Source organism: Miscanthus floridulus, chromosome 12 (genome assembly GCF_019320115.1).
Source record: "Miscanthus floridulus cultivar M001 chromosome 12, ASM1932011v1, whole genome shotgun sequence".
Taxonomy (NCBI): Eukaryota; Viridiplantae; Streptophyta; class Magnoliopsida; order Poales; family Poaceae; genus Miscanthus; species Miscanthus floridulus.
In genome coordinates this window covers 3427391-3571569 of record NC_089591.1, presented here as the reverse complement: position 1 = coordinate 3571569, position 144179 = coordinate 3427391, and the positions used below count along the sequence as shown (strand labels likewise).

At 44.3% G+C, this 144179-nt stretch overlaps 1 protein-coding gene and 2 pseudogenes across 1 annotated transcript; all 3 read right to left on the bottom strand.

The window, feature by feature from the left end:
• Positions 1-8965: 8965 nt before the first annotated feature.
• LOC136498357 (uncharacterized) lies at positions 8966-10098 on the bottom strand. The gene is made up of 2 exons (XM_066494298.1): positions 9369-10098; positions 8966-9258 (listed from the first exon to the last, which is right to left on the bottom strand). Exons 1-2 carry the CDS (start codon positions 10096-10098, stop codon positions 8966-8968), a joined length of 1023 nt encoding a protein of 340 aa, XP_066350395.1.
• A 26307-nt stretch (positions 10099-36405) lies between these two features.
• LOC136498355 (uncharacterized) lies at positions 36406-67983 on the bottom strand (annotated as a pseudogene).
• Positions 67984-69646: 1663 nt separating this feature from the next.
• LOC136498354 (uncharacterized) lies at positions 69647-98660 on the bottom strand (annotated as a pseudogene).
• Positions 98661-144179: the final 45519 nt, after the last annotated feature.

Below are 144179 nucleotides of genomic sequence, written 5' to 3'. Positions count from 1 at the left end.
TGAAGCTGCATGTTTTCCTCCAATACACTCGAGAAATGTATGTTTGAGCTAAATTTTTATTTCTGCCGGACACCGTTTATATATATTACACTGAAGTGACTCGAGTACAGTGTGGAATGATCTGCACTCCACAACAGAACGATTATGGCATTTGTCGATTTGGTATTTTGGTATGACTCTACACCTAACAACAGTGTCGACAACGGTATCAACGTTATTGTATTATTCATTGAATACTCCTCCGTTGAATACATCAACGGTGATTTCTGAGGGGTATTGATCCCACCTCACCGAGAATTGCAAAGGGATTAGTGGAATATGCTCGTGGCTAGTTGGAGTGCACCTTGTGCTTGAATCTTGCAGCACCCAACAATTTGTGGGTCTAGCTTGTCCGCTAGTTAGTGCGTGAATCATCACTTGGAGAGTCGCCACAATGTAGACGTAGGTTGCCGGCAAGCAACCAAATCATGGGGATAAATCTTTGTGTTGATCACTTGCGCTCGTTGGTTTGCTACTTGTCGGTTTTTTGTAAACCGGCTAGTAAATTTATACGATTATCGCGCTGCTCCAGGAAGACGATGGTAGCATCCAAAAGACACGAGGGGTTATACTGGTTCAGGCCGGAGCCCTACGTCCAGTCTCAGAGATGATCGAGTGCGTGTTCCCCGCTTGAATGCTCTGAAATTCTTACAATGAGGGGTGCAAGAATGATGGAAGAGGTAGGAGAGCTAGAGCTAGGAGACAGGCTGCCCGAAGAAAAGCTTCGAGAGCCTCTAAGAGTGTATGGATGATTGGATGATGCTAGGAAGGGTGCTCTAGCTACCCTTATATAGAGTTCGGGGCCAGGCCACATACAAAGAAAAAGATTCTCCTGATCGAGTGATCATGAGCCTGAGGGAGGGGGGCTAGCTAACTTGGCTTGCAAGTAACGCCGTCTTGTGGTTCCAGGTGTGGCTGTCGTCATGGTCTTGTGCCCATGTCGCCGCATGGTGTGACGTGGTGCTATAGTGCCAGTCATGGCAGCACAGTGGGCACGGTGGTGTTGCGCCAGCCGTCCTGCGCGACATGGTCTTAGTCGTCGCCTCCTGATCATCCCGGGGTGTCATACCGGAGTTGGTAGCCGCCCCCAGGTCCTCGATCGTCTTGTCGTCTGCGGAGTTGGTGGCCATGATCCCGAGCGGAGGGGTCGTGGTCCTTGTTGGCTTGGGTAACATCTAAGTCAAGGCCATCGTCATGAATCCCATCCCGTGGTGGGTGGAATCGTACATATATCTCGTCGGGCCGTATTTGGACGATGGGTCTCCGTACTAGCCATCACCGCTTGGCAGTGTTGTCTTGTTTGCGCTGCATGGCGCAGGGATGGTGTTTGACCGGGCCGAGGTGACTACTGTCCCCTAGGTCCTTGTGGGGTCAGTGCGGCATGCCTGCTCCTGTCAGAGCATGCGCGCTTGATGAGCTTGATCTCTCCCCGTTCCTCATAGGTGTTGGGATGGTGAGAGGTTGTGAGTTGATGCGTATTGTGAGGCTAAGGTGGAGGGAAGGGATCGTGGCAGACCTCGGCCTTAGTATTTGGCCTGGCTCACTCAACTTAGCTAGGCCTCGATCGTTTGGGCTTATACAGGGTGGTGTATTACGGGCCGTCCTGGCGGCTAACTAATCGGTGCCTTGAGATAGCTGGGATATCATAACCCCGACAGTAGCCCCGAGCATTTTTGTGATCACAGAGTGATCGCGAAAGTGTTGATATGCGCACGTGTTGAGTGTGGGCTCGTAGTTGTGGCTAGCTTCGAGCTTCGGCGCTTGACCCTCTGGCGGGCTAGTTTGTTCAATGCGGTAGGTGACTGTTACATCGCACCCTGCTAGGATGCCCTGACGGTGCAGTATGCGACTACTGAGCCCTGCCATGTTAGTGTGCTGTGCATCGGGGTTCGTGATCCAAGCGAGGCCGAGTGGTCTCGTCGATGCTGTACCGGCTCCCTCTTTAGGAGATCTCGATTTCACCTTACGCGGGCATCTGACATTGGCTGCGGCCTCCTGTGGTGCGCCACTGAAAGGTCCTAATTGGCTAGAGGGGGGTGAATAGCCTAATTTAAAAACTACAAACTACTAGACAAACTTGTTAGACAACTAAAAGGCTATAAAGCCTTTTGCACTAGCCTCCAATCCCAACAATTCTAGTTGCTATAATCTCTAAGACAATCAATGGCTAAGTCACTAAGAGCTCTCAAAAACTAGCTACACTAAAGAGCTCAACTAGGTGAGAAGCTAAACTAGCAAAGGTAATACAAGCTCTCAAAACTAATTACACTAAAGAGCTTGTTACAACTAGTTTGCATGAAGTAAAGAGAGGATGGAGAAGTTTATACCACTGTGTAGAGGTGATGAACCAATCAACACAATATGAATACTGGGTGAAATCCAATGGCAAGAGATAATCAATTTTTCTCCCGAGGTTCTCGTGCTTGCTGGCACGCTAGTCTCTGTTATGTCGACCAACACTTGGTGGTTCGGCGGCTAAGAGGTGTTGCACGAACCTCGTCCACACAATTGGACACTGGAAGAACCTACCCACAAGTGAGGTAGCTCAACGACATGAGCAATGTACCAGAGTTGCCTTTGACGTTCCATCGGGGAAGGCATATGACCCCTCACAAGCAACCGATCGAGGCCGGAGACAATCACCAACTCTGCTCAACGATCCTCCAATCATCGGGCCATCTAGGTGTTGGCAAACACCAAGAGTAACAAGCTCACAACCATCCCAAATCACTCAACTAGTGCCGCAAGATGATGCAACTCAATGCAATGCACTAGAGGCTCTCCAATCTCACTCAAGATGATGAAATCAAGTAAACAAGTGAGTGGAGTGTGTTGCTTAGCTTCCAAATGGTGTGCACAAGTGTATGAGGTGCCAAGAGAGTGGCCAAGGCTGGCCACACCCTCTATTTATAGCCACACAAGCAAATAGAGTCGTTACCCCTTTGGAGCTATTTCTACGAGGGCACCAGATAGGGCGGTGTGGTCACCGGACAGGGGGTGACGGTGCCCCCAACGGTCAAATTCCAACGGTCGACCAATGGCTAGTTGGTCACCGGATAGGGTGACGGAGGCACCGGACAGGGTGTGGCGGTGCCACCCTAGCCGAGCCCCCAAAAACCCCGCTCTCTAGATAATTAGGGCGGTGCACCCCCACCCCCACAGTGGTGATCAGGGCGGTGCACTGCCACTCCACAGTGGTGACTAGTGCGGTGCCCTTTTGTCCCTAACTCCAGCAAGTCCTAGCCTTGGTTAAAAAGCAGCGGTGGCACCGGACAGCCACCGACGGTGCACCATCATGCACATGGCGGCGCACACTGCCGTGTTCGGTGACCACCTCAAAGCTGCTGCTCTTGGCCATGTCTAGGCGGGCACCAGACAGGCCTGGGCGGTGCACCGCCTCACCCTTGGTGATGACCACCCCGAGGCAAAAACCTCTGTTAGCTGCGTTTTCGATTCTCGATTCGATCCACAAGCAGTCTAACACTACTTTGCAAGCGATGCTAACTCTCGAAGTGTTTTCTCAAAACATGTTAGAGCCAAGTTAGCATTACTCAAAACATTTTCGATAAGTATTTTTCGCTTGCTCTCCGATGTGCACTAGGCCTAAATGCAATGCATGAAAGTCAAACACCTAGTGGCACTAGATGACTGAATTGTCTAGTTAAGAACCCCTCTTAATAGTACGACCATCTACTCTAAATGTGATCACACTCTCTATAGTGTCTTGATCACCGAAACAAAACCCCTATTTATACCTTTGCCTTGATCTCCATAGGGTTTTGTTTTTCTCTTTCTTCTTTTCCAAGTTGAGCACTTGATCAGTCATCACATGTGGCCATCTCATCATTTCATGTGATCTAACATCACCATTTGAGTGCCACCATGCTCCTCACTTGGATTGCACCAACCTAGCTCATATCACAACTCATGACAAAGGTTAGTGCTAGGTTTCATCAATTATCCAAAACCAAACTAGGGCTTTTAATCTCCCCTTTTTGGTAATTGATGACAACCTATTTACAAACATATTCAATTAAATCTTTTTGGATTCACGTTGCTTGCCCAAGCATATTACCATGTGTAAAGATTATGAACAAGTTCATCAACCCAAATTGGTAGTATTAGCTCCCCCTACATATGTGCTAAGAGTTTAGATTTAAATGCTTGCACATATGCATGGATTGGAAGTTTAGGAGAGTAATAGCTACCAAGTGACGCTAAGGTATAAAGAATGGACCTTTGAAGCGTGATACCAATCAGAGTTGCCATTTGAACACCATCCTTAGCACCATGGTTAGTTAGATAGCACTTGCAACACAAACACTAGATACCTCGTGAGATCAACATTATAAGGAAGGCTCTAGTACCACTTGTAAAACATGCAAGGCACATCTAACTATCATCATATGCATGCTAGTTTTCATTTTATCGATCATTTTCTGTAATCTAGCATACACCACACAAGCATGGATATGGAATTTTAAAAACTTGTGCCATGCAAGCAAACATATGTAATACATTCAAATGCAACATACAAGTTTATGAGCTTGCTCCCCCTACTTGTGTGCTTCAATTTTAATTTGATCTCCTTACATTGTCATTTCATTTGTTTGCTCCCCCTATCTTACTATCTTTGTGAATTTCTCTTCCCCTTTGTCAACAATTAGCACAAAAGGTGAGCTCAAATTTTAGATAGGTTGGGGTGAAACCATAGTGAAGTGAGGATCATTTTCCCAATTTGGTTCAATCTAGATCATTTGCAAAAGGTATTTAACTCAGGTTTGATCCAAGGGCAAGCTTCTTCACACCTCCAAATAAGGGTTATCATGCACCATGTTGAGTTAAACACTTATAGCTCATTTTCTAGATTAAACACTAGGTTCACAAGCCCACAAACATGTCATATGCTACCACTAGATCATTTCAAGCATACAAGCAATAGTGGTACCATACAAGCATCAAATTCATTTGATTTTCATGAATGATCCTAAGACATGTGAGGAATGACTAGATGCACTAAACAAGTCCTTAGCAATGGATGAATGACATATCAATCAACTTTACCTTGCTTTGCTCGAAGGAGAGGCATGTCATATATGGGGGTGCATCAACACATAATTGGAGAAGTCAAGTATGTTCAATTCATTCCTTAGCTTGCAAAATCTCTTCTCATCAAGTGGCTTGGTGAATATGTCGGCAAGTTGATCTTCAGTGCCCACTACTCTCAATGCAAATGTCCCCTTTTTGTTGATGATCTCTTATGAAATGATGGCAGACATCAATGTGCTTTGTTCTTGCATGTTGAACTGGGTTGTTGGCTGAGCTTGATTGCACTCTGATTGTCACATAGCAATAGCACTTGTTTGAACTTTATTCCTAAAGTCACTCAAAGTAGCCTTCATCCAAAGTAATTATGCACAACAACTACCGGCCAAATGTACTCCGCTTTGACGTTTGAAAGTGCTACACTATTTTGCTTCTTTAATAACCAAGACACAAGTGATCTTCCCAATAGTTGACATTGTGCCCATTGTGCTCTTTTCTCTCAACTTTACATCCCACATAATCGGAGTCCGAATATGTAATCAACTCAAATCTTGCTCCTTTGGGATACCACAATCCAACATTTTGTGTATGCTTCAAGTACCTCAATATTCTCTTGGTTGCCTTCAGATGACTCTATCTTGGTGAGGCTTGAAATCTAGCACATCTTTTGATCCACTAAACATCACATCTGGCCTTGATGCAGTCATATAATGTAGGCTTCCAATCATAGACCGATACATCTTTTGATCCACCATGTTGCCACTAGCATCACTATCCAAGTTTCTATTTGTCCCCATTGGTGTACTAATAGCTTTAGCATCATCCATTCCAAATTTCTTGAGCATGTCTTTGATGTACTTGCCTTGACTCACAAATGTGCTATTCTTCATTTATTTGATTTGAAGACCAAGGATGTAACTAAGCTCTTCAATCATGGACATCTCAAACTCATTAGCCATCATCTTTCTAAACTCTTCACAAAAATCTTGATTGATTGATCCAAATATGATGTCATCAACATAGATTTGCAACACAAACTAAGTCATTGCCTATCTTCTTGGTGAAGAGAGTGGTGTCAACCTTACCCATCTTGAACTCTTTAGAGAGCAAGAAATCTCTCAATCTCTCATACCATGCTCTAGGTGCTTGCTTCAAACCATACAAAGCTTTTCTTAGCTTGTAAACATGGTTGGGCTTCTTCTCATCTTCAAAACCAGGGAGGTTGCTCAACATAGACTAACTTGTTGATATATCCATTTAAGAAAGCACTTTTCACATCCATTTGATATAGCTTGATGTTGTGGGCACAAGCATAGGCTAACAAGATCCTAATTGCTTCCAATCTTGCAACCGGGGCATATGTTTCTCCAAAGTCAAGACCTTCAACTTGAGTGTAAGCCTTGAGCCACCAATCTTGCTTTGTTCCTTACTACCATCCCATCTTGATCTTGCTTGTTACAAAAGACCCATATTGTTCCAATTACTTTATGATCCTTAGTCCTCTCAACTAACTCCCATACTTGATTTCTTGTGAAGTTGTTTAGCTCTTCATGCATAACATTTACCCAATCAACATCCCTCAAAGCTTCTTCTATCTCTTTGGCTCGATGTGAGACATAAATGAGAAATGCTCATAAAATGAGGCCAATCTTGATCTAGTTTGTACACCTCTTTGAATATCACCAATTATATGATCCAATGGGTGATCTCTTGCAATATTAGTTGGTTGGAGTATTTGCACTTGATTGCTTGCACTTGGTTGATCATGAGATGATGTACTAGCTTGTTGATCTTGCACTTAGTCATCACTTGTACTAGCTTGATTTTGATCATGAGAACCACTAGCTTGCACATTCGAGTTAGAGATCACTTGATTCTTGTCATCTTCAACATCTATCACCTCTCTAGGCCTTATGTCACCAATGTCTATGTTCTTCATTGCATTGACCAATTGAGTGCCTCTCACATCATTTAGATTCTCATATTCCTCTTGGGAACCTTTTGTTTCATCAAATTCCACATCATAGACTTCCTCAAGAGCACCACAAGCCAAATTCCAAACTCTATAAGCCTTGCTAGTAGTGGAGTAACCAAGTAAGAAGCCTTAATCACATTTCTTTTCAAACTTGCCCAATATTATGCCTTTCTTCAATATGTAGCATTTGCAATCAAACACCCGAAAGTATGCAATATTTGGCTTTCTATCATTCAATAGCTCATCATATGGTGTCTTCTCCATCATTGGATGATAATAGAGGTGGTTGCTATAGTAGTAAGCTATGCCGTGTTGATTGCTTTGGCCTAAAATGAATGACTCACATTGTACTCACTAAGCATAGACCTTACCATATCAATGAGTGTTCTATTCTTCCTTTCAACAAGGCCATTTGATTAAGGAGTGTACTTGGCCGAGAATTGATGCCTAATTCCAAACTCGTCATATAAATCATCCACTCTTGTGTTCTTGAATTCACTTTCATTGTCACTTCTCACTTTCTTGATGGTTGTTTCAAACTCATTGTGAATTCTCTTGATGAATGATTTGAATGTTGTAAATACATCACTCTTGTCAACAAGAAAGAAGACCCATATGTATCTAGTGAAATCATCCACAATCGCAAATCTATATTTATTTCCACCAATGCTAGTGTATGTGATTGGTCCAAACAAGTCCATATGCAATTACTCAAATGCCTTGCATGTGCTCATGATGCTCTGCTTAGGATGTGTGTTGCCAACTTGCTTTCTGGCTTTACATGCACTACATAGCTTATCTTTCTTAAATGTGACATCTTTCAAGCCTCTAACTAGGTCATACTTGATCAATTTGTTCAATTGCTTCATTCCAACATGACCAAGCCTTCTATGCCATAACCAACCCATGCTAGACTTAGTGAACGAACATGTTGTCAATTGAGCTTCACTAGCATTGAAATCAAGTATAGATTCTCATATCTAAAGCCTTTGAAGATCAAGTTAGAGCCATCTACACTTATGATCTCTACATCATCAACTCCAAATATGCACTTGAAACCAAGATCACAAAGTTGAGCTACCAACAATAGGTTGAAGTTCAAGCTCTCTACTAGTAGCACATTGGAAATGCTCAAATCATTGGAATATTGCAATCTTACCAAGCCCTTTGACCTTGCCTTTGCCATTGTCACCAAATGTGATACTATCATAACCATTGCTATCATTTGTGTTGATTGAATTGAACATTCTTGAATCACCGGTCATGTGTTGTGTGCACCTACTATCAAGCACCCAATGCCTTCCTCTAGCTTTATAATTGACCTACAAAAGAAGATCAATTCCTTTTAGGTACCTAAACTTGCTTGGGTCCTTGAAGGTTAGTTACCAAGGTCTTTGGTACCCAAATGGCCTTCTTCTTTGGGCCCACAATTGGTGTACCAATGAACTTAGCCTTCACACCATTGGCACTCTTAACAAGCATGTAACAAAGAATACATGAGCATTGTTCTTGTTCTTGTTCTTTTGGCAATTTTGCTCTAGGTGCCCAACTTGCTTGCATCTATTGCAAAATCGACCATTGCTCTTCACAAAGCTAGCTTTGGGAGTAGCAAAGGCCGCCTTGCCTTTCTTGGGGGTATAGCCTAATCCCTCTTTGTTAAGAGAGAACCTTTGGCTACCCAAGCACTTTAGCAAGCGGGCCTCACCGCCATAGGCCTTGCCTAGGGCGTGAGTGAGCTCATCCACCTCTCTCTTGAGAGTCTCATTCTCAACCATTAGTGAGGCATCACAAGTGAAACCATCACTAGTAGTAGAGGTAGAAGTGGTGGTGGTGGTGGATGATGAGCTACAAGAAGGGTTAGTGGGAGCAATAACAATAGGTTCATAAAAAGATTCATCAATTATGTCACATGTTATGCCCACTATCACATGACACTACAACCCTTTCCTTATCTTGTTCAAGAAGCAAGGAGTGAGCTTTCTCAAGCTTGGAGTGAGCCTTGCCAAGCTTCTCATGGGCTTCCATTAGCCTCTCATGAGTAGCATTGAGCTCATCAAAGGATTGCTCAAGAGCACTAAGCTTATTATGCAATTCTTTGCACTTCATGTTCTTTTTGTTAATTATTGAATTGGCTTGTTGTAGCATGTCTACAAGTTGTTCATTAGAGAATTCATCATCATCACTATCACTTTCATTCTCTTTTTATTTTCACTATCATCATCACTTTCATCATATTTTACCTTGTGGTCCTTAGCCATGAAGCATGATGGAATGTCAAATAGTGAAGGCTTGTTGTTGATAGCAATGCTTGCAAGAGCCTTCTTCTTGGATGCCTTCTTGTCATCATCACTTGAGTCATCATTATCCAAAGAAGCATGACTATCCCATGTCACCACATAGGAGCCACCCTTCTTCTTCTTGAAGGTCATCTTCTTCTCCTTCTTTTCTTTATTTTCCTTCTTGTCCTTCTTCATCTTCTTCTCATTTTCTTCATTATCACTATTGTAGGGACATTCCGCTACAACATGATCGAGACACTTGCAATTGTAGCATAATCTCACATACTCCTTTTTCTTAGTGTGATCTCTTCTCTTTCTTGCACCATAGCCCTTCTTCTTTATCATCTTGCCAAACTTACACACAAAGAGAGCTTGTGCTTCATCATCACTATCATCATTGGAGCATTCTTCATCACTTGATTCTTCTTTCTTAGCCTTGCCCTTGCTCTTGTTCCTAGATGAGGTGCTAGCCTTGAATGCTACACTCTTTTTCTTCTTCTCTTCGTCTTCCTTCTTCACAACCTCATCATCATCATCATTATATTGATCTTCAGTCACAACATCTCCAAGTACCTTATTGGGAGATACATCCTTTAATCCACCTCTAAACATGATAGTTCTCAATGTCTTGAATCTGTTTAGCAAGCACATTAAGAACTTGTGAGAGAAGTCCTCATCCTTCACCTTCTCACCCAAACTCTTGAGATCATTGATTGATGAATTGTAGCCTATAGAACATCTCCAGAATGGACTCATCATCTTTTATCTTGAAGTTTGATAGCTTGTCTTTGAGCATGTAGAGCTTGACACTTTTACCATTGAAGTTCCCTCATATGTTTCCTCTAATCTCACCCAAACTTCACTTGCCTTATCAAGATCTTTGATTTGCTCAAACACCTTTGAATCAATGCCATTATATATTGTGTTGAGTGCCATGGTATTACATTGTTTGTTGATCTTGTCATTGTCAGTGGGTGAGATTGTAGGGTCAAGAATCACAAACTCATTCTCTACTACATCCCACACCTTATCATTAATTGAACCAAGGTACATCTTCATCTTTCTCTTCCAATAGTCAAAAGATGTGCCATCAAAGAACGGTGGTTTACCCCCAACATGGTTGAACACTATTTGAGACATATTTTGCACCAAAGGTTGTTAAGCCTTGAATCAAACAGTTACCATGGCTCTGATCCCACTAGAAAGGTCCTAATTGTCTAGAGGGGGTGGTGAATAGCCTAATTTAAAAACTACAAACAACTAGACAAACTTGTTAGACAACTAAAAGGCTATAAAGCTTTTTGCACTAGCTCTAACAAGTGTTGCTAGCCTCCTATCCCAACAATTCTAGTTGCTATAATCTCTAAGACAATCAATGGCTAAGTCACTAAGAGTTCTCAAATACAAGCTACACTAAATAGCTCAACTAGGTGAGAAGCTAAACTAGCAAAGGTAATACAAGCTCTCAAAACTAATTACACTAAAGAGCTTGTTACAACAAGTTTGCATGAAGTAAAGAGAGGATGGAGAAGTTTATACTGCCGTGTAGAGGTGATGAACCAATCAACCAATCAAGACAATATGAATACCTGGTGAAATCCAATGGCAAGAGACAATCAATTTTTCTCTCGAGGTTCATGTGCTTGCCAGCACGCTAGTCCCTTTTGTGTCGACCAACACTTGATGGTTCAGCGGCTAAGAGGTGTTGCATGAACCTAATCCACACAATTGGACACCACAAGAACCTACCCACAAGTGAGGTTGCTCAATAACATGAGCAATGTACTAGAGTTGCCTTTGGCGCTCCGCTAGAGAAGGCACAAGATCCTTCACAAGCAACCGATCAAGGCCGGAGACAATAACCAACTCTACACAATGATCCTCCAATCACCGGGCCATCTAGGTGTTGGCAAAGACCAAGAGTAACAAGCTCACAACCAGCCCAAATCACCCAACTAGTTCCACAAGATGATGTAACTCAATGCAATGCACTAGAGGCTCTCCAATCTCACTCAAGATGATGAAATCAAGTGAACAAGTGAGTGGAGTGTGTTGCTTAGCTTCCAAAGGGTGTGCACAAGTGCATGAGGTGCCAAGAGAGTGGCAAAGGCCAGCCACACCCTCTATTTATAGCCACACAAGCAAATTGAGCTGTTACCCCTTTGGAGTTGTTTCTATGAGGGCACCAGATAGGGCGGTGTAGTCACCAGACAGGGCGGTGCGGTCACCGGACAAGGGGTGATGGTGCCCCCAATGATTGAATTCCAATGGTCGACCAACGGCTCGTTGGTCACCGGATAGGATGACGGTGGCATAGGATAGGGTGTGGCGGTGCCACCCAGGCTGAGCCCCTAAAAACCCTGCTCTCTGGATAATTAGGGTGGTACACCACCACCCCATGGCGGTGACTAGGGCAGTGCACCATCACCCCACAATAGTGACCAGGGCGGTGCACTTTTGGCCCTAACTCCAGCAGGTCCCAGCCTCGGTTAAAAAGCAGTGGTGGCACCAGACAGCCACCGACGGTGCACCGTCATTCACATGGCAGCGCATGCCGCCATGTCCGGTGACCACCTCAAAGCTGCTGCTCTTGGCCATGTCCAGGGGCACCGAATGGGCCTAGGCGGTGCACTGCCTCACCCATGGTGGTGACCACCCCGAGACAAAAACCTCTATTAATTTCATTTTCAATTCTCGATTTGATCCACAAGCAGTCTAACACTACTTTGCAAGCGATGCTACCTCTCAAAGTGTTTTCTTAAAACATGTTAGAGCCAAGTTAGCATTACTCAAAACATTTTCGATAAATATTTTCTCTTGCTCTCCGATGTGCACTAGGCCTAAATGCAATGCATGAAGTCCAACACCTAGTGGCACTAGATGACCAAATTGTCTAGTTAAGAAACCCTCTTAATAGTATGACCATCTACTCTAAATGTGATCACACTCTCTATAGTGTCTTGATCATCAAAACAAAACCCCTATTTATACCTTTGCCTTGTTCTCCTTAGGGTTTTGTTTTTCTCTTTTTTCTTTTTCAAGTTGTGCACTTGATCATCATCACATGTGGCCATCTCATCATTTCATGTGATTAACATCACCATCTGAGTGCCACCATGCTCCTCACTTGGATTGCACCAACCTAGCTCATATCATAACTCATGACAAAGGTTAGTGCTAGGTTTAATAAATTATCCAAAACCAAACTAGGGCTTTTAGCCATGCAGCGGGGCCCTAGGCTGCTCAGTCCACCTTTAGGCTTATAAATAGAGGCGTTCCTTTCGTTTGAATCACTCATGGCTACTTCTACTGACTTGCTTTTAACTCTTTTGAAATGCTAAGCGGGAGAGAGAGTGAGAGAGAAAAATTCATAAAGAGCCACGAGGTTCTCACCAGGCAACCCACTAAGGGGATGGTTTCACCGGACAAAACCGGAGGTGCTCCCTCTAACAGCTGGTGCTAGAAGGAGTTTTACAGGCCAAGGAGGATGAGTTGGTGTGGCCCCCAAATCTAGAGCCTTGTGGCCTCCCTGTCTTTCATGGCCTTTTGGCTCGGACGTGCGAGGTGGTCCTAAGCTTTGGATGGTTTCCACTGCTCCATCCTCATTCTGGTAAGGATGGTGTTGTCCGCCTTTTGCCTTGCCCCTTTAGCTCTATAGGTCATGGTGCCTGAGGGGGTTTTGCGAGGCATCCTTTTCCATCGGGCTTTCCAGTGACGGTGGAGGGGGCACCCCGCAAGCCTCCTTCTAGAATCATGGCCATAGGAGCTTGCGACCTTTCCACCATGTCGGTGTCATTAGGATTTTGATGTAGTGGATGGCTTGGCTGTGCTTGTAATCACTGACCTTGAACAAGGAATAGTCCTTTTTCCCTAGGTCACGATACTTTTGAAGGATCACAATGAGCCCTCAAGCTGTTTGCTCAGGCTTAGGTACTTAAGTTTGAGGTTGTAACCTTCGAGCGGGTCATTGACTTGCCACGATGTGAGATGGGGGTGTTGTCAACTAGCTTCAGTTCGAATGTCCTAGACTTTAATGTACCTTAGCTTGCATGATTGTGTTTGTTCCGATTGCTATCGGGTTGCGACCTTATCCATGGATATCGGCATGATCGTGGGACAACGTCCTTGTTCTAGGTTGCAAAATGTCCCCGATCATGCATGCCTAGGTCATGGCCTCCTTTCTTGGGGTGAGCATCGCCTTTATGAGAGAAGGTGTTGCTAAAGGTTTTTAGCCATTTGCTTTGGTCAACCTCTTCTTGGAGGGTCGGTGACTCCTATCAGTCTGTGAGGTCTTAGAACGGGCCTTGGGTCGTGGACCCGAGATGTGGGGAGGAGTTCAGTGGTGGCTTGGCCTTATCCTCTGGTAGGATCGTAGGGACCCCACTCCTTTTCCTGGTGTCTTTTTGACTTTGAGGGGTCATGATGCCTTGCTACATGCAGTTCTATTTTTTGCCCCATGCGGGGAGCAGCTTGTCCACCGTAACCACGCGATCGGAGCAGTGCGCCTCATCGAGGTCAATGGGTAATTCGAGTGGGACCCGATATCCTCCCCAATCGACGTGGAGTTCGGTTGTGCCTTGTCGAGAGATATCCCATAGATCATTGGCCGTCAAGCCTGTCGGTCCCCAACCGCCTCCATAGTGGCCAAAAGGCAAGATGCCTCCCCCTAGAGGGGGTCAACCTAGGCCACTTCAAAGCAAATGACTTGAACACAGGAAGAGATGGTCGCGAGGTTTTGCACCACCAATAAGAGCTACTAGGGCCCATCTCATCTGCCCCTACCTCTTTGTGTCCTTAAGCCCTTCTAAGGATCGGCCAGAGAGAAGTTTTCCTAAACACGACATGGGGTCATGGGTGTGATGTTCGCTCTGCGCGTGGACCCAAGGGACCATTGCCTCCCTAGTCGTGGTGTGACTTAGTGGTGGCCACTTGTGTGTGTATGGGTATCACACCACACAATCATGATGACGGAGGGTCACTCAGCGCAAATCCTATGGGCGGTCGACCTCCCTGGCATTATTATGACTTAACGGTGCCCTCTTGTGTGATCATGCATTATGGTGTGACACCTTGTTTCCTAGGCACCACCACATAAATAGCTCCCTTTGCCTGGGCTTGTCACTTACCTTCGTTCTTGCCCTCTATTGCCACCTATTGCAAACCAAAGAGTGAAAGGGAACCGGGGGATTGGGCTTAAGAGTTTTAGCTAGGTCACGCACCACCACCCGTTGTTGTACTGTGTAGTCTCCACCCTCTACTAGTTTCACCATCGCCATCTTGCTTTCCCCTATACTATAGAATGGGTGAGTGGGTACCTTCAGAGGTGACTAAGGTAAGGCTACAATGGCTAGTGGAGAAGGGCTTCCTTCCGATGAAAGAGGTCACCGAGTGGAGGGCTGCTGTCGAAGACATCCTTTTGTTCCCATAACTTGGCGAAGTGGTTTCATTCACCGACTTCCACGAGTGCAGATTCAGGATCCTAGCATTAGATTTTTTCCATGGCTTCCTCTATGAGTATGGTGTCCAGCTGCAGCATCTTCCTCCTAACACGGTGTTGTAGCTAGCGGGCTTTGTGGTGGTCTATGAGGCCTTCCTGGGGATCGATCCCAATAAGGATCTATTTTGGTGGGTTTTTGAGGTCAAGACCCACAATGCGTATGGCTCCAACGGCAGCGTGCTCGCTCCCATGGGTGGGATGAACATCTAGATGCACTACGGTGCATCCTGTAGCTACCCATGCCTACCATTGAGGAGCTTGAACTTCGGCTGGCATGGGAATTGGTTCTACATCCATGATGATGTTGCCGCCTCCCATCCTTAATTCTCCATTGTTGCCCTAGTGAGGCCGGAGTCATAGAGTTGGTGGAGTGATAGGAACCAGTCAAAGAAGGTGTTGGAGATCTTGAAGATCCTCAATGGCTGAGTGTTGGCCGGTCTAAACGGTGTCACAGTCCTGTAGACCATGGTCGAGCGATTGGTTCACTCGGTCAAGCGACATGCACACTTGCTGTGCGACTACGCTGGGATCAATTATCCGAGCCGAGAGACCATGGAGATGCTCGAGGCTGGTGAGGTCATGAAGCGGGTCACTGGGTTGGTCACTTCTACAACCGTTGTCATGGCCAAGAACGCCATGGAGGCATTTTTGGCCACCTATCGACTAAATCTAGAGTCTTCATTTTCTCTCCATGTCTTCCTTTCATCTAGGGCTCGTTAATCTTAATGGTTTTGTTCTCACAGTCCATGCCCTCATTTGTCTCCTAGTTTCACCTTCCTCGCTTGGGGGCACCGAGCATGCCGCATGGGAGAAGGTGGTCGTTGAGGAGAAGAAACACCTCTGTCGTGAGAAGGCAAGAAAGCATGAGGCATGCTAGAAGCATGGGGTCTCACCATCCAATGATGATGATAATGTTGAGGACGTCAAGGAGGTGAACGAGGACCTAGGAGTTCTCCAAGGTGTCCCTGGTGCCCCATAGGGGTTCAGCTACATTATCGGACAGAGAGGTGCTGGATGTCAATGGGTGCCTTGGATGAAGGCCTCATCTAGAAGCGCCTAGCTCTATCGCCATCGCGGGGATCAAGTCCAAAGCACTCCCATGCCACCATGGATGGCGGTCGGAGCTCTTTGTCTTTAGCTCCCATCGACCTTTCCTTGGTGGGGGATGAGGCCCCCATTCGAGGGGAGGACATCAAGGATATCATGGCGATGAGCACCGTGCCTAGGCCGGACGGCGAGGGTGCCCCCCCTATGGAGGAGTCTAGAGGGAAGGATGGAGGCCTTCTCTAGCTCCCCATTGTTTGTGTGGAACGTCCTGGTTCCCCAGCGCCCTGTTTGGAGGTGTCAGAGACGGTGGAGGCAGAGACAACTAGGGAGCACGATGTGGAGGACACGGGTGCCACCACTATGATCGGAGGAGCCTCATTAGCTTTCGGTCCTACAGTGTTATCGGTGGCGCCCCCTGCTGTGACTCTGCCTATGGTACCATGTGTGGCAAGGCGCATTGCTATGCCTTTCATGGAACATTCCACTTGGTATGCCAAGCTCTGACAATTCTGACCTTGATGGCTCTTCGGTGCAGTGAACTCCTTATTAGGATCACCGTCCTAAAGTCATTAGCAAGCATTGCGTGCTCTTCCACATGGTTGGAGCCATCGTTGAGTAGTGGCATGGTTTCCATGGCGCTGGCCTGACTTATCCCCATTGCAGCCCTACGCTCACCCCTCAAAAGGGTCCCACTTTGGTGGGGGACCACCCTTGTGCTGGCGCGGAGGCAAGCAAGGCCTCAGGAAAGAGGCTGGCCGTTGGAGGGCAGGACACGGCCATCGGTTAGGAGAGGGCTGTGGGCTCATCGCCCACAGCTGGCCCCTCGCCTTTGGGAATGGCCTCCGATGGACTGGACATGGCAGCTCTTTCCTTCCGCGAGGATGATCTTGAGCTAGGCAAGGATTTCTTCATGTGTCCGCATCCCATGGACTCTAGCGAGGCTCTATTCGTGGTGGATGATGTGGCTGAATGAGTCATGAGGGAAGTCACCTCCTAGAGCCACGAGGGTGTCCGAGTGACCTTGTCCAAGATGGATGATGTGATTGTCATGGTTGCCTGGCTAGGCATGGAGGCCCAATGCCAGATGACCAACGAGGTGGTGGCATAGGCATAGGTAGTCTATTTGATCTTCTAATTTCATTGTGCTTACCACGGTTCTCTAATCTTCCTTCTTTCTTGTAGAGGTTGGCGAAGGTTTTGATGGAGAAGTCATGGTTCTTGCGCCTGGCTTATTAGGTGTAGGTGAGAGGAGCCACCAACCATGGCCGCCTAGATGCGGCAGAGGCCGAAACACAATGCTTGCATGGGGAGCTAGAGGCTTCCTAGAAAACGAAGGAGGAACTACTCTATCGGGAGGCATGGGCTCGGTCCTAGATCGAGGCTCTAATGTCCTAGGTGGCTGGTCTCAAGGATGCGTTGCTAGTCCAAGAGGCAGAGCTCACCTCAGTTGGCGCTGCTTAGGAGGGAGCCGAGCATGGGCGTCAACATCTTGAAGGTGAATGCTAGAAACTGCGCTCCACTTGTGGCGGTGAGTTCTCTTCTATTCAGCATTGCACTTTTGTTCTATTGCTATATCTGGTCATGAACCAGTTGTTTTCCCTAGGGCTGCACATGAAGGCACTCTCAGATCAGGAGGAGAAGGCGGCCACCAACTAGAAGGTGCTAGAGATGAGCGACCAACTGGTAGCGCTGACCATCTCTGGTTGGGCTCTTTGTGATGTCATGCTCAGCGCCAGTCGAGGGAATGCCCAACTGGCGATTCATCTTGATAAGTCCCACCTCCAAGTGGATCCCCTAATCACCAAGGGATTTCATTGTGGCATTCATGCTGCCTTGATGTCGGTAGGCTTGCGCTATGGCGGTGTCAATTTTGATGCCATTGGGCAAGGTTACATGTCGGGAAAATCCGACAATGATGTCCTCGCCATCAGTAGTGCCACCGCTCGTGGTGTATAGGCCCTTGTGAGCAAGTTGTCAGTTTCATGCATCCGCCAGCAGTTCTAGGCTTTTGGTATATAAGGGTTTCTATGGTGAATGTTTGGGGTTGGGTGGATGGTCTTTCTATAATGAACATGCATAGACATTGTGTATATATGGTGTGTGGTTGGCGCATTCATTTGTCATTTTGTTGTTTCTTCATTCTCTTCTAGTTTGGGCTAGGAATGTACGTTGTTCCCCTTAGCCTTGTGTGCGTAGGTGCGTGTTTTAGCCTAGGGGCTAGCCCACAGGGCTAAGAGGTAGATGAGCTGACTGCGTGGTAAGACGTCGGGGAAAGGTCGCTGATCCGGTGCGATGCGAGAAGAGAGTGAATAGAAGATGAGCGTTTTGCTCCCTTTCATTTCCTTTGCCTCGAGCGAGATAGTGCCCCATTCCTCCCCAAGCTCGTGTGCGGGTACTTGACCTTGCCTTGGAGCTGGTCCATGAGGCTTGGTCAGAGCGACCTCTCAAATGAGAAGTTGATGAACAAGTAACCGTTTCTCCATGGCACGGGATACGATTGGAAAACACTCGAAAATAGGTCACTAGGACGATGAGAAACTATGTTATGCCTCAGGACATACTTGTGCATTTCTATATATGTAGCCCCCTCGAGTGAGTCATGTTCGGCTATTTGCACAAGTTGGATTGGGTCATTTAGGAGCTAGGTGACACTTGGGTGGAATGTGAGGGTATCATGTTCTTTAGTCTGTTCTACAGCTGGCTCTAGGCTTTAGTTACTATTAGCAAGCTTACACATGTATGTGGATATGCTTAGGTAGAGAGGTTAAGGTCAAAGTTGATGTGACTGACCGATGTACCAAAAGCTGTCATGGACCGGTGCACCATTGCTCCTAGCGCTGCGAGACCTCGGGCGCATGTTCGTGGTGGAGTTATCATAGTCCTAGGGTCATGAGCTGGTGAGGGCGCTTCTTTGTCACTTGGATCAGTCATAGCCAATGTGGGTCGACCTCTTGGGTGGCCTTGGGTCGATCTTTGCTAGCTCGACGTCCTTGGTGGGCTTGCGAGCCCTAGGAGTTGGTTTCTTCATGTATGGCTTGTTGAAGTCTACGGCCAGGAGGGCTCATGCATTCTGGTGCGCGAGCCTTCATGGCATGACAATGCCATAGTCTCTATGCCTTTGCTTCTAGGTGTGGTTGTCACTCCTAATGAAGAGTTGGCCTTGCAAGGCCTTACAAGGCGTGGCCTTGCATGGCGTGGCCCTAGATAGCCACCGGATCACTAGCGCCATCGCCGCATGGCGTTAGGTGGTTTCGTCGCTCGTGTGCGCCCTGATTTGTCGCATTCCATTGGTGATGGTGTTGCTCAAGATGTGGTTCTACTATAGGATCTAGGCCTCCCATGTGGTGGGCCTAGATGGGCTAGAGCCCGGTGACTGGAGTTAACCCATGGGTGCGGACGATCTCATGGTTTGCCAAAAGGATGTGGCCGCCGGGGGTGATTTCCTGGGTGAGCTCACCATGAGCCTTAGGCTTCTGGTTTCCTGGGTGGAAAACCTGACCATGGCCGATGATAAGAGAGGGTACTAGCCCCCCTTATGTAGGTGAACTTTAGGATGGAGCCGCTGAGGGCAGTTCGGAGAGTGTGTCCACCGTAGGCCACGGTGTCCAGGTCTCCAAGGCAAAGGACCTGGCTTTGGCTAAGGGCAGATGTAGGCATTGGCCCTTCGACACCGATGAACCTAGGGATCCCATGATGGATGTGGCTACCATGAACCATTCCATAGGAAAATACACCAACGGTGTGAGGAGCCATCACTTCCTTCTCAACAAATCATGAGTGTGCGACTGTCCCCTACCTGGCACACCAACTATCAATGTTTTGTAAACTGGCTAGTAAATTTATATCAATGTCGCACTACTCTAGGAAGATGATGGTAGCATCCAAAAGGCACGAGGGGTTATATTGGTTTAGGATAGAGCCCTATGTCCAGTATTAGAGATGATCGAGTGTTTGTTCCTCGCTTGAATGCTCTGAAGTTTTTACAATGGGGGTGTAAGAATGGTGGAAGAGGTTGGAGAGCTAGAGCTAGGAGACAGGCTGCCCAAAGGAAAGCTTCGAGAGCCTCTAAGAGTGTATGGATGATTGGATGATGCTAGGAAGGGTGCCCTGGCTGCCTTTATATAGAGTCTGGAGCTAGGCCACATACAAAGAAGAAGGTTCTCCTGACCGAGGGGTCGTGAGCCTAAGGGAGGGGGCCAAGCATACTTGGCTTGCAAGTAACATCGTCTTGTGGTGCATGTCCAGGCATGGCTATCATCATAGTCTTGTGCCCACATTGTAGCATGGTGTAACATGGTGCTACAGTGCCAGTCATGATGGTACTGTGGGCACAGTGGTGTTGCGCTAGCTGTTCTACGCGACGTGGTCTCACCGTGGCCTTCGTCATCACCTCCTGATCATCCGGGGGCATCATATGAAAGTTGGCAGATGCGACACATGGAGGAGCAGGTCACCCATATGATGTGGAGGTTGTCCATGTGCTAATCCAAGGTCACAGCGAGGTGGGCGGCGATCTCAATTTGCACGTTGGTAGCGAGCGCCGTTTGTGACATGATTGCCGGTGTGGATGGAGCTACGACATGTGGATGGTGGTGAGACAGAGGGCTGGAGAGGTGGTGGAGTGGTGCAATTGACTTAGGATGATTGAGGAGGAGGTGGGGGAGGTGGCCGAGTAGGGGTTATAGTAGGAGTTCTTAAATACACTCTGCGAACTAGCGTGGGAACTCACAATGATGACACGGTTTAGATTACCGGGTGGATTGAATGCACACTATTTCCAAACCTAGGAGTCAAAACGTGCAATGGGGGATCCCAACCAACCATGAAGCCTTGAGCATTATGTCCTGTGGGAGAGCAACTGCTTGGCTCTCCTCTTGAAAATGACCAGTAGGCTATAGAGAGCACCACCGACTAGGGTCTTCTCTCATACGTACTCTACTTACCAGCCCATCACATCACCTCCTCCAATCCCTACTCATCAGTGGTGACTACAACATAGAGTGAGCATTGGGCACTGGTCATCTGGCAAGTATTCCACCAACTATGAAGATGAGGATGGCGAGGAGGTGAATCAACCAACACTGAGCCACAAGCATGAGGAGTATCTTTTGCCGACAGAGGACCTGCCAAAGACGACCAGGAGCCCACCGATGAGGAGGAGGAGGAGGCACCATTGGTGGCAGAGGAGGAGGTGGAGGTGGTGGTGGTGGAGAGGATGAGGAGGAGGAGGAGAAGGAGGAGGAGCAGGAGGCACCGACAGAGGAGGTGGACAACATCACCGAGACCATTCCAGCAGGGTTTGACCCCATGCCGTGCTAGAAGAAGCGTAGGCTCAACCCTCCATCCCCCAACTCGATCGTCGAGGATGAGCATGACTCCTCGTCAGAGTAGGATGACGAGGAGGGTAGCAACAATGCGGCATCGATCAGTAGGTGTTAATTAGTATAGTAGAAGTAGGTGTAGTAGTAACTAGTAGTAGTACAATGGCAGGTGTGTTGTAGTGCACTTTTGGTCTATTTCGAATTGCCTCATGTACCCAGATAAATATTAGGAATCAATATAATGGTAGTTTTAACTATTTTTGAGTGCTTTTCATGAATTTTGGAATGTGATTTTGATGAGGGCGCATAGGTAATGGCATTCTTGAATAGTGAACACCATTGCAATGAAATGAATAAACTAATATAAACACTAAATAAACAAGTGCACTACCAAAAATAGATTGATATACATCAGCATTATTGACATCTGGATACATATCACAATTAACTAAGTTCAAACCATCACCTAACTCATCTTGTTACCCTTCCGCTTCTGTGCCCTTTTTTGCATGTCTAGCCTATGGCAAAATGAGAAGGGCGGACTGTCCTTTGGTTGTTGATTTTACATATCCAAGATACAAGAATGGGCCTAACACCTAATATATGGTCTGGCCTCGTCTAATACAACAAGGATAGGCTATGCTTTGGTGGCATAAAAGATTAGGCACCTATTCATGTGTCTTTGTTGGTTTTGTAGAGCATGGCATGCCTACATGCATAATAAGAGGAGAGCAGTGCTACTAGAAAGATAAGATAACATCAAACCATACTTCATATATATATGTGGAGTACAACAACAATACGAGTTTAGACTACATAACCATGCCTTCATCGACCATAATAAGTGGAGAAACATGCCACACTAGTCAAAGTGACACAACTACTACATAAACATACTAATTCTATCTACAGATGAGTAGTAATGAGCACCAGGCAGCGTACTCGTCCTAACTACAAATGTTGATATGACTTGATACTACTAATTAATTTAATGAGCGGTGTCATCCCATAGCTCTAAGCAAGTCATGCAACAAGGCTACCAATAGCACGATAAAAATCCAATGCTTGTAAGCTAAACCTGCCTGGGTTGAAACCAGCAAACCTCTCCGCCGCGTCGAACCGGAGGATCACTTCACCCGCTCCCATTGTGGGGTGCTAGGAGTGGATCCGATGAAGGCAAGCTGGACCACAATGAGGCCACCACCATAGAGCCCTCGGACATGTCCTCGGTGAATGGCAAGCAGGACCACAATGATGCAGCTCCCATCGTGGGGCGCCAGGAGCAGATCCAGCGATGGTGAGCTCAACCACAACAGGGCCTGTGACGACAGTGAGGTGGACTACACTAGGTACAGCGGTGGTGAGCAAACTAGCATGGTGTAACATGGTGCTACAATGCCGGTCATGGTGGTACTATGGGCATGGTGGTGTTGCACTAGCTGTCCTACGCGATGTGGTCTCGCCATGGCCTTCGTCATCACCTCCTGATCATCCAAGGGCGTCATATAGAAGTTGGCAAATGTGGCACATGGAGGAGCAGGTTGCCCATAGGCTACGGAGGTTGTCCATGTGCTAATCCAAGGTCGCAACGAGGTGGGCGACGATCTCAATTTGCACGTTGGTAGGGAGCACCGCCAGCGACATGATTGCCAACGTGGAAGGAGCTACGGCATGTGGACGGCGACGAGATAGAGGGCTGGAGAGGCGCGATCAACTTAGGATGATTGAGGAGGAGGTGGGGGAGGCGGCCAAGCGGGGGTTACAGTAGGAGTTCTTAAATACACTCTGCGAACTAGCGTGGGAACTCGCAATGATGACACGGTTTAGATTACTGGGTGGATTGAATGTACACTGTTTCCAATCCTAGGAGTCAAAACGTGCAATGGGGGATGCCAACCAACCGTGAAGGCTTGATCATTGTGTCCTGTGGGAGAGCAACTGCTCGGCTCTCCTCTTGAAAATGACTAGTAGGCTATAGAGAGCACCACCAACTGGGGTCTTCTCTCATACGTACTCTACTTACCAGTCCATCACATCACCTCCTCCGATCCCTACTCATCAGTGGTGACTACAACATAGAGTGAGCAATGGGGCACTGGTCATCTAGCAAGTATTCCACCAACTATGAAGACGAGGATGGCGAGGAGGTGAATCAACCGACATTGAGCCCCGAGCATGATGAGTATCTTTTGCCAATGGAGGACCTACCAAAGACGACTAGGAGCCCACTGACGAGGAGGAGGAGGAGGCACCACTGGTGGTAGAGGAGGAGGTGGAGGTGGTGGTGGAGGAGGAGGAGAAGGAGGAGGAGGAGGAGGAGGAGGAGGTGCTGGCAGAGGAGGTGGACAATGTCACCGAGACCATTCCGTCGGGGTTTGCCCCCATGCCGCGCTAGAAGAAGCGTAGGCTCAACCCTCCATCCCCCAACTCGATCATCGAGGATGAGCATGACTCCTCGTCAGAGTAGGATGATGAGGAGGGCAACAACAATATGGCATCGATCAGTAGGTGTTAATTAGGATAGTAGCAGTTGGTGTAGTAGTAACTAGTAGTACAATGGCGGGTGCATTGTAGTGCACTTTTGGTCTATTTCGAATTGCCTCATGTACCCAGGTAAATATTAGGAATCAATATAATGGTAGTTTTAACTATTTTTGAGTGCTTTTCATGTATTTTGGAATGTGCTTTTGATGAGGGCACACAGGTAATGGCATTCTTGAACAGTGAACACCATTGCAATGAAATGAACAAACTAATATAAACACTGAATAAACAAGTGCACTACCAAAAATAGATCGATATACATCAGCATTGTTGACATCTAGATACATATCAGAATTAACTAAGTTCAAACCATCACCTAACTCATCTTGTTGCCCTTCCTCTTCTATGCCCTTTTTTGCATGTCTGGCCTATGGCAAAACGAGAGGGGCGGGCTGTCCTTTGGTTGTTGATTTTACATATCCAAGATACAAGAACTGGTCGAACACCTAATATATGGTCTGGCCTCATCTAATACAACAAGGATAGGCTATGCTTTGGTGGCATAAAAGATTAGGCACCTATTTTTGTGTCTTTGTTGGTTTTGTAGAGCATGGCATAGCTACATGCATAATAAGAGGAGAGCAGTGCTACTAGAAAGATAACGTAATATCAAACCATACTTCATATATATATATATATATATATATATATATATATATATATATATATATATATATATATATATATGTGTGTGTGTGTGTGTGTGTGTGTGTGTGTGTGTGTGTGTGGAGTATAGCAACAATATGAGTTCAGACTACATAACCATGCCTTCATAAACATACTAATTCTATCTACAGATGAGTAGTAATGAGCACCAGGCAGCGTACTCGTCCTAACAACAAATGTTGATATGACTTGATACTACTAATTAATTTAATGAGCGGTGTCATCCCATAGCTCTAAGCAAGTCATGCAACAAGGGTACCAACAACACGATCAAAATCCAATGTCTATAAGGTAAACTTGCCTGGGTTGAAACTAGCAAACCTCTCTGCCATGTCGAACCGGAGGATCACTTCACCCGCTCCTGTCATGGGGCACCGGGAGTGGATCCGGTGAAGGCGAGCCAGACCATGATGAGGACACCACCATAGAGCCCTCGGACATGTCCTCGTCGGACGACGAGCTAGACCACAATGATGCAGGCTCCCGCCATGGGGCACCGGATCCGGCGATGGTGAGCTTGACCACGATGGGGCCTATGACAATGGCGAGGTGGACTGCACCGGGTGTGGTGGTGGTGAGCAAACCACCAGTACCGGTGGCATCAACACCATCATCGTGGGTGATGGGGAGACCAATGCCTAGCCTAGGACACAGCGTATGGGACCACGATGTGGCCTGTGACGATGGTGAGGTGGACCGCACCAGGAGCGGCGGTGGCGAGCGAACCAATGGTGCCGGTGGCATCAACGTTGTCATCATTGGTGATGGGGAGACAAATGCCTACTTATCAGATGGCGTGCCAGACCACTGATGGGTACCAACAGTCAAGAAGGGTACGAACAGGCATCGAAGCAGGGGTGCGCTAGTGCATTGGAGGAAGCATGGATCAGAGCCTGGCCACGGTTCCTCGAGGAGGACCTAGAGCGCTTCATGGGGACGACCTTCATGGGAAGCAATGGAGAGGTGGAGGTTGGGACTTTGTGAGGCAGTGCGAGGCGAGGGCTTTTGCGCAACGCATTGGGGAGAGTGAAACAATGAGAGTGAGGCCAGGCTTTGTACACACAGGGATGCCAGGTCTAGAACAGGCTTCTAACATGACTGCATGCTGTTTAAAATTACTAATATCCAAGTAGTGAATATTTTAGGTTGGTTAGACCTTCTATCATGGCAGTAGCTAGCTAGAGATGGGTACATGGTTTCATAGGTTCTGATCAGTCTACACTCCCTCGGCTGTGTTTGAAGCTACCGCTTCAGAAATCCAACTACCTTCTACTTGATGCATGTAGCCATAGACGGTGCATCTCCTGTTTGTAGCACATCCAATTAGGCAAAAGTTCTACTCATAGCCGAGTACAATAGTTACACGTCCAACCCATTCAAATTTACACTGCTTGGACTATTAAGCGAGCATACGGTATACAAGAAACAAGTAAACGTCATTTCATCGAATATACTAGAGGGACGTGGTTGGGGGAAAAGTTGTGATCGTTTGTTGTAGATTACACATCTGTGGTATGGTAGCTAGTTGCCATCTGTAAGCATGATTTTGGTTAGAATAAATGTCAATTGAGATCCTCAAACTAGCATGGAACGCAATAATAAATTCATACAAATAGTAGGGTTTGATATGAAGCACATTACATTAATCTAGATCCTCAAACCAGCAACGAACACCGTTAGAAAAATGCAAACAGCTTGAGGGAAGAGGGGAGCCATACGGTAGGCGATTGATGCAAAGCTATCGGATGAGGGAAGGGGAGACACTCCTATCATATAGACCTTGCACGGCTGACGAGAGTGAAGTGAATGTGTAGGAAAGCTAGAGACAAGAAGTGAATCGAGAAAAAGAGCTTTTGACCACTATGACAAGCTTGACACTTGAATGCCTGGTGCGGTTGTGATAGGTTTTTTGTACTTATTTCACTCCAATCCAAGTAGTCACAACAGTCGAGGGTCAGACTAATTGCTATGACACTTTATACTGTCCTATGAGATCAAATACTCAGTGAGCGGACTTTCTTGCGTTCGTAGTAAAAGTCAACTAGTTATGGCTCCTCCATTCTGCATTACATCAAGGCTAGACTTGTTCAGATGAACTCCTCGCTACATGGTTCTTTCAAGTTCAACAAATTTTATCGAAGACAAGAGTTGGCTTCAATAGAGATCAGAGGCACTCATGAATGTTTACATATTATATATAGATCAGATCAAAGACAACCAGAAAGAAATCTATAGTGAAAAGCAACCAATAGGGGCTAGAAACTAGCTATAGAATGACCAAATGACCTAAGCTACACCACGCTCAACAGATTGAGTCTAACCCACCTAATACAAAGTTCAACAAAAGTTAACACCAACATGCAAATAAGATTTCACATATTGGCAAGGGCATCCCATAGATCAAACCTATTCATGACTACTAATACTACTGACATGTCCCACAGATAGGGTCAAGGCTAGCATGCAGGATCATCTCCACATCCACCTTCACTGAGATGGCATTGGCAGTAATGGAGACGGGGATCCCGATCTTCCGTCAGGTGATGGTAACTATCGTTGTGGCGGAGAATGACACACCGATCCGGCTTCAGATCACAAAGACCCAAACCCTGCAACCTTAGCACCACGTCTCCTCTGGTTATCAACCGAGTCTCGGACCAGGTTGACCTCGCCAAGAAGGCTAATCCCTGCCTGTGCAATGAAGAACACAAGCAAGAACAAGAAAGATCGCAACCAAATTGCGGATGTATGATTAATCTCACGAGTTGGGGTCTCACAAACCGAAGAACGGCAAAACTGTTTCTTGATAGAATAATCTAAGCAAAACCCAAAACCTAATGACGGCGGCGGCATATGATTATAAAGGTCTTAGGGTCGTCGCCTACCCTAGACACGCCCCCTAATGGGCCCAAACACGATACACAGTCCAACGGACCAAAAGAAGGTGTCGCAGCACCCTGGCAGATTCTGGATGCTGACTTGTTTCGATGATTCCTATTGATTCCGAAGAGCTTTTGATGTGAAACCACTTGGATTTGTTTCCTTATCAAATTATCTTTCCATCCATATATGGATCATCGAAAACGGAGTTTGGATGCGTCCTAGGCATCTATTTTATTGCAGACTGGTCTAGACAGCCGAGGCAGACTCGAACTCGGATTGGACTGGGCCTCTGGCTTGGCTTGGACGTCCTTGCTGGCCTCCTAAGGTGGTGGCCAAGGAGGAGGATGTCCAAGGCCATCTCTTAGGTGTTCTCCATCTTCTTGGGGCGTGCTCCAACTTGGGCCTAGGTCCCAAGGATGTCTAACAAGCCCATGACGACAGTGTAGCTCCCGCCAGAAATAATGACAGAATATATTGGTGATTTGGAGGCCTTGCCGACGTGATATTGAGATGGAACCAGATCTATTTGAAAGCTTATCAAACAAGCTTTCCATCAAGTGCTCATTGACCTCGATCGCACTCCGGATGGATGAGTTATGGCCTTCCCAATGAGGCACTGTCGGGCTGCCGATGAACCAAAAGTTCAACTTTGATGAACTTCCATTATGAAACACATTTGAACCTACAATCAAATAGTGACATGTACATGTGGAACCAAGTGAATTATAACCAAAGCCACTATGCAAATGTAGGAACGAGCACACCTTATAATCATTGTTCGTATCCGAAGGTGCCATGTCCTCATCATCCTCCCCTTCTTGACAACAAACCGTCCTCGGTTTGGGATTAGATGAAGAAAACATTGTTGGTAGTAGCCAACATTGCTCCCCTTCTTGAAATTTAACATGTTTCTTTATAACAAAACTAGGGGAACTCAACATGACAAGATTATAGCAATTGCAATCCTTTGGTTGATCATATTTTTGCTCAATATAAGGAGATTTCAGATTTGAACAAATATAGACACGATGCACCATATACTCTCCTTTACAATTATATTTTCCAATAAAATGATATGTATGTCTAGAGAACCATGGCAAATCAGCATATGCATAAAGTTTCTTCTCTAAAGAACTAAGATTACACGGAAAATCAAATTCAATGTAACCCAAAGTATTTAAAGAAGACAATAATTTCAGCTCATCAACTTCACTAGCATTATGAATAACAAGTCTATTTTCAGCACAAGTGCTCATTTTCAGCACACATATAGCATGATCATTCTTCAATGATTGCATGGGTATAACATAAATATCATCATGCAAGTCATCTTTGTCACAAGAAACATCAAGCAAATCATCTTGTGACAAAGGTAAATCAAGCGAATGCTCCACTAAAATTTGCTCTATCATAGCATGATTGGTGGAAAAATTCAGCACATCAAGAGAACTCTCACCTTCTGTGAGGTTAGCATCATGGGCATTACCTTTGCTCTCATGTTCAGCAGGGGTAATAGTTGATGGTTCTGAATTTTCACATGAGACTGTGAGCTTCTCATTTTCTGTCACGGCATCCTTGCTCTTTTCTACATTGTCCTACAAAAGGTTAGGCATAGCAGGAGGAATAACAACAGACTCTTCCTCTAAATGGTGCACCTCATCATATGAAGTCAAAACAGGAGGTGGATTAACAAAGGTTTCTCGCATAAGAAGTTTCATATCATTCCAAGTTTGAGGCTTATCAGAAGGATCTAAAGACTCCCACCAAGATAAAGCAGAATGTCGCAAAACACTAACTGCATTTTTTACCTTCCTCCTTGGACACATAAGGCGAGTAGCAAATATGTTATCGATAGCAATTTCCCACTCCATGTACTCATCAGCACCTATACCATCATAAGTCGGTGGATACGAACAACCTGTCATTGTAAACACAAAAACAAGGAACAAACAGTGAAGGTTATCCCTAATAATCCTACTACGCAGGTGGAGTGGTGCTGCCTCTCAAGATCACAGCAAAGGAAACACCTTATCAAGCTCTTACAAGGTTCTTACCAACGCAAAGCAGTGGACGGTACAACCGGTGGCTGGTACGTGATACCTGTGAGGGTGTGACACCAAGATTGCAAGGGTCTTTTTCTGTACCGATCTGAAGTATATGTGGAGCTTGAGAGGCATGCAAAAGAACAAATATGTATATGTGGCACACAAGTCAGTGACAGACAGCAATATTGAATAAATGTCCAGAGCACTTGTCCTAGTTGCTGGCCTATACGTGTTCCTATCACTAGTTGTGATAAACAAGAGAGGAAACAAGGATGAAAGGAAACAAGTATTAAAGGTAGCAACGGATATGAACGAGGCAAAAGGTACCACAAACAATAGAGCTATTGAGTGTTCCTTATGTGCTCCTTTTTGATATCTTCTATTCTCTTTTACTATTTTTTTTCTTTTATTTTTTTTGTCCAATCTTTTTTTCTTGCTTTTGCTCTTTTGATATTTTTTTCTCAGCAAGGAGCACACAAGAATAAACCACAAAAAATTTGAGCTCAATTGAATAAAAGATGTGGCCTATAGAAAATTAGGACTGTGCTCTAAAAAGCATACCAAAACTTGTGGGCCCAGAAACTCACTTTTCCTAATCGAATTTCGTAAATCTAATTTTTGCGAACCCAGCGATGCTGGGATGAAATAGATCTAAAATTTTCTGGCGTTCTCCGTAGATATAAAATTTTCCCCGTTTCGAGTTCGGATGCAAAAGTTACGACTGTTTTAAGGAAGCTGCTCGAATAGGATTTTAGTGGACACAAGATGCAAACCGATGGTGATACGGAATAGCGGCGGGTGAAGGGATCAACACAAACTAGAAAAGAACACAATCTAAACCAGCAACAAGACTTTGACCTAGGACACAAACTCAACAACAGAATCTGAAATTGAAATATGCAAAGGCTATGGCGCGGAAGGTTCTAGGATAGGAAATAAAAGTATGGCACTGGACTATAGGACGAATGCGAAACTCTCAAACTAGGGAATAAAAGTGAACCTGATGGTAAACCTTAGCTCTGTTACCACTTAATGGAGACTGGAGATCCCGATCTTCCGTCAGGTGATGGTAACTATCGTTGTGGCGGAGAATGACACACCGATCCGGCTTCAGATCACAAAGACCCAAACCCTGCAACCTTAGCACCACGTCTCCTCTGGTTATCAACCGAGTCTCGGACCAGGTTGACCTCGCCAAGAAGGCTAATCCCTGCCTGCGCAACGAAGAACACTAAGCAAGAACAAGAAAGATCGCAACCAAATTGCGGATGTATGATTAATCTCACGAGTTGGGGTCTCACAAACCGAAGAACGGCGAAACTGTTTCTTGATAGAATAATCTAAGCAAAACCCAAAACCTAATGACGGCGGCGGCATATGATTATAAAGGTCTTAGGGTCGTCGCCTACCCTGGACACGCCCCCTAATGGGCCCAAACACGATACACGGTCCAACAGACCAAAAGAAGGTGTCGCAGCACCCTGGCAGATTATGGATGCTGACTTGTTTCGATGATTCCCGTTGATTCCGAAGAGCTTTTGATGTGAAACCACTTGGATTCGTTTCCTTATCAAATTATCTTTCCATCCATATATGGATCATCGAAAACGGAGTTTGGATGCGTCCTGGGCTGTCCATTTTATTGCAGACTGGTCCTAGACAGGCCGAGGCAGACTCGAACTCGGATTGGACTGGGCCTCTAGGCTTGGCTTGGACATCCTTGTTGGCCTCCTAAGGTGGTGGCCAAGGAGGAGGACGTCCAAGGCCATCTCTTAGGTGTTCTCCATCTTCTTGGAGCGTGCTCCAACTTGGGCCTAGGTCCCAAGGATGTCTAACAAGCCCATGACGACAGTGTAGCTCCCGCCAGAAATAACGACAGAATATATTGGTGATTTGGAGGCCTTGCCGACGTGATATTGAGATGGGACCAGATCTATTTGAAAGCTTATCAAACAAGCTTTCCATCAAGTGCTCATTGACCTCGATCGCACTCCGGATGGATGAGTTATGGCCTTCCCAATGAGGCACTGTCGGGCTGCCGACGAACCAAAAGTTCAACTTTGATGAACTTCCATTATGAAACACATTTGAACCTAAAATCAAATAGTGACATGTACATGTGGAACCAAGTGAATTATAACCAAAGCCACTATGCAAATGTAGGAACGAGTACACCTTATAATCATTGTTCGTATCCGAAGGTGCCATGTCCTCATCCGTTTTATTGCAGACTGGTCCAGACGGCCGAGGCAGACTCGAACTCGGATTGGACTGGGCCTCTAGCTTGGCTTGGACGTCCTTGCTAGCCTCCTAAGGTGGTGGCCAAGGAGGAGGACGTCCAAGGCCATGTCTTAGGTGTTCTCCATCTTCTTGGGGCATGCTCCAACTTGGGCCTAGGTCCCAAGGATGTCTAACAAGCCCATGACGACAGTGTAGCTCCCGCCAGAAATAACGACATAATATATTGGTGATTTGGAGGCCTTGCCGATGTGATATTGAGATGGGACTAGATCTATTTGAAAGCTTATCAAACAAGCTTTCCATCAAGTACTCATTGACCTCGATCGCACTCCGGATGGATGAGTTATGGCCTTCCCAATGAGGCACTGTCGGGCTACCGACGAACCAAAAGTTCAACTTTGATGAACTTCCATTATGAAACACATTTGAACCTACAATCAAATAGTGCCATGTACATGTGGAACCAAGTGAATTATAACCAAAGCCACTATGCAAATGTAGGAACAAGCACACCTTATAATCATTGTTCGTATCCGAAGGTGCCATGTCCTCATCAGGCGGTCGGCTTGAACTCTCAACCACATCGGTGAGGTCATCGTCCTTCGATCTCGGTGGAAAACCCTGCTCTACCACCCGGACATTCACCGCTATACCAATCTAAAGCTGGGTAGCAGCCAGCGCTGTGGTAGCCCCATGATGAATGGCTTCGGTCACCATGACTCAAAGGTGGACTGGCAGAGCTAAGAGGCGCTCCTCAGCGGTGACCAGATTGTCCGATGTTTCTACGGGGAATGGTCACAGTCACAGGTGGCTAGCGCGCACTAGCTGCATGGCCTGTACCTACATCCTCAGTTCCACAAGAAGGTTCATCATGTTATGGGCCTGCTTCTTGATGATCGCTAGCCAGGATTGAGCCTAGGAGGTCTCATTCTTGAAAACTTGAAGTGCGTCGCTCGCGGCGTCCAGCTCACCATGCAGCATCTCGGCGTTCAGCCTAGACGATGACAACAACACTTGGACCTTGTGGTAATCCTTCAATAATTGATGGTAGTCTACGATGTCTAAGTATTCACACTCTTTTGATGATTCGCCCACTTCAGAACCAGAGGGCTGTGCGAGGACACACGGGCTCGGTGGCAGCAAGCGGTGACGAGACGACTCTTCGACAACACCGGGGGGAAGCCCCATGACCAGGGATGGCACCGTCATGGAGAAAGTGTTGCACAATGCAAGCCAAGTTGAGGCCCATATAGGATAAGGGGGAGAGCAATCGGATTGAAAATGCAAATGACTTATATCGAACCTGATCGGCACAACATGGCACGGAATCACGGGTGGCTCCCCCCATCAGTGGATGCCTCACGGGGATGCTTTCCAAGCGCAACCGTAGTCAAAGAACCAGGCTCTAGGGCCAATAAGGCTCGAGACACCATCACACACACGTTCACCTATTGAGAAAGTAGGCATATTCCAAATACTAGTTAAATTAAACAGCATGAACACATACTAGCTAGTGTGAGCATTGCTCGCATATTCTAGTTAAATGGAGATAAACAACATGAACAGCGGTACGGTGATGATCCAACTTCGAAGGAGGAACTGGTGGTGGGTCAGAGACCACTGCCGATGAGGAGGATTGCCGATGTGGAAGGCATCTAGGGCCTCCCCATTGCCATGATCCTAAGTGGACAATCCAATAGCTATCATCATCAGATCATCTACCACCTCCACGCAGATGGGGACACTTGACTCGATTGTAGGGTTCGTCGTGCCCTAGAACTCCCACTAGGGGTGGCCCTTCATCTTCAAGGGGAGGACCCGATGGCTAAAGAAGGTATGGATCACCCTCGGCAGTCGTTAGATCCTTGGGTCGCATCCAGCAATAAGTGCAAATGTTGTGGTTTCGGTAGGTTGGTGTCCTCAACCATGATTTTAGCATGTTCAGGACACTAGCTGGTCGTGAGAAAAAGTCAGCAGCAGCGGTTGCTCATTGTTGGTGATGTAGAGCCACTATGCTCCCAATCCAAGTCCGTGGCATAGTGGCGATCAAGGCTTAGGTAGTGCTCCTCCAATCTAGGACAAACTTCGATCGAGGCACTCCCCATCGGACAACGACTAGTGCCAAGAGGATGCTAATGGAACCATCTAGAAAACAAACTGCCACATATCATAATGGGCAAGTATTCCTAGGAACCCCTCGCATAGCATGATGAAGACCAAGAGGTGGAGGATCCTCTCTAGGGTTAAGTCATGGAGGTGGAGCCCGTAGTAGTAGAGCAACCACCTTAGTAAGGGGTGCACCAGCAACCCAAACCCAAGAAGGTGGAAAGGGACGAAAGAGATGACCTCATTTTCCTTCGGCCTTGGCTCCACTTCGCTTCTCACCAGGACTCTCCACTCGAGCTCCTCAGTGGCCTCTAGGATAACCCCCCTCTCTCGCAACTGGTCGAACTCAGGCCAGTCGATAGACGACCTCGTCCACTCCTGCCATGGTCCTAGCAGGGAGGCATCGGTGGCACAATAGGGTGGAAGGCAATAGCTTTGGGATGGAATTAGGAGCTCTAGAGACAAGAAGGCAGCAAGTATAACCTTCCCTCTCGCCCCTTGCCTCTACTGCTATAGTTTGTGGTGCATCGACCACCCCATGATCGAGACATTTGCGTGGGTGGGTGATGAGGCTTTGCCCTATCTCATCAATGCAATGGGCTAGGTGGTGACGTCCCTTGCTATAATAGGCTGCTGATGCCACCCACGCGCGCTCGCCTACCCGAGAATGCAGGAGCATGTCGTCCAGGGTAGTCAAGATTTCAGACGGCCTGACCTTGTGTGATCCTATGAAGTAGACAGTGCGGTCTAATACAAGTAGTCATGATAGTTGAGGGGTAGACTGAGGACTTGCTTCAATTTATCTTGGTTTGCTGAGGCACGCATCAGATTATAAAATCTAAATAAAATTATCTTTGATGCATGGTTCTTGCAAGTTCAACAAATCTTATCAAATACACGAAAATAAGAGGAGTTGTGTTCAACATACATTAAAGGCACTCATGACTACAACTACTACTGATACAAATGTTGTGACCGAGTACACTTCATAGGCAATAGTTTTACTGACAGCTCTGTACTGTGTAGTGTCCGACGAGATGAAATATGTCAGCATTCAAACTTTCTTGCGAGTGCAGTAAACTATGAACAGCTATCTGGCTGCTCTGTTTCAGTGGCTCGTTTCTCTGACACATATTTCTTGGAAGGCGTGCTCCATAGAGATCATGGAGATTTGGCCTCGCCTTACCTCGATCGGTCCGTGTGCGTCCCCTAGTATAAAAATAGAGGAAAAACAGGGGGACTTAGTACAGTTGCGAACACACCTTTCCTGCTCGCCGCCTCCTCCCTAGCACCTCATTCTTCAAGCTTGAACCATGGCTATGTAGAAGCATCCAAGGGAGGAGACGACGAGGGACCAGCCGAGGAGAGGGTGTTCGAGGGCCCTCCGCGCTCTGTGTTGGACAGGTGGAAGCTAGGTGAGTACGGATCTCTCCCTTGATCTTTTTAGGAAGATTGTGAAGTTCCTTCTTGGCATAGTGCCATCTCCATGGCTTGACCGGTGCCATGGCCTCTCATTGGCAGTGATGGACCCTCATCATCCTAGCTACCAAAGGCCCAATCCTCATAATCGGCAGGCTACACCTCTTCTAGCTCGTCGAAGCGATGATAAAGGGGGGGGGGACATTTGCATCGTGGTGCAGGGACCTGGATGTGACTAGGAAGGCTCTCTACATGAAGAGCCAAGAGGCGGAGTGGCTATGGTCATGCCTCTCCACTATGGAGACGACACTCGTCGTAGCCGATAGGGAGACGGTCATGGCTGAAGCCACAGCGGGTCAAGCGTAGGCAGCAGCTCACTGGTAAGGCATTGTCATTAGTCATTACCGTATCTTCTTATTTTGTGTGGCACCACATCTTATTAATTGGTATGATTTTTGTAACACCCCTAGGTGTTTGTCACCAGTTAAGCAATGGGTTTGAGCTCAAACATGGCATGTTAAGTGGTGATGAAGGTGTCAAGATCAAATCTACAAGAGTGAGCTCCAACTTAAACTTGTACAACACACCCTACTTCCATGTGGACCCTTGTTAAGATTATGTAAGAGTAATGTTAAACATGCTTATTTCATGTACATTACATCAACATGCATCCATCTTGACCTATGGAAATGTTTCATGAAGTTTGGAATCCAGAAGTCACATGAGATGACAAGTTATGTCCTTGTTTGAATTGCTTTAATAGGTGAATGAGAACATGTGATGACAAACAAACATTGTAACCTTGCTCAAACAACTCTACTTACACTCATGAACAAAAGTTATGAAGGGTTCATGTTGAGCAAGTGGCCAAAAAATGCTCCAATAGATCAAAAAGGGTAATTTAAGTTTTACCGTGATGCTATTTTGACCAGTGTTGACCAATCCCTTAAATTGCTTGCATGGAGTTGTACCTTGAATAAAAGTTGAAGTTTGAGTGGAGTAGAACAAACTTTGTTTTTGGACCAAGAGCTAGATCAGCTTGTAAGCAAGTCAAACCAAGCCCTCAAGTTGGAATCCACTGGCTATTTTGGGAGCTTGAAATTTTACTTAGTCTGGGAACTGAATTTTCAGTTTCAGGTTAGCTTATTTGGAGCTCTATATCTCCCAAACCAGGCTGAACCTGTTCATGAACCTTTAATAGAAGTTGTAGTACTCCTTTAGATCTACAACTTGTATTACTAAGGTTTTTGCTTAAACTGGCTGGATTGGGGAGTAGAGAGGGGAGAATTGTGCGGTTTCAGTCGGTCTGAAACTGAACTGCATAATTCAGTTTTGGGGTGCCGTCCTTTGGAGCTCTGTATCGTCCAATATAGTCCGAGTTAGCTCTTGATCCTTAAATTAATATTGATCACATCGCAAAGATCTACAACTTTGCCTCTTGCATCGTAATCACTGGACCACCTGATCGGGAGATAGAGGATGGGAAAATTGGAGTTTCAGTCGTATTTTCGTGGTGGTATTGGCTTGTCAGTGTTTGCTTGCATTCATGGCCAACCACGCATAGGTGAAACACGTCGCATGGCCTCACGCACGCACACATGCATGCCACGGCGCCGTGCTCGCTCGTTTTGGACGCCGAGTGCCCTCCTTTCTCTCTTGCTCTCTCATTCTCTCGCTCTAGCGCCTGCTTGCGCAATGCACAGCCATGCTTGCCATGGCCGCCACCACCATTCCCTGCCTCCGGGCTCCCTCGTGTCCTACCTCGTGCGCCACCACCTTCGTCGTGCCTGTGTTGAGCTCGCAATGCCCTTTCCCCAACCCTCTCCACCATCGTAGCTCCACTGCCACCGTGTGGCCGCCCGTTGCGGCCGCCTGTGCACATGGCTAGGCCACCTAGGGCCACCTTAGGCCAAGCTGAGTGATCCCCTAGATGCTCGTGGACCTGATGGTGCTCGCGCTGCCCTTCTCTGTCGCCGCCGGCCCTCCTCTGGCCAGGTTCCGGCCTCCCCGCCGGCCGTCCCCTCTCCAAAACCACGTCAAGGACCTCACGCTACAATTCGACGATGGAATCCTTGTGAAATTATCTATGTAGTAGATCTATAAGATGGCATGCTTTAGTTTAAATTTTTTGCTGTAAAAATCAATTTGTGCAGTTAGGTTTTTAATACTAGTTGTGTTTTGTCTTTTTCATAATTGCAGTGTTGTGCTCAAATAAATGTGAAATTTTTATGGAGTGCTACATAGGTGATGTTTGTTGTCTGGTAAAAATGTAAGGAGTTTAGGCTTGATAGTTTAAGATCAATAAAAAATAATAGATGCCCTGTGTTGCTTTGCTCCTATTCTGAGTAGGCCTGCATGTTTGAATTATTTGGCTTAGTTAAGTTATGAATCATGCCTTGATGACAATAGAGAAGTTGTAGTACTTTTCTTAATCTTTCCAAAAAGCTAAAGAGCATAATTTTGGTTAAGTAGATTTCTAGTTATAGTTGCTTAAAATTATGTGGCTGTTTCTGCCCAAACCCAGACAGGGTTGCCTTGTTGGTACTGTGGGGCCTTTTTAGTAGTAGAATTAGCTCTAGGTGTTTATAACAAAGTTGTTTAGAATTTGCTAAGATTTCTAAAAAGTCTAGAGCCACATTTATTGGACATGTAGCAATGTTTTCATATCGTATTATTGAGGCTAGTCGTATGACCACCGATCAGACGACTAATCACGATTAGTCATCGATAAGGGTCGATTAGTTGGTCCTAATCGGTCTAATCGGCTAGTTGGACATTTAGTCGTCCTTGTGCCTAGATGGCCTAGTAGATGTAAATATATGTAAACATGACCATAATAAATAGGTAAATGTTAGAGGCAAGCAACCAAGCATAGTTTCGCATGTAATCATGTTTGCAATGAATCATTATCATTGTGATTTGGCCACTTACCTGTAACTGCTGCTTGCTGATGCCTGATGGTGAGTGCCGACTGCGGACCAATGTTGCTGCTGACTTGTGTCTGAAACTCTGAATCTAAAATTACAAAGAAACAAGATAATTAGTTAAATAGGCAAAATAGCAAAAAAAACAAAACTATAAAGACTAAAGAAAATGTAAAGAGTAGCATATAGTAGAGCATAGGAAAACAACTTAACCAAGTACATAAATTTAATAAATAGGAACTAACAGTAGTTTAGCATAGTGCACACTGTGCACAGCAGTACACAACATAAGTAAACTAGCAATTCAGCCATAAGTAAACTAGTAGTACACAACATCCAGTCCACTGATCCATAGAACCAACAATTCAACCATCTAGAGAAGTAAATCTGCGTCCACATGGAAGTCTTCATTTCCATCATTTGTTGCAGGTCCGCCTAAGTCTTCCTCCCCTCCCTGGTCCTCCATTTCTTCATCTGTTGCACTTGCACCTTGTGGTTGTTCTGGTGCAACTCTGTTTTCCTCTTCTTCATGATCACTGCTTTTAGTTGCTGGTGCATCTGACCTTGGACTTGGACACTTCCTTTTGTTATTCCTCCCATATGTGAGGGTGGCAGTATTCCTCACACGAGCAGCAGCAGCCCTAGGCAAATTGTAGGCCTCTAAGCTGGTCGGTTGCACCAATAGCTTCATCAACATGTGTCCAAAGCATATCACTACCATTAGATGCATGAACTGGGTCACCGTTGATGTCTACCCACTTATTTTCCCATTGAAACTCTTCTAGCAGCAATGGGTTGGATTTCTTGCCTTTAGAACCGAGCTCATGAATTTTCTAAAACCTGAATGCCATCTTACGGTTGTAGCTAACAGATACCAACTTATTCAACATAATGTGCTCCAAATGGTTCCTCTTTTTAGTATGCACCTGCAACCACAGAAAATAGGAGCAAATTCATTAGATGGTTGTAGCATATAAGAATGCATTAGTATGCACCTGCAGCCATGGAAATTGCACTTACATGAGCAAAAGCGCTCCAGTTGCGCTCACAACCAGACACCGAACAGCAGAGGCTTACAATTCATTTTGCTAAACTCTGTAGCTCGAATGCAAGGCCACCAAAAGCATCCCACCATAGAACTGTAGTTGTAGATTACAAGCAAAACAATAATATAATCAGTAGCTCATCATCACATAGAGAATTATAGCTTAATTAAAAGAAAGTGCCTGCTGCTAAACTGCTCATTACTTACTAGGATTTTTGCTATTTCTCTCTACTATTGCTAATCTCTTTGAGAAACATTCACCCTCAGTCGTGTCATAATCATCAGCTTGCTTGCTTATTTTCCTCGCTTCACTCTCATCAGGCACCATCTTCCATATAATGTCATTAAACATGCACCTTAGCTTTGTAGCTTGTCTCCTATCCTTTTCCTTTATGGCAAAGTACTTTCTAGGATTCAAGAAGAGGGCTGCTCCATATAGTTTTTGCTCCATCTGGTTCTCCCATCTCTTGTCATAGCATTCCATTACATCATTCAGTAATGATGATTTGTCTCACAAAGTTTCCTTGATGGTCTTCTTTGCAACATCCATTGCTGCCATTATCTCAGGAGCTACTGGTGTTTCAACACCATCTGCTATCCTCATAACAATGAGAAGGGGTTGTGTTGCTTTTATATAGTACTCCACTTTTTGACAAGCTATTGGAATGCCATTCCTCACTCACAAACAAACTCCTCAGCCCCTATTTGTTCTTATGCGTGCTTGCTAATGTGAGATAGGAAGTAGCAAAGCGAGTAACAACAGGCCTCACAAGATCACCACCAATCTTATCTCGCATAAGATCTAGAATCCTCCCATGCTTGTAGAGAAACCTACACACCTTCTTAGCTGAATTAATGCAAGAGCTAAACTCAGGTATCTTCCCAATGTCCTCCATCATCAAATCCAAATAGTGGGCAGCACATGGTGTCCAAAACAAAGTTGGGATCCTCTCCATAAGAATTATTCCAGCAGCCTTGTAGTTTGATCCATTATCTATGACAATTTGCACCACATACTCCTTCCCAACCTTGTCAATTTGTTTCTCTAACAAGTCTGCTAACATAGAAGCATTAGCTATCTCACTTGAAGAGTCAACTGAACCTAAGAAGAATGTTCCAGCTGGGCTATTCATAAGAAAGTTGATGAGATGACGGTGGCTAGTGTCAGTCCATCCATCTAACATAATTGTGCAGCCATATTCCTTCCAAGTGTCCTCATGCTTCTTTCTCAACTCCTCTGTCTTGTTCATTGCCCTATCAAGTTGTGGATTCCTAATCTCATGGTATGAAGGTGAGCAATACCCAGGACCATATTGCCCAATGGACTCAAGCATAATCTCCTAGCTTCTTGAGTTAATAGCATTCAATGGTATAACATTCTCATAAAAAAATTAGCCACATGGTCATCTACAATTTGCTTTGCTTCCTTGCTCTTTGTGGAGTACTCAAGAGTGGCTATGACATCTTGGACTTGTGCCTTTCTACAACCACTTCTTCTAGACTCTTGCAAAGCAAAGAACTCATTGACTTGGAATGCTTTTGTGTTTGAGGTTTTGGTGGAGCAGAAACCACAAAGTTCATGATTGATGCTTGAGCTATCTTTTTCGCTTGCTTTGATTTTGTCCTAGAACTTGGAACTTGCTTTGACTTTGTCCCAGCATTTGGTTCATTTTCAGTAGTAGCAGAAGCACCACCTCCACCTTGATAAGTTTCTTCTTCTATTTCTGTCTCCACCCCAGTGTCCACATGTACCTAAACCTGAGTCCTTGACCTTGTGACCAAGTAACCATTCATCTCACGCCTAACTAGTTCAGGTGCTTCACCACATTTCACTGCATCAGAATAGCCTCCAACAAGGTGTTGCTTGAACCTTTTAATGCCTGAAGGGACAACCTTTTTGCAGAAAATACATTAGATGAACTTTTTCTTCCCTATGTCTGGCCAAAACCCATATTTCCATCCAGGATCTAATGATTTTGCCTTCCTCTTCTTATCTTCAGCCATGGCAGCAAGATTTGGCTGCAATTTAGCTAATGCTTGAGCTATCAGAGATGCTTCAGTTGGAGCAGCTGACGATGCTGAGGCAACCCCTCCTGAGACAGCTTCATTCTTAGGTAGAATTACCTCAACAACTGCACACCATCAAGCATCCTCTGCAGAGCAGCACAACCACACAAATGTGTCACAAATTGGTGGCAACAGGCAATACACAGCAGCAGAGTAGTAGACATAGACAATAACCTTCAGAGGAGGTAGAGTGGTGGGACTGGTGGCTCATCTTGATGCTTGAGGCCTCCCGTGTCCATCCTCCAAGCATTGAGGAAGGAGCCTCAGAGGCGGGTGGAGCTACTAGGTCCTAGCAGGGGAGGAGACAGGAGCGAGCGAAGGTGGAGCTATGGGTGGAGCTACGGACAGAGCTACGGGCGGAGCTGTAGGTGGAGCTACGGATGGAGCTATGGGCGGAGCTGCGGATGGAGCTGTGGGCGGAGCTACGGATGGAGCTACGGACACCGGCGAGAGGCGCGGGTGGAGCTACGGACACTGGCGAGAGGCACGGATGGAGCTGCGGATGCCTGACAGAGGCGCGGATGGAGCTACGGACGCCCGACAGAGGCGTAGACAGAGCTACGGACACGGGAGATCTAGAGGCAGGCCGCCGTCAGCTGCGAGAGAGAGTCATAGAGCAGCGGGAGCTGGAAATGTGCCGTGCGGCTGCAACTCCCACTAGGTCACTCACTCACTCCTCTTCTTTTTACCCTAATGGGCCAGCTAAAGGTGGGCCGAATTCTTTTGCTGGGCCAAATTCTCCCTCACCCGAACTAGTCGTTTAGCTAGTCTGATCGAATGACTAATCGTGATTAGTCACAACTTATTGGACGATAAGTTTTCTAATCGGTCTAAACTAATCGAGGGCCCTTATCGAGCACCTGGTTACGATAAGGATGACTAATCACGATTAGTCATCTGATCTGAAAACATTGACATGTAGCACTCAAGTTATAGCTATTTAAAGTGGCATGTCATATTCTGTCCATGTTTTGGACAGAGATGCATTTATTGGATTAATTGGCATTGTTAACTGTAGAATCATCTTATGATGAGAATAAGAAAGTTGTAGGTAACTTCATAATCTCTTCAAAAAGTTATGGTTCATGATTGTTGGGGGTCTAGAACTCCAGTTATGCTTCTCTGAAGTCCTATCAGTTTTTTGTACCACTGCTGTGTGGACTGCATATGTAGTTTTTCTTGTGCAATTATTTTTGTGGTGTAAATGATGTTTTCTATGGTTGTAGTAAATACCAAAGTTGTAGAGAATTTCATAATCTAGCTTCTGTTAAATTTTCATGACCATAGGCTTGATAATTTAGGAGCTATAGATTTTATAAGTTCATTGTCAGGTTTTGCATGCTCTCTGTATAGATCTGAATGATTGTGTTGTTTGACTTAGCTATGCTTTGAATCATGTCTTGGATATAAAATAATAAGTGTATTGATTTTCATTAACTTTCCAAATTGTTAAAGATCACCCCTTTTGGTGTTGTAGAACTCCAGTTATAAGCTTGAGAAGTTGCATGGCAGAATCTGTCCAAGTCTGGACAGAGGTGCTCAATTGTGATTGATTGGCCTTATTAATTGAGGAATCACCTTGTGATGATAGTAAACATGTTTTATATAATTTAATAATCTTTCTATAAAATTAAGGTTCATGCTTGTTTGATGTGGGTAACTCCAGTTATACATTTTTGAAAGTACTACTACTTTTCTGTCCTAGTTCTGTGTAGATCTGAAACATTGACATGTTTGACCCGGTTAGCTTTGGAATAAACTTTTGGTGATAATAACAATGTTGTAGGAAATTTTATTAGCTTTCCAGAAAGTCTAGGATCACCTTCTTTGGATTTCTGGATCTCTAGTTATGGTTAAAACAAATGACTGTTGTGCTGCTGTCCAGATTTCTATACATGTGTTAGGTGATTGCTTTAGTTGCTCTTGTTTTCGCTAAACACGTTGGTTAATTCTTGATCGATGCATGTGTGCAATATCTGAACTTAAGTTCACTTGTGTGCCATGCCTAATATGCTTGCTATCCCTCTATAATAGGTTGTGTGATGTTTAGTTAAATAACTCTAGGTACCTATGTCTTGCATGGTCTTATGTTTGCCTTGAATGCTATTATGTGATGCATCTCATATTACCATTCTTCATATTCATGCACTTGCATCTTGCATCTCATCTAGGTACGCTAGATGAACCACATGAAGAACATGATGTTGGAACCGAACCCGAAGACGGTGTATGGTGGACCTATCCCGAAGATGGAAGGACCCCTAGAGTAGATGCCTGAATGGGAGATGATCACCAAGCGAGTGTCATCTAACAAACACTGACCTAGTGTTGGATCACAGGCAAGCCCCGGAGCATTATAAGTCTCCCTACTTTATTAATGTCACATAAGTTATTCGTATTAATGCATTATGTGACAGGAGTTGTTTGGAAACACTTGCTGCATATTACCTTTCCTTGACCAGAAATAACTACCATGAATCCTATTTAAGTCCAGGAATGCTTAGCTATGCTTAGACCGATAGAAGTCGAGTGATTTTATGTCACCTGCGAGCTATAGGTGATAACTTGATCATGGTTGGCTATATTGTGCTATCGTGGAACACAACCGGGTATTGTTGAATAAATGGAGACTGGGTAGAGTCTTATGTTGTGGTATCATAGTGATTCCGTCTGTGTCGTTTAAGGACCGGCCGTTGGAGGTTTATCTTAACATGTTGAACGCACGCCTCTCACATAGTTGGCTGGATAAGTCATTCCAACCGTGAAGCCGGGGACACAAGTAGTTAAAGTGCGCACCCTAGAGGCAATAAGGATGTGTGGAGAGCCAATGGCGTAAGCCCAAGGGCGGGTTAGAGTCACGAGCCCCCTTGGCAGATTAGTTGTATCTTTGAGGGTGCAGTGCTGGTCCTACCCGCGATTGTACTTGAGTTGTACCAAAGGTGACCTAAGACTACCTTGGCACATGTATGTCTGGGTGTGTATTAGGAATAATTCCCTAGCTGGGTAGGAATCAATTCGAATCGCCGTCTCTCCCAGATAGTGAGAACTGACAGGAGTACACTTCATCATAGTAATTAATGGAAGTGTTGGTTATGAGGTTGTGAAAGAACTCAACTAGATATGGTTATTATTGTGATGACTTAATCGTACCAACATGTTTGGCATAGGATAGTTGCTAATCTAGTATGAGATAGGATTAATAACTGGTGATTCATAATTTAAGAGATATTGAACAACTTATGCTTTTTATGCAAATAATGTCTACCAGCTCTACTTATAAAGCCCTACATATTCCTTGGTGTCTTAGTATTTTAGTTGGACGGGTAAGTCTAGCTAAGTACATTCAAGTACTCAGGGTTTATCCCACCATGTTACAGGTGAAGTTCTCAGCCTGCTGAAGTGGGTGGTTAACCATCGGTGGGCTCGATGACTCTATATTTATTTCTCATCTATATGCCTTTGTCTGAGGCTGTCACTTATGCTAGCAATGTATTTGGAACTTATATTAATGTAATCGTTTGAAAGCTATGTTGTTTTCACTAATCGGTTTTGAAACCCAAACTTATACTATTATTTGTGAACACATTTGTAATATTATTTCCGCTGCAACTCTGTGTATGTGATGTGTATTTGCTTAATCACACGATCTTGGTTGTGATGTTGATTTACCGAGGTCCTTGGTGACACTCGGCGGACTACCGGGTTTATATAAGTGAAAGCATGCGCTTGTCAACGTGTTAGCGGGGACAACCATACTTGATCTTATATAAATTGGGTGGTTCTATCACAGCTGGCATCCGAGCAAGATTAAGCATAATACTGTCATATACATAGTTTTAAAAATAAAGTTTTGGTTTTAAAAAGCCTATTTTAGCTAAAACTTTAGCTACAGGCAAATTTGTCAAAACTAATTTGCAAGACTATGCTAGCGACATCCTCCTTTATGCCCAATTAAGGACTACTAGGTGGCAACAAGTAAACTAACACTAAATATAGCAGGGTTACTTCTTGCAATTTTTACTTTCATCATCCAAATGGCGTGCTATAGTATGGATGCCATTCGCTTGAATGGTAATGTATGGATCACTATACCTCTACGCCCAGGTAAGAAGGTAAGTTGATGAGTGGCATGACCGCAAGATGTGTGCGTGCAGTCAAAGGGGAGAGCTAGCTTTGATACGACTGTATATGCATGCTTCCATGTGTGTATGGTGCGTATTTAATTGTGGGTAGTAAATTTAATGATCGGGTAGCTTTGATGCAGAAGTATATATATATACGGGTATATATATGGAAGTATTTAGCTTGCAACCTAGAGCCCAGACTTTCATTTCCACATATATAATTGTGGGGTTGTGCTAAAATGAATCTTTCTGCAGGTACGCTAACCACGAATGTGTAGATTGAATGTAGTTGACGACTAGCTATATGTCGACAGAGTACGTGTTATGCCACTGATATAGAACGTGATTGCCACCTTAGGCTGGCAATTTTTTGAGGCCAAATAGGACAGTCATGCATCATGATTGTGCTTGTGCATAAATATGCTTCCCTCACTTTGTTCTAATACTAAGTAACTTGTGATCCATGTGAGGTTACTATCTTCGCTGTGTGAAGCTAGACAAAATGTCTTGTTCCATGCCGCTTGAATAGTTGTGCTTGAGGATAGTGTGTGATTAGCTTTGCCTTGTATGTTGCTTCCAAAGGAAGTAGATGACAAGTTAGTAGTTAGCAAAAACTTTACCCCTTTGAAAACTAAATTGCTAAATGTAAGCAAAACTTGTTTTGTAGAGATATCCACCTACTTAGTAAAAAGGAAGTAAAAGATAACAGTACCTTACCACCATGTTATGCATGATATGGGTAGTGGTGTTGTTGTAGGTGAGTGCTTGTTATGTACGAGCTTTGTGCTTAGTAATAGTCGCTTAAGCTAATTGGATTGAGCATTTCAAATTGCTTTCTTAAGACCATGATGTAAGGTGGATGCTTGTTATCTAGGTAGTGTCGTAGTTGTCACCCTTTTTGCCCTCGGTAAGCATATGAGTGTTGAAGAGCGCTATCCTGGAACAACGTCCAAGTTTTGATAATCGCATGGTAGTCGTCTCCAATTAAGTTCTCTCGTAGGAGCCTAAGCCTGTACACATGGTTGCTAGCCCTTGAACGTTGCGCTACAAAGACTTTTATCCATGCCTTTGCTTGACATTGGGCCCAACCTTAGTTCCCTTGAATGCGTGCATGTGTCGTGGTTGTCCCACTCCTGTGTGGGAGGACCCTACTCAAAAATCCTTGTTAGATCTCATTGATCCTTCTTCTACTGATGATCTAGTGCAACGCTAATCCCTATCTATCATGCTTTGGAACCTTATCCTCGCAGATCCTATCATTGCTTTATCAACTAAATCCCTAATCAGTGCCTTGGCTCTATCCCTTGAATCTCGTTTGTTTTGTCTCCAGCTCTTCCAAGTCTCTAGATGTTTATCAGTCTTGATCTCATGTTGCTGCTCGACAAGACCAAATCTCATGTTAATCTTTATCTGGTAATCACTTTGGAGAACACAAGGCGTATATGGAAATTAAATAAGAGTTCCCTGCTTAGTTGTCTTCGGCAATTAGGCTATGTTCTCTTGCGCTGTGTTTTGATCTTCAAATCACCTCCTTGTTGACTCCTAACCTTGTGACTACCTTTGACTGCTACCCCTCCTTCGTATGGTGCTTGCTCCTATGCAACCAAATTTGTGCCACATGAAGATTCTTATGGGTTGTATATTCAGTAATGGTGCCACGATTAGCGATCTACGGCGCCACGACGAAAGCGAGAGCCTCTTGTGGGCGTGCACACAAGGTTGTGCTGCTCGGCACGTGTTGGTATCGAGGTTCCTAGTCATGATCCATTGCAGAACTACACCAATGTGTTATTTTCATGTGAGCTCCTCCTTGGTTATCTCTCCTTATCATGTCTGAAGATCTGTATGTTGAACCTGATGCAATAGGACTCCCTTCTGAAGTCATCCAAAGGATAACCTTTGAAGAACAGGTCCCTAACAGGAACATTAACAGACTACAAGAGATGGTAGATGAGTGACCCTACTTGACTGTCCCTGTAATGACGTCGGTCATCTAGTGAGCAACTTATCTCATCCCCGTTGGATCAGAAGGCTACACAATATTTAAAAGTTGGACAAGTTATCAGTCGAATGATAAATGGACTAGGATATTATGTCCTATAATCGGTCACCTAGTGCTTATGAGCTTTCTGTCCAAGTCTTGATCTTTATGTGCAAGATGATCAACCGACCCTCTTTGGTGTGACCCCTTTCTACTGACTTCAATGGCGACCATCTATTTATGCTTCAACCACAATTCTTATTGTCAAGAGTGAAGATTTGGAACCTTTTTAGTGTTGAGAGCTAACCGATTAGTTACCAGTAGGAAGGTTAATCTCTAGCTAGGTAATGACTCTTTGGTAACTATGAAGGCCAGATCTCACAGAACAATGTTAAGCAAAGAAACAGCAAAGAGAGTCATCGATGCCAGTACTGCTTTCTTCTCCAAGCCCTATGTCATCAAGTCAATTCCATCATGGATAATCACACAATCAATGCAAGATGCTATATCAGCTAAGTAAAGAGCTAGAGAAAGCATGTCCCTAGTCTTGGTCAGCATCGTTATGTATATGGTGTTATCCAAGGATTTGTTTAGGACTCTATTAGAAAAAGCACAGAAGGGTAATTAGAGACATTTCCTTATCTAGTAGGACTGCCCCTCCATGTGAAGTATGCATTGTGCCCTGCAAGAACATTCCACTAGTTCAATGCTTGTGTATCGTCGAGCTAGTGCCTACATCAACGGTTGAAATTGTTCCCTGGGAAGCATATGAGGAAAACCCTAGCCTCCATCCTTAGCGAGAAAGCTACCCCTGTCATAAAGAGAATTAGAGAGTGCAAAACACACTTTCCAATGTGTAAATCCTAGGAAAAGAAGAATGGGAAATATGTTAAGATTTTATGGCACTAAACCGATTATCTTTAAGCCAGTGATTAGTGGCTCAAACATGGTTGAATTCACACCAAACTTGGTGAGCTCATTCCTCGCTTAGGATACTTTGATGTCTTAAGTTGGTTTGAGGATTGGTTGAGTAAAGTATCAGACTTGAGAGATGTTTTAATAGTTCGGTCCCAAAATTTCTAAACAAAGCAGTTTTGGTAGATGATTTGTTTGGATAGTCAAATGGTGTCAGTTTGAGTTGAATTTTGGTCAGTAGTTAAAGGACTCTTGGATCTAAATGCCTACCAAAATTTGTGCATAATGGAGCAGTTGTTTGCAGGATATGAACTGATTACCAAGAGGTACATAATCTGTGATTTCACTGTTGACTACTAGCATCCCTCATATTAGTAGGTTGTGTATGTAGCTCAGGTCATGTCAGCAATGTGATGATTGATAATACTCTAGATGCCCTAGAAAGACTCCTTGCACCCTCTGTGTCTTGCTTTTGCCCTCTCATATCAATAATGCCTGAGCAGTCCTGGTGTTCTACAAGACAATTTGTGCTTTTGCGAATTGAAAACAACTCAAAAAGTGTCAAACAATAGATTTCAGATTTTGCTTATGAGTTGTTGATTGATAGTAGAAAGGAAGCCTCAATGTCAAAAGTATTCTAACCAGGCTAATTTTGTGACAGTGCAAGTCAACCTAACTTACTGTGCCACTGACCATGAAGGCAAATTGTGCTCAACCTGCTTAGTACTATACTGTTTTTCCAGTCGGTGTATACTTGCAACTTTCGTTGTCCTCCAGGCCTCGCTAACATCCTTCTTCTGCAATGTTTTCCAAGACAGACTTGTCCTTGGTACGTTCTATGTGTTTTTTAACCCACGAGGTTGCTTCAAATTCAACACAGATAACTGTTGCCGCTTGGATATGAGAATTCCCTCAAATAATGATCTTCGAAAATGCTAAGTCAATAGAGTCAACCATGACCTTCACCACCCACTCAGTAGACTCAGATAATACAGTGTTATCATTAGAGAAAGAGAACTGCACCCATAGAACATTATGTAGTTTTCTATTGGTTGGCATCTGAGAGATTGAACGGTTACGACCGACACAGACATTGTTTGTTGGTTGCTTGGTTTCTCACAACAACAAAGAATGCTTACCCGATCTGCAATCTCATCCCTTATGAAAGGTTGTACTCAAGCTACTTTGGTAGAGAACTGCTTTTTGAACTTTGTGAATGAACATGGAACCATTGTAATGAGTAGCTTTTAGAAGCTTGCAGTCTAATGCAAAGTTCACAAGGTCCATGCTTTATTCACTAGGGAAATAGAGATTATGGGTAATTAGTTTATGCTCTGTAGTACTCTCCGGATCCCGTGAACAAAGTGTTGTGCTGTCTTGGATTCATCCCAAAGTAACAATACTTCATGAAAGCCAACGAAGGAAATGCTTCAGACAAAACTTACTACAAAGAACAAGTATCAGAAAGTGTCTTGACTAGATTAGCCTCTCTAATACTCCAAAGTTAAGTAGCCCAATGCTATCACTGATGTTGGAAAAGGGATGCCATGCTTCTCTTCCCTTAAAAGTCTTTCGCACCAAATCTCAATGTGAGATTCCTGTAAGGGGGAGGGCTGTAACACCCTAGGTGTTTGTCACCAATTAAGCAATGGGTTTGAGCTCAAACATGGCATGTTAAGTGGTGATGAAGGTGTCAAGATCAAATCTACAAGAGTGAGCTCCAACTTAAACTTGGACAACACACCCTACTTCCATGTGGACCCTTGTTAAGATATGCAAGAGTAATGTTAAACATGCTTATTTCATGTACATTACATCAACATGCATCCATCTTGACCTGTCAAAAGGTTTCATGAAATTTGGAATCCAGAAGTCACATGAGATGACAAATTATGTCCTTGTCTGAATTGCTTTATTAGGTGAATGAGAACATGGATGACAAACAAACATTGCAACCTTGCTCAAACAACTCTACTTACACTCATGAACAAAAGTTATGAAGGGTTCATGTGGAGCAAGTGGCCAAAAAATGCTCCAATAGATCAAAAAGGGTAATTTAAGTTTTACCGTGATGCTATTTTGACCAGTGTTGACCAATCCCTTAGATTGCTTGCATGGAGTTGCACCTTAAATAAAAGTTGAAGCTTGAGTGGAGTAGAACAAACTTTGTTTTTGGACCAAGAGCTAGATCAACTTGTAAGCAAGTCAAACCAAGCCCTCAAGTTGGAATCCATGGCTGTTTTGGGAGCTTGAAATTTTACTTAGTCTGGGAACTGAATTTTCAGTTTTAGGTTAGCTTATTTGGAGCTCTGTATCTCCCAAACCAGGCCGAACATGTTCATGAACCTTTAATAGAAGTTGTAGTACTCCTTTAGATCTACAACTTGTATTACTGAGGTTTTTGCTTAAACTGGCTGGATTAGGGAGTAGAGAGGGGAGAATTGTGCGGTTTCAGTCGGTCTGAAACTGAACTACAGAATTCAGTTTTGGGGTGCCTCCTTTGGAGCTCCATATCTTCCAATATAGTCCGAGTTAGCTCTTGATCCTTAAAGTAATATTGATCACATCGCAAAGATCTACATCTTAGCCTCTTGTGTCGTAATCACTGGACCACCTGATTGGGAGATAGAGGATGGGAAAATTGGAGTTTCAGTCATATTTTCACAGTGGTATTGACTTGTCAGTGTTTGCTCGCATTCATGGCCAACCTCGCGTAGGTGAAACACGCCGCGTGGCCTCACGCGTGCACGCATGCATGCCACGGCGCTGTGCTCGCTCGTTTTGGACGTTGAGTGCCCTCCTTTCTCTCGCTCTAGCGCCTGCTCACGCTATGCACAGCCACGCTTGCCATGGCCGCCACCGCCGTTCCCTACCTCTGGGCTCCCTCGCGTCCTACCGTGTGCGCCACCACCTTTGTTGTGCCGTGCCGAGCTCGCAATGCCCTTTCCCCAACCCTCTCCACCATCGTAGCTCCACCACCGCCGTGCAGCCACCCGCTGCGGCCATCTGTGCACATGGCTAGGCCACCTAGGGCCACCTTGTGCCAAGCCGAGCAGTCCCCTGGATGCTCGTGGACCTGCTGGTGCTCACGCTACTCTTCTCCATCGCCGCTGACCCTCCTCCGGCCGGGTTCCGGCCACCCCACCGGTCGTCCCCTCTCCAAAACCACATCAGGGACCTCGCGCGACAATTCGACGAAAGTGAAGGGTTCAACTGCAAATCCCGTGACTCAATTGAATAGTGCCAAGAAGGATCCATTTGTGGGAGTTTGTATTAGTGAGAAGTTCAGGGTCTCCAATGCAAGTCATTTTTCCTTTATGCTTTTATTTTGGCTGAAACTTGGAAAATGCATTGCTAACTGTAGAAAAATCTAAAAATAGAAAATAAGGACTTTATGGAATCCTTGTGAAATTATCTATGCAGTAGATCTATAAGATGGCATGCTTTAGTTTAAAAATTTTGCTGTAAAATCAATTTGTGCAGTTAGGTTTTTAATACGAGTTGTGTCTTGTCCTTTTCATAACTGCAGTGTTATGCTCAAATAAATGTGAAATTTTTATGGAGTGCTACATAGGTGATGTTTGTTGTCTGGTAAAAATGTTAGGAGTTTAGGCTTGATAGTTTAAGATCTATAAAAATAGCAGATGCCCTGTGTTGCTTTGCTCCTATTCTAAATAGGCCAGCATGTTTGAATTAATTGACTCAGTTAAGTTATGAATCATGCCTTGATGACAATAGAGAAGTTGTAGTACTTTTCTTAAGCTTTCCAAAAAGCTAAAGAGCATAATTTTGGTTAAGTAGATTTCTAGTTATAGTTGCTCAAAATTCTTGTTTCTGCCCAAACCCAGACAGGGTTGCCTTGTTGGTATTGTGGGGATTTTTTTGTAGTAGAATTAGCTTTAGGTGTTTATAACAAATTTGTTTAGAATTTGGTAAGATTTCTAAAAAGTCTAGAACCACATTTATTGGACATGTAGAACTCTAGTTATAGCTATTTAAAGTGGTATGTCATATTCTGTCCATGTTTTGGATAGAGATGTATTTATTGGATTAATTGACATTGTTAACTGTAGAATCATCTTATGATGAGAATAAGAAGGTTGTAGGTAACTTCATAAGCTCTTCAAAAAGTTATGGTTCATGATTGTTGGAGGTATAGAACTCTAGTTATGCTTCTCTAAAGTCCTATTAGTTTTCTGTACCACTGCTGTGTGGACTACATGTGCAGTTTTGCTTGTGCAATTATTTTTGTAGTGTAAATGATGTTTCCTGTGGTTGTAGTAAATACCAAAGTTGTAGCTAATTTCACAATATAGCTTGTGTTAAATGTTCATGACCATAGGCCTGATAATTTAGGAGCTATAGATTTTACAATTTCGTTGTCAGGTTTTGCATGCTCTCTGTACAGATCTGAATGATTGCATTTTTTGACTTAGCTAAGCTTTAAATCATGTCTTGGAGATAAAATAATAAGTGTAGTGATTTTCATGAGCTTTTGAAATTGTTAAATATCACCCCTGTTGGTGTTGTAGAGCTCCAGTTATAAGCTTGAGAATTTGCAGACAGAATCTATCCAAGTCTGGGCAGAGGTGCTCAATTGTGATTGATTGGCCTTGTTAATTGTGGAAATCACCTTGTGATGATAATAAACATGTTTTATATAATTTAATAAGATTTCTATAAAGTTAAGGTTCATGCTTATTTGATGTCTGTAACTCTAGTTATACATTTTTGAAAGTACAACTACTTTTCTATCCTAGTTCTATGCAGATCTAAAACATTGACATGGTTGACCTAGTTAGATTTGGAATAAGCTTTAGGTGATAATAACAATATTGTAGTAAATTTCTTTAGCTTTCCAGAAAGTCTAGGATCACCTTCTTTGAATGTCTAGATCTCTAGTTATGGTTAAAACAAATGACTACTGTGTTGCTGTCCAGATTTCTATATATGTGTTAGGTGATTGCTTTAGTTGCTCTTGTTTTGGCTAAACATGTTGGTTAATTCTTGATCGATGCATGTGTGCAATATCTGAACTTAAGTTCACTTGTGTGTCATGCCTAATATGCTTGCTATCCCTCTATAATAGGTGTGTGATGTTTAGTTAAATAACTCTAGGTGCCTATGTCTTGCATGGTTTATGTTTGCCTTGAATGCTATTATGTGATGCATCTCATATTACCATTCTTCATATTCATGCACTTGCATCTTACATCTCATCTAGGTATGCTAGATGAACCACGTGAAGGATGTGATGTTGGAACCAAACCCGAAGACGGTGTATGGTGGACCTATCCCGAAGTTGGAAGGACCCCTAGAGTACATGCCTGAATGGAAGATGATCACCAAGCGAGTGTCATCTAACAAACACTGACCTAGTGTTGGATCATAGGCAAGCCCCAGAGTATTATAAGTCTCCCTACTTTATTAATGTCACCTAAAGTTATTTGTATTGATGCATTACGTGACAGGAGTTGTTTGGAAACACTTGCTGCATATTACCTTTCCTTGACCAGAAATATCTACCATGAATCCTATTTAAGTCCAGGAACACTTATCATGCTTAGCTATGCTTAGACCAGTAGAAGTCGGGTGATTTCCTATCACTTGCGAGCTATAGGTGATAACTTGATCACGGTTGGCTATATTGTGCTATCGTGGAACATAACCAAGTATTGTTGAATAAATGGAGACTAGGAGGAGTCTTATGTTGTGGTATCATAGTGATTCCGTCTGTGTCGTTTAAGGACTGGCCATTGGAGGTTTATCTTGTCATGCTGAACGCACGCCTCTCACGTAGTTGGCCGAATAAGTTGTTCTGACCATGAAGCCGAGTAGCTCAACTTAGGCCAAGGACATGAGCAGTTAAAGTGCGCACCTTGGAGGCAACAAGGATGTGTGGAGAGCCAATGATGTAAGCCCAAGGGGGCTTTAGAGTCTTGAGCCCCCTTGGCAGATTGGTTGTATCTTTGAGGGTGCGGCGCTGGTCCTATCCGCTATTGTACTTGAGTTGTACCAAAGGTGACCTAAGATTACCTTAGCGCAGGTATGTCTGGGTGTGTGTTAGGAATAATTCCCTAACTAGGTAGGAATCAATTCGAATCACCGTCTCTCCTAGATAGTGAGAACTGATAGGAGTACACTTCATCATAGTAATTAATGGAAGTGTTGGTTATGAGATTATGAAAGAACTCAACTGGATATGGTTATTATTGTGATGACTTAATGGTACCAACATGTTTGGCATAGGATAGTTGCTAATCTAGTATGAGATAGGATTCATAACTAGTGATTCATAATTTAAGAGATATTGAACAACTTATGCTTTTTATGCAAATAATGTCTACTAGCTCTACTTATAAAGCCCTGCATACTCCTTGGTGTCTTGGTATTTTAGTTGGATGGGTAAGTCTAGCTAAGTACATTCGAGTACTCAGGGTTTATCCCACCATGTTGTAGGTGAAGTCCTCGGCCTGCTAAAGTGTGTGGCTAACCGCCGGTGGGCTCAGTGACTGAGGGTGTCACTTATGCTAGCAATGTATTTGGAACTTATATTAATGTAATTGTTTGAAAGCTATGTTGTTTTCACTAATCAGTTTTGAAACCCAAACTTGTACTATTATTTGTGAACGCATTTGTAATATTATTTCCGCTACAACTTTGTGTATGTGATGTGTATTTGCTTAATCACGCGATCTTGGTTGTGATGTTGATTTACCGAGATCCTTCGTGACACTCGGTGGACTACCAGATTTATATAAGTGAAACCACACCCTCTCTCACACCTTTCTAAACCCTAGCCGATGCTAGATCCCCTTTGATTCATCGATAGCAGGTCAGCCTAGTTGGAGCTAGATCTGGTACCCCTACCTCAGCACCTATCGATGACTATATAGGCTGGATTCGGATCCCCTACCTCGGCACCTATCATGACTAGCCAGATCTAAACCCTAGCCGGATTCAGATCTGGTACCCCTGAGTCAACGCTGGCCGCACCAGTTCCGCGACCATGATGACAGATCGCAGTGCCGACGACGAAGCATAGCCAGGGTACGTGGAGGAAGAGATACCCAAATTCCTTTTTATGATAGTGTGTTGTATTATAGTGGTTGAACCTAGGATATGTAGATAGCGATTGGGTTACATATTTCCTATAGTGAGTGTAGATGACATGTGCTTTATTGGATTATTAACTTCCATATAAACTACAGTTGCTAGTTAGACGCTTATTTGCAAACTCTTGCTCTATTATATTAACACTTGGTAGAAGCTTTAGTTAATAAATACCTTTGTAATCTAGATGAATAGCCACTAAATGCTTTAGAACGAGAGCGGGAGGCACAAATCGCAAAGAATCATAAGAAGATGGAAGAATCAGGAGAGGTAGTTGAGGGATTTTGTGATACAGATGAATCATATTCAGATTTACAAGATGAGCCAGTGGCCCTTGTAGTTGAGGTACTTGTTCTATCTTGCATTGAATTTGTGTGGTAGGGGCCGAGGGTGCAGATAGCAATGCAATGCTTTGTTGTCCGGATAGCAATGCAATTTGTATATGCTTGCTGCTTAAATTTGTTTCTCCAATTTCAGCGTCTGGTTTGAAGAAGCCACAGAGGAGGCTCCGCCAGCAGGACAAAAGGCAGCGCTAATATCAGTCCTAGAGGAAGGTAGTCTAAGAGAGTGAAGTCACTATGACCAGGAGAGTTGACTCATGGATCTGAGAAGAACAAGCAAAACTGTGCAAAAGTGAAGTATCACCAGGCTATAGGATCTCGCTCCTATGTTGTACAGCTGCAATCATTTGTAAGTGATGGTTGTATTTTATTGTTACTCTAGCCTTTGTATAAACAGAAACTCATGTGCACTGTTAATAGAAGCAATAGTGGCAGGAGCCAATTTGGCATCATCATTTAATTTTGAAGTTGCAATTTTGCACTAATCAATATAGTACCTGTGCATTGTGCTTATGTAATCCATATCTGTAACCTAATGTTTACTGCTTGAATTTCATAGTATGTAATCCATATTAGTACTTGTGCATTGTGTTTATGTAATCCATATCAATATAAAACATGTGTTACTTGTTTTGAACTAATCTCTTGGGTTTCTAATTAAAGCCCTCTTTCACTATCTGTAACCTAATGTTTACTGCTTGAATTTCACAAGAAGCTATGAAAACTATGCGAGCAGAACCTGTTGCTAATGGGCACGAATCAATGACTAGTGCTGATGTTGTTTCCAAGGTCCTTTGCCTCTCCTAGGGCCAGGGCCACTCCTAAGTCAGCGGCAACATCCTTTTTTAAGAATGCTGGTATCCCAACAAGCTCCGCCAGACTAGAGACATCGGCGGAGAGAATGCTTTACGAATAGCTTGTTGCTAAATAGGAAAGTTCCGCTAACCTCATCGAACAAGTGGATGAACTAAAGAGGAAGACAGAAAACACTAAAAGGGAGTTTGAGGAGTTCAAGATACAGCAACAGGAGGAGTACAATGAACTACGTGAGGATATCATATGCTTTAGCTCTTCTTCTGGTAACTCTCAATCATCAACTCAGTTGGTTTGATGCAGTGAACATTTGTGGTTTGATGTGTGTACTCGTGTGCTGGTTTGATGTGGTGAAACTGTTAGTGGGTTGCTGCTAATGTGTAAACAGTAATTTGTTGTGTTTGATTGTCATGCTAAATAATTATGTAGACATTCATCAAATAATTATGTAGTCAATCTATGCAGCAGTGATGATCTCAAATTACTTTTATGATGAATTGATTGTTTAGCATGTGGTAGAACCTGGGTAGCCCACATGATCAAATAAAAATACAACTCGTGGATGAACCAGTGCATTACACATGAAATAGTCATGGCACAACACGTGGGCTAATAAAAATCTGACACTTGGAAGGAAGTCATCAAGCCACGTGACCGAATCAAAAAACAAAACATGGATGGACAGCACCAAGACACATGGTTGAATAAGAAACAGCCACATGGACCAATAAAAATACGACACATGGTCCAATAAAGAAGTGACACATGACCCAACCACAACACGACACGTGTACCAATAGAAAACTAACATGTGAAACAACAGGGGCCCGACACATGGTCCAGTAAGAACCTTATATGTGGAAAAACCAGAGATGGCCATGTTGTGCAATAAGAAGGTGACACGTACCCGAACCATCTCCAATGCAACCGGCTATAGCATGTACATGTGGAAAGCATCTCCAATAGAAGCACCCACCAGCATGGATGCCCCCTGCCATGCATGCGAAAACACTTCTATGATGGTCAATTTTTCGTCATAGATAAGCCACTTCTATGATGATTTTCTAGATTCATCATAAAAGTTCAAGTATGGCGCGACTTCTATGATGAACCATTTTCCATCATATATTCGTCATAAAACTAAAATTATGACGAATTTGGCTCCTTCAATGATGAAAGTTGTTCGTCATAGAAGTGGATATTTCTAGTAGTGTAATGGCACATGTGAAAGGAGGTCCCCAATTTTGAGTTACAAAGGGGGATAATCAAGTATGTAATTGGGAGAAGCTTAAAAGACCTTTTTAGAGCTTGGTATCACAAAAGGGGGAGAAGTTTACTTCGGTCGATAGGTTTTGCTAGTTTATAGTTCTTGACCATACTATTGGGGGCTGTAAAACAGCTATGTTAGTAGTTTGATCTAGTGAGGTGTTAAGTTAGTGGATGCACATTTCACAGTCACTAGAAGGCTATAAGAGCAAGGGAGACAATGAAACCGAATTTGAAGTCATTTGGACAAAGGATGGTTGAATTAGACAGTCTAGAAAAAGGTGATTTCACTGAATGGCCCATGTGCCAGTATATTGTACTCATCAGACTATCTTTGTGAATGTCAAGTGGTTACTTGGTCTAGCCTTACTATATGTTCGACTGTATCACTGGATCAGATGGTTCAGTCTTACTACTTATTCTACTGGATCATTGGACCTGTTGATCTAGCGGTGATGAATTGATGATGATCAATGTGATGAACAAATGCTGCATTAGGGCGTTGAAGTTTTCTAGGCACTATTGACTTGTACTAACTGGTGGTCTGGTGGCTAGAGTGTTGTGTGCACCAAACTATCACATGATGAGGGACCGAATGTATGTTTTTTGGTGTCTTGGAGGCTAATGTACCGGACGATCCGATGCTAAGGAGAAGCAGTGTTGTACAATTACATAACAATCAGCTAAAATACAACCGAACAGTTCAGTGCTTGATCAAAAGATGGTATGACACATTATATTTTTCTCAGCCTTTTTCCTTCTTTCTCATTGTTCTTGACGGCTTCCACTAGAAGTATAGAATGACCACAAGGGGGTGTATTTGATTCCTCTTGACATGTGAGGAATACTAATTCATATTAAGAAGGTCAACAAAGTGTTTGGAGAGTAAAAAATGTGCATTCTTCTAGCTTTAGGCTTGATTAGGTTAAGTAAATATTTTGTGCTTGTTACCCTTGGTGATAGGTAGCAAGATGGTGCTAGAGGCTAGAGGCCACTTGGTTGAGATTTTTTGGAGGTTGTAGGATCCATCAAGCTCTATGGTCTTGCAGTGCCGGAGGGTGAGGTAAAATCAAGGGGTGACAATTCATCGTTATACTAACACAAGTGTAAAGTGATCGCTAGTTAAAACTTCACAAAGACTATCTATTAATACAAGCAACTAGAGGTAAATGGAGAGTAAGAATAGAACTGGAGGTTAATTTGAAGAGGCAAAATATAGTGTCCCTTGGTAAAAAAATAGTTTTTGCATGGTGTCATGGGCACATGTCCCTACAAACATAGACTGGGCAGTAGAACTTCACGGAGAAAGGGGGGCAGGTGATAAGACCACGTCATCAACCAACATGTTACAACCTCCAATTCAAGTAACACCAACTCAAGTATCACCTACATCGACACCAGCCCAAGCCTTTGATGGCCCAATTACACGTAGTCAAGCAAAGAAGCTACAACAAGAGGTGAACGCACTACTTTATGAAGTTCAATTTAATATTAATGAGAATTATATACTGCCTAAATCATGCACGTTGTTGTTGCTCAGGTTCACTAAAGAGAATGGCAAGAACACACAAGGTGATGACCACAGAGAAGAACCACACTCAAACCAGACCAGTCCTGCAGAACAGTCGAAAAGAAATATTCATAACTTTTGATTTCCAGAGGCTATGAAGGTGAATGAGCACATTTTAGAAAGCTTGTTGAGTCTACTTTCCAAGGATGTTAATGTCGACTAGTTTGGACTTCTAACTAATGAAATCCAACCAGCTTAGTACATGCTGGTCAGACCTCTTGAAACTCACAGAACTGTCAAGAAAATATCATAACTTTTTATTCAAGAAAGCTATGGAGGTCAATGAGGACTTTTTTGGAAAGCTTGTGAAATCTAGTTTCTAATGCTTCAAGGCTGACCAGATCTGACCAGTTTTAGTGCAGATCCGACCAGTTTTAGTGCAGACTGCTCAGAGGGTTAATAGTCTTCTTAGGACATGATATTGGTACAACTTCTCATATTAAACTGTACCATTCTATAATGTTTCGTGGTGCATGCTATATATGGTGTGAAATCTTATCAAGTTAGCTTTCCAACACAACCAACAACACGTCATTTGGATTTTTCAAGATGGAGTTATTGCCAAAACACTGAAGACTGCGCAGAAGACCAATAGCCATGCGGAAACTACTCAGAAACTCATTTCGTGGAAGCTTGTTCACAAAGCCTACCATTTCTTTTCCTTTTCATGTTTATACCTATCTAGGAGGGTTGTTCCTAGTATAAATATCCATGTACTCCTAAGCAAAAAAAAGACTTTTGATAATTGAAATATAGAACCCCCTTTGTTCAGCTATGTGCTAACAAATATTGAGAGTGATCTCTACCCCTTTGCTCTTGTGATTTCCTTCGCAGGATTTACAGAAGCGGCGGCTTCATCCGCTCCCAATTGGTGCTCCTACTCCCTTTGAGGTTTACCTTGATTGATTGTAGGTTGTGTTGGTTGGTTTCTTGAGAGTGTGGTTAGGCGAATCCTCGATTTAGGTTGCCAGTTAAAGACGGTGGTTGGCTTCGAGTTTTATTTGCCAGGTTGCACTAGTTATCGCTGCCTACAACAAGTTATTTAGTTGTTCTTCAGCTAGTTATCTGGTGATTGATCCTACATCATGAAGATTGGGACCTCACATCGTATCATCTGGTATCAGAGCTTTCGTTACCACGGTAGGATTCTTTACCGTTAGCTACATATATTTTTTGTTCGTCCTATCCACTAAAAAGCCACAAAATTTTTTGCCATAGCCCTTTGTTTCAATATGTTATTTTAGTGAGTTTTATTAAGTTTCAGTCCATTAGAGTCTTGTTTTAGTTGTTGATCATATTTTCCTTCACGTGTCCTTTGAGCCTCTTTCATATATCTGAAAATTCCCACACAAAAAATCTGAAACCCATATCATCTCCTTCGCGTAAACTTTGATCCTATCAAATTATAGCTACTGGTTACTTTCGTTTCTATCATAAAGTGTGCAAGTGTTATATCTGATCCCTGTGTTTAGTTCTATATAAAAAAAGGTGCAACAAAAAAAGTTGAGAAAAGTTGTGAAAGAAAAGTTGGTTTATGTGCACAAGTGCTGAAAGTTTTTCATATCAAGTGAGTAACCAGTTTGCTATCTTTGTTTGGTGCAAATTTTGGTTGGGTCTGATCACAACACTTGCATCCCAATCATACTCCTTGTTTGCTTCAAATCCAAAATCTCTTTGCGCGTGTGTTTGATCTATTTACATCATTCGTATCCTATGGTCAGCACTAGGCAGAGAACTTTTAGTTTGGATTGTTATTTAACTTTACAACAACTAGATTTCAGATTGCATTCCTTGTGTATCACTCCCTACCAAGCTCCACATACAAGCCATCATAATCGGTACTCTCTGGTCTTGTATTCGCCTAGCCATCATTTTTGTTACAACCACACGCTGTTTTTTCCTGTAACCCGCAGGGACCTCATAAGAGCTTCGGTTGGTACGAGAGGTGAGGTTGTGAGAGCTACCAAATTTTTTTATATATTCCATAAATACCTATTGTTCATATTTAGCTAACCTTAAATAGGAGATGGGTGATGTTGAGATAGAAGATTGTGTTACTATGGCACAATTTAATGAACTCTGGCAAAGCATGGAAGAGAAGCAAGATCGGTTGACCCGAGATCTTTAGGCTCTTTTGACTGAAATTAGAGGGCGTCGTCAATCTCATGATGGTGCAAGCAACCTTGGTGAAGATGGAGAATATAGTGATGGAAGAGCTGCTGCTAGAAGAGCAAGAGAACAAGAAAGGAGAAACCAAGGTGCTGCACATGGTAGAGGAAGAGGACGAGGTCGAAGAAATGATGACAATGATGAATCTAAAGATGTGGATGAAGATAATCATTCCCAATATCATAGTGGTTGTCGACATCATAGAAGAGGCAACCATGAGGAGAGGTTTGGCAAACTAAAATTTACCATGCCAAAATTTGATGGAGGATCTGATCCTGAAGCTTACTTCACTTGGGAGTTGAAGGTGGACAAGATATTTTGCTTGCATAATTATTCAGAGGAGAAGAAATTAGCCATGGCATCTCTTGAGTTTGATGGATATGCTCTGATATGGTGAGAACAACTTCTGTGTGATCGAGAAGAAGATGGAGAAAACCCTATTGCAACATGGGAGGAGATGAAGCGAGAAATGAGAATTTGTTTTGTGCCGAAGCACTATCGGCGTGATATTTTTGATAAATTGTAGAAACTGAAGCAAGGAAGCCTCTCTATTGAGGAGTATTATAAAGAGATGAGAAGGCTATGATTAGAGCCAATGTGTATGAAGATGAAGAGCAAACTATTGCACGTTTCATGGCTGGGTTACATCGTAATATCCAGCGCATTGTTGAGTTTCAGCCGTACCGTCATCTTATTGATTTGGTACATCAAGCAACTAAAGCTGAATGTCAATTGCAGCAAGATGCTAAGAACAACAAGCCCTTGTCATATGGCATGAGGACTATGCTAGGAGGAGGCAAGTCAATCTCAAGGTTTACTGCTGCACCCTCATCAGCGAAAAGCTCAAGTGGAGACTTATGTTCTAATGTGCAGGGTGTTTTAGAGGGAAGAATGCTGCTGCCCAATTCATGTGCTCAAAACCATCAGCATCCACCACTACTTTAGTGGGTTGTACAGCCAAGAGTTGTGGGATTCAATGCTTCAAGTGTGGAGGTCGTGGGCATGTAATCAAGGAGTGTCCGAATAATCGTGTGATCATTGTGAAAGACAATGGAGAATATGAATCAGCTAGTGAAGAGGAAGTTGAGGAAGAGTATGATGATGAGGCTCATGAAGATGAGGAACATACTAGATGTGAATTTGAGGAAGGTGCTGCTCTTGTGGTGGCTCAAATTTTGATAATCGAAATACAAAACCCCCTTTATTCAGTTGTGTGCTAACAAATATTGAGAGTGATCTCTACCCCTTTGCTCTTGTGATTTCCATCGTAGGATTTTTAGAAGTGGCGGCTTCATCCGCTCCTAATTGGTGCTCCTACTCCCTTCGAGGTTTACCTTGATTGATTGTAGGTTGTGTTGGTTGGTTTCTTGAGAGTGTGGTTGGGCAAATCCTCAATTCAGGTTGCCGGTTAAAGACGGTGGTTGGCTTCGAGTTTTATTTGCCAGGTTGCACTAGTTATCACTGTCTGCAGCAAGTTATCCGGTTGTTCTTTAGCTAGTTATCTGGTGATTGATCCTACATCGTGAAGATCGGGACCTCGCATCGTATCAGCAGGAGCCCAATTTAGCCTCCACGAGGTACATGGTTTAAGATCCAAAATTCCAAAGATTGACAAACACTACCACAAAACATTCTTGAGTGTCGATGACCTGATATGTATAGGAAAAAGAAATAATCACACGTTTGTTGTAGCTAGAAATCGAACTCGTGACATGAGATTTTGCATGAAATTCACTAACCACTAAACCACGAAGTCTTTTTGTGACTAAGTGAATGTTTCTTTCTTTTTGTTTTCACTTTAGTGGTGATCTTGTAATGAATATTAGAGACCCTAAACAATTTCAAATGAAAAAGTTTGAACTAAAAAAGTTTTATATCTTGTTGAGTACTTCAACTTTAGTTTAGATACTATATCTCCATCTGAGGCCATTTGAAAGATTCAAAAATTTTGAAGTTCAAAACTCTTAGAACTTAAAACATAGTTTGTAGACTTTAAATAATTTCAAATGAAGAAGTCATCAACTACTAAGTTGTATATCTCTACGGGCCTTACAAGTTTGATATAAACTTTGCCTCCATATGATATTAGTATGTTGCATGCTAGCTTTAAATTTGTATTTGCGCGTCTGGCTCGGATGGTGTGCTCGGAGGACACAAGGGTTTATACTAGTTTGGGCGGAACGTCCCTACGTCTAGTTTGCTACTGCTCATGTTACCGGCACTTGGTTTGTAGTAGGGGTTACAAATAGGTGAGAGAGGGAAAGGATCCCAAGTCTCTAATGGAAGGAGTGAACGGGTGTTGAGAGCTCGATCGCCCCTCAACCGTGTGTTCGTGTCGTGCTTTTGTGTTTTTATCTTGTGGTTCGGTCTCGTGCAGATCTGGATCCCCTTTCATGGGGCACCCTGCTTCCCCTTTTATAGGCGAAGGGAAAGCACGGGTTATAGCGGAGGAAAAGGAGAAGAATGAGAGAGAGAGGAAAAGGCTTCCAGGATCGTTGGGTCCTTTTTCTCCTTCATGCGGGTCCCGCCGATCCTATAGATGTCAACAGGGATGGTTCTATGTTGTGGCCTTGTTTGTCACTAGCGCCATGCGTAGGCGTCATCTGCCGGTCATGGCATTCCATTCTGTCACAACGAACATCATGGTGAACTAACGAGGGTTAGGCAGAACAGCACCAGCACACCTAACGATGTTCTTGATGTGAACCCTTAGGTATGGCCTGTCATGGCCATGGGTTACATCAAGGCATGCTAGTCTCTTCCCTAGTGTCAGAGTTTTGACCCAGGCCCATACGCTTGGACCTAGAGTGGTTGGCGGCGGTATGGGTCCCCATCAGGCAAGACGGAGCCCATGGCCCTGGGGTCGGGTGAGATGGAGCATGAACCTAAGGGGTCGGGCGAGATGGAGCCCATGGCCTTGGGGTCAGGTGAGATGGAGCTCTCACCCGAGGGGTTGGGCGAGATAGAGCATGAACCCAAGGGGTCAGGCAAGACGGAGCATGCGGCCTTGGGGTTGGGCGAGATAGATCTCTCACCCAAGGGGTCGGGTGAGACAGAGCGTGAACCCAAGGGGTCAGGCGAGATAGAGCCCGCGGCCTTGGGGTCAGGTGAGACAGAGCTTTCACTCGATGGGTCAGGCGAGATAGAGTACAAACCCAAGGGGTTGGGAGAGATAGACCCCATGGCCTTAGGGTCGGGCGTGATGGAGCCCATGGCCTTGGGCGAGACTCCTATGGCCTCAAGGTCGGGCGAGACAGAAACCGTGCCTATGGGCAAGAACCCCATGGCCTCGAGGTCAGGCGAGATGGAGCCCATACCCAAGGGGTCGGGCGAGACGGAGCCCATACCCAAGGGGCCGGGCAAGACGGAGCATGAACCCAAGGGGTTGGGCGAGACCTTTTAATACGTCTTGCACCATCCAAGGAAGTCAGCGTGTGCGCTAACTTCCTTGCTATGGGTATCCATAATATTGATACCCGTCACTAGCCCCTGAGCCTGTGGAGGAGTAGAATACTCCTTTGGAGGCTTTTCCAAACAGGAGGACTCTGAGGGCCTTGGCCTTCTTTTTGTCACCCATGGCGTGTCCTGGTAGGATGACAGTTCTATCTTGTCATGGTCGGTCTTCTTGGGGGCATGTAACTATAAGATTTAGAAGGTCAGAAAGATTTTTCTTGGTTTCAGTCCCCTAGGATCTGACCAGTCCGTTGTTGTATTGTGATCATGCGTTTGGTCTTCTTGTGAGTCCAACTTTCCTCTAGCCCCAACACACAGCAGGGACCCAGTCGAGGGTCAGCTCATCTTTGTGATCATCGTCCCTCAAGCATTTTTTCGATAAAACGGAGGGGCTGAGTCATGCCATGTTTTTCCTCGATGGACAAAATATGGTGCTTGGTGAGCTATTAATGGGCTAGTTTGAGTGGGGCCCTGGCTTCTCATTCATGGCGGTCCAACATGGGTCAGCTGGTGATCGACTCTAGATTCTTAGTGGCCAATCCATATAGTTCTCGAGTCCGTTTGACTAGTCCCGAGGGCTTGTTGCCTTTCTTCAAGGAAAAAACATGGACTGGGAACCGACCAAGACTCAAACGTGGGCCGGGACACCCGTGGCACTCGCAAGCCTAGGTACTAGTCATTAATGGGCCCATCCCTTTCCACCCCTCACTCTAAGGGTGCCTCGGAATGGCTGTGAACCTATCAGAGGGCCAGCCTTCAAGCTCCTAGGCCTAAAATGGGTTGTAGGAGCATTTCTAGCTTCATATCCCACCTTACCTGCGACGATTCTTAACCCATTGAATGAGCAAACCACCATCCAGCATATCCTTCGAGGGCACGGACAGAGATTGCGTGCACACGATCTTCGGAGGGAGGTGACATGATGTGGTGCAGTGGGCGCGTGAATCTAGGTGGATGGTTCTCCTTCTCACCCTGCTCCACCTTATAAATAGCGGCCTCCCCCTTCATGTTTCTACACACCAAAACCACAGCCTTACTGTTTACACCAAAATTTGGAAGGAGTCTTGTAGTGACTTAAAAGATCCAAAGATCATGTCATTAAGGAAGCAATTGCGTGCAGATCAGAATTAGTTGATTCGAATGCAGCACCGGAATCGGCTTTCTTTAGGCAGCACAGGCAGATAATGACAAAGGCTATGATCGGCGCTAGGACGAAACATGATGGACTCTACAAAAGGGGAAAGATTGGAGTCCAAGTTATCTTAAATTAGGAATGTTTTCCTTTATACCAAAGATTGTAACGAATCATGATCAAGTAGGATTCATGTTTAGACTCCGGGTATAAATACCGAACCCCGGCTATTGTAAAAAGAACAACAATCAATCCAATATACAAGTCATTTACTTTTTTGGCTCCGGCCACCCCTTAGGAGTAGGAGTAGAGTAGATCTCGGTGAGTTCTTCAGCAAGTATAGCTGCATCGATCCGGTCGACCTCCACTGCTTGTTGTAAGTACCATCATGGCTTATACCTCTGTTCGTACGGCTGCATCAATCTGGTCAACCTCCACTGCGACTCTAGTATAAGTTAGTTATCGATTCATGCCTAGTTCAAGTATGGCTGTATCGATCTGGTCAACCCCCACCGCATGAACTAGATCAAGGTCAAGTTATCGGCTCTACCTTAGAATGGTAGTCTTTGGTAAATTCATTAAGTTACTGATATTGCTTATTGCTTTCATTATTCATCTAAAATACAACAATATCACTTTGCCCGATTAGGATTGATCTAGATTGGCCTTATATCCTGTTTAGCCCATCATTTGTTAATCTAAAACTGATCTAATCTGTACATTAAACGATGAGTTACGTTTTATTGGCTGTTTTACATCAATCTTGATCGTGCATAGCGTGCGGTTAAAGCATGTTGCATCTTGAGTAGATTTATTGGCTAGCGAAAACCATTTCATGGTCTGTTATCATCGCCTGTGTGATTCTCCCTCACACCCCACTGTTAGCACCGTGAAGTGGGGATCATTATTCGGTAGATCTATTCCTGATAAGACATGACTTTAACTGTGCACTATGCCTGAATCAGCTGTTTTAGCTGATATCGAGTGCTTTCACGAACAGTTCACATCACGAGATCATTGAAGTAAAGATAGGTTGAAAGATGTGTTAGCCCCATGATCTTATTATTGTATTATGACCTGCATGATTCTGCCTCATGCCCCACTGATATTAGTAATGAGTTAGGGTCATTGAGTCTATTGTTATTTCTACAGCCTACATGATTCTACCTCATACCCCACTGGTCATAGCGATAGATGAGATCTAACATGTTTATTAGATTTATCTTTATTAAACGATTAAATGGTGTTGAATTGTTTCTTTATATAAAAGGGGTTTGGTTGCTTGTAATCATTGGCTCAGCATAAACCAAACATTATTGATATCTTATTGCCATTGATTAATATCTGCTCAAATAATGACATTTATCTTGAATGATAACTGATTCTTCTTATACAACTTAATGAGCTTTAACAGATTTAATCTCATGAATATGCTAGAATTGACTATTTAGTCGATCTCCTTTCATATCAGCTCTCAGAGCCGCACATTCGGCACTGTCTGGCAACACCGGCAAGTTCTACCCTTAATTACTGATAAGCTTTCTCTCCTTATCAATTACAAGGTCAAATTGACTGGCATGTCTCGGGAGGAGTGCGTAGGTTTGACCATCCCTGCGCTAAAGCTAGGCGGATCTACAACTCCATTGAGCAGACCCTTCTGGCTTGTTGCGTGTGTCCTCAGCACAGGATGAAAATTCTATGTCTGTCATGCTTGCTAGTCCACCGTCGAAGCCCTAGATCTATAGCCTTCACTCATCTGCCTCCACCTTCGCTTCTCTATAGCCACCTCCATCTTCCATGGATTCATGGCATAGCTCTGATGTTACATATGCGCACATGGAGGGCCTTGTCAAGCATGGTCTTCTCTATAGGAGGACCAATGCGGTGGAGTGGCTTATGCCCGGCCACAAGGAGGCACCGGCCTGGCTCGACAGCTACATCGTCTCCTTCATGCTCTTCCATGAGCGCGGACTTGTAGTTCCTCCTCACCCATTCTTCTGGGGTCTACTGCACCATTATTAGATCGAGCTATAGCACTTGAACCCCAATGGGATCCAGCACATCACGGCCTTCATCGTGATGTGCGAGGGGTACCTATGGATCGAGCCCCACTTCGAGCTCTAGAGATATTTCTTCTCCATCTACTTGATGAAGAAGAAGGAGAGAGGCCGGGAGACCCCAGTGCCAATGGGATGTGTGGACATCCACCTCCAAGGGCAGCAGGCGGATGAGTACATGCCCTACTAGCTCTCTAGATCCAACAAGGGGTGGCACTCGCACTAGTTCTACCTGAAGGATGACCCTGCCGCACCCTTACCTATCTTCTCTAGGCGTTTGATCAAGGAGGTTCCACCGTCATGGCCATGGGGGCCAAACATCAAGGAGAAGAAGAGGATGTGTGATCTCCTCGAGGCCATCGCATTCCTAAAGACCCACAGCCTCAGTGAGGCTAGCATCATCGGGGGGTATCACATGAGGAGGGTGGCGCCCCTGATGGTGTGTGTCCTCCTGCTATACGGGATGATGCTTGGTGCACAGCTCGTTGGGATGATGCTCGCCTAGGGGCCACTCCGCGACAGCGAGGTCGTGTAGCGCATCAAAGAGGCCATAGGAGAGGTCGACATAGTCCTGTGATATGGCCAGACATGGGCTTTGTCGAGCTATCGGTAGGGTTACTCTTCTGGGACTCCATCGCACCACTGCCAGAGCATGTGGCCGTGAGGGTAGTGAACTATGTCATAGATGAATAGCAGCAGAAGAAGAAGGATGATGAGGAGAAGAAATGGTGGTTGAAGCAACGAGCAAAGCTATAGTGAGGGAAGCAGCATCAAGGCTTGTCTGAAGAAGAAGAGGAAGATGACGGCTCCATGTTGCCCATCCCATAAGATGATCTAGCTACCAGGGATGAGGACCCGCCTTCACCATAGGTGGGGCCATTCCTGTGACATGTCACGAGGAAGGAGGGGGAGGGCATGCCCCCAGAGCCGGCAGAAATGAATCACCCTACTGTGTTTGAACCTTCAATAGCGGCCTTAGAACTGGCGGAGCCAGACTGCCTCGCCTTGTACGGGCCTTTGACGGTTGCCCCAAAGCTGGTAGAAACAGGTTGCCCTGCTCCATCTAAGCCCTCGGTGGTGCCTCCAGAGTTAGCGGGGTGTGGCCATCTTGATTCAACTGGGCCCTCCAAGCCGAGGGATGGCTTGAAGCGGCAACATGCTGATGAGGAGCAGCCGGGGTCAAGCAAGCCGGCTCTGAAAAGTCCTTGTATGATGGTGTCAAGGTGAGTCAAGAGTTCCTTCATCCTTTTGGTCGGTTGCACCAATAGCTTCATCAACATGTGTCCAAAGCATATCACTACCATTAGATGCATGAACTGGGTCACCAGTTGATGTCTACCCACTTATTTTCCCATTGAAACTCTTCTAGCAGCAATGGGTTGGATTTCTTGCCTTTAGAACCGAGCTCATGAATTTTCTAAAACCTGAATGCCATCTTACGGTTGTAGCTAACAGATACCAACTTATTCAACATAATGTGCTCCAAATGGTTCCTCTTTTTAGTATGCACCTGTAGCCACAGAAAATAGGAGCAAATTCATTAGATGGTTGTAGCATATAAGAATGCATTAGTATGCACCTGCAGCCATGGAAATTGCACTTACATGAGCAAAAGCGCTCCAGTTGCGCTCACAACCAGACACCGAACAGCAGAGGCTTACAATTCATTTTGCTAAACTCTATAGCTCGAATGCAAGGCCACCAAAAGCATCCCACCATAGAACTGTAGTTGTAGATTACAAGCAAAACAATAATATAATCAGTAGCTCATCATCACATAGAGAATTATAGCTTAATTAAAAGAAAGTGTCCTGCTGCTAAACTGCTCATTACGTACTAGGATTTTTGCTATTTCTCTCTACTATTGCTAATCTCTTTGAGAAACATTCACCCTCAGTCGTGTCATAATCATCAGCTTGCTTGCTTATTTTCCTCGCTTCACTCTCATCAGGCACCATCTTCCATATAATGTCATTAAACATGCACCTTAGCTTTGTAGCTTGTCTCCTATCCTTTTCCTTTATGGCAAAGTACTTTCTAGGATTCAAGAAGAGGGCTGCTCCATATAGTTTTTGCTCCATCTGGTTCTCCCATCTCTTGTCATAGCATTCCATTACATCATTCAGTAATGATGATTTGTCTCACAAAGTTTCCTTGATGGTCTTCTTTGCAACATCCATTGCTGCCATTATCTCAGGAGCTACTGGTGTTTCAACACCATCTGCTATCCTCATAACAATGAGAAGGGGTTGTGTTGCTTTTATATAGTACTCCACTTTTTGACAAGCTATTGGAATGCCATTCCTCACTCACAAACAAACTCCTCAGCCCCTATTTGTTCTTATGCGTGCTTGCTAATGTGAGATAGGAAGTAGCAAAGCGAGTAACAACAGGCCTCACAAGATCACCACCAATCTTATCTCGCATAAGATCTAGAATCCTCCCATGCTTGTAGAGAAACCTACACACCTTCTTAGCTGAATTAATGCAAGAGCTAAACTCAGGTATCTTCCCAATGTCCTCCATCATCAAATCCAAATAGTGGGCAGCACATGGTGTCCAAAACAAAGTTGGGATCCTCTCCATAAGAATTATTCCAGCAGCCTTGTAGTTTGATCCATTATCTATGACAATTTGCACCACATACTCCTTCCCAACCTTGTCAATTTGTTTCTCTAACAAGTCTGCTAACATAGAAGCATTAGCTATCTCACTTGAAGAGTCAACTGAACCTAAGAAGAATGTTCCAGCTGGGCTATTCATAAGAAAGTTGATGAGATGATGGTGGCTAGTGTCAGTCCATCCATCTAACATAATTGTGCAGCCATATTCCTTCCAAGTGTCCTCATGCTTCTTTCTCAACTCCTCTGTCTTGTTCATTGCCCTATCAAGTTGTGTATTCCTAATCTCATGGTATGAAGGTGAGCAATACCCAGGACCATATTGCCTAATGGACTCAAGCGTAATCTCCTAGCTTCTTGAGTTAATAGCATTCAATGGTATAACATTCTCATAAAAAAATTAGCCACATGGTCATCTACAATTTGCTTTGCTTCCTTGCTCTTTGTGGAGTACTCAAGAGTGGCTATGGACATCTTGGACTTGTGCCTTTCTACAACCACTTCTTCTAGACTCTTGCAAAGCAAAGAACTCATTGACTTGGAATGCTTTTGTGTTTGAGGTTTTGGTGGAGCAGAAACCACAAAGTTCATGATTGATGCTTGAGCTATCTTTTTCGCTTGCTTTGATTTTGTCCTAGAACTTGGAACTTGCTTTGACTTTGTCCCAGCATTTGGTTCATTTTCAGTAGTAGCAGAAGCACCACCTCCACCTTGATAAGTTTCTTCTTCTATTTCTGTCTCCACCCCTAGTGTCCACATGTACCTGAACCTGAGTCCTTGACCTTGTGACCAAGTAACCATTCATCTCACTGCCTAACTAGTTCAGGTGCTTCACCACATTTCACTGCATCAGAATAGCCTCCAACAAGGTGTTGCTTGAACCTTTTAATGCCTGAAGGGACAACCTTTTTGCAGAAAATACATTAGATGAACTTTTTCTTCCCTATGTCTGGCCAAAACCCATATTTCCATCCAGGATCTAATGATTTTGCCTTCCTCTTCCTATCTTCAGCCATGGCAGCAAGATTTGGCTGCAATTTAGCTAATGCTTGAGCTATCAGAGATGCTTCAGTTGGAGCAGCTGACGATGCTGAGGCAACCCCTCCTGAGACAGCTTCATTCTTAGGTAGAATTACCTCAACAACTGCACACCATCAAGCATCCTCTGCAGAGCAGCACAACCACACAAATGTGTCACAAATTGGTGGCAACTAGGCAATACACAGCAGCAGAGTAGTAGACATAGACAATAACCTTCAGAGGAGGTAGAGTGGTGGGACTGGTGGCTCATCTTGATGCTTGAGGCCTCCCGTGTCCATCCTCCAAGCATTGAGGAAGGAGCCTCAGAGGCGGGTGGAGCTACTGGGTCCTAGCAGGGGAGGAGACAGGAGCGAGCGAAGGTGGAGCTATGGGCGGAGCTACGGACAGAGCTGCGGGCGGAGCTGTAGGTGGAGCTACGGACGGAGCTATGGGCGGAGCTGTGGGCGGAGCTACGGATGGAGCTATGGACACCGGCGAGAGGCGTGGGTGGAGCTACAGACACTGGCGAGAGGCACGGATGGAGCTACGGACGCCCGACAGAGGCGCGGATGGAGCTACGAACGCCCGACAGAGGCGTAGACGGAGCTACGGACGTGGGAGATCTAGAGGCAGGCCGCCGCCGGCTGCGAGAGAGAGTCATAGAGCAGCGGGAGCTGGAAATGTGCCGTGCGGCTGCAACTCCCACTAGGTCACTCACTCACTCCTCTTCTTTTTACCCTAATGGGCCAGCTAAAGGTGGGCCGAATTCTTTTGCTGGGCCAAATTCTCCCTCACCCGAACTAGTCGTTCAGCTAGTCTGATCGAATGACTAATCGTGATTAGTCACAACTTATTGGACGATAAGTTTTCTAATCGGTCTAAACTAATCGAGGGCCCTTATCGAGCACCTGGTTACGATAAGGATGACTAATCACGATTAGTCATCTGATCTGAAAACATTGACATGTAGCACTCAAGTTATAGCTATTTAAAGTGGCATGTCATATTCTGTCCATGTTTTGGACAGAGATGCATTTATTGGATTAATTGGCATTGTTAACTGTAGAATCATCTTATGATGAGAATAAGAAAGTTGTAGGTAACTTCATAATCTCTTCAAAAAGTTATGGTTCATGATTGTTGGGGGTCTAGAACTCCAGTTATGCTTCTCTGAAGTCCTATCAGTTTTTTGTACCACTGCTGTGTGGACTGCATATGTAGTTTTTCTTGTGCAATTATTTTTGTGGTGTAAATGATGTTTTCTATGGTTGTAGTAAATACCAAAGTTGTAGAGAATTTCATAATCTAGCTTCTGTTAAATTTTCATGACCATAGGCTTGATAATTTAGGAGCTATAGATTTTATAAGTTCATTGTCAGGTTTTGCATGCTCTCTGTATAGATCTGAATGATTGTGTTGTTTGACTTAGCTATGCTTTGAATCATGTCTTGGATATAAAATAATAAGTGTATTGATTTTCATTAACTTTCCAAATTGTTAAAGATCACCCCTTTTGGTGTTGTAGAACTCCAGTTATAAGCTTGAGAAGTTGCATGGCAGAATCTGTCCAAGTCTGGACAGAGGTGCTCAATTGTGATTGATTGGCCTTATTAATTGAGGAATCACCTTGTGATGATAGTAAACATGTTTTATATAATTTAATAATCTTTCTATAAAATTAAGGTTCATGCTTGTTTGATGTGGGTAACTCCAGTTATACATTTTTGAAAGTACTACTACTTTTCTGTCCTAGTTCTGTGTAGATCTGAAACATTGACATGTTTGACCCGGTTAGCTTTGGAATAAACTTTTGGTGATAATAACAATGTTGTAGGAAATTTTATTAGCTTTCCAGAAAGTCTAGGATCACCTTCTTTGGATTTCTGGATCTCTAGTTATGGTTAAAACAAATGACTGTTGTGCTGCTGTCCAGATTTCTATACATGTGTTAGGTGATTGCTTTAGTTGCTCTTGTTTTCGCTAAACACGTTGGTTAATTCTTGATCGATGCATGTGTGCAATATCTGAACTTAAGTTCACTTGTGTGCCATGCCTAATATGCTTGCTATCCCTCTATAATAGGTTGTGTGATGTTTAGTTAAATAACTCTAGGTACCTATGTCTTGCATGGTCTTATGTTTGCCTTGAATGCTATTATGTGATGCATCTCATATTACCATTCTTCATATTCATGCACTTGCATCTTGCATCTCATCTAGGTACGCTAGATGAACCACATGAAGAACATGATGTTGGAACCGAACCCGAAGACGGTGTATGGTGGACCTATCCCGAAGATGGAAGGACCCCTAGAGTAGATGCCTGAATGGGAGATGATCACCAAGCGAGTGTCATCTAACAAACACTGACCTAGTGTTGGATCACAGGCAAGCCCCGGAGCATTATAAGTCTCCCTACTTTATTAATGTCACATAAGTTATTCGTATTAATGCATTATGTGACAGGAGTTGTTTGGAAACACTTGCTAGCATATTACCTTTCCTTGACCAGAAATAACTACCATGAATCCTATTTAAGTCCAGGAATGCTTAGCTATGCTTAGACCGATAGAAGTCGAGTGATTTTATGTCACCTGCGAGCTATAGGTGATAACTTGATCATGGTTGGCTATATTGTGCTATCGTGGAACACAATCGGGTATTGTTGAATAAATGGAGACTGGGCGGAGTCTTATGTTGTGGTATCATAGTGATTCCGTCTGTGTCGTTTAAGGACCGGCCGTTGGAGGTTTATCTTAACATGTTGAACGCACGCCTCTCACATAGTTGGCTGGATAAGTCATTCCGACCGTGAAGCCGGGGACACAAGTAGTTAAAGTGCGCACCTTGGAGGCAGTAAGGATGTGTGGAGAGCCAATGGCGTAAGCCCAAGGGCGGGTTAGAGTCACGAGCCCCCTTGGCAGATTAGTTGTATCTTTGAGGGTGCAGTGCTAGTCCTACCCACGATTGTACTTGAGTTGTACCAAAGGTGACCTAAGACTACCTTGGCACATGTATGTCTGGGTGTGTATTAGGAATAATTCCCTAGCTGGGTAGGAATCAATTCGAATCGCCGTCTCTCTCAGATAGTGAGAACTGACAGGAGTACACTTCATCATAGTAATTAATGGAAGTGTTGGTTATGAGGTTGTGAAAGAACTCAACTAGATATGGTTATTATTGTGATGACTTAATCAGTACCAACATGTTTGGCATAGGATAGTTGCTAATCTAGTATGAGATAGGATTAATAACTGGTGATTCATAATTTAAGAGATATTGAACAACTTATGCTTTTTATGCAAATAATGTCTACCAGCTCTACTTATAAAGCCCTACATATTCCTTGGTGTCTTAGTATTTTAGTTGGACGGGTAAGTCTAGCTAAGTACATTCAAGTACTCAGGGTTTATCCCACCATGTTACAGGTGAAGTTCTCAGCCTGCTGAAGTGGGTGGTTAACCATCGGTGGGCTCGATGACTCTATATTTATTTCTCATCTATATGCCTTTGTCTGAGGCTGTCACTTATGCTAGCAATGTATTTGGAACTTATATTAATGTAATCGTTTGAAAGCTATGTTGTTTTCACTAATCGGTTTTGAAACCCAAACTTATACTATTATTTGTGAACACATTTGTAATATTATTTCCGCTGCAACTCTGTGTATGTGATGTGTATTTGCTTAATCACACGATCTTGGTTGTGATGTTGATTTACCGAGGTCCTTGGTGACACTCGGCGGACTACCGGGTTTATATAAGTGAAAGCATGCGCTTGTCAACGTAGTTAGCGGGGACAACCATACTTGATCTTATATAAATTGGGTGGTTCTATCACAGCTGGCATCCGAGCAAGATTAAGCATAATACTGTCATATACATAGTTTTAAAAATAAAGTTTTGGTTTTAAAAAGCCTATTTTAGCTAAAACTTTAGCTACAGGCAAATTTGTCAAAACTAATTTGCAAGACTATGCTAGCGACATCCTCCTTTATGCCCAATTAAGGACTACTAGGTGGCAACAAGTAAACTAACACTAAATATAGCAGGGTTACTTCTTGCAATTTTTACTTTCATCATCCAAATGGCGTGCTATAGTATGGATGCCATTCGCTTGAATGGTAATGTATGGATCACTATACCTCTACGCCCAGGTAAGAAGGTAAGTTGATGAGTGGCATGACCGCAAGATGTGTGCGTGCAGTCAAAGGGGAGAGCTAGCTTTGATACGACTGTATATGCATGCTTCCATGTGTGTATGGTGCGTATTTAATTGTGGGTAGTAAATTTAATGATCGGGTAGCTTTGATGCAGAAGTATATATATATACGGGTATATATATGGAAGTATTTAGCTTGCAACCTAGAGCCCTAGACTTTCATTTCCACATATATAATTGTGGGGTTGTGCTAAAATGAATCTTTCTGCAGGTACGCTAACCACGAATGTGTAGATTGAATGTAGTTGACGACTAGCTATATGTCGACAGAGTACGTGTTATGCCACTGATATAGAACGTGATTGCCACCTTAGGCTGGCAATTTTTTGAGGCCAAATAGGACAGTCATGCATCATGATTGTGCTTGTGCATAAATATGCTTCCCTCACTTTGTTCTAATACTAAGTAACTTGTGATCCATGTGAGGTTACTATCTTCGCTGTGTGAAGCTAGACAAAATGTCTTGTTCCATGCCGCTTGAATAGTTGTGCTTGAGGATAGTGTGTGATTAGCTTTGCCTTGTATGTTGCTTCCAAAGGAAGTAGATGACAAGTTAGTAGTTAGCAAAAACTTTACCCCTTTGAAAACTAAATTGCTAAATGTAAGCAAAACTTGTTTTGTAGAGATATCCACCTACTTAGTAAAAAGGAAGTAAAAGATAACAGTACCTTACCACCATGTTATGCATGATATGGGTAGTGGTGTTGTTGTAGGTGAGTGCTTGTTATGTACGAGCTTTGTGCTTAGTAATAGTCGCTTAAGCTAATTGGATTGAGCATTTCAAATTGCTTTCTTAAGACCATGATGTAAGGTGGATGCTTGTTATCTAGGTAGTGTCGTAGTTGTCACCCTTTTTGCCCTCGGTAAGCATATGAGTGTTGAAGAGCGCTATCCTGGAACAACGTCCAAGTTTTGATAATCGCATAGGTAGTCGTCTCCAATTAAGTTCTCTCGTAGGAGCCTAAGCCTGTACACATGGTTGCTAGCCCTTGAACGTTGCGCTACAAAGACTTTTATCCATGCCTTTGCTTGACATTGGGCCCAAGCCTTAGTTCCCTTGAATGCGTGCATGTGTCGTGGTTGTCCCACTCCTGTGTGGGAGGACCCTACTCAAAAATCCTTGTTAGATCTCATTGATCCTTCTTCTACTGATGATCTAGTGCAACGCTAATCCCTATCTATCATGCTTTGGAACCTTATCCTCGCAGATCCTATCATTGCTTTATCAACTAAATCCCTAATCAGTGCCTTGGCTCTATCCCTTGAATCTCGTTTGTTTTGTCTCCAAGCTCTTCCAAGTCTCTAGATGTTTATCAGTCTTGATCTCATGTTGCTGCTCGACAAGACCAAATCTCATGTTAATCTTTATCTGGTAATCACTTTGGAGAACACAAGGCGTATATGGAAATTAAATAAGAGTTCCCTGCTTAGTTGTCTTCGGCAATTAGGCTATGTTCTCTTGCGCTGTGTTTTGATCTTCAAATCACCTCCTTGTTGACTCCTAACCTTGTGACTACCTTTGACTGCTACCCCTCCTTCGTATGGTGCTTGCTCCTATGCAACCAAATTTGTGCCACATGAAGATTCTTATGGGTTGTATATTCAGTAATGGTGCCACGATTAGCGATCTAAGCGCCACGACGAAAGCGAGAGCCTCTTGTGGGCGTGCACACAAGGTTGTGCTGCTCGGCACGTGTTGGTATCGAGGTTCCTAGTCATGATCCATTGCAGAACTACACCGATGTGTTATTTTCATGTGAGCTCCTCCTTGGTTATCTCTCCTTATCATGTCTGAAGATCTGTATGTTGAACCTGATGCAATAGGACTCCCTTCTGAAGTCATCCAAAGGATAACCTTTGAAGAACAGGTCCCTGACAAGGAACATTAACAGACTACAAGAGATGGTAGATGAGTGACCCTACTTGACTGTCCCTGTAATGACGTCGGTCATCTAGTGAGCAACTTATCTCATCCCCGTTGGATCAGAAGGCTACACAATATTTAAAAGTTGGACAAGTTATCAGTCGAATGATAAATGGACTAGGATATTATGTCCTATAATCGGTCACCTAGTGCTTATGAGCTTTCTGTCCAAGTCTTGATCTTTATGTGCAAGATGATCAACCTGACCCTCTTTGGTGTGACCCCTTTCTACTGACTTCAATGGCGACCATCTATTTATGCTTCAACCACAATTCTTATTGTCAAGAGTGAAGATTTGGAACCTTTTTAGTGTTGAGAGCTAACCGATTAGTTACCAGTAGGAAGGTTAATCTCTAGCTAGGTAATGACTCTTTGGTAACTATGAAGGCCAGATCTCACAGAACAATGTTAAGCAAAGAAACAGCAAAGAGAGTCATCGATGCCAGTACTGCTTTCTTCTCCAAGCCCTATGTCATCAAGTCAATTCCATCATGGATAATCACACAAGTCAATGCAAGATGCTATATCAGCTAAGTAAAGAGCTAGAGAAAGCATGTCCCTAGTCTTGGTCAGCATCGTTATGTATATGGTGTTATCCAAGGATTTGTTTAGGACTCTATTAGAAAAAGCACAGAAGGGTAATTAGAGACATTTCCTTATCTAGTAGGACTGCCCCTCCATGTGAAGTATGCATTGTGCCCTGCAAGAACATTCCACTAGTTCAATGCTTGTGTATCGTCGAGCTAGTGCCTACATCAACGGTTGAAATTGTTCCCTGGGAAGCATATGAGGAAAACCCTAGCCTCCATCCTTAGCGAGAAAGCTACCCCTGTCATAAAGAGAATTAGAGAGTGCAAAACACACTTTCCAATGTGTAAATCCTAGGAAAAGAAGAATGGGAAATATGTTAAGATTTTATGGCACTAAACCGATTATCTTTAAGCCAGTGATTAGTGGCTCAAACATGGTTGAATTCACACCAAACTTGGTGAGCTCATTCCTCGCTTAGGATACTTTGATGTCTTAAGTTGGTTTGAGGATTGGTTGAGTAAAGTATCAGACTTGAGAGATGTTTTAATAGTTCGGTCCCAAAATTTCTAAACAAAGCAGTTTTGGTAGATGATTTGTTTGGATAGTCAAATGGTGTCAGTTTGAGTTGAATTTTGGTCAGTAGTTAAAGGACTCTTGGATCTAAATGCCTACCAAAATTTGTGCATAATGGAGCAGTTGTTTGCAGGATATGAACTGATTACCAAGAGGTACATAATCTGTGATTTCACTGTTGACTACTAGCATCCCTCATATTAGTAGGTTGTGTATGTAGCTCAGGTCATGTCAGCAATGTGATGATTGATAATACTCTAGATGCCCTAGAAAGACTCCTTGCACCCTCTGTGTCTTGCTTTTGCCCTCTCATATCAATAATGCCTGAGCAGTCCTGGTGTTCTACAAGACAATTTGTGCTTTTGCGAATTGAAAACAACTCAAAAAGTGTCAAACAATAGATTTCAGATTTTGCTTATGAGTTGTTGATTGATAGTAGAAAGGAAGCCTCAATGTCAAAAGTATTCTAACCAGGCTAATTTTGTGACAGTGCAAGTCAACCTAACTTACTGTGCCACTGACCATGAAGGCAAATTGTGCTCAACCTGCTTAGTACTATACTGTTTTTCCAGTCGGTGTATACTTGCAACTTTCGTTGTCCTCCAGGCCTCGCTAACATCCTTCTTCTGCAATGTTTTCCAAGACAGACTTGTCCTTGGTACGTTCTATGTGTTTTTTAACCCACGAGGTTGCTTCAAATTCAACACAGATAACTGTTGCCGCTTGGATATGAGAATTCCCTCAAATAATGATCTTCGAAAATGCTAAGTCAATAGAGTCAACCATGACCTTCACCACCCACTCAGTAGACTCAGATAATACAGTGTTATCATTAGAGAAAGAGAACTGCACCCATAGAACATTATGTAGTTTTCTATTGGTTGGCATCTGAGAGATTGAACGGTTACGACCGACACAGACATTGTTTGTTGGTTGCTTGGTTTCTCACAACAACAAAGAATGCTTACCCGATCTGCAATCTCATCCCTTATGAAAGGTTGTACTCAAGCTACTTTGGTAGAGAACTGCTTTTTGAACTTTGTGAATGAACATGGAACCATTGTAATGAGTAGCTTTTAGAAGCTTGCAGTCTAATGCAAAGTTCACAAGGTCCATGCTTTATTCACTAGGGAAATAGAGATTATGGGTAATTAGTTTATGCTCTGTAGTACTCTCCGGATCCCGTGAACAAAGTGTTGTGCTGTCTTGGATTCATCCCAAAGTAACAATACTTCATGAAAGCCAACGAAGGAAATGCTTCAGACAAAACTTACTACAAAGAACAAGTATCAGAAAGTGTCTTGACTAGATTAGCCTCTCTAATACTCCAAAGTTAAGTAGCCCAATGCTATCACTGATGTTGGAAAAGGGATGCCATGCTTCTCTTCCCTTAAAAGTCTTTCGCACCAAATCTCAATGTGAGATTCCTGTAAGGGGGAGGGCTGTAACACCCTAGGTGTTTGTCACCAATTAAGCAATGGGTTTGAGCTCAAACATGGCATGTTAAGTGGTGATGAAGGTGTCAAGATCAAATCTACAAGAGTGAGCTCCAACTTAAACTTGGACAACACACCCTACTTCCATGTGGACCCTTGTTAAGATATGCAAGAGTAATGTTAAACATGCTTATTTCATGTACATTACATCAACATGCATCCATCTTGACCTGTCAAAAGGTTTCATGAAATTTGGAATCCAGAAGTCACATGAGATGACAAATTATGTCCTTGTCTGAATTGCTTTATTAGGTGAATGAGAACATGGATGACAAACAAACATTGCAACCTTGCTCAAACAACTCTACTTACACTCATGAACAAAAGTTATGAAGGGTTCATGTGGAGCAAGTGGCCAAAAAATGCTCCAATAGATCAAAAAGGGTAATTTAAGTTTTACCGTGATGCTATTTTGACCAGTGTTGACCAATCCCTTAGATTGCTTGCATGGAGTTGCACCTTAAATAAAAGTTGAAGCTTGAGTGGAGTAGAACAAACTTTGTTTTTGGACCAAGAGCTAGATCAACTTGTAAGCAAGTCAAACCAAGCCCTCAAGTTGGAATCCATGGCTGTTTTGGGAGCTTGAAATTTTACTTAGTCTGGGAACTGAATTTTCAGTTTTAGGTTAGCTTATTTGGAGCTCTGTATCTCCCAAACCAGGCCGAACATGTTCATGAACCTTTAATAGAAGTTGTAGTACTCCTTTAGATCTACAACTTGTATTACTGAGGTTTTTGCTTAAACTGGCTGGATTAGGGAGTAGAGAGGGGAGAATTGTGCGGTTTCAGTCGGTCTGAAACTGAACTACAGAATTCAGTTTTGGGGTGCCTCCTTTGGAGCTCCATATCTTCCAATATAGTCCGAGTTAGCTCTTGATCCTTAAAGTAATATTGATCACATCGCAAAGATCTACATCTTAGCCTCTTGTGTCGTAATCACTGGACCACCTGATTGGGAGATAGAGGATGGGAAAATTGGAGTTTCAGTCATATTTTCACAGTGGTATTGACTTGTCAGTGTTTGCTCGCATTCATGGCCAACCTCGCGTAGGTGAAACACGCCGCGTGGCCTCACGCGTGCACGCATGCATGCCACGGCGCTGTGCTCGCTCGTTTTGGACGTTGAGTGCCCTCCTTTCTCTCGCTCTAGCGCCTGCTCACGCTATGCACAGCCACGCTTGCCATGGCCGCCACCGCCGTTCCCTACCTCTGGGCTCCCTCGCGTCCTACCGTGTGCGCCACCACCTTTGTTGTGCCGTGCCGAGCTCGCAATGCCCTTTCCCCAACCCTCTCCACCATCGTAGCTCCACCACCGCCGTGCAGCCACCCGCTGCGGCCATCTGTGCACATGGCTAGGCCACCTAGGGCCACCTTGTGCCAAGCCGAGCAGTCCCCTGGATGCTCGTGGACCTGCTGGTGCTCACGCTACTCTTCTCCATCGCCGCTGACCCTCCTCCGGCCGGGTTCCGGCCACCCCACCGGTCGTCCCCTCTCCAAAACCACATCAGGGACCTCGCGCGACAATTCGACGAAAGTGAAGGGTTCAACTGCAAATCCCGTGACTCAATTGAATAGTGCCAAGAAGGATCCATTTGTGGGAGTTTGTATTAGTGAGAAGTTCAGGGTCTCCAATGCAAGTCATTTTTCCTTTATGCTTTTATTTTGGCTGAAACTTGGAAAATGCATTGCTAACTGTAGAAAAATCTAAAAATAGAAAATAAGGACTTTATGGAATCCTTGTGAAATTATCTATGCAGTAGATCTATAAGATGGCATGCTTTAGTTTAAAAATTTTGCTGTAAAATCAATTTGTGCAGTTAGGTTTTTAATACGAGTTGTGTCTTGTCCTTTTCATAACTGCAGTGTTATGCTCAAATAAATGTGAAATTTTTATGGAGTGCTACATAGGTGATGTTTGTTGTCTGGTAAAAATGTTAGGAGTTTAGGCTTGATAGTTTAAGATCTATAAAAATAGCAGATGCCCTGTGTTGCTTTGCTCCTATTCTAAATAGGCCAGCATGTTTGAATTAATTGACTCAGTTAAGTTATGAATCATGCCTTGATGACAATAGAGAAGTTGTAGTACTTTTCTTAAGCTTTCCAAAAAGCTAAAGAGCATAATTTTGGTTAAGTAGATTTCTAGTTATAGTTGCTCAAAATTCTTGTTTCTGCCCAAACCCAGACAGGGTTGCCTTGTTGGTATTGTGGGGATTTTTTTGTAGTAGAATTAGCTTTAGGTGTTTATAACAAATTTGTTTAGAATTTGGTAAGATTTCTAAAAAGTCTAGAACCACATTTATTGGACATGTAGAACTCTAGTTATAGCTATTTAAAGTGGTATGTCATATTCTGTCCATGTTTTGGATAGAGATGTATTTATTGGATTAATTGACATTGTTAACTGTAGAATCATCTTATGATGAGAATAAGAAGGTTGTAGGTAACTTCATAAGCTCTTCAAAAAGTTATGGTTCATGATTGTTGGAGGTATAGAACTCTAGTTATGCTTCTCTAAAGTCCTATTAGTTTTCTGTACCACTGCTGTGTGGACTACATGTGCAGTTTTGCTTGTGCAATTATTTTTGTAGTGTAAATGATGTTTCCTGTGGTTGTAGTAAATACCAAAGTTGTAGCTAATTTCACAATATAGCTTGTGTTAAATGTTCATGACCATAGGCCTGATAATTTAGGAGCTATAGATTTTACAATTTCGTTGTCAGGTTTTGCATGCTCTCTGTACAGATCTGAATGATTGCATTTTTTGACTTAGCTAAGCTTTAAATCATGTCTTGGAGATAAAATAATAAGTGTAGTGATTTTCATGAGCTTTTGAAATTGTTAAATATCACCCCTGTTGGTGTTGTAGAGCTCCAGTTATAAGCTTGAGAATTTGCAGACAGAATCTATCCAAGTCTGGGCAGAGGTGCTCAATTGTGATTGATTGGCCTTGTTAATTGTGGAAATCACCTTGTGATGATAATAAACATGTTTTATATAATTTAATAAGATTTCTATAAAGTTAAGGTTCATGCTTATTTGATGTCTGTAACTCTAGTTATACATTTTTGAAAGTACAACTACTTTTCTATCCTAGTTCTATGCAGATCTAAAACATTGACATGGTTGACCTAGTTAGATTTGGAATAAGCTTTAGGTGATAATAACAATATTGTAGTAAATTTCTTTAGCTTTCCAGAAAGTCTAGGATCACCTTCTTTGAATGTCTAGATCTCTAGTTATGGTTAAAACAAATGACTACTGTGTTGCTGTCCAGATTTCTATATATGTGTTAGGTGATTGCTTTAGTTGCTCTTGTTTTGGCTAAACATGTTGGTTAATTCTTGATCGATGCATGTGTGCAATATCTGAACTTAAGTTCACTTGTGTGTCATGCCTAATATGCTTGCTATCCCTCTATAATAGGTGTGTGATGTTTAGTTAAATAACTCTAGGTGCCTATGTCTTGCATGGTTTATGTTTGCCTTGAATGCTATTATGTGATGCATCTCATATTACCATTCTTCATATTCATGCACTTGCATCTTACATCTCATCTAGGTATGCTAGATGAACCACGTGAAGGATGTGATGTTGGAACCAAACCCGAAGACGGTGTATGGTGGACCTATCCCGAAGTTGGAAGGACCCCTAGAGTACATGCCTGAATGGAAGATGATCACCAAGCGAGTGTCATCTAACAAACACTGACCTAGTGTTGGATCATAGGCAAGCCCCAGAGTATTATAAGTCTCCCTACTTTATTAATGTCACCTAAAGTTATTTGTATTGATGCATTACGTGACAGGAGTTGTTTGGAAACACTTGCTGCATATTACCTTTCCTTGACCAGAAATATCTACCATGAATCCTATTTAAGTCCAGGAACACTTATCATGCTTAGCTATGCTTAGACCAGTAGAAGTCGGGTGATTTCCTATCACTTGCGAGCTATAGGTGATAACTTGATCACGGTTGGCTATATTGTGCTATCGTGGAACATAACCAAGTATTGTTGAATAAATGGAGACTAGGAGGAGTCTTATGTTGTGGTATCATAGTGATTCCGTCTGTGTCGTTTAAGGACTGGCCATTGGAGGTTTATCTTGTCATGCTGAACGCACGCCTCTCACGTAGTTGGCCGAATAAGTTGTTCTGACCATGAAGCCGAGTAGCTCAACTTAGGCCAAGGACATGAGCAGTTAAAGTGCGCACCTTGGAGGCAACAAGGATGTGTGGAGAGCCAATGATGTAAGCCCAAGGGGGCTTTAGAGTCTTGAGCCCCCTTGGCAGATTGGTTGTATCTTTGAGGGTGCGGCGCTGGTCCTATCCGCTATTGTACTTGAGTTGTACCAAAGGTGACCTAAGATTACCTTAGCGCAGGTATGTCTGGGTGTGTGTTAGGAATAATTCCCTAACTAGGTAGGAATCAATTCGAATCACCGTCTCTCCTAGATAGTGAGAACTGATAGGAGTACACTTCATCATAGTAATTAATGGAAGTGTTGGTTATGAGATTATGAAAGAACTCAACTGGATATGGTTATTATTGTGATGACTTAATGGTACCAACATGTTTGGCATAGGATAGTTGCTAATCTAGTATGAGATAGGATTCATAACTAGTGATTCATAATTTAAGAGATATTGAACAACTTATGCTTTTTATGCAAATAATGTCTACTAGCTCTACTTATAAAGCCCTGCATACTCCTTGGTGTCTTGGTATTTTAGTTGGATGGGTAAGTCTAGCTAAGTACATTCGAGTACTCAGGGTTTATCCCACCATGTTGTAGGTGAAGTCCTCGGCCTGCTAAAGTGTGTGGCTAACCGCCGGTGGGCTCAGTGACTGAGGGTGTCACTTATGCTAGCAATGTATTTGGAACTTATATTAATGTAATTGTTTGAAAGCTATGTTGTTTTCACTAATCAGTTTTGAAACCCAAACTTGTACTATTATTTGTGAACGCATTTGTAATATTATTTCCGCTACAACTTTGTGTATGTGATGTGTATTTGCTTAATCACGCGATCTTGGTTGTGATGTTGATTTACCGAGATCCTTCGTGACACTCGGTGGACTACCAGATTTATATAAGTGAAACCACACCCTCTCTCACACCTTTCTAAACCCTAGCCGATGCTAGATCCCCTTTGATTCATCGATAGCAGGTCAGCCTAGTTGGAGCTAGATCTGGTACCCCTACCTCAGCACCTATCGATGACTATATAGGCTGGATTCGGATCCCCTACCTCGGCACCTATCATGACTAGCCAGATCTAAACCCTAGCCGGATTCAGATCTGGTACCCCTGAGTCAACGCTGGCCGCACCAGTTCCGCGACCATGATGACAGATCGCAGTGCCGACGACGAAGCATAGCCAGGGTACGTGGAGGAAGAGATACCCAAATTCCTTTTTATGATAGTGTGTTGTATTATAGTGGTTGAACCTAGGATATGTAGATAGCGATTGGGTTACATATTTCCTATAGTGAGTGTAGATGACATGTGCTTTATTGGATTATTAACTTCCATATAAACTACAGTTGCTAGTTAGACGCTTATTTGCAAACTCTTGCTCTATTATATTAACACTTGGTAGAAGCTTTAGTTAATAAATACCTTTGTAATCTAGATGAATAGCCACTAAATGCTTTAGAACGAGAGCGGGAGGCACAAATCGCAAAGAATCATAAGAAGATGGAAGAATCAGGAGAGGTAGTTGAGGGATTTTGTGATACAGATGAATCATATTCAGATTTACAAGATGAGCCAGTGGCCCTTGTAGTTGAGGTACTTGTTCTATCTTGCATTGAATTTGTGTGGTAGGGGCCGAGGGTGCAGATAGCAATGCAATGCTTTGTTGTCCGGATAGCAATGCAATTTGTATATGCTTGCTGCTTAAATTTGTTTCTCCAATTTCAGCGTCTGGTTTGAAGAAGCCACAGAGGAGGCTCCGCCAGCAGGACAAAAGGCAGCGCTAATATCAGTCCTAGAGGAAGGTAGTCTAAGAGAGTGAAGTCACTATGACCAGGAGAGTTGACTCATGGATCTGAGAAGAACAAGCAAAACTGTGCAAAAGTGAAGTATCACCAGGCTATAGGATCTCGCTCCTATGTTGTACAGCTGCAATCATTTGTAAGTGATGGTTGTATTTTATTGTTACTCTAGCCTTTGTATAAACAGAAACTCATGTGCACTGTTAATAGAAGCAATAGTGGCAGGAGCCAATTTGGCATCATCATTTAATTTTGAAGTTGCAATTTTGCACTAATCAATATAGTACCTGTGCATTGTGCTTATGTAATCCATATCTGTAACCTAATGTTTACTGCTTGAATTTCATAGTATGTAATCCATATTAGTACTTGTGCATTGTGTTTATGTAATCCATATCAATATAAAACATGTGTTACTTGTTTTGAACTAATCTCTTGGGTTTCTAATTAAAGCCCTCTTTCACTATCTGTAACCTAATGTTTACTGCTTGAATTTCACAAGAAGCTATGAAAACTATGCGAGCAGAACCTGTTGCTAATGGGCACGAATCAATGACTAGTGCTGATGTTGTTTCCAAGGTCCTTTGCCTCTCCTAGGGCCAGGGCCACTCCTAAGTCAGCGGCAACATCCTTTTTTAAGAATGCTGGTATCCCAACAAGCTCCGCCAGACTAGAGACATCGGCGGAGAGAATGCTTTACGAATAGCTTGTTGCTAAATAGGAAAGTTCCGCTAACCTCATCGAACAAGTGGATGAACTAAAGAGGAAGACAGAAAACACTAAAAGGGAGTTTGAGGAGTTCAAGATACAGCAACAGGAGGAGTACAATGAACTACGTGAGGATATCATATGCTTTAGCTCTTCTTCTGGTAACTCTCAATCATCAACTCAGTTGGTTTGATGCAGTGAACATTTGTGGTTTGATGTGTGTACTCGTGTGCTGGTTTGATGTGGTGAAACTGTTAGTGGGTTGCTGCTAATGTGTAAACAGTAATTTGTTGTGTTTGATTGTCATGCTAAATAATTATGTAGACATTCATCAAATAATTATGTAGTCAATCTATGCAGCAGTGATGATCTCAAATTACTTTTATGATGAATTGATTGTTTAGCATGTGGTAGAACCTGGGTAGCCCACATGATCAAATAAAAATACAACTCGTGGATGAACCAGTGCATTACACATGAAATAGTCATGGCACAACACGTGGGCTAATAAAAATCTGACACTTGGAAGGAAGTCATCAAGCCACGTGACCGAATCAAAAAACAAAACATGGATGGACAGCACCAAGACACATGGTTGAATAAGAAACAGCCACATGGACCAATAAAAATACGACACATGGTCCAATAAAGAAGTGACACATGACCCAACCACAACACGACACGTGTACCAATAGAAAACTAACATGTGAAACAACAGGGGCCCGACACATGGTCCAGTAAGAACCTTATATGTGGAAAAACCAGAGATGGCCATGTTGTGCAATAAGAAGGTGACACGTACCCGAACCATCTCCAATGCAACCGGCTATAGCATGTACATGTGGAAAGCATCTCCAATAGAAGCACCCACCAGCATGGATGCCCCCTGCCATGCATGCGAAAACACTTCTATGATGGTCAATTTTTCGTCATAGATAAGCCACTTCTATGATGATTTTCTAGATTCATCATAAAAGTTCAAGTATGGCGCGACTTCTATGATGAACCATTTTCCATCATATATTCGTCATAAAACTAAAATTATGACGAATTTGGCTCCTTCAATGATGAAAGTTGTTCGTCATAGAAGTGGATATTTCTAGTAGTGTAATGGCACATGTGAAAGGAGGTCCCCAATTTTGAGTTACAAAGGGGGATAATCAAGTATGTAATTGGGAGAAGCTTAAAAGACCTTTTTAGAGCTTGGTATCACAAAAGGGGGAGAAGTTTACTTCGGTCGATAGGTTTTGCTAGTTTATAGTTCTTGACCATACTATTGGGGGCTGTAAAACAGCTATGTTAGTAGTTTGATCTAGTGAGGTGTTAAGTTAGTGGATGCACATTTCACAGTCACTAGAAGGCTATAAGAGCAAGGGAGACAATGAAACCGAATTTGAAGTCATTTGGACAAAGGATGGTTGAATTAGACAGTCTAGAAAAAGGTGATTTCACTGAATGGCCCATGTGCCAGTATATTGTACTCATCAGACTATCTTTGTGAATGTCAAGTGGTTACTTGGTCTAGCCTTACTATATGTTCGACTGTATCACTGGATCAGATGGTTCAGTCTTACTACTTATTCTACTGGATCATTGGACCTGTTGATCTAGCGGTGATGAATTGATGATGATCAATGTGATGAACAAATGCTGCATTAGGGCGTTGAAGTTTTCTAGGCACTATTGACTTGTACTAACTGGTGGTCTGGTGGCTAGAGTGTTGTGTGCACCAAACTATCACATGATGAGGGACCGAATGTATGTTTTTTGGTGTCTTGGAGGCTAATGTACCGGACGATCCGATGCTAAGGAGAAGCAGTGTTGTACAATTACATAACAATCAGCTAAAATACAACCGAACAGTTCAGTGCTTGATCAAAAGATGGTATGACACATTATATTTTTCTCAGCCTTTTTCCTTCTTTCTCATTGTTCTTGACGGCTTCCACTAGAAGTATAGAATGACCACAAGGGGGTGTATTTGATTCCTCTTGACATGTGAGGAATACTAATTCATATTAAGAAGGTCAACAAAGTGTTTGGAGAGTAAAAAATGTGCATTCTTCTAGCTTTAGGCTTGATTAGGTTAAGTAAATATTTTGTGCTTGTTACCCTTGGTGATAGGTAGCAAGATGGTGCTAGAGGCTAGAGGCCACTTGGTTGAGATTTTTTGGAGGTTGTAGGATCCATCAAGCTCTATGGTCTTGCAGTGCCGGAGGGTGAGGTAAAATCAAGGGGTGACAATTCATCGTTATACTAACACAAGTGTAAAGTGATCGCTAGTTAAAACTTCACAAAGACTATCTATTAATACAAGCAACTAGAGGTAAATGGAGAGTAAGAATAGAACTGGAGGTTAATTTGAAGAGGCAAAATATAGTGTCCCTTGGTAAAAAAATAGTTTTTGCATGGTGTCATGGGCACATGTCCCTACAAACATAGACTGGGCAGTAGAACTTCACGGAGAAAGGGGGGCAGGTGATAAGACCACGTCATCAACCAACATGTTACAACCTCCAATTCAAGTAACACCAACTCAAGTATCACCTACATCGACACCAGCCCAAGCCTTTGATGGCCCAATTACACGTAGTCAAGCAAAGAAGCTACAACAAGAGGTGAACGCACTACTTTATGAAGTTCAATTTAATATTAATGAGAATTATATACTGCCTAAATCATGCACGTTGTTGTTGCTCAGGTTCACTAAAGAGAATGGCAAGAACACACAAGGTGATGACCACAGAGAAGAACCACACTCAAACCAGACCAGTCCTGCAGAACAGTCGAAAAGAAATATTCATAACTTTTGATTTCCAGAGGCTATGAAGGTGAATGAGCACATTTTAGAAAGCTTGTTGAGTCTACTTTCCAAGGATGTTAATGTCGACTAGTTTGGACTTCTAACTAATGAAATCCAACCAGCTTAGTACATGCTGGTCAGACCTCTTGAAACTCACAGAACTGTCAAGAAAATATCATAACTTTTTATTCAAGAAAGCTATGGAGGTCAATGAGGACTTTTTGGAAAGCTTGTGAAATCTAGTTTCTAATGCTTCAAGGCTGACCAGATCTGACCAGTTTTAGTGCAGATCCGACCAGTTTTAGTGCAGACTGCTCAGAGGGTTAATAGTCTTCTTAGGACATGATATTGGTACAACTTCTCATATTAAACTGTACCATTCTATAATGTTTCGTGGTGCATGCTATATATGGTGTGAAATCTTATCAAGTTAGCTTTCCAACACAACCAACAACACGTCATTTGGATTTTTCAAGATGGAGTTATTGCCAAAACACTGAAGACTGCGCAGAAGACCAATAGCCATGCGGAAACTACTCAGAAACTCATTTCGTGGAAGCTTGTTCACAAAGCCTACCATTTCTTTTCCTTTTCATGTTTATACCTATCTAGGAGGGTTGTTCCTAGTATAAATATCCATGTACTCCTAAGCAAAAAAAAGACTTTTGATAATTGAAATATAGAACCCCCTTTGTTCAGCTATGTGCTAACAAATATTGAGAGTGATCTCTACCCCTTTGCTCTTGTGATTTCCTTCGCAGGATTTACAGAAGCGGCGGCTTCATCCGCTCCCAATTGGTGCTCCTACTCCCTTTGAGGTTTACCTTGATTGATTGTAGGTTGTGTTGGTTGGTTTCTTGAGAGTGTGGTTAGGCGAATCCTCGATTTAGGTTGCCAGTTAAAGACGGTGGTTGGCTTCGAGTTTTATTTGCCAGGTTGCACTAGTTATCGCTGCCTACAACAAGTTATTTAGGTTGTTCTTCAGCTAGTTATCTAGTGATTGATCCTACAGTCATGAAGATTGGGACCTCAGCATCAGTATCATCTGGTATCAGAGCTTTCGTTACCACGGTAGGATTCTTTACCGTTAGCTACATATATTTTTTGTTCGTCCTATCCACTAAAAAGCCACAAAATTTTTTGCCATAGCCCTTTGTTTCAATATGTTATTTTAGTGAGTTTTATTAAGTTTCAGTCCATTAGAGTCTTGTTTTAGTTGTTGATCATATTTTCCTTCACGTGTCCTTTGAGCCTCTTTCATATATCTGAAAATTCCCACACAAAAAATCTGAAACCCATATCATCTCCTTCACGTAAACTTTGATCCTAGTCAAATTATAGCTACTGGTTACTTTCGTTTCTATCATAAAGTGTGCAAGTGTTATATCTGATCCCTGTGTTTAGTTCTATATAAAAAAAGGTGCAACAAAAAAAGTTGAGAAAAGTTGTGAAAGAAAAGTTGGTTTATGTGCACAAGTGCTGAAAGTTTTTCATATCAAGTGAGTAACCAGTTTGCTATCTTTGTTTGGTGCAAATTTTGGTTGGGTCTGATCACAACACTTGCATCCCAATCATACTCCTTGTTTGCTTCAAATCCGAAATCTCTTTGCGCGTGTGTTTGATCTATTTACATCATTCATATCCTGTGGTCAGCACTAGGCAGAGAACTTTTAGTTTGGATTGTTATTTAACTTTACAACAACTAGATTTCAGATTGCATTCCTTGTGTATCACTCCCTACCAAGCTCCACATACAAGCCATCAGTAATCGGTACTCTCTGGTCTTGTATTCACCTAGCCATCATTTTTGTTACAACCACACGCTGTTTTTTCCTGTAACCCGCAGGGACCTCATAAGAGCTTCGGTTGGTACGAGAGGTGAGGTTGTGAGAGCTACCAAATTTTTTTATATATTCCATAAATACCTATTGTTCGTATTTAGCTAACCTTAAATAGGAGATGGGTGACGTTGAGATAGAAGATTGTGTTACTATGGCACAATTTAATGAACTCTGGCAAAGCATGGAAGAGAAGCAAGATCGGTTGACCCGAGATCTTTAGGCTCTTTTGACTGAAATTAGAGGGCGTCGTCAATCTCATGATGGTGTAAGCAACCATGGTGAAGATGGAGAATATAGTGATGGAAGAGCTGCTGCTAGAAGAGCAAGAGAACAAGAAAGGAGAAACCAAGGTGCTGCACATGGTAGAGGAAGAGGACGAGGTCGAAGAAATGATGACAATGATGAATCTAAAGATGTGGATGAAGATAATCATTCCCAATATCATAGTGGTTGTCGACATCATAGAAGAGGCAACCATGAGGAGAGGTTTGGCAAACTAAAATTTACCATGCCAAAATTTGATGGAGGATCTGATCCTGAAGCTTACTTCACTTGGGAGTTGAAGGTGGACAAGATATTTTGCTTGCATAATTATTCAGAGGAGAAGAAATTAGCCATGGCATCTCTTGAGTTTGATGGATATGCTCTGATATGGTGAGAACAACTTCTACGTGATCGAGAAGAAGATGGAGAAAACCCTATTGCAACATGGGAGGAGATGAAGCGAGAAATGAGAATTTGTTTTGTGCCGAAGCACTATTGGCGTGATATTTTTGATAAATTGCAGAAACTAAAGCAAGGAAGCCTCTCTATTGAGGAGTATTATAAAGAGATGAGAAGGCTATGATTAGAGCCAATGTGTATGAAGATGAAGAGCAAACTATTACACATTTCATGGCTGGGTTACATCGTAATATCCAACGCATTGTTGAGTTTTAGCCGTACCGTCATCTTATTGATTTGGTACATCAAGCAACTAAAGCTGAATGTCAATTGCAGCAAGATGCTAAGAACAACAAGCCCTTGTCATACGGCATGAGGACTATGCTAGGAGGAGGCAAGTCAATCTCAAGGTTTACTGCTGCACCCTCATCAGCGAAAAGCTCAAGTGGAGACTTACGTTCTAATGTGTAGGGTGTTTTAGAGGGAAGAATGCTACTGCCCAATTCATGTGCTCTAAACCATCAGCATCCACCACTACTTTAGTGGGTTGTACAGCCAAGAGTTGTGGGATTCAATGCTTCAAGTGTGGAGGTCGTGGGCATGTAATCAAGGAGTGTCCGAATAATCGTGTGATCATTGTGAAAGACAATGGAGAATATGAATCAGCTAGTGAAGAGGAAGTTGAGGAAGAGTATGATGATGAGGCTCATGAAGATGAGGAACATACTAGATGTGAATTTGAGGAAGGTGCTGCTCTTGTGGTGGCTCAAATTTTGATAATCGAAAATACAAAACCCCCTTTATTCAGTTGTGTGCTAACAAATATTGAGAGTGATCTCTACCCCTTTGCTCTTGTGATTTCCATCGTAGGATTTGTAGAAGTGGCGGCTTCATCCGCTCCTAATTGGTGCTCCTACTCCCTTCGAGGTTTACCTTGATTGATTGTAGGTTGTGTTGGTTGGTTTCTTGAGAGTGTGGTTGGGCAAATCCTCAATTCAGGTTGCCGGTTAAAGACGGTGGTTGGCTTCGAGTTTTATTTGCCAGGTTGCACTAGTTATCGCTGCCTACAGCAAGTTATCCGGTTGTTCTTTAGCTAGTTATCTGGTGATTGATCCTACATCGTGAAGATCGGGACCTCGCATCGTATCAGCAGGAGCCCAATTTAGCCTCCACGAGGTACATGGTTTAAGATCCAAAATTCCAAAGATTGACAAACACTACCACAAAACATTCTTGAGTGTCGATGACCTGATATGTATAGGAAAAAGAAATAATCACACGTTTGTTGTAGCTAGAAATCGAACTCGTGACATGAGATTTTGCATGAAATTCACTAACCACTAAACCACGAAGTCTTTTTGTGACTAAGTGAATGTTTCTTTCTTTTTGTTTTCACTTTAGTGGTGATCTTGTAATGAATATTAGAGACCCTAAACAATTTCAAATGAAAAAGTTTGAACTAAAAAAGTTTTATATCTTGTTGAGTACTTCAACTTTAGTTTAGATACTATATCTCCATCTAAGGCCATTTGAAAGATTCAAAAATTTTGAAGTTCAAAACTCTTAGAACTTAAAACATAGTTTGTAGAGTTTAAATAATTTCAAATGAAGAAGTCATCAACTACTAAGTTGTATATCTCTACGGGCCTTACAAGTTTGATATAAACTTTGCCTCCATATGATATTAGTATGTTGCATGCTAGCTTTAAATTTGTATTTGCGTGTCTGGCTCAGATGGTGTGCTCGGAGGACACAAGGGTTTATACTGGTTCGGGCGGAACGTCCCTATGTCTAGTTTGCTACTGCTCATGTTACCGACACTTGGTTTGTAGTAGGGGTTACAAATAGGTGAGAGAGGGAAAGGATCCCAAGTCTCTAATGGAAGGAGTGAACGGGTGTTGAGAGCTCGATCGCCCCTCAGCCGTGTGTTCATGTCGTGCTTTTGTGTTTTTATCTCATGGTTCGGTCTCGTGCAGATCTGGATCCCCTTTCATGGGGCACCCTGCTTCCCCTTTTATAGGCGAAGGGAAAGCGCGGGTTATAGCAGAGGAAAAGGAGAAGAATGAGAGAGAGAGGAAAAAGGCTTCCAGGATCGTTGGGTCCTTTTTCTCCTTCATACGGGTCCCGCTGATCCTATAGATGTCAACAGGGATGGCTCTATGTTGTGGCCTTGTTTGTCACTAGCGCCATGCATAGGCGTCATCTGCCGGTCATGGCATTCCATTCTATCACAACGAACATCATGGTGAACTGACGCGCCTATTATCGTTCGTACGAGGGTTAGGTAGAACAGCACCAGCACACCTAACGATGTTCTTGATGTGAACCCTTAGGTATGGCCTATCATGGCCATGGGTTACATCAAGGCATGCTAGTCTCTTCCCTGGTGTCAGAGTTTTGACCCAGGCCCATACGCTTGGACCTAGAGTGGTTGGCGGCAGTATGGGTCCCCATCAGGCAAGACGGAGCCCATGGCCCTGGGGTCGGGTGAGATGGAGCATGAACCTAAGGGGTCGGGCGAGATGGAGCCCGTGGCCTTGGGGTTAGGTGAGATGGAGCTCTCACCCGAGGGGTTGGGCAAGATAGAGCATGAACCCAAGGGGTCAGACGAGACGGAGCTTGCGGCCTTGGGGTTGGGCGAGATAGATCTCTCACCCAAGGGGTCGGGTGAGACAGAGCGTGAACCCAAGGGGTCAGGCGAGATAGAGCCCGCGGCCTTGGGGTCAGGTGAGACAGAGCTTTCACTCGAGGGGTCAGGCGAGATAGAGTACAAACCCAAGGGGTTGGGAGAGATAGACCCCATGGCCTTAGGGTCGGGCGTGATGGAGCCCATGGCCTTGGGCGAGACTCCTATGGCCTCAAGGTCGGGCGAGACAGAAACCGTGCCTATGGGCAAGAACCCCATGGCCTCGAGGTCAGGGCGAGATGGAGCCCATACCCAAGGGGTCGGGCGAGACGGAGCCCATACCCAAGGGGCCGGGCAAGACGGAGCATGAACCCAAGGGGTTGGGCGAGACCTTTTAATACGTCTTGCACCATCCAAGGAAGTCAGCGTGTGCGCTAACTTCCTTGCTATGGGTATCCATAATATTGATACCCAGTCACTAGCCCCTGAGCCTGTGGAGGAGTAGAATACTCCTTTGGAGGCTTTTCCGAACAGGAGGACTCTGAGGGCCTTGGCCTTCTTTTTGTCACCCATGGCGTGTCCTGGTAGGATGACAGTTCTATCTTGTCATGGTCGGTCTTCTTGGGGGCATGTAACCTATAAGATTTAGAAGGTCAGAAAGATTTTTCTTGGTTTCAGTCCCCTAGGATCTGACCAGTCCAGTTGTTGTATTGTGATCATGCGTTTGGTCTTCTTGCTGAGTCCAACTTTCCTCTAGCCCCAACACACAGCAGGGACCCAGGTCGAGGGTCAGCTCATCTTTGTGATCATCGTCCCTCAAGCATTTTTTTCGATAAAACGGAGGGGCTGAGTCATGCCATGTTTTTCCTCGATGGACAAAATATGGTGCTTGGTGAGCTATTAATGGGCTAGTTCTGAGTGGGGCCCTGGCTTCTCAGTTCATGGCGGTCCAGCATGGGTCAGCTAGGTGATCGACTCTAGATTCTTAGTGGCCAATCCATATAGTTCTCGAGTCCGTTTGACTAGTCCCGAGGGCTCATTGCCTTTCTTCAAGGAAAAAACATGGACTAGGGAACCGACCAAGACTCAAACATGGGCTGGGACACCCGTGGCACTCGCAAGCCTAGGTACTAGTCATTAATGGGCCCATCCCTTTCCACCCCTCACTCTAAGGGTGCCTCGGAATGGCTGTGAACCTATCAGAGGGCCAGCCTTCGAAGCTCCTAGACCTGAAATGGGTTGTAGGAGCATTTCTAGCTTCCATATCCCACCTTACCTATGATGATTCTTAACCCATTGAATGAGCAAACCACCATCCAGCATATCCTTCGAGGGCACGGACAGAGATTGCGTGCACACGATCTTCGAAGGGAGGTGACATGATGCTGGTGCAGTGGGCGCGTGAATCTAGGTGGATGGTTCACCTTCTCACCCTGCTCCACCTTATAAATAGCGGCCGCCCCCTTCATGTTTCTACACACCAAAACCACAACCTTACTGTTTACACCAAAATTTGGAAGGAGTCTTGTAGTGACTTAAAAGATCCGAAGATCATGTCATTAAGGAAGCAATTGCGTGCAGATCAGAATTAGTTGATTCGAATGCAGCACCGGAATCGGCTTTCTTTAGGCAGCGCAGGCAGATAATGACAAAGGCTATGATCGGCGCTAGGACGAAACATGATGGACTCTACAAAAGGGGAAAGATTGGAGTCCAAGTTATCTTAAATTAGGAATGTTTTCCTTTATACCAAAGATTGTAACGAATCATGATCAAGTAGGATTCATGTTTAGACTCCGGGTATAAATACCGAACCCCGGCTATTGTAAAAAGAACAACAATCAATCCAATATACAAGTCATTTACTTTTTTGGCTCCGGCCACCCCTTAGGAGTAGGAGTAGAGTAGATCTTGGTGAGTTCTTCAGCAAGTACTAGCTGCATCGATCCGGTCGACCTCCACTGCTTGTTGTAAGTACCATCATGGCTTATACCTCTGTTCGTACGGCTGCATCGATCTGGTCAACCTCCACTGCGACTCTAGTATAAGTTAGTTATCGATTCATGCCTAGTTCAAGTATAGCTGTATCGATCTGGTCAACCCCCACCACATGAACTAGATCAAGGTCAAGTTATCGGCTCTACCTTAGAATGGTAGTCTTTGGTAAATTCATTGAGTTACTGATATTGCTTATTGCTTTCATTATTCATCTAAAATACAACAATATCACTCTGCCCGATTGGGATTGATCTAGATTGGCCTTATATCCTGTTTAGCCCATCATTTGTTAATCTAAAACTGATCTAATCTGTACATTAAACGATAAGTTACGTTTTATCGGCTGTTTTACATCAATCTTGATCGTGCATACCGTGCGGTTAAAGCATGTTGCATCTTGAGTAGATTTATTGGCTAGCGAAAACCAGTTTCATGGTCCTGTTATCATCGGCCTGTGTGATTCTCCCTCATACCCCACTGTTAGCACCGTGAAGTGGGGATCATTATTTGGTAGATCTATTCCTGATAAGGCATGACTTTAACTGTGTGCTATGCCTGAATCAGCTGTTTTAGCTGATATCGAGTGCTTTCACGAACAGTTCACATCACGAGATCGTTGAAGTAAAGATAGGTTGAAAGATGTGTTAGCCCCATGATCTTATTATTGTATTATGACCTGCATGATTCTGCCTCATGCCCCACTGATATTAGTAATGAGTTAGGGTCATTGAGTCTATTGTTATTTCTACAGCCTACATGATTCTACCTCATGCCCCACTGGTCATAGCGATAGATGAGATCTAACATGTTTATTAGATTTATCTTTATTAAACGATTAAATGGTGTTGAATTGTTTCTTTATATAAAAGGGGTTTGGTTGCTTGTAATCATTGGCTCAGCATAAACCAAACATTATTGACATCTTATTGCCATTGATTAATATCTGCTCAAATAATGACATTTATCTTGAATGATAACTGATTCTTCTTATACAACCTAATGAGCTTTAACAGATTTAATCTCATGAATATGCTAGAATCGACTATTTAGTCGATCTCCTTTCATATCAGTTCTCAAAGCCGCACATTTGGCACTGTCTGGCAACACCGGCAAGTTCTACCCTTAATTATTGATAAGCTTTCTATCCTTGTCAATTACAGGGTCAAATTGACTGGCATGTCTCGGGAGGCATACGTAGGTTTGACCATCCCTGCGCTAAAGCTAGGCGGATCTACAGCTCCATTGAGCAGACCCTTCTGGCTTATTGCGTGTGTCCTCGGCACAGGACGAAAATTCTATGTCTGTCATGCTTGCTAGTCCACCGTCGAAGCCCTAGATCTATAGCCTTCACTCATCTGCCTCCGCCTTTGCTTCTCTGTAGCCACCTCCATCTTCCATGGATTCATGGCATAGCTCTGATGTTACATATGCGCACATGGAGGGCCTTGTCAAGCATGGTCTTCTCTATAGGAGGACCAATGCGGTGGAGTGGCTTATGCCCGGCCGCAAGGAGGCACCGGCACCGCTCGACAGCTACATCGTCTCCTTCATGCTCTTCCATGAGCGCGGACTCGCAGTTCCTCCTCACCCGTTCTTCTAGGGTCTACTGCACCATTATTAGATCGAGCTGTAGCACTTGAACCCCTAATGGGATCCAGCACATCACGGCCTTCATCGTGATGTGCGAGGGGTACCTATGGATCGAGCCCCACTTCGAGCTCTAGAGATATTTCTTCTCCATCTACTTGATGAAGAAGAAGGAGAGAGGCTAGGAGACCCCGGTGCCAATGGGATGTGTGGACATCCACCTCCAAGGGCAGCAGGCGGACAACTACATGCCCTACTAGCTCTCTAGATCCAACAAGGGGTGGCACTCGCACTAGTTCTACCTGAAGGATGACCCTGCCGCACCCTTACCTATCTTCTCTAGGCGTTTGATTAAGGAGGTTCCACCGTCATGGCCATGGGGGCCACCCATCAAGGAGAAGAAGAGGATGTGTGATCTCCTCGAGGCCATCGCATTCCTAAAGACCCACAGCCTTAGTGAGGCCAGCATCATCGGGGGGTATCACATGAGGAGGGTGGCGCCCCTGATGGTGTGTGTCCTCCTGCTATACGGGATGATGCCTGGTGCACAGCTCGTTGGGACTGATGCTCGCCTAGGGGCCACTCCGCGACAGCGAGGTCATGTAGCGCATCAAAGAGGCCATAGGAGAGGTTGACATAGTCCTATGATATGGCCAGACATGGGCTTTGTCGAGCTATCAGCTAGGGTTACTCTTCTGGGACTCCATCGTGCCACTGCCAGAGCATGTGGCCATGAGGGTAGTGAACTATGTCATAGATGAATAGCAGCAGAAGAAGAAGGATGATGAGGAGAAGAAATGGTGGTCGAAGCAGCGAGCAAAGCTATAGTGAGGGAAGCAGCATCAAGGCTTGTCTGAAGAAGAAGAGGAAGATGACGGCTCCATGTTGCCCATCCCATAAGATGATCTAGCTACCAGGGATGAGGACCCGCCTTCACCATAGGTGGGGCCATTCCTGTGACATGTCACGAGGAAGGAGGGGGAGGGCATGCCCCCGGAGCCGGCAGAAATGAATCACCCTACTGTGTTTGAACCTTCAATAGCGGCCTTAGAACTGGCGGAGCCAGACTGCCTCGCCTTGTACGGGCCTTTGACGGTTGCCCCAAAGCTGGTAGAAACAGGTTGCCCTGCTCCATCTAAGCCCTCAATGGTGCCTCCAGAGTTAGCGGGGTGTGGCCATCTTGATTCAACCGGGCCCTCCAAGCCGAGGGATGGCTTGAAGCGGCAACATGCTGATGAGGAGCAGCCAGGGTCAAGCAAGCCGGCTCTGAAAAGTCCTTGTATGATGGTGTCAAGGTGAGTCAAGAGTTCCTTCATCCTTTTGTCTTAATGGATTTTTGCCACAATCTAACCATCATGTCCCTTGCAGCGTCGTAGGGCATGGGACTCTCCTACGGCTTGCTCCGAAGAAGATTCTCCTCCAACAAACGTGCTAGGAGCCGGCTGGCGCCATGCCAATGGTGAGCATGAGTGGCATCGGGGCGGCCATGGTGTTGACTGGGGAGGCATAGCCGATGGCAGCGTCCATGGGAGAGTAGGTAGAGGAGGGCACGTCTAGGGCGCCCATGGCAGGCATAGTGTGGCCAGTCATGTCCTCGATGTCGTAGGCAGAGGAGGCATGACCGGAGCCACCGTCTGTGTAGGTGTTCGTGTCTGTGGTAGGGCAAATGGAAGTGGGTGCACCTAAGGCATCCTTCGTGGATGTGGCAATAGGGTAGGCCTCTATGTCTACATCCCTCGCCCCTCTATCGCTAGAGGAGCCACTCTAGAGGAGCTGCCACTACCAGAGAGGTTGGCGCTGCTTGAGGTCAACACGGGGATGTCCCAGTCTCTAGTCCGAGTGGCTTCCCTTCATGAATCGGTAGAGGAGAGGGAATGGGGGAGTGTCCACACAGAGGTTGGGGATGCGGTTTGCGCCCTGACCATCATGCTATGCTCGATGTGTGACATTGTCGCCCTGGTTGGCCAGGTATGATATGATCATGCTTCCGACCCCTATGTTCTCTTTTTGTGCCTCTAAGTCTTGTCTTCTTCATAGGTCCTTATGGCTCGTAGCCGGGAGAAGTCCCAGCTCCTTACTAAGGAGACACGGAGGAGTGAGGGGCTGGCCACATAGCTCACCGCCACCTATCAGGAGGTGGCTAAGCTTGCCCCTACTGCTTGAGAGGTGGCCGACCTTTGAGTCAGGGAGAAGGACACTCGCGATGATGCCCATGAGGCCAAGGAGAAGCTCATGGCCCTGATCGAGAGGGCGCACACGAATGCCATGGAGACCAAATGGCTATGGAAGGAGCTAGATGATTTGCTTTGGGCTGTAGAGGAGCTCTGTACAGGTACTGAGCTGGCTCGCCAAGAGCGTGCTGATGCTCAACAGCAGGTTAGCCACCTCGAGAAGGAGCTCTAGAGGGAGAGGGACTTGAAGGTTGCAGTAGAGGGTGTGTCCATCGGGCTCGCCATGGAGGTCTGGCAGCGCCAAGAGGAGGTCCAGTGCCTAGAGGCTGAGGTGACCCAGTTGCGCAATGAGGTGTGCATGCTTTGGGTGGATGTGAATGGTAAGTCTCTGATTTCTCTTGTTGTCCTTTCTCCCTAGAATCCGTGGTGAGCCTGGTCTGGCAGCGCCAAGAGGAGGTCCAGTGCCTAGAGGCTGAGGTGACCCAGTTGCGCAATGAGGTGTGCATGCTTTGGGTGGATGTGAATGGTAAGTCTCTGATTTCTCTTGTTGTCCTTTCTCCCTAGAATCCGTGGTGAGCCTTCTGACATGGTTGGTACGTGACTTGGGTAGGTCTCGATGACAAGCTCAGGGTGGAGGTGCTAAAGAGCCATGGCCTAGAGAAGGAGCTCAGCGAGGTGAAGGACACCCTCTAGAAGGAGAGTGATGAACATGATAGCCAGCACGTCATGGTCTAGCTAGTCTATGACGAGCTCCAGCTGGCCCCAAACTAGGAGAAAAGCTCCCTCATGGTTCATGCCACCCAGATTATAGACTAAACACGTGATATGGCAAGGGGTTCACTTCACTTCGGCGTTCATTGATCATTTGTGATCGCCTGTTCTCAATACAAGAACATCGATCTAGCGACAATGAGCCAAGACTTTGCGCCCATCTATACCGACATCGAGTTGGATGTCATTGAGAAGGAGGTGGCCCCCCTGGCGCATGACCTTTCTACCAAGATAGAAGATGAAATCATCCCCCCTATGGGTTAGTTTAGTCAGATAGGTCAGGCATCATATCTATAATAAGCGAACAAGTTCCATCCCTTTTGTTTCATTTGAACAAGTCTATTCTTTTATTTCGGTTGAACAAGTCTGTTCTTTTGTTTCGGTTGAACAAATTTGTTATTTCTCCCTTTTTATGTGTAAAAAGGGGTTAAAGCGCTTCAACCCTTCCTTTTGTTAAGACTGTAGAGCTCGAGGTGCGGGTGAGAAAACTCTGGTCATGCTGGTAACCAAGGGTGTCGTAGCCGCTGGGGCGTAGGTTTCTTGTAGTCTGACCAGTTTTACTCGGCGTTCATTTCTTCAACCCTTGCCTCTAGGTTTTTATCGTGAGAAAGGGTTGAGCATGGCAACTATTTTAGAAAGGGTATATATATGCCCTTATCAATCAGCCCTCGAGTGAGACCCAACCCCTTGTTGTTGTTGGGGTCAGGTTTCACTAATGATCGAGGAGACGATAGCGAAACTAGTAGGAGAAAGAGTCTCTTGTTTTAGAAATGTTATTCTTAGTTTTCATACATACACCATCCCTAGGATCTGAGCCATCATTCTATGACCACACATTCAGTCTCCTTGTGAGTCCAACTTTCCTTGAGCCCCCATGCATAGCGGGGGTCCGGTCGAGGGTCAGCTCGTCTTTGTTATCATCGCCGTGTTCATGGTTTCCGCAACCAAAGGGGTTGAGCTAATGTCACTTGACTTAATGGCTCAAGTGTCCCGCTCGGTAAGCTCACTAACAGGCATGTCTGAGTGGAATCTAGGTCCATCATTCATAATGAGGTCGGCATAGCCCTTATGTGGCATTCCACTACTCCTTAACCTACCTCCCGGTAGATGCCTAAGTCGTTCTAGAGACTGACTCAGGTGGCCCGCTGGACTCCCCTTGATGGAGATTTTGTGGGCATAGCTTGGGGTTAGGATCAAATGAGAAGGTCGAGATGACCTTGTCCGCTTCTGAGTGAGTTGGGCAAAGGCCGCTAGGGCTCATCTACATTTTCTCCTCTAGCTTTGTTTGACGCGAGGCGGCCTCGAGCCCTTCGCAGGCTAGCCTTCGAACCCCGGTCGGTCATCGCTCATGTTGAATGAGACAACTACCACTTCATGATGCGACGCGAAGCATTGTGATGCAATAATTGCATATGCAATGCTTGGATGTATGAGAATGGATGAATGAATGCTCATACACTAGAAAATAAAGTGGGGGTTGGTAAAGTTTCCTCGATGGCTTGAGTTATGGGTTCGGGGAGCTCTTACCAGATATGTCCGCGTGGAATCTTGGTCTATCATTCATGATGGAGTCGGCACAACCTGCATGGGGCATCCTACTGCTCCTTACCCATCTCTCGGTAGTGGCCTGAGCCATCCGATTGACTTGGGTGACCCGTTGGCCTCTCCTCGATGGAGATTCCACCGGTGGTCCCCTCCAAACCCTTTGTGGGATGGCGGAGGCTAAAGCTTGGGGTGCGGGCAAAAAAACTCTAATCATGCCGATGAACAAAAATGTCATAGCCATTGGGGCGTAGGTTTCTTGCGACCCGACCAGTTTTACTCAGCGTTTGTTTTTGTAAACCTTGCCTTTATGTTTTTTTAACATGATAAAGGGTCAGACATAGAGAATGTCTACCAAATAGAAATACTCTTACTAGCCCCTAAGTGAGGCCTGACCCCTTGCCGTTGCTAGGGTTGGGCCTCACTTAAAGATCGAGGAGTCGATAGCGAAACTAAGAAGAGAAAACATGCATAAATTAAGGGTGACCTGTCTCTCAGCAGCGGCCCGAACCATCCGATCGACTTGGGAGACCCGCTGGCATAGGACTTACCTTGATGGCTTGAGTGACAGGTTCGGGAGCTCTTATCGGATATGTTCGAGTGGAATCTGGGTTTGTCGTTCGTGATAGAGTCAGCATAACCCGCATGGGGCATCCTACTGCTCCTTACCCATCTCTCGACAGTGGCCCAGGCCATCTGATCGACTTGGGTGACCCGCTGGCATAGGACTTACCTACAGAGATAGAGGATGAGATTATCCCCCCCCCAAAAAAATAGTTAGGCAGAGAAGCCAGGTGGCGAACTCGTAATAAGTGGACAAGTTCTTATATTTCGTTATGGTCAAATAGATTTTTAGCCCTTCTCCCCTTTTGTATAAAAAGGTTAATACATTCTGACCCTTTCCATCATTAAGGCTATAAAGCTCAGGGTGCGAGTGAACAAACTCTGATCATGCTAGTGAGCAAAAATGATGTAGCTGCTGGGGCGTAGGTTTCTTGCAGTCTGACTAGTTTTACTTAGTGTTCGTTTCCACAACCCTTGCTTCTAGATCTTAACGTGAGAGAGGGTCGGGCACAGAGAATGTTTGATAGGTGGATACACTCTTAAATGCATTCTGACCCTTCCATCCTTAAGGCTATAAAGCTCAGGTGTGGGTGAACAACTCTGATCACACTGGTGAGCAAAAACACCATAGCCGCTGGGGTGTAGGTTTCTTGTGGTCCAACCAGTTTCACTCAGTGTTTGTTTATGCAACCCTTGCTTCTAGGTCTTAACATGAGAAAGGGTCAAGCATAGAGGATGTCTACTGGATAGACATGCTCTTATCAGCCCCTGAGTGAGGCCCAACCCCCTGCCATTGCTAGGGTCGGGTGTTACTAAAGATTGAGGAGTTGATAGTGAAACTGATAAGAGAAAGCATGCGTAAATTAAGGGTAAAAGCAACGTAGCTATTCGATGTTCCAGGCATTGATGAAGACTTCGCCATTGATGGTCTTGACCTTGTAGGTGCCTAGTCAGAGCACCTCTATGATGACGTACGGTCCCTCCCATGGCGAAGAGAGCTTGTGGTGGTTATTGTTGCTCTGGACGAGGCGGAGTACCAGGTCCCCGACATTGAAGGCCTGACCCCACACTCGACGGCTATGGTACCGGTGAAATGATTGCTGGTACTTGGCTGAGCGGAGGAGGGCAACATCGCACGCTTCATCTAGCTAGTCCATGGCATCCTTAAGAGATGCCTTGGACCCCTATTCATCATATGCCCTAACCCTTGGCGCTCCATAGTCAAGGTTGGTTGGGAGGATAGCCTTAGAACTGTAGACCATGAAGAATGGTGTGTAGCTAGTGGCCCGGCTAGGGTCGTCTTAGGCTCTAGAGCATCGCAGGAAGCTCTACGACCCATTGTCTGCCAAACTTGTTCAACCGGTTGAAGATCCTAGTCTTGAGGCCTTGTAGGACCATGACGTTCGCGCGCTTGACCTGTCCGTTCATGCGGGGGTGCGTCACGGTGGCCCAATCGACGTGGATGTAGTATTCATTGAAGAATAGGAGGAACTTTTTTCCAGTGAACTACGTACCATTGTCCATGATAATGGAGTTTGGGACTCCAAAGCAATGGACAATGATAAGGAAGAATAGCACAGCTTGCTCAAATTTGATCGCAGAGATCGGTCAAGCCTCTATCCACTTTGTAAATTTGTCTACGGCAACAAGCAAGTGCATGTAGCCCCCGGGCGCCCTCTTGAGAGGTCCAACCAGATCAAGCCCCTAGACCACGAATGGCCATGTGATGGGGATCGTTTGGAGTGCTTGGGCCAATAGGTGGGTCTGCCGAGCATAGTATTGACACCCTTCACAGGTGCGCATAATCTATTAAGCACCAGCTACCATGGTCGGCTAGTAGAAGCCTTGTTAGAATGCATTTCCAACTAGGGTCCTAGGCATGGCATGGTGCCCATAGACCCCACCATGGATATCACTCAGCAACTGCTTCCCTTGTTCGATGGGAATGCAGCGTTGTAGGATACCAGTGTTGCTTCGCCTGTAGAGCTCACCCTTAATAAGGACAAAGGACTTGGTGTGACGTGCGAGCCGCTCAGCCTCCTATTTGTCCGTCGGTAGTGCCTCACGGAGGAGGTAGCTGAGGTAAGGCATCCTCTAGTCCCCTCCATTATTCTGTTGGTAGTGCCTCATGGAGGAGGTAGTCGAGGTAAGGCATCCTCCAGTTGGCCAGAGGGTCGGGCTCTATCGCTGGATCCTCCTCAAGATCCATGACTTCAAGGTCGGATGGAGCCTTTGTCTAGTTAGCCCCTGAGCCCAGGGCGGGTGGTGCATCACTAATCGTTCTGGCTCCTCGTAGTAGACTAAGGGCTTGTACTAGTCGCTGGCGAAGATGGCCATTGGCATCGGCTCTTAGCCAGACACCATTTTTGCTAGCACATCGGCCACCTCATTGAGATGCCTCGGGATGTGATTGAGCTCGAGACCATCAAACTTGTCCTCTAGCTGGTGGACTTCTCATCAATATGCAACCATCTTGGCATTGTGGCAGCTTGATTCCTTCATGACTTGGTTGATGACTAGCTAGGAGTTGCCCCGGACATCGAGTCATCAGACACCCAACTCGATGGTGATGCATAGTCCATTGATGAGTGCCTCATACTTGGCCACATTGTTGGAGGAGGGGAAATGGACGAGAACCACGTACCTCATGCGTACCCCGAGGGGCAAAATCAAGACCTACCCTTTGCCAGCACCTTTCTTCGTCAGCGATCCATTGAAGTACATCATCTAGTACTCTTGGTCGATGACTGCTAGCAGCATTTGGACCTCAATCCACTCTACAACAAAATTAGCTAGCACCTGGGATTTGATGGTCATCCAAGGGGCATATGAAATGCCTTGACCCATTAGCTCGAGTGCCCACTTCGTGTTTCTTCCTGTGGCATCTAGGTTTTTTATGACCTCACTAAGAGGGAAGGACATCATGACTATTACTAGATGCGGCTCCAAGTAGTGATAGAACTTCCTCTTGGCGATAAGGACAGCGTATAGGAGTTTTTGGATTTGGGGGTAGCGAGTCTTAGAATCGGACAAGACCTCGCTAATGAAGTACACGGGACACTGTACTTTGAGGGCATGTCCCTCTTCTTTTCGCTCTACCACCAGGGTGACGCTGACCACTTACATGGTGTCCACGATGTAGAGCAGAAGTCGTTCCCCATCGGTTAGAGGGACTAGGATCGGGGCCTTCATTAGGAGCTGCTTGACTGTGTCAAGTGCCTCCTGGGCCTCGGGCATCCATTCAAAACAGTCAGCCTTCTTTAGAAGCCGATAAAGGGAGAGACCTTGTTCACCTAGGTGCAAGATAAAGCAGCTAAGCAATGTGAGGCACCCTGTAACTCGCTATACCCCCTTTATGTTCTGAATTGGGCACATCCTTGTGATGGCCGAGATCTTCTCTGGGATGGCTTCGATGCCACGCTCGGAGACGATAAAACCCAATAGCATACCACTTGGGACCCCAAAAATGCACTTCTCGGGGTTGAGCTTAATGTCGTTTGCTTGGAGTTTTGTGAAGGTCTGCTCTAGGTCGGCTACAACCTGGTCAGCCCATTTGGACTTGACCACGATATCATCCACGTAGGCCTCAATAGTCTGTCCAATGAGATCCCCGAAACACTTGAGCATGCAATGTTGGTATATAGCCCCCATGTTTTTTAGACTGAACGGCATTATGACATAGCAGTATGATCCAAATGGGGTGATGAAAGATGTCATGAGCTGGTTGGACTCTTCCATCATGATTTGATGGTACTCGGAGTATGCATCAAGGAAGCAAAGGGTTTTGCACCCTGAGGTTGAGTCGACTACTTGGTCTATGCATGGCAAAGGAAATAGATCATTTGGACATGCTTTGTTGAGACCTGTGTAGTCAACACACATTCTCTATTTCCCACTCTTTTTTCGTACAAGAACGGGATTGGCTAACCACTTGGGGTGGTAAACTTTTTTGATGAACTCGACCGCCAATAGCTTCATAATATCCTTGCCAATGGCCCTACATTTCTCCTCGTTGAAGCGATGCAGGCGCTGCTTCACCGGCTTGGAGCCTGGCCTGATCTTCAAGGCGTGCTTGGTAACTTCTCTCGGTATGCCTAGCAAGTCTGAGGGTCTCCACACAAAGATGTCTCTATTGGCATGGGGGAAGCCAATGAGCGTGCTTTCCAATTCAGAGGAAAGTGTGGCAGAACTACCTGAAATAGCATGCTTCCAGAGGTGCTCGTCTTCCACCAGACACTAAGCACCCCAAAAGTAAGCTACATCGGATGGTTCCATCGAGCACACCCCAAGGGAGAACTCAAATAATCCATGTTTTTCCTCTAGGATCCAATAATGAGAATGAGTTTACAATACTTAGTCCATTTCATACAACAAGAGTTCTAAGAAATACATTATTATAATACCAAGTTCAGAGTGCGGAGTTTAAATAGCGGAATTACAATAAACATCTAATGATAAGATACAAGGATCTGTCTATGCCCACCAGAAGAATCCTCCACACAATAGCTACTCATCAAGCTGCACCTACAACAGGGGTAAATAAACCTTGAGTACATAATGTACTTGCAAGACTTACTCGACTAGTGGGAATAATTTCCCGACTCCAAAGGATATGATAAGCTTTATGGTTCCTTTTTGTGAAAAGCCTTACTAGTAGTGAATCCTTATGTATGTTCTTATTACCAGTCATGATTAGTTCATTATCTAGCCATTCCACCTGTTCTACTTTCAAGCAAGAGTTGAGCAATTAGATCCATTTCACCATCTTTCATCTTCCAGTTCTTACTACGGTGCTAGATCGTAGACAAGTCATACCGTATTACATGGCGATTCACAAACTAATGTAGCCTAGATGGGTACCCCAAAACACATGCCCTGCTTGTACCCTAGGCAAAAGTAGGACCAACTGATGAGGACATCACTCCTTCGGATGTACCAGCTGATCCTCCAACCGTCATGCAAGGTCCAATGACCCGGGCTCGAATGCGTCAACTCAATTTACAGGTGAGCTCGTTCTTAAGCGATCCTTTTCATACTTTTGAGAATAGACTACTACCTAATGATATTATCTTGCTTAGGAACATTGGAGAGGGTCAAGAGGGACTAAGAGGACGTGGAGGAGGTGATGATGACCAGCAAGGATGTCCAACACAAGCCGGAGGCCCAGTCCAACAAGAATTCGAATCTGCCTCGGCCTCCAGGACCAGTCTGCCTTAAACTGGTCGTCCAGGACGCATCTGGACTCCGTTTTCGATAATCCACATATGGATGGAAAGCTAATTTGATAAGGAAACCAATCCAAGTGGTTTCACATCAAAAGATGTTCGGCATCAATGGGAATCGTTGAAATAAGTCAGCATCTAGAATCTGCCAGAGTGCTGCGACACCGTCTTTTGGTCCGTTGGACCATGTATCGAGTTTGGGCCCATTAGGGGCATGTCCAGGGGTCTTGCACGACCCTAGAGTCTTCATAAACAGCTGCCACCCCTCCATTAGAGTTCAGGTTTTGTTTTAGATCAATCTGTCATTGAACAGTCGCCGTTATCGGTTTGCAAGACCCCAACTTTGAGTGCTTAATCATTCATCTGCAATTGTCACTTTAATTGAGTTGCTTTTTATCTTGTTCTTGCTTGTGTTCTTCGATTTGCAGCAGGGATTAGCCTTCTTGGCGAGGTCAACTAGATTGTGACACGGTTGATAACCAGAGGAGATGTGGTGCTAAGGTTGCAAGGTTTGGGTCTTTGTGATCTGAAGCCAGATCTGTGTGTCGCTCTCCGAACAAATCATTGTTTATCTTGAACCTGACAGAAGATCGGGATCCCCGTATGAGTGGTTAGTAATGCCTTTTGGTTTAACAAATGCACCTAGCACTTTCATGCGCTTAATGAATGAGGTTTTAAGAGCTTTTATTGGACATTTTGTGGTAGTTTACTTTGATGATATATTGATTTACAGCAAGTCTTTTGATGAACATATGGATCACTTACATGCTGTTTTTAATGCTTTACATGATGCACGTTTATTTGGTAACCTTGAGAAGTGCATCTTTTGCATGGATCGAGTTTCTTTTCTTGGCTATGTTGTAACTCCACAGGGAATTGAGGTGGACGAGATGAAAATTGAAGCCATAAAGAGCTGGCCGATTCCCCAAACCGTCACACAGGTGAGGAGTTTTCTTGGTCTTGCAGGATTCTACCGCCGCTTCATCAAAGATTTCAGCACCATTGCTGCCCCATTGCATGAGTTGACGAAGAAAGGAGTGGTGTTTCATTGGGGAGAGGCACATGAGGAGTCCTTTGACATTTTGAAGGACAAGCTTACACATGCACCATTGCTGCAACTTCCAAATTTTGGTAAGACTTTTGAGCGAGAATGTGATGCTAGTGGAGTTGGCATTGGTGGTGTTTTGATGCAAGATGGTAAACCTATTGCTTACTTTAGTGAAAAATTGCATGGTCTTGTTCTTAATTATTCCACGTATGATAAAGAATTGTATGCACTTGTTCATTCTTTAGAGACATGGCATCATTATTTATGGCCTAAAGAATTTGTTATTCATTCTGATCATGAATCGCTTAAGTATCTTCGCTCTCAAAATAATCTGAATCGTAGGCATGCTAAATGGGTTGAATTTATTGAATCTTTTCCTTATATTATCAAACACAAGAAAGGGAAGGATAATGTGATTGCTGATGTTTTATCTAGAAGATATATATTGTTGTCCCAACTTGATTGCCAGATTTTTGGTCTTCAATCCATTAAAGAACAATATGCGCTTGATCCTGATTTTAAGGATGTGTTGCTTAATTGTAGAGAGGGACGTGCATGGAATAAGTTTATGATCAATGATGGGTTTTTGTTTAGAGCTAACCGCCTATGCATTCTAGTTGGTTCCGTTTGTCTTTTGTTGTTGCAGGAGGCACATGGAGGTGGATTGATGGGACATTTTGGTGTCAAGAAGACGGAGGAGGTGCTGTCCACACACTTCTTTTGGCCTAGGATGAGGCGTGATGTGGAGCGGTACGTGGCTCGGTACACCACATGTCAAAAAGCTAAGTCGCGGTTGAACCCACATGGTTTGCATATGCCTCTTCCTATTCCTTCTACTCCTTGGGCTGATATATCTATGGACTTTGTATTGGGTTTGCCAAGGACTAAGAGGGGGAGGGATAGTATTTTTGTGGTGGTTGATCATTTTTCTAAGATGGCACATTTTATTCCTTGTCATAAGAGCGACGATGCTGTTCATATTGCTGACCTTTTCTTTCAAGAAATCATTCACTTGCATGGTATGCCTTCTACTATTATTTTAGATCGCGATGCAAAATTCTTGAGTCATTTTTGGCGCACGTTGTGGAATAAATTGGGGACCAAGCTACTGTTTTCTACAACATGTCATCCCCAAACTGATGGGCAAACTAAGGTTGTGAATTGAACATTGTCCACCATGTTGAGAGCCATTTTGAAGCGCAATTTGAAGATGTGGGAAGAGTGTTTGCTGCATGTGGAGTTTACATATAACAGGGCAGAACATTCAACCACCAAGGTAAGTCCTTTTCAGGTAGTGTATGGTTTTAACCCCCATGCTCCTATTGATCTTTTGCCTTTACCTACCACTAAGAGAATACATAGTGATGCTAGAGAGCGTGCTAATTTTATTCGTAAGTTGCATGAAACAACTAAAGTAAATATTGAAAGCATGAATGAAAAGTATAGAATTGCTGGTAGTAAAGGTAGAAAAGAGCTTAAACTTGAACCGGGTGATTTGGTTTGGTTACATTTAAGAAAAGATAGATTTCCTGAGCTACATAAGTCTAAATTAATGCCAAGAGCAGCTGGTCCTTATAAGATTATTGAGAAAATAAATGATAATGCATACAAACTTGAGTTGCCACCCGAGTTCGGGGTTAGTCCCATATTTAACATTGCAGATTTGAAACCTTATTTGGGAGAAGAAGATGAGCTTGAGTCGAGGACGACTCCAATTCAAGAGGGGGAGGATGATGAGGACATCACTTGTTCGGATGTACCAGCTGATCCTCCAACCGTCATGCAAGGTCCAATGACCCGGGCTCGACTGCGTCAACTCAATTTACAGGTCAGCTCGTTCTTAAGCGATCCTTTTCATACTTTTGAGAATAGACTACTACCTAATGATGTTATCTTGCTTAGGAACATTGGAGAGGGTCAAGAGGGACTAAGAGGACGTGGAGGAGGTGATGATGACCAGCAAGGACGTCCAACACAAGCCGGAGGCCCAGTCCAACAAGAATTCGAGTCTGCCTCGACCTCCAGGACCAGTCTGCCTTAAACTGGTCGCCCAGGACGCATCCGGACTCCGTTTTCGATGATCCACATATGGATGGAAAGATAATTTTATAAGGAAACCAATCCAAGTGGTTTCACATCAAAAGATGTTTGGCATCAACAGGAATCATCGAAACAAGTCAGCGTCCAGAATCTGCCAGAGTGTTGTGACACCGTCTTTTGGTTCGTTGGACCATGTATCGAGTTTGGGCCCATTAGGGGCGCGTCTAGGGGTCTTGCACGACCCTAGAGTCTTCATAAATAGCCACCGCCCCTCCATTAGAGTTCGAGTTTTGTTTTAGATCAATCTGTCATTGAACAGTCGCCGTTATCGGTTTGCAAGACCCCAACTTCGAGTGCTTAATCATTCATCTGCAATTGTCACTTTAATTGAGTTGCTTTTTATCTTGTTCTTGCTTGTGTTCTTCGATTCATAGCAGGGATTAGCCTTCTTGGCGAGGTCAACCGGATTGTGACACAGTTGATAACCAGAGGAGGTCTAGTGCTAAGGTTGCAGGGTTTGGGTCTTTGTGATCTGAAGCTAGATCGGTGTGTCGCTCTCCGAACAAATCGTTGTTTATCTTGAACCTGACGGAAGATCGGGATCCCCATCTACATTACCAACCCACCACTCTACTATCAAGGGGTCTAGGTCCCTGTCCAAACTTGGACTCCAAGCCCCTAGACCCGAGTCTCGGATTTAGTGTGGTGCTTAGACCTCCACCATCCCCGCCTCCAATCAGTCGGTCTGTAAAGAGCCGAAACCCACGACAAGAGAGCAACAAGCCTTCCCTACTCCCATAAACAAGTATGTGCTCAGGATAATAAGTATGTGACCTGACTAGAATCCAATGCAATAGCCGATCCTTAACCGACATGGACAGGGAAAACAGTGTAACCAAGCAATGCCCCATTGGTCACGGGACATGTCACACCTGATTTTAAGGATAAAATGGGATGCAAAATCTTATGTGTGCCCAGAGATCAGTCACACACATAAGCCGACAAATTATAAATAGTATCATCACAAGTGTTTATTACATCATGAATAATAAGATAGAGTCTTCACATAAATATAGCGGAAGTAAAAAGATAAATCTCTCATGGAAACTCCATATCACAGGGACATCAACTGGTTGACCACAAGTCTAGTAATCCTCAGGAAAGTCATCATTGAAAGGATCAAAATGCCCAAGAGGGGGGTGAATTGGGCTAATTCTAAATTTCTTCGCAATAATTAAATCCTATGGTTAGCCCAATTAACCCCTTGTGCCTAGAATATGTTCCTAATTGTTCTACCGCACAAAAGACTTGCAACCTAAGTTCCAATCCTACTCAAGCATGGCAATTCTAAGAATGTAAAGACATAAATTGAATTGCACAAAGTAAATGCTCAAAGTAAATAGAGAGGAGGGAACGCGGTGATGTTTTGCTGAGGTATCGGAGAGTCGCCACTCCCCACTAGTCCTCATTGGAGCACCCACGCAAGGGTGTAGCTCCCCCTTGATCCGCGCAAGGATCAAGTGCTCTCTACGGGTTGATTCTTTGACACTCCATCACGGTGAATCACCCACAACCGCTCACAACGTGAGTTGGGTCACCCACAAGCTCCGCCGGGTGATCACCAAACTCCCAATCACCACCAAGCCGTCTAGGTGATGGCAATCACCAAGAGTAACAAGCATGAACTCTCACTTGACCACGACAAGCCTAATGAGAAGGTGGATGCACACTTTGCTACTCTCGATCTTCACTAATGAGGTCTCTCTTTTGGATTCTTAAATCTCAATCACCTCACTAGGACCTAGCTCTTCTTGGCACTCTCTAAGGTGTTTCTCAGCTATTGGAATAAGCAAAAGTACCCCCACACATGAGTGGGGTGGTATTTATAACATGGGCTGAAAAACGAACCGTTATGTGCCTCTGCAGGGTGACCGGACGCTCTGGTCATGTTGACCGGATGCTTCGGTCAGTACACCCCAAACTCCAGAGTTTACAGTGTGACCGGACGCATTCGGTCATGATTTACCCTCTCTAGAACCTTACTGGAAACGACCGGACGCTGGCTCTCAGCGTTCGATCACTTGACCTTCCAACTTCCAGTCACACCGAATGATTTCACCTCAGTCAAATGAACTGACCAGACTCTGCGCCAGCGTCCGGTCACACCAAAGCCAGCATCTGGTCAGTATTTGACCCTCCATTCACTTCCAACTCTCGATCATACGTGAATGAAGTTTGCTCCATTGGATCTTAGGCAAATGTAGGAGCTACCTAGTGCTAGTTTTAACAAGTGTGCACCACACCTAACTCACTAGATTCACCTAGGTCAAGCTACCCGTCCATACCCCATTAATAGTACGCCCAAAGGAAAAACAAAGTCCTAAACTACTCTAAGTGTCTCTTCAACACCAATTGACACTTAGAACTAGTTCATCCTTAACCTTGTCATCCATCCTTTGAAAACCAAAATGATTTCCATCATAGGGGCATGACCACCTTGATTGCCCTATCGATCTCCATTACCATGACCTAACTTAATTGCCTCTGCAAAACACATGTTAGTCATAGTAATCTTGTATTGTCATTAATCACCGAAACCCTACTAGGGGCCTAGATGCTTTCAATCTCCCCCTTTTTGGTGATTGATGACAATACCACCTCGAGTATGTGAAAGAGTTGAGGTTTTTAACATGCTTGGATCATATAAGCTTTTGTCAATAAGAACAAAGGTGTTAGTCAAGCTTATATGAACCAAGCCAACATGATGTACTCAAAAGATATGAATTAAGCATGAGTACAAGTAATAAAGCTCATTTGCATCGGAGTAAAGCGCGGAAGCAAAGACAAATGAGCATTACACAAGTGATATGACATATAAGTAATTCAAAGTAGAGAGCACACATGTCATATATCACGGTCATGTAGATATCACTATCACATATATATAGTTCAATGCATGAAAGTAAACACACGATGAATGCATAATAGTGTATCACACATAAAAACTCCAAATGTAATATATAAGCTAATAAGATAACTAAGCTCCCCCTAAATACGTCGCTCCCCTAAATCTATCATACTCGATCCCTCTCCCCCTTTGGCGTCAAACACCAAAAACTATGGGTCGATCGGTGGGACTGCAGCGGATGAGCCAGGCACAGAGGTACGAGGAGCAAGGTGGAACTAGGTGCCATCATCGTCTGATCTGGAGCTCTGAGCTGCCTGACCCTCTATAGCTGGTACTAACGCTGAAGCAGTCTAGGTCTGAGCTAGGACAGGTGCTACCTATGACTCTACTAGTATGCCTGTAGTAGGATCTGAAGATGCAACCGAGGAAGGAAGCCTCTGTGTAGTCATAGCGATGGGAGCTGCTGTAGAAGGACCTGGGCCATACAAATGTGGTGGTGTAGGCTGCCCTATCAACTCACTAAAGGAGGCTCCAAGACTCCTTGAGACTGAAGTATCTAGCTCTAGCAGCGATGATGTCTGTGTTGGTGTGAAGCCTGTCTAAAATGGAGTGAACTACGGGGCTACCACTGGCGAAGCGAACCACTAGGACACCTGCTCTATAGGAGAAGCATACTGTGCTGGTGGCTATCCCTGACTCTGAAGCCCACTAGGCTGTAATGCTAGAGTCGTGGAAGTGGTGACAGGCTGACCAAGTTGGGCATAGTTTGTGGCTATGGGGCCCCAATAGCCTGCACTACATGCTACATGAACCCAAGAAGCTGCTGCTGCATGAGTATCTACTGCTGATGCATAGCCTGCTGCTGCTGCTGCTGTAGGGCCTGGGTCTACTACGGAATAACAAGCTGCTGGCACTGGAACTTGTCCTGCCGAGTCTAAAACTGTGCAAGTGTAGCAGCTGTCTCCTAAGCCTATCTGGCCTAGTCCTGCCTCATCCGCTCAAGTATAGCGAGAAGAGTGGGGTCAGTCTGCGGGGCAGGTGGCACTGAACTAGAGCTATCGGCCTCAGCATCATGTCATCATGGAGGCATCTATGGAATGGGCTGGTAATCATCATCAGAACTATCACTGTGCTTGCTAGTGACTAACCCCTCCTACTAAGAAAGCTCCTCCTCTGTAGCTGCAACACCCCTGATGATATCATCCTACTGGGCTGCAGACTCTAGCACCTCTAGACGACGATGTGGCTGACTCGGTGCCTGTGGTGTACTGTGCCGAATCATCTAAGACAGATTATAAGTAGGGAACTCTGTCGTGGCACCACTATACTCAGCAATCATCTTAGGCGACTTTACTGACACAGCTCTATGGATAAGAAAAGTGACCCAGTGAGCATAGGGTAGCTGCCTATGACCTCTAAAGCCCTCAGCTATAGTGTCCTCCATCTCTGACTGAAGGAGATCCTAGATGTCGAAGACTGTCTGCTGCATCAGAGAGTTGATAAGCCAAAGTTGAATCCGAGTCAATCCCTCTTTGTATCCCATCCTTGGGAGTAAAGTCCTCTTCATAATTGACTCAAGCACGTGAGTAGTAGGCATGAGATCACTGGGGTTCCTCCTTGAACCCTTGCCAAAAGGCTCAGTGAAGCAGTGACGCACCAAGTCTATAGGGGGTACCAAGCCACCATGAGGACATCTAAGGGGTGCAGTCTGTCCATAGCACACCTCATGGAGCCTAACTAGCTGCTCCTAAAGCCTAAGAATCTCCCTGGCTCTGGTGCTCATCAATCGATAGTCTCTCCCACCGAATGCAAAGTGAATAAAGTGATGGTGCGGGTCAATAAAGAGAGAAGCATAGAACTGCCAAACCCAAGATGGAATATATAATCTAGTCCATCCAATCAGATCTGTCAGCCCCGGCAGATATGCAAGGTAGGGGCGAATGTGCTCTCCAACTATTGCAACAATAGACTCAATGCTGCACACTCTCTGTGGTCTGAAGATTGCTCCACTGTTCAAATATGCATTGTAGAAATCCTCCTGCAGTGGAGTGTAGAATCCCTCTAAAGCTCTGTCATCCCTCCTTGGCGGAAACCATATCTCAAAATCAACAAATCTCAGCTGCTGAACTTGTTTGGCCATGGTGGCCCTCAAGTCAAGATGGGTCACTAGAGGTGGACCCTATGGTTTGGGCGGTGGACGAGAACCCCTCCACTGTGTGTCAGCCCTCGGTGTGACTGGGGCACAGGTACAACCAGAGCAATGAGGCTATGGCTAAGGTGCCTACTCTGTCTCCTCGGCCTACTGGCCCTCCTGAGTTGGCTCTGTTGGCTCTACTGGTGGCAGCTGCTGCTGTGGCTCCCCCTAAGGCTGAGGCTCCTCAATGGCAAGACGACGTCCTCCCATCATGACAGTCCTAGGTGGACCACCATGAAGACGCTCAATACGCTCAAGTTTGTCCTATGCTTCTGGTGACAGATGATCTGCAATAATAACTCCATTGCGTGCACCTCCTCTCTCGGCACACTCTGCGGCCTCTACAACTGCAACTGCTCTGGCTGTCTCTGCATCAGGGTACTTCTGCTTCTTTGATGCAATCTTCTTTGTTGCCTTGCCTTTAGGATCTATAGGCTGGCGAGGCGGGGGCCTCCAATCCTCTTCACCGGGACCACCTCCAACGTTCTTCGTCTGAGCCATCTGAAAGATCTGAGGAAAAAAACTACCGCTAACAAAGAAACAACTACCTCTGTCAAAGATCAACTACCGCAGACACTTTTGAGGCTTGGCCTTGATCCTTACTCGCGAGCTTGGCCCTAAGTTGATTGATAACTGCCACACGATCTCAATGGCACCGACTCGCTGCATGATGGAATAGGTAGGATATACAATAAATACAATGTATCTAATAGATGCGAAACCCTAGGAAGCAAACAATTTGGATACGAAATTGAAACACGGGGCATTGCTACCTGATGAACCAACGAAACGGCGAGAGGAGGAACGGATCGCGGGACACCAAATCGAGGGTTAGGGTTCATGATGCAATGTGGCTCGGGCAGTAACTTGGCGGTTCTAGGGCACAGGCTTGCTCGACGATGCTGGTGAGCTGCGATGACAGAGGGCTATGCTAGCGCTTGGGCAGTGGACCTAGCACGACGGCATGGCACTGGTGACACGGGCAGTGGCGTGTGGCGGTGCTGAGCAGTGGCGATGTGCGGTGGTGCACGGGCCCGGCTGTGGTGGTGCTAGGAGGTGTGGTGGCGCACGGGAGCGGCAGCGCAGGAAGCTAAGGTGGCGTGGGAGCTCTGCTGGCGATGCGGGCAGTGCGTGGGGATGACAGAGGCGAGCACTAGAGGCGGTGGCTCGGCGCACGGGCATGGGAGGCGGTGATAACGGTGGCTAAGGGCTGGATTAGATTAGGTCAACACACCGGTGATGATTAAATAAGGTGGCCCCCCGAGTTAGAGAAGGAAACGAGAAAAGAGATCTGATGCCGCACGTTTTCTACAGACCGAACGCTCCGGTGGTAGCAACTGGACGCTACCACCCAGCGTTCGGTCAATTCTAGAGAGGTCCAATTCCTCTAGAATCATGATCGGACGCGTCCAGTGGACACCAACCGGACATAGCCAGAGTCTGGTCACCTAGCCTTGACGCCTTTATCATCGACTGGACGCTGAAGCACCTTCTGACCAGACGCTGGGAAAACACTATTTCAGTGTTCGGTCACTCCTTCAGCAGCAGGTTCACCTCCTATGAACTGACCAGACACTGGACACCAGAGTCCGGTGCAGCGTCCGGTCACTCCTTCAGTAAATCTTCAAAGTCCTTCACGCTGCCTGTTCCCAATCAAGTCCCAACTCCAATAAGATCCAAATAAACACCAATTGGGACTGATGTGAGTGACCTCTCTCAAACCCTCAAGTTTTTTTCAAAATATTTTGCCTTAGGCTATAATTCTTTTTAAGAAAATAGGCAATAAGAGGGTGATTTAAGATAAACGACAAAATAACATTCATGCATATGCAATACTTGAATGTAAATCTAGTTGCTTGTCAAGTTTGATCCAAGGTTAAGCTTCTTCACACGCTTTTCGGCGGTTATCTTAACCATGTTAGACAAGCCCTATATGCATTATAAAGCATTAAATATGTTGTATATTACAATGCAATGCAAGCGACAACACAAACACATTTTTTAGTGAAGTTGCTAAAATCAAGCACATTGAGTTCATTCCGCAATCTACAAAATGTTGCCTCATCTAGCGGTTTAGTGAAAATATCCGCCAATTGATCCTCGGTCCTTACACCTTCTGGTGATATATCATTTTTAGCAACATGATCTCTAAGAAAGTGATGGCGGATATCTATGTGCTTGGTGTGAGAGTGTTGAACCGGATTGTTTGCAAGTTTTACCGCACTTTCATTGTCTCACAAAAGAGGTACTTTATCTAGAACTACACAATAGTCTAGCAAAGTTTGTTTCATGTAAAGTATTTGTGCACAACAAGCACCCGTGGCAATGTATTCCGCTTTGGCGGTGGACAAAGCCACACTATTTTGTTTCTTGGAGGACCAAGACACAAGTGATCTACCAAGCAAATGGCACCCTCCGGATGTGCTTTTTCTATCAACTTTGCATCCAGCATAATCCGAATCGGAATAGCCAATTAATTCAAATCTAGCTCCTTTAGGATACCAAAGGCCAATGCTTGGTGTGTGCTTAAGATACCTAAGGATTCTTTTTACGGCAATTAAATGAGTTTCCTTAGGATTAGCTTGAAACCTAGCACACATACACACACTAAACATGATGTCAGGCCTAGATGCGGTCAAATATAACAAGCTACCAATCATAGAGCGGTAGAGAGTTTGATCAACCGGGTTACCTCCCTCATCTAGGTCGAGATGTCCATTGGTTGGCATTGGAGTCTTGATTGGCTTACATTCATCCATCTTGAATCTCTTGAGAAGATCATTAGTGTATTTCTCTTGAGAGATGAAAATCCCTTCTCTCATTTGCTTGACTTGAAAACCAAGAAAGAATGTAAGCTCTCCAATCATTGACATCTCGAACTCCTTCGACATCAATTCACCAAATTCTTTGTATGAATCTTCATTTGATGATCCAAAGATGATATCATCAACATACACTTGACAAATGAAGATATGCCCATCAAGCTTCTTGGTGAAGAGTGTGGTGTCGACCTTCCCAATGATGAAGCCCTTCTCAATGAGGAAGTCCCGAAGGCGCTCATACCAAGCTCTTGGGGCTTGCTTAAGCCCATATAATGCCTTGGACAACCTATAAACATGATTAGGATATCTAGGGTCTTCAAACTCAGGAGGTTGATCAACATAGACTAGTTCATTAATAAAGCCATTTAAAAATGCACTTTTCACATCCATTTGATAAAGTTTTATTTCATGATGTGATGCATATGCAAGGAGGATATGGATGGCTTCTAATCTTGCAACCGGGGCAAAGGTCTCTCCAAAATCCAAACCTTCAACTTGAGAGAACCCCTTTGCAACTAGTCTTGCCTTGTTCCTCACAACAACACCTTGATCATCTTGCTTGTTTCAAAACACCCACTTTGTTCTAATGACTCTTGCACCTTTTGGCTGCTCTTCAAGAGTCCAAACTTCATTGCAAGTGAAGTTGTTCAACTCTTCATGCATGGCATTTATCCAATCCGGATGTTGAAGAGCTTCTTCCACCTTAGTAGGCTCAAAGCAAGAGACAAAAGAGTGATGAGCAATAAATGAAGTAAGTTTTTGAGATCAAGTCATTACACCCTTTGATGGACTCCCTATGATGAGATTTTGTGGATGATCTTGAAGTAGGGGTGTATTTCTTCTATTGACCACTTGAGGAGGAGGTTGTGGAGCATCAACATCTTGTGCTTGTACCACCATTTGTTCATGGGAGACATGAGTATCTTCATTTTCTACTCTCCCATCTTTTTCATCATCTTGTGGCACACTTGATGAAGAGGGTGGATCAATCACTTGTACATCATCATCATCATCTTTAGGCTTGATTTCTCCAACCAGAATGTTCTTCATAGCCTCCCTCAATGGTTCATCACCTACATCATCAAGATTCTCATGTGCTCCTTGGGAGCTGTTAGATTCATCAAATTCCACATCATATATTTCTTCAACCAAGCCGGTGGTATGATTAAATACTCTATATGCTTTGGACTTTGATGAGTAACCAACAAGAAAACCAATATCACAACATCTTTGGAACTTCCCTAGGTGTTGCCTCTTCTTGTAGATGTAGCATTTGCAACCAAACACCCTAAAGAAGGAGACGTCAGGCTTCTTCCCATTGAGCAACTCATAAGGTGTCTTGCCAAGAAACTTTTGAAGGAATAGGTGGTTTGATGCATAGCATGCGGTGTTGATTGCTTCCGCCCATAGAGCTTCGGGGGTGTTGTACTCATCAAGCATTGTTCTTGCAAGAGTGATCAATGTCTGGTTCTTCCTCTCAACTACACCATTTTGTTGAGGAGTATATGTTGCGGAGACTTCATGTTTGATTCCAACTTCATCACAATAAGCTTCTATGTTTGTGTTGTCAAACTCTTTCCCATTGTCACTTCTTATCTTCTTGAGCTTCACTTCAAATTTATTTTGTGCTCTCTTGGCAAACTTCTTGAAGCAAGATGCAACTTTGGATTTGTCATGAAGGAAGAATACCCATGTATACCTTGAATAATCATCAACAATCACAAGACAATATAGATTTCCTCCCAAACTCTTGTATGTTGTTGGTCCAAATAAATCCATGTGAAGGAGTTCTAGCACTCTTGTGGTTGACATGAAAGCTTTTGTTGGATGGGTATTTGCAACTTGCTTGCCGGCTTGACATGCACTACAAAGCTTGTCCTTCTCAAACTTCACATCCTTCAACCATCTCACCAAATCATTCTTCATAAGCTTCTTGAGTGAGCTCATCCCAACATGAGCAAGTCTTCTATGCCATAGCCACCCAAGTGTTGTTTTGGTGAATAGGCATGTCTTCAAGTTTGCATCTTCGGAGGTGAAGTCCACTAGATATAGGTTGTTGTATCTAAATCCTTTGAATATCACATGATCATCATCCTTCTTGGATACAACAACCTCCTTCTCGGTAAACAAGCATTGGAAGACAAGATCACACAATTGTCCAATGGATAGCAAGTTGAAACTCAATGAAGCAACATATAGCACATTGGAGATGGAATGATCATTTGATATTGCCACTTTGCCCAATCCTTTGACCTTGCCCTTTGAGTTATCTCCAAATGTGATTCTTTCTTGCCCATCTACTTCTTCATCTAGTGAGGTGAACATACGAGGATCACCGGTCATATATTGTGTGCAACCACTATCAATAACCCAATGACTTCCACCGGTCTTGTAGTTCACCTACACACAAGAGATCAAGCTTTAGGAATCCAAACTTGTTGAGGGCCCTTCACCTTCTCAACAAGTGACTTAGCAACCCAAATTTTCTTAGGCTTATTCTTGTTTGGAGGACCTAAGAACATCACTTTTATTTTCCCGCTAGAGTCCTTTCTAAGCATGTAGTGAGCATTGAAGGCAAATGGTCTAGCATGCTTGGGCAAGGGTTGTGGTGGTGGAGTTTGGCACTCATGAGCAAAGTGGCCTTCTTGTCCACACTCAAAGCATCTCTTTGGCTTTGGCTTTGGCTTTGATTGTTGTTGTTGAACTTGAGCCTTCTTCACTTTGTTTGCCATGTACCCAATGCCACTTCTATCCATCTTCATGGCGGTATTCATTAGAAGCTCACTTTGAAGATACTTGCCTCTAGTGAACTTGCTCAATCCAATCTTAAGATGCTCTTTCTCCAACTTGAGCTTCTTGTTTTCTTCATTGAGAGCATCATTGTTCTTTTCTTCCTTGAGCATCTTGTTCTCATCTTTGAGCTTCTCATTCTCAAGGATCAAACCATCATCATGAACAATAGTTTCTAGCATAATAGGCTTGGTGGTTTTGAGTTCTTCAAGATCTTTCTTGAGCTTTGCATTATCATTCTTGAGCTTGACAAACTCATCATAGTCATCAGCTTCAACCACTTGCTTGCCCTTGCTACTAGAACTTTGCTCAATGCTCTCATCAATAAGATCATCACATGATGTAGCTATATCAATCTTAACAACATCATTAGTGGCATCATGTGGCTCATTGGGTAAAAATTCTTGAGCAATAACAAAGGTATCATGATTAACCTTAAGAGTAGTGTATTCATCTTTTCGCTTGTTATGGCTAGTGATGAGCTCTTTGTGCACCCACTCAAGTTTATCATGTTTATCTTTGAGCTCTTTCTTAGAAGATTTGAGCTCCTTGAGTTTGGATGGCATAGCATCATTTGCCTCCCTAAGCTCAACACTAGCCTTTTCGGCTATCTCACATTTAGCTAAAAGAGAATCATTCTTAATCTCAAGCTTTTCATTTTTAGCTCTAGTCTTTATAATGATCTTAGTGTATTTCTTTAGTAATTTAGCAAGATCATCATAAGTAGGTGACTCATATTCATCATCGCTATCACTATCACTATCATCATTATGAGCATGATCATCACCACTACTATCATCATCATGTGATACCTTGCGTTCACCCTTGGCCATAAGGCATAGGTGTGTAGAGGATGATGGTGGTGAAGGCAGTGAAGATGATAAGTCAATAGCAATGGCGGCCACCTTCTCATTGTCACTTTCATCATCGGATGATCCACTAGATGAATCAATGTCCGTGAGCCAATCACCGATGATGTAAGCCTTTCCACTCTTCTTCTTCTTGTGGAAGTCCTTCTTCTTGCCATCTCTTTTCTTGTATGGCTTGTTCTTTTTCTTCTCATCTTCATCTTCATTGCTTGAGTCATCTTTCTTGCCCTTGTTCTTGTTCTTGAACTTGTCTTTCTTGGGCTTTGTGCATTGATGAGCTAGATGGCCAAGTTTGCCACAATTGTAGCAATCCATCTTGGAGATTGGCTTTCTTCTTGAGCTTGTGAAGAACTTCTTCTTGCCATCGAACTTGATGCCACTCTTGTTGAGCTTCTTTGGCATCTTGGTGGTTTTCTTCACCATGAGAGCAAGGCTTTCATCATCACTTGAGCTCTCATACTCAAGCCTTGCTTTGCCCTTCTCTTGGCTAGACTTGAATGCTAAATCTTTTTCTTTCTTCTTTGTAGAGGGTGAGCCATTTTAAGGTGTGATGTGCATATACATCTCATGAGCATTGATCTTCCCCAAGATTTGTGTCGGTGTAGCGGTGGAAAGATCACCTTGGTGTAGCACGGTCACAATATGCCCATATTTATCAATGGGGAGGACACTCAAGATCTTTCTTACAACATTGGATGGTTGCATTTGAGTGAGCCCAAGCCCATTGACTTTCTCTACTAGAACATTCAAACGTAAATACATTTCATTAGCACTTTCTCTAGGAAGCATTTCAAAAGAGTTGAGCTTTTTCATGACAAGATGATAGCGTTCCTCACGCTCACTCTTAGTTCCCTCATGGAGCACACAAATGTCCGACTATAGTGCATGGGCGTCTTTGTGGTTCCTCACACGATTGAACACATCTTTGCAAAGGCCTCTAAAGATGGTGTTTTGAGCCTTTGCATTCCACTTCTCGTAATTTACCTCATCGCCTTGTAGGTTAGTAGCATCCCAAGGTTTTGGGAAGCCTTGTGAGGTGGCTCTAAGTATACCAACATCTAGAGCCTCTAGATACGCCTCCATACAAATTTTCCAATAAGCAAAGTCATCTCCCTCAAAGATAGGAGGAGGTCCATCCCCGTGAGACATCTTGCTCTAGGTGATTAAGCCTAAATACGTGAGCACGAGGCTCTGACACCAATTGAAAGGATCAAGAAGCCCAAGACGGGGGGTGAATTGGGCTAATTCTAAATTTCTTCGCAATAATTAAATCCTATGGTTAGCCCAATTAACCCCTTGTGCCTAGAATGTGTTCCTAATTGTTCTACCGCACAAAAGACTTGCAACCTAAGTTCCAATCCTACTCTAGCATGACAATTCTAAGAATGTAAAGACATGAATTGAATTGCACAAAGTAAATGCTCAAAGTAAATGCTCAAAGTAAATAGAGAGGAGGGAACACGGTGATGTTTTGCCGAGGTATCAGAGAGTCGCCACTCCCCACTAGTCCTCGTTGGAGCACCCGCGCAAGGGTGTAGCTCCCCCTTGATCCGCGCAAGGATCAAGTGCTCTCTATGGGTTGATTCTTCGACACTCCGTTGTGGTGAATCACCCACAACCGCTCACAACGTGAGTTGGGTCACCCACAAGCTTCGCCGGGTGATCACCAAACTCCCAATCACCACCAAGCCGTCTAGGTGATGGCGATCACCAAGAGTAACAAGCACGAACTCTCACTTGACCACGACAAGCCTAATGAGAAGGTGGATGCACACTTTGCTACTCTCGATCTTCACTAATGAGGTCTCTCTTTTGGATTCTCAAATCTCAATCACCTCACTAGGACCTTGCTCTTCTTGGCACTCTCTAAGGTGTTTCTCAGCTGTTGGAATGAGCAAAAGTACCCCCACACACGAGTGGAGGTGGTATTTATAACATGAGCTAAAAAATGAACCGTTATGTGCCTCTGCAGGGTGACCGGACGCTCCGATCATGTTGACCGGATGCTCCAGTCAGTACACCCCAAACTCCAGAGTTTACAGTGTGACCGAACGCGTCCGTTCATGATTTACCCTCTCTGGAACCTTACTAGAAACGACCGAACGCTAGCTCTCAGTGTCCGGTCACTTGACCTTCTAGCGTCCGGTCACACCGAACGATTTCACCTCAGTCAAATGAACTGACCAAACTCTACGTCAGCGTCCGGTCACACCGAAGCCAGCGTTCGGTCAGTATTTGACCCTCCATTCACTTCCAACTCTCGATCATACATGAATGAAGTTTGCTCCATTGGATCTTAGGCAAATGTAGGAGCTACCTAGCGCTAGTTTTAACAAGTGTGCACCACACCTAACTCACTAGACTCACTTAGGTCAAGCTACCCGTCTATACCCTCCTTAATAGTATGGCCAAAGGAAAAACAAAGTCCTAAACTACTCTAAGTGTCTCTTCAACACCAATTGACACTTAGAACTAGTTCATCCTTAACCTTGTCATCCATCCTTTGAAAACCAAAATGATTTCTATCGTAGGGGCATGACCACCTTGATTGCCCAATCGATCTCCATTACCATGACCTAACTTAATTGCCTCTGCAAAACACACGTTAGTCATAGTAATCTTATATTGTCATTAATCACCAAAACCCTACTTGGGGCCTAGATGCTTTCAATCATTACCATAGCCATCTGTTACCCATTCGGGATTTTTATCCAAATAATGAAAATGAACAAGCGTAAGTACGTGTCGTACTCAACAAGTGTAACATGGGGTTCATGAGGCTCAAAAGGCTTGACATAGGTTTAACAGCATTCATCTTTTAGTTGTCACAATTTTAGCTTGAGAGTAGCAACAAGTTGTTTCAATCCCAGAGTAAAACACATGATCAATGTAAACATGAATAATGAATAGCATAAACCAATAATTCTTAATGATCATCTATTCCATAAGGGTCCAAGGCCGCTCATGACCATGAGCACGACTGATATACAGTTTTACACTCTGTAGAGGTTGTACACTTTGACTATGAGTCATGATACCCATATGCCTGGGTTAATTACTCCCAAAACACTTCTAAGGTGAGTAGGCAGGGGTCACTATGAAGCCTTTTAATGGTTTGTCTAACAAGTTAGGGCCATTAGATTCACTTGGCAAATAGATGTAGAGCCCCCATTCCTGATGGCACATTGATGCGCAGCCTATACACATGGGGACAGAGGTCACACTATACCCGATTCGGCAAGCCATTCTTACACCAATAAAGGTAACCTCTAACAAGCTAGAAAAGGTGCTCATACTTAGCTAAAGCTAGAGCCATGTAGCCCTCACAGCTATACTGTAAGTCCTGAATGTTCGCTTATAGATAAGTCCTTAGGGAGAGGAATCTAAAGCATTTAGAAAGTAGCTAAATACTCCAGCCCCCTGTTTCCATGTTGCTAAAAAATCATGTTTTAATGTTTATTGCATATACCATTAGTCAAGTTACAAGATCATGGTTTAATTGAGCACTAGCAAAGCTACCCAATGCATATCCCGTAGGAGACAAGGTATAAGTTCAATTCTAGGGAATCTCTATCAAGGTGACACATGCAACATGAATTAAATGTATTAAAGTGAATAGGAAACAAGGATAATCACATGCTATACTTGCCTTGAACAAAGTGCTCCTGCTGATCCTGCTCGTCAAAGTAGTACTCTTGTTCATCCACGAATTGCTCACCATCTATACTCGATAATCACAGCAACATACAAGCATCCAGAAGCAATCATGCATAGCAAACAAAAGCTATAGATTAGAACAGTACACCAATTAGCATAAAATCAAGATGAAAAGTTTGTAAAATGAATCTACGTCTCACTACAAATACACAGACGCGATGATCACAAAAATTAGAGCTAAAACGAAGAAGTTATAATTTAAACAAAATTTCCTTTCATAAAATACTAGATTAAATCTAACCTTGAATTTTGAAAGTTGAAAACATACTTAACAGTAGTATGAACATGTAGATTATGGAATTACGAACCTAACGCAAGTTAAACGAATCAAATCGGAGCTAAAACAGAGATTTTATGGCTCACATAAGATAGTGGCAGCCTTGTAAATAGATGAAACTTGATTTTTGAATTTAAAATAATTAAAATCTGATTTTAAACTGAACCAGGGACTACGGCCACAATTTGAAGAAAAGACAGGGTCTCTTTAACAAAAGTTTAGGGACGATGGGTTAAGATCTAAATAATTGTAAGGGCCTTTTTGCAAAAACAACAGGCAAAGGGGTACGGGTGAATCTAGACCGTTGGATCAAGATTGGATGGTGCAGATCAGACGGAAGGGGATGAGGTTGCCGGAGCAGCGTGGTGCGTGGCGGCGCCATGGCCGAAATCAGTCCGATCTCACCGGAGTTCGTTGATACGGTGACTCTGAGCATCATTAGACAAGGGAAGGGCACGGGAAGCAAGAGGAGCTCAAGACGAACTCGAAGGAGAGGTCTAGAGCGGCTGCGATGGCTCAGGGGTGACGCTGTGCTAGATGGGGCGGCTTTAGCTCACCAGAGATCCATGGTGATGCGAATACAAGCACAGAAGGCAAAGGAGAGAGCATGAGGGACACCTGCAGGTCACTCACCTTCTCGTGGAGCTTGGAGATGCGGTCGCGGCGACAGAGGAACGGCGGAGTGGCGAATCGACCTCGGGTGAAATCTTGACAGCAACGCTAGGACATAGGCGGCATGGTGGCTTGCTCTAGGGCATGATAGGGAGAGCGGTGGGTGTGGGCATTGGTATTTATGAGGGCCTCGATGTGCGGGTCAAGCTAGGCATGGCGTAGGCGGCGTGGATTTGGCAGCTGTGGCGGTGATGGTGTCCGCTTCGGACAAGAGCCGAAGGTAGGAGATGCGCCTAACAAGTGGGCCTGGCATGTCAGCGAGATAGGATGCACAATGCGACATGGCGTGCGGGCCGCTTGATGGGCCGCTGCAGAGAAGGAACCGCGCGAGCGAGGTTGGGCTAAAATAGAGAGGAGGCTGAGCGAAAGGATGGGTAGGCCACGCAAGAGCAGGCCAAGCTAGGTTGCGGTGGGCCGAAGTCAAGGGAGGGAGAGAAAAATCCTTTTCCTTTTCCAAACAAATTTTGAATGCAAATTCAAATTAATTTGAAATCTGATTTCAAGCCACACAATACAAAAATAATATGCAGCAACATGAATGCATAAACATGTAGGTAAACCTCATATTTGATTTTAATTTGACAAAATTTATTATTTTTCTAGGTTACATGCTCACACTAATGCATAAATAAATCTAGTTCACCTATTTTCAAAATGCCACAAATTTTAGGGTGTTACAATTCTACCCCCCTTAAAATGAATCTCGTCCTCGAGATTCGGACGATGTTTACTCAAAAAGTTGCGGGTATGTTTTCCTCAAATCCTCTTCTCTTTCCTAGATAGCCTCATCTTCTATATATCGATTCCACTAAACCTTGCACATCTTTATAACTCGACTCTTTGTAACTCTTTCTACTGTCTCCAAAATCCTTACCGGAAATTTCTCATAGGTTAGATCTTCCTTAACTGTAAGTTCATCTAATGGTATCTGCTCCATGGGTACACATAGACACTTCTTTAATTGAGACACATGAAACACATCATGTACACCTGGCAAGCTCTCAGGAAATTCCAACTGATAAGCCACTTCACCATGTCTCTCTAAAATCTTAAAAGGTCCAATATACCTTGGTGCTAAGTTTCCTTTCATGTTAAATCTTCTCACACTTCTCATGGGTGACACCTTCAGGTAAACATAATCCTCGACTTCAAAAACCAATTCTCTTCTCCTAGTATCAGCATAACTCTTTTGTCGAGACTGTGTCACTCTCAAGTTATCCCTAATCATCCTTACTTGCTCTTTTGTGTCTCTTAAAACATCCGGTCCAAATACTTGAGTTTCCCTCGTTTGATTCCAAAACAATGGGGTTCTACACTTTCGTCCATACAAAACTTCAAAAGGTGCCATATTGAGACTCTTTTGATAACTGTTGTTATACGAAAACTCTGCATAAGGCAAACTCCTATCCCAACTTGTATCGTACTGCAACGCACAAGCCCTCAACATGTCCTCTAATATCTAATTAATCCTCTCAGTTTGTCCATCTGTCTGAGGATGATATGTTGTACTAAAATTCAACTTTGTTCTCAACGAGCTATGTACTTGCTGCCAAAAATGAGAAGTAAATTGAGTACCCCAATCAAACACAATTTTCTTGGGAACTCCATGTAGACACACTATCCTCTCCATATATAATTGGGCCAACTTTGGTCCTTTATAATGAGTCTTCACCGGTATAAAGTGAGCAACTTTAGTTAACTGATCCACTATCACCCAAATTGAATCATAACCTCTCTGAGTGCGTGGTAACCCAACAATAAAATCCATACCAACTTCTTTCCACTTTCACTTAGGTATCTTCATTGGTTGTAATAATCATGTAGGTCTTTGATGTTCTACTTTAACTCTTTGACAAGTATCACATATAGCAACATACTCAGCAACATCTCTCTTTAGTCCGTACCACCAATACTTCTCTTTTAGATCCAAGTACATCTTAGTACTCCTAGGATGAATAGAGTAAGCAGACTCATGTGCCTCATGAAGAATTGCATCTCATATAGCCTTATTCTCAGGCACACATAGTCTTTTCCCAAACCACAGAGTTCCATTATCATCCATATGGAAACCTAGTGCCTTGACAATCACTATGTTCTCTGCTATCTCTTTCAACTTTGCATCCTGCAACTGGCCCTTATGTATTTCTTGCTCCAGTGTAGGTTCTATCACCAACTCTACAACATTAGTGATGAAACCCAAGTTTAGTCACTCAATTTCAGCACACAACTCGCTTGACATAGCTGCCACTTGTACCTTATTGGCATAACTCTTCCTGCTAAGAGCATTGGCAACAACATTCACCCTAGGATGATAGTGTACCTCCAAATCATAATCTTTAATCAACTCCAACCATCGACATTGTCTCATATTCAGATCCGTCTGAGTGAAAATGTACTTCAGACTCTTGTGATCAGTATAGATGTCATTCTTATGTCCGATAAGATAGTGCCACCATATTTTTAGAGCATGAACCACTGTTGCTAACTCCAAATCATGAGTAGGATAGTTTAGCTCATGCTTTCTCAACTGTTGGGATGCATAGGCCACTACTCTTCCTTCTTGCAAAAGAACACATCGCAGACCTTGATGAGATGCATCACAATAGATAGAAAAGTTCTTGCTCAAATCTGGCAAAACCAATACTGGGGCGGTAGTCAATCTTTTCTTCAATTCCTCAAAGTTAGAATGGCACTTCTTGGACCACACAAACTTAGCATTTTTCTCCAACAAAGATGTCATAGGCTTGGCAAGTTTAGAGAAACCTTCTATGAACCTTCTATAGTCTCCAGCCAATCCTAAGAAACTACGAATCTCTCCCACATCAGTTGGTGGTTTCCAAGTCAACACATCTGGAAACTCATCCACCACTGGGTCCTCCTTGTTGATGCTATCATCAAGCTAGTTCACTGTAGCTATTGGTTGTGCTTGTCCTACAACATCGACACTGATTCTATCCCCATTCGACGTGGTCACAACAACTACCTTCTCTTGACACTGAATGACTACTTGTTGTTGCTTCAGCTAATCCATACCTAGAATCACATCAATACCAGATGTTCTCAACACAATGGGGCTCACTTTGAACTCTACCCCCCTTAAGGATAGACTAGTTGGAAGACAATGATAAGAAGCTTGCATACTACCTACTGGTGAGTTTACTAATATGGGATTTGGCATGGCACATAAGGGTATGCTATGCGTTCTAACAAATGATGCGATATGAATGAATGCAAAGCTCCAGAATAAAAAAGAATAGTGGCAGGAGTTGAGTTGACATCGAGCGTACCGAGCATGACTTCTAGTTCCACAAGCGTCATTTCTATAGACACATGATTCACCTTGCTTGTGTTGGGTGCTGGCTTCTGATAGCTATTCTACCTCTATGGGGTTTGTTGGTTTGGCTTCTCAGGGCAATTATAAGATAGATGACCCTCTTTACCATAGCAGAAACACTTGTTGGGACTGCTAGGGGCACTGGTCTTCATGGGAGTGTTGTTAGGTGCTCTCTATCATGGTGTTTGTTGACCACTCTACTGCTGGGGATGTTGTTTGCTATTCTGCTGCTAGTACGATGAACATTGCTGGTTCGGGTTACGCCGAGGATACTGACCATGATTCCCCTGATTGGGTGGTCCCTAGTATCTCTACTAAAACCCTTACTGAGGGTTGGTGCATGGACGAGTATTGCTTCCAAAGGCCTATCCCTGAAGCCTCATCTTCTTGTCCTCCATCTCTTTGCGCTTATTGTCAATAACAATAGCGTGATTCACCAGCGTCTAGAAATTGGGGTATGTGTTGGACATAAGCTGGAGTAGCAGACCATCATACAGACCCTTAAGAAAGCGGTGTTGCTTATCAGCATCATCAGCTACCTCATTCGGAGCGTAACATGACAACTGAGCAAATTTGTCACGATACTCAGCTACAGTCATGGATCCCCGTTTCATAGCTCTAAATTCCTCCTGCTTGAGCTCTATCAATCCTTTAGGTATGTGGTAGGATCTAAAATTCTCTCTAAACTCTTGCTAGGTGATAGGAGGAGCATTGGCGGGACGTCCATACTCGAATGCCTCCCACTAGTCTTGGGCTTCTCCCTAAAGTTGTCCTAACACGTGCAACACCTTCTGCTGGTCATCGCACTGCGCTATGTTGAGTTGCTTTAATACTTCATGAAGCCAATCATCTACTTCTAGTGGATCAGTGGCATGAGAAAATACCGGGGGACAGCCCTTCAAGAATTCACCACGCTTGTCACGCAGTGCTCCACCAATCATTGATTCTGCTAACTCTGCACCAGAGCTTGCATAAGTTGTGTCTGCACTACCAAAAGTTGCTCAACAGTCGGTGGCGGTGGTGGTTGTGGATGTGGGGAAACACCTCCATGACCTTGGCCCCTTCCTCTTCCATACATCTGACATCCAACACAAATATTCAAAATTTAGAGATTTCCAAGTTAGAACACATTCTAAAAAATTTCTGGATGAGTTCCAACGTCAGTAGATAGGTAAAATAGGCATATCTTGAGTTCCAGATATCCAAAAGAGACGTGCTTTACATGGTTAGAAATATTTAGAAATTATATACAACTTCTATTCAGAACATATGCCCAGATTGTGTCGTTATGTTATGCAAAAATAGGACACAACTGAAACTATTCTACATTCCAGACTGCGTAGAAACTTTAATTTGAAATAGCCATATCTCACAAAACAGATCAGGTATAGGAGTGATTCTAGAGGCATTGGAAAGATACTTAAATATAATTGCTCCCATAAAAATTTCATAATTTTTGGTCAAGTATATTTAGATTGGCACTAAGATAAGGACAGACTGCTCTGAAAAAACAGATTCTGAGAGATCAAGATATACCAAACCCAACTATGTATTTATTGACCCAAACTTTAATATTCTTAACTATGGAACTTGCGAACATGCCCACAAAGTTCCAGCACTCATTACAAAATCCAACTCATACATGAACATAATAATAAATCAACTAGGCACACCAAGGTTCACACCGCACTACTAGACTCGACTTGACTCAACTTGACCCATGCTACTAACATCTTATTACATAGAAAGGACTCCAACTCCTATGGGCGAAATTTCTGAGGAAGCTCCTTGTACATCCTTGGTAGGTTGAGGCACATCCTTTTCTCATCAATCACTTGTCGGTATCTATTAAGGGTCACCTCCTATGCCTTCAATAGATCTTCCAGCCATCGATTCTTGTCTACTAATTCATAGGCATAGTTCACCATCACTTGAGTAGTGGGATTTGTGCCTTCAGGATCCATTATTGCCCATCCCAAGTTAGGGTGTTGGCGAGGGAGGAAGCGATATTGATCTTCCTTCATATCATTAAAACGACGATCAGGGAGACCCATGCAGGCTACAGCGGCTGCATCTTCTATGCTATCTTCCATGGTGGCACAGTGAGCGTGATGTGCATAATTTGAGTCCAGCTGGTATACCTCCTTCTGCTTGTCCCTGATGGAGATGCACACCCTGGTCTTCCAATAAGTGTCCTCTAGAGGGTGCATATACTCATTGTAGACATACTCCATAGCTACATCCCAATCAGCGTAGTAGGTCTGAAGAATCCCCATAAGTCGGTGGTGCGAGATGGAGGATTCACACCCTGGCTTGTACCAGACCTTCGTAGTCCATCCTAGGGGAGGGACCAGCTCATCCTCTTGAACGGCCTCCTCCTCATCATCATCATTAGACAATAAGACGACCTCCACTTCTTCGAGTTCTTCCTGGAATAGCTCAGGCATAGGTGCAGGTGTTGGCGAGTCAAATTCTTGCTCCTGGGACTCCTCATGTGGCTCCATGGACTCATGCAAGCCATGAGGTGGGTAGTAGCCTCCGATGCTAATGCGAGCAGTCTTATTAGCACGAGACATCTACAGAATTAGATTTAGTTACATTAGAAGCAATAATTTTCACAACAAAGTGAGGCAAAAGGAGCATAAAATTTAACAAATAACAAGGGTGAGACGAAAAGCATGAAATGGGTGAAGCAAAAGAAGCTAAAATGACCATTGCTAACTAGGCTTGCATCCTATAGTCAACACAGCTCTGATACCAATCTATCACACCTAATTTTAAGGACAAAATGGGATGCAAAATCTTATGTGTGCCCAGAGATTAGTCACACACATAAGCCGACAAATTATAAATAGTATCATCACAAGAGTTTATTACATCACGAATAATAAGACAGAGTCTTCACATAAATATAGCGGAAGTAAAAAGATAAATCTCTCACAGAAACTCCATATCACAGGGATGTCAACTGGTTGACCACAAGTCTAGTAATCCTATGGAAAGTCATCATTACCATAGCCATCTGTTACCCATCCGGGATTTTTATCCAAATAATAAAATGAACAAGTGTAAGTACATGTCGTACTCAACAAGTGTAACATGGGGTTCATGAGGCTCAAAAGGCTTGACACAGGTTTAACAGCATTCAGCTTTTAGTTGTCACAATTTTAGCATGAGAGTAGCAACAAGTTGTTTCAATCCTAGAGTAAAACACATGATCAATGTAAACATGAATAATAAATAGCATAAACCAATAATTCATAGTGATCATCTCTTCCATAAGGGTCCAAGGTCGCTCATGACGGTGAGCACGGCTGATATACCAGTTTTATACTCTGCAGAGGTTGTACACTTTCACTGTGAGTCATGATACCCATATGCCCGGGTTAATTACTCCCAAAACACTTCCAATGTGAGCAGGCAGGGGTCACAATGAAGCCTTTCAAAGGTTCATCTAACATGTTAGGGCCATTAGATAAACTCGACAAATAGATGTAGAGCCCCCCTTCCTGATGGCACATTGACGCGCAGCCTATACACATGGGGACAGAGGCCGCACTATACCTGATTCGGCAAGCCATTCTTACACCAATAAAGGTAACCTCTAACAAGCTAGAAAAGGTCCTCATACTTAGCTAAAGCCAGAGCCATGTAGCCCTCACAGCTGTACTATAAGTCCTGGATGTTTGCTTACAGATAAGTCCTTAGAGAGAGGAATCTAAAGCATTTAGAAAGTAGCTAAATACTTTAGCCCCCTGCTTCCAAGTTGCTAAAAAGTCATGTTTTAATGTTTAGTGCATATACCATTAGTCAAGTTATAAGATCATGGTTTAATTGAGCACTAGCAAAGCTACCCAATTCATATCCCATAAGAGATAAGGTATAAGTTCAATTCTAGGGAATCTCTATCAAGGTGACACATGCAACATGAATTAAATGTATTAAAGTGAAAAGGAAACAAGGATAATCCCATGCTATATTTGCCTTAAACAAAGTGCTCCTGCTGATCCTGCTCGTCAAAGTAGTACTCTTGTTCACCCGTGAATTGATCACCATCTATACTCGATAATCACAGCAACATACAAGCATCCAGAAGCAATCATGCATAGTAAACAAAAGCTATAGATTAGAACAGTACACCAATCGGCATAAAATCAAGATGAAAAGTTTGTAAAACGAATCTACGTCTCACTACGAACTCATAGACATGAAGATCACAAAAATCAGAGCTAAAACGAAGAAGTTATGATTTAAACAAAATTTCCTTTAGTAAAATAATAGATTAAATCTAACCTCGAATTTTAAAAGTTTAAAACATTCTTAACAGTAGTATGAACATATAGATTATGAAATTATGAACCTAACACAAGTTGAACTGATCAAATCGGAGTTAAAACAGAGATTTGATGGCCTACAGAAGATAGTGGCAGTCTTGTAAATAGATGAAACTTGATTTTCGAATTTAAAATAATTAAAATCTGATTTTAAACCGTACCAGGGACTGCAGCCAAAATTTGAAGAAAAGACAGGGGCTCTTTAACAAAAGTTTAGGGACGGCGGGTTAAGATCCAAATAATTGTAAGGGCCTTTTTGGCAAAAACAACAGGCAAAGGGGTATGGGTGAATACAAGCACAGAAGGCAAGGGAGAGAGCATGAGGGACACCTACAGGTCACTCATCTTCTCACGGAGCTCGGAGATGCGGTCACAGCGGCAGAGGAATGGTGGAGCGACGAATCAACCTCGGTAGAAATCTTGACGGCAGCGCTAGGATACAGGCGGCGTGGCGGCTTGCTCTAGGGCTCAACAGGGAGAGCGGCAGGTGCGGGCATCGGTATTTATGAGGGCCTCAACATGCGGGTCAAGCCAGGCATGGCGTAGGCGGCGCGAATTCGGTAGCTGCAATGGTGATGGTGTCTGGCTTAGACACGAGCCGAAGGAAGGAGATGTGCCTGATGAGCGGGCCCAGCGCGTTAGTGAGATAGGAGGAGCAGCGCGGCGCGGCGTACAGGCCGCTTGCTAGGCCGCTACGGAGAAGGAACCGCATGGGTGAGGTCAGGCCGAAATAGAGAGGAGGGCGAGCGAAAGGATGGGCAGGCCACGCGGGAGCGGGCCGAAGTCAAGGGAGGGAGAGAAAAATCATTTTCCTTTTCCAAACAGATTTTGAATGCAAATTCAAATCAATTTAAAATCTGATTTCAAACCACACAATACAAAAATAATATGCAGCAGCATGAATGCATAAACATGTAGGTAAACCTTATATTTGATTTTAATTTGACAAAATTTATTATTTTTCTAGGTCCATTTTTAACTCAGTCATGCATAAGCTAACTATGCCATCAGATAGACAACATTTTTAGGAACTCAATAAAATTTATTTCACAATTTTTGGACACCTATGCGAATTGATATTAATTTTCAAAATTTAGCTCAAAAATTAAAATATAAAGCTATTTCTAATACCTTAAGAAAAGGAAAAACGAATTCCACCCGCGTGGCCCACCACCACGCAGACGCGGCCCACGCACATAGGCCGGCTCGCAGGGGAAAGGAGCCCACGCGCGCGACACTTATGCAAAAGTGCCCTTGCTCTTCCTAGTATTAACACCGCTCTTATGCACACTATTCCTACAGTCAGGTCCTTTTCCAAAAGGCCCTCGCCCCCAATCATCTTTACATCTGGCCAATCCCCAACACCCCCGTGCTCGTCGGTGTGGCGTTAGCTAGCATAGGACCGACCCCCACCTATAGGACGATGCGTAACTTCAGGCAGCGGTTGGACAAGCTGGGACACGGTAGAATGGCCTCTCCATGACAACGAGCACCCTGCAGCAATGGCAGCCAAGTTCCAGTGAGCTACGGCCTTACAGAAATGATAAAGACAGTGAGTGAGTACCAGTGACTCACCACAAGCCTGCCCGTGGAGATGGTTCAGCCAAAGATGCCCCGAGCAGGGCTAGCCATGTGCCACAGTGCCTTCTGACGGCGCTCTGCGGTGGCACGGACGCATCAGTGGCAAAGTGAGGGCGGTAGCGGTTGGACAGAAGCACGTAGGGCGAGGAGGGAAGAAGTGTGAGTGTAGTGGCGCAAGCAATTGGACATAGGTGGAGGAATTGAGGCCTACCCTTGGTCATGGCCAAGATGCGGCCTTAATGGCACATCGGAGGGAAAACGCCAAATTGGCGCCTAGTCGGGCTGCCATTATGGTTGTGCGGGTTCGGATGGCGATAAGACGGGAGGGCAAAAATGCAGGCGCCAGTAATTGCTGAAAGGTGACCGCCTACTCGCTCACACATGGGCGCGACGCGGCAGTGAGAACAGAGGAAGAGGAAGAGAGATGGTGTGGCAGGGCACCGCTCAGCTAGCCTTGGTCGCAAGAGGTCGGCCGAACATGCAACTGCGCCTGCGCTCGAGCTACGCGACACACGACCGGACCACATGCGTGGACGGGATGGACAAGCATGGCGTGGCCTGCACGGCCGCAGTGCCATTAAGGCGAGGCGACGGCCAAGGCATCCCACGTGCACGCGGGGGCAAGTGAGCGACCGCAACATAGTGTGGTAGTGAGAAGGCAGTGCAGTAGTGCACGAATCGTGATGATGAGGTAATGATGCCGGCATGCCTCCGCCGTGGCACGGGTAGCCACGCAGCGGGGCAGCACGGTGGGGCAGCGCAGCGAGCAGGCAGCGTCACACCCGTTGTCGCAAGTGACAGCAGCAATAGCCCCACACTACCGAGCTAAGGCTCAGTGATGTTGAGGCTCCGCACAACGGTGACTGCGCCCACATGTCCAGGCAACCGAAACATGTGCCGTGCATGAATTTTAAAGTGTTCAACATGACCAAACGGTTGCTCCTAAACCTAAACCGTCTTCACCATGCTCAAGATGGCACATGACACTACCAAATCAAGCTATAACACTACACCACCCTTTAACCCAATCTCTCACAATAAATTGCTAAACATAGCAATGTCTAGCTATCGACAGACTTGAAAATTTCTAAGTTTTTGAGTTGGATTTTATTTTCATTTGTGATTTCTAAGCTAGTGGAAATATTAGCTAGTAATATTATTTTTAGACTGCAAGTATTTCATTATCATTTACAAAGTTTGTACTTCAAACTTTATTTAAGTATCACATACATGTTCTATAGCATTTTTGCTTAATAAAAATTGGTTTTAAACCCTAAGTAATATAACATGACTATCGAATTAACTTTCGTATCGTATTTTAGTTGATCGTTTCGAGTTACAGAAATTGATCTACACACTTTATTACATGCATTAACTCATAAACATGATGCTCATGACATGTTTTAGCAAATGATTTATGGTGTAACACCGAGGGTGTTATAAATCTACCCCCCTTAAACAAAATCGCTTCCCGAGATTTCATGTGCCTAGTGTGGGAAAAGAGATAAAAAGTAAATTCTGATTTAAACAATTACCTTGGTGAACTAGAAAGAAAGTGGGGATAATGCTTCAAGATATAGCTTTCTTGCTCCCACGTTGCTTCGTCCTCTAAGTGATTTTGCCACAAAACTTTATAAAACTTCACCACATTGTTTCTACTCACTCTTTGTTTTTCATCTAAGATCTTGACAGGATGCTCAATATAAGACAACTCGGGCTAGAGAGGAAGTCCTTCAATTTCCATCGCTTCATCGGGGACCCGCAAACATTTCTTTAACTGGGAAACATGGAAGATATTATGCACTGCTAACAAAATATCCGGGAGCAAGATATAGTAGGCAGCAGAACCACACTGGGCCAAAATCTTGTAAGGTCCAACATAGCGAGGGGCTAGCTTCCCACGGACACCAAATCGATGTACACCTCTCATGGGAGATACCTTGAGATACACATGATCACCAACTTCAAATTGCAAGGGCCTTCTTCACTTGTCCGCATAAGTTTTTTATGACTTTGAGCCGCCTTCAAATGGCTCTGAATAACACTAACTTGCTCTTGAGCTTCTTTGATAAAATTAGGTCCAAAATAACCACGGTCACCCACTTCAACCCAGTTAAGTGGTGTTCTACATTTCTTGCCATACAGGGCCTCAAATGGTGCCATTCGAATGCTTTCTTGATAACTATTGTTATAAGAAAACTCAGCTAGAGTCAACCATTTGTCCCACTTTTCAGGAAAAGAAATGGCACAAGATCTCAACATATCCTCAAGTACCTGCTTTACCCTTTTTGTTTGGCCATCAGTTTGCGGATGATAAGCTAAACTTCTAAGGAGACTAGTACCAAGACATTGCTGAAGTTGCTCCTAGAAACGAGAGACAAAAACTGACCCTCTATCAGAGATGATAGTAAGAGGAACTCCATGTAGGGTCATAATCCGGTCAAAATACAACTTGGCATACTTCTTAGCTGAATGCCTGGTATCTACCCGAAGAAAATGAGCAAACTTAGTGAGACGGTCCACGACGAGGCTCAGGCTTCGGTCCTCACCGCTATCATAGCATCCGCCATGACGAGGGTGGTAGCCGTGGCTAGCTTCTTCCCTCGCATTGCCGCGAGTAAGCCTACGGGCGTTGAGGGTGTCCACATGTCATGGTGGAGGCCGAGACACTCATGCACCGGGACCATGGTGCGTGGCCTACCACCTTGCTATGCCTGGTGGACTGACACATCCTTATTGGGTCGCTCTAAGGGCATGCGCTGGCTAGCGTCGAGCTCACATCATCGGGACAGCGAGCTCTTGGTCTGCTGCGCTACCGCATGCTTGAGTAGCGTGCGAATCTCATGATGGGCCCGATAGTCCTCGGGTGTCATAGGCCCCAAAAGCCCCCGAAGCAAGGCCGCTGCAGCAACGATGTTCTGGCTTGCCCAAGTGAAGTATGGGAGGGCTTCGTCGTCCTTGATGATCGTATAGTTCATGTCATAGGCCACGGCGTGCGTGCGCCCACCATCTCCATGGTGATCAATCTCTTGCTCGAGCTCCATTCGTTCCTACTCAAGCTAGAGTCGTGCTTCCTTGATCTCTTGGTGTTGGGCCCTCCGCTGCTCTACACGTAGGCGAGGTGGGGCCCTACATCCCCCTCGATCTCATCATTGAGGTCGTTTGTTGGGGTAGCCTCTCCCTCGTGGATACTTTCAACATATCCCTTAGGGGTACCTGCCATAAAACATTCACACGAGGGGTGATGGCTTCCCCTACTGGAGTTAGAGTCAGAGGACGACTCCGATTCTCCCGTGAGGAGGTCATGGAAAGATTCCACGACATATTCGATCATCCCCACAAACTCGTCATTCGTAGGGGATGAGGGCATGTGTTGTGCCATGAGGTGGCCAACGGTCTCCGTGGCATTGTGCAGACTAAATGGGAGCACTGTCGGGGCGCTCTGGATGAGGTATTCCAAGGAGAGCGGCTCTCCTCTGGCAAGCTGTGTCATGACATTAGCGAACAAGAACATGAGGTGGCCTAGGTCCTCCTGGGACGGTCGGGGTCCTAGGAAGGCGCCGAGCTAGCGCTCTAGCCTCCCATAATCGAAGCTGAGGAGCTGGTCGCTCCTAGGGGCGTGGGCCTCCGACGCGTACAACTGTAGCTCCTCAAGCGCCTCGGTGATCGTGTCGAGGCCGGTGGAGTTGAGTGGTTAGACGGCGGCGGGAACCTACGCCAACTCTTCCTCTGTCGTAATGATGAAGTCTAGGTTCCCGAAGCGCACGTGTGCGCCCGGAACCCTACCGACACCGTGATTAGCCATCCAAGGCCTAAAGTGGACGTTGAGACGCGCAAAAAACCCCTACCTAGAGCGCCAATTGTTGGTGTTTTTGGACCACCGACGAGTAAATTTGTATTTTTGCGTCTGGCTCGGATGGTATGCTCGGAGGACATAAGGGTTTATATTGGTTTGGGCAGAACGTCCCTACGTCCAGTTTGCTACTGCTTGTGTTACCGTCACTTGGTTTGCAGTAGGGGTTACAAATAGGAGAGAGAGGGAAAGGATCCCAAGTCTCTGATGGAAGGAGTGAACAGGTGCTAAGAGCTCGATCGCCCCTCAATCGTGTGTTCATGTCGTGCTCTTGTGTTTTTATCTTGTGGTTCGGTCTCGTGCGGATCTAGATCCCCTTTCATGGGGTGCCCTGCTTCCCCTTTTATAGGCGAAGGGAAAGCACGGGTTGTAGCGGAGGAAAAGGAGAAGAACGAGAGAGAGAGAGAGAAGAAGGCTTCCAGGATCACCGGGTCAATTTTCTTCTTCATGTAGGTCCCGCTGATCCTATAGATGTCAATAGGGACGGCTCCATGTCATAGCCTTGTTCGTCACTAATGCCATGCATAGGCGTCATCTGCCGGTCATGGCATTCCATTCTATCCTAGCGGACGTTGTGGTAAACTAACGCGCCTGTCAGCGTTTGTACGAGGGTTAGGCAGAATAGCACCGGCACGCCCGACGCTATTCTTGATATGAACCCTCAGGTATGGCACGTCATGGCCACAGGTTATATCGAGGCATGCTAGTCTCTTCCCTGGTGTCAGAGTTTTGACCCAGGCCCATACGCTTGGACCTGGAGTGGTTGGTGACGGTATGGGTCCCCATCGGGCGAGATAGATCCTGCGGCCTTGGGGTCGGGCGAGACGGAGCACGAACCCAAGGGGTCGGACGAGACAGAGCCTGTGGCCTTGGGGTCGGGCGAGATGGAGCTCTCACTCGAGGGGTCGGGCGAGACGGAGCGCGAACCTAAGGGGTTGGGCGAGACGGAGCTCTCACCCGAGGGGTCAGGTGAGATGGAGCGTGAGCCCAAGGGGTCGGGCGAGACGGAGCCTGTGGCCTTAGGGTCGGGCGAGACAGAGCTCTCATCCGACACGAAGCACAAACCCAAGGGGTCGGGCGAGATGGAGCCCGCGGCCTTGGGGTCAGGCGAGACGGAGCCCGTGGCCTCGAGGTCGGGCGAGACAGAAACCGCGTCCTTGGGCGAGACCCCCGCGGACTCGAGGTCGGGCGAGACAGAAACTGCGTCCTTGGGGTCGAGCGAGACGGAGCCCGTACCCAAGGGGTCGGGCGAGACGGAGCACGAACCCAAGGGGTCAGGCGAAACCTTTTAATACGTCTTGCTCCATCCAAGAAAGTCAGTGTGGGCGCTAACTTCCTTGCTTTGGGTATCTCTAATATTGATACCCGACACTAGGCATCTCAAGCTAAGTGCTAGTATGCATTCTCTGATGCATAACAACACAAAATTATACCTTTTGTTTGAATTAATGTACTAAGAAAAAAAATACTATTTCATTTCACAAACATGTCAATGGAGACTTTGTGTCTATAAAATGCAATGTCTAACTAACAAGAATGCAATGAGTCCAATATATCGGTGGTTAATTAAGAGGAATGAATATAAAATGATTTTTTTCCTTGGTGGCTATAACAATTTAATTAAGGGTTTGCACCCAAGGAAACTAGCACATCCTTAGCGGTTTCCAATTACACCCAAGGAAATGTGAATTACCTTAACGGTCCGGACTAGCACTCAAGGAAATATGGAATTAACTTGACGGTTTGGTTAGCACTCAAGAATATCCATGTCCTTGGAGGTCAACCGACAGCCAAGGTAATGATATATCCTTGGGGGGGTCAATTTCGCCCCTCAAGGAAATTTCTGGACCCCAAGGATATTCGGTTTTCTGGTAGTGAAAGGGTACTAGCTCTTACCGAAAACTTGAGTGTGATTGGCCCTATTTTTCGATTTATTTATGTAAGTTCTTGAATATTTTTTTTCGAATGTATCCGTTCGCTATCAAGATTTTGGATGAACTGATCATTAAGTTTTGTTGACATTTATCATCATCTCGTGGACATGGAGCTGTGTACGTTTTTTTTAGAATGAGTTAACCTCTGCTTTTAAGAAAGCAATGTGATACAAACATCTGTTGGGGTTACCAGCTACAAGTCATAACAAAATCAGAGAACTGAAACAACTAGCACTCAAAGCTCACTCTGATAATAAACATGAGACTAAAGCTCGCAGACATCAGTAGAGACTAAGGCGCTAGGAGTAAACACTTTCAGCCATCCTGCTAGCAGTGACTCCTTCACTTGCAGAACACGGCGTTTGTCCTCCTGCTTAAGCAGAATGCTCCATTTCTGCATCAACGAGAGTGCGACATAGATGACATCAGTAGGAGTCTTAGGGAAGTTTTTCTCAATACACCAGATGAATTTAGCAAGATGACACCGTGGAGCTGTGTACGTACGAAATGAGGTTTCGTATTTCGTTATTTGCGACATCAAAACCAAAGATCCTACACAAGTTACATATTTGGACAAATTATATATATATATATATATATATATATATATATATATATATATAGGGAGAGGCTATTCAGTAGCCGGCTACAAAATAAGTTATTCTGTAGCCACCTCCATTTACTATAATTTTATATACTAATTTACCATAATGTCAATACATATTTACGATAGTTGGGTTACTATAACACATGGGGATATTTACCATAACGTTATATTAAACCACTTAGTAAGGAGTTACTATAATCTCGTAAATTAACATAGTAATTATCATAACTCAAAGTGGCTACA

Excerpts from the sequence above, each read along its gene's own strand:
- LOC136498357 (XM_066494298.1), bottom strand. The coding sequence starts at position 10,098 with ATGATGAGTCCATTCTGGAGATGTTCTATAGGCTACAATTCATCAATC. Across the intron at positions 9,259-9,368 it reads CAAGAAGAAGGCTCTTGCAA|AGAATGAAAGTGATAGTGAT; the intron begins GCATTGCTATCA and ends GAAAATAAAAAG.